The 132,107-nt window shown below is 35.5% G+C and overlaps 4 protein-coding genes and 1 long non-coding RNA gene across 9 annotated transcripts; 3 read left to right on the forward strand and 2 right to left on the reverse strand.

The window, feature by feature from the left end:
* Positions 1–7,776: 7,776 nt before the first annotated feature.
* On the forward strand, positions 7,777–68,075 carry LOC126821806 (neuroglobin-like). The gene is made up of 3 exons (XM_050550306.2): positions 7,777–8,172; positions 54,698–54,935; positions 67,215–68,075. The coding sequence occupies exons 1-3, from the start codon at positions 8,012–8,014 to the stop codon at positions 67,374–67,376; spliced, it is 561 nt and encodes a 186-aa protein (XP_050406263.1). The 5' UTR covers positions 7,777–8,011; the 3' UTR covers positions 67,377–68,075.
* Positions 68,076–73,797: 5,722 nt separating this feature from the next.
* On the forward strand, positions 73,798–94,041 carry LOC126821422 (tax1-binding protein 1 homolog B). The gene is made up of 16 exons (XM_056101154.1): positions 73,798–73,928; positions 75,205–75,533; positions 75,703–75,929; positions 76,502–76,711; positions 79,480–79,623; positions 80,433–80,621; positions 82,712–82,849; positions 83,945–84,073; positions 84,648–84,818; positions 85,249–85,390; positions 85,675–85,752; positions 86,291–86,559; positions 89,473–89,538; positions 90,246–90,573; positions 91,431–91,518; positions 92,161–94,041. The coding sequence occupies exons 2-16, from the start codon at positions 75,227–75,229 to the stop codon at positions 92,369–92,371; spliced, it is 2,697 nt and encodes an 898-aa protein (XP_055957129.1). The 5' UTR covers positions 73,798–73,928; positions 75,205–75,226; the 3' UTR covers positions 92,372–94,041.
* A 1,691-nt stretch (positions 94,042–95,732) lies between these two features.
* Positions 95,733–99,568, forward strand: LOC126821383 (importin-13). The gene has a single exon (XM_050549794.2). The coding sequence runs from the start codon at positions 96,307–96,309 to the stop codon at positions 99,172–99,174; it is 2,868 nt and encodes a 955-aa protein (XP_050405751.1). The 5' UTR covers positions 95,733–96,306; the 3' UTR covers positions 99,175–99,568.
* Positions 99,569–102,424: 2,856 nt separating this feature from the next.
* LOC126820744 (beta-mannosidase) lies at positions 102,425–113,909 on the reverse strand. Of its 5 annotated transcripts, XM_050548847.2 has the most exons (16): positions 112,490–113,909; positions 112,133–112,281; positions 111,641–111,840; positions 111,416–111,483; positions 110,798–110,967; positions 110,175–110,346; positions 109,757–109,923; positions 109,023–109,160; positions 107,996–108,075; positions 107,417–107,604; positions 106,468–106,647; positions 105,776–105,873; positions 105,458–105,605; positions 104,631–104,941; positions 103,599–103,790; positions 102,425–103,289 (listed from the first exon to the last, which is right to left on the reverse strand). In XM_050548847.2, the coding sequence occupies exons 2-16, from the start codon at positions 112,172–112,174 to the stop codon at positions 103,056–103,058; spliced, it is 2,388 nt and encodes a 795-aa protein (XP_050404804.2). In that variant the 5' UTR covers positions 112,175–112,281; positions 112,490–113,909; the 3' UTR covers positions 102,425–103,055. The 5 variants fall into 5 exon arrangements, 4 of the variants coding, with proteins under 4 accessions (XP_050404804.2, XP_050404805.2, XP_055957400.1 ...); XR_007680120.2 differs by lacking the exons at positions 102,425–103,289; positions 103,599–103,790 and having other exon boundaries at positions 104,821–104,941; positions 105,375–105,605; XM_050548848.2 differs by lacking the exons at positions 111,416–111,483; positions 112,133–112,281; positions 112,490–113,909 and having other exon boundaries at positions 111,641–111,775.
* A 12,712-nt stretch (positions 113,910–126,621) lies between these two features.
* On the reverse strand, positions 126,622–128,040 carry LOC126820795 (uncharacterized). The gene is made up of 3 exons (XR_007680140.2): positions 127,898–128,040; positions 126,928–126,995; positions 126,622–126,755 (listed from the first exon to the last, which is right to left on the reverse strand). It is a non-coding gene; the product is annotated as an uncharacterized LOC126820795 (long non-coding RNA).
* Positions 128,041–132,107: the final 4,067 nt, after the last annotated feature.

A 132,107-nucleotide genomic window follows, 5' to 3' on the forward strand; every position in this document is an offset into this window, starting at 1 on the left:
CTAGTAAATACATTCTTAAGGCTGTGATTAACCCTATCCCTGCATGAAACAGGCGACATGGTATTACACCAAATCATATAAAGGTCGTCATCATTAATCAAATCATATTTATAGATTCTATAGCCTCTTTAGTTTGCTGGCTTTAAGCTGATTCGCTCTGGACAACCTAATGCCGTCTTATTAATCGCCACGGGCTACCTTAAATGGTTTGTCGTTTGAGTCCTACAAATAACGTGATTCCATTTCTAGTTTTGAAAATTCGATTGGAAATAAATCCAGTTTCATTTTTATGCTTGTAAATCATTCGTACAAAACTGTGCTATATTGGTTTTTTTTTAATCCTCGTGAGGAATTAATGATATAGCCTATATTGTTGAAAATAGGCGCACGTAGGAATATTTTGACCTCGAAAGAGACAATTTAACAAATGAGTTGGCGTTTCGTCTTGTGAATGTCCGGCTGTTACAGCGGAGTATTTCTTTTTCTTTAATCCTTTACCTAATTACATTTTCAATACAATATTTGAAAGGGGCAGCCGATGATTTCACAGAACGACATTTGGTGTGGAAACAGAACGCCCAATAGTGACGATATTCTAACCTGGACTGAAAATACTAAGCTGTTGCGACGATCATTTTACCACTAGCCTATATATTATCCAGACTTTAACCCAGCTTGGTTATGGGGAACATGGTGAATCCTACTTATATACTAAATTGGCTCCCGAGATTTAAAAAAAAACGCTTCCAAAAAGATAAATCAAGTATGCATTACGATAGGCCATGCTTGTATCATTCTAAGTCCCTACTATATTTATAGTCAATTTTTTTTTATGAACACTGCAAAACCATTATTTGAGAATTTGGTCCGACTAATATATAATATATGAATTATTTTCTGTGTAAAGCTGTCTTGTGTGGCGCTAGTTGTAGTTGATACATGTTGATGGACCATAATTAATTATGGGAATTGGCCAAAATCAGGCAATGTCCTTTAATCTTATTATGATTATATAATATCGATGGGGTGGTTTAACAAAATATAATAAAATGATCTATTTACATAGTGTGCTGTGGAATTCAGGGTGACATTTTCTTCTTCAGACTTAATTTCCGTTTTTTGCTGAACCTGGGAAGCTCTTTATAGGCGTAAATACATTGCTAATATGTTTTAAAGAATTTGAAAGAGAAAAATCCCACGCAATTTGTTCATTTTGATCTTTTGGTCTAAAGCACTTCAAAGTAACCTACATGAGAGAATTTATGCTATAGGCCCTATTTCAAATATTCAAAAACACATTAACCGATTAGATTTTAGCTAAAAAAAGTTGTACTATCTACAATAAACGAAGTACGAACTATCGTAACCTGTAGTCAAGTACGAAAAATGGTAGAATTAGATAAAATACTGTAGAAATAGTAATTGAATCTTCCAAATTGAAATGGAAGAATGGGACAAAATATCCCATTTATGTAACACAATGAAGGTAGTTGGGTTTGCTGGGGTTCCTTGCCTACATATTGCAGGTGAAACGCGGTATAGTAATAGAAAACTGATATATACCGAGCTAGAATAATGTCAGTTACTTCAAACAGTTGCCTTCACGTGTCTGGGGGTTTTGTCTGAATTTGAGATAGATTTAAGCTAATTAGGTACGCTGCAAAAAAAAAAAAAAATAAAAAAATAAAAAACTGGGTCAAAAACGCCATAGTCCGGTAATCCAAATTTGGTCATAATTTTAGCAAACACCTTCCACCCCTTCCTTTTCAGTTCCCATATTAGATCCAGGGTAGCTTTTGTGCGGGTGACCAATCAGGTAAAAGAAGTGCCTGGCCAATTTCCCGGTGATCAGTCTATGATTCATGCACGTATCCTCTTGATAAGAATGAGCGCGGTTAAGGTTTCTTTATATCATCCTACGGCGTTTCTGGATAGACAATCATTGAAACCAGATGGACACAGGATAAGGTTAATTTTCAATTTCGGCTCTGATCGTAAAAACATCGGACCATTCTTGGGGGCATCTTAAGCCATCGTATGACCGCCTGTGGAGTTTCGCAGGCTCCGGCAGCAACTTCGTGTGGGCTTGCAAAAACTTTGGCATGCCAAAAAAATTGCCAAAAGATCTTGCGAAGGTTCATTTTCGTGTTGAATTCGTGTGTCCGTTTTGCCCTTCTTAAGGCATTTTTCTCCTCACAAAGACAATACGAAGTAAACAAGAATCTGCCCGATTGTCTAAGGAATGCCATCGTGGAGCCATGATATTATAGTACGATGACATCGAGATGGGACCAGGATGTCGTTGAAGACAACAGAATTTGAGTAGCTCAAGCGCTTCCCACGTGCCATGGACATATTAAAGTTGAATTAAATTTGACTCGTACTGTCAATAATCTCTGATCAGCAAATGAATTTCCGACGATCAGCCTTCGTGTGTCCTGCGAGTATAAACTACTATAAAAAAAATCCACATCTTCAGGTGTGGGTCGGGTTGCCATCGTGTAACCTTCTGTAGGCATCGTACTTGCTTCGGCTGTTGATTGGCTGTTGATAAAAGCTCGGGGGTCGTCTGGTGTCAATTCCGGAACAGTGTGACTACGGCATTATAAGACAGCGTTGGCTCTTTGTTAGCCTGAACAGTCATGCCAAAGCTGTAATAAATAAGATTGGTGTTTAAAATTCAACTGTAGGAAATAAAATATATTCATTATTAAGTTTTGATGGACAGGTTTAATTATAGGGATGTCGGTATAGTCTTTTCCCGGAAAAACTAAAATCAATGACTCTTCGATACTTTTATTCTTGAAACAGATTGAAGTATTTTATAAATTGATATTCGAAAACAGGGAACCAAATAAGTGTGTAACAGATTCACGTCCCATACACAAGGATACGACCATGTCAAACCGCGACACCGGGTGTTTGGAAATGGACAGACACACCCAGGCTCAAACATGGGGGAATTAGGCGATTAGTGTGTCCTTTTTTATCCTTGGTCTTAGAATCTCTCCTGGCATTAAAAGATTTGAATTGTCCATTTCTAGTCTACATATATTAACCGATATTTTATATCCCATTAGTCAGGACAATGTTTATACTGTATGTATTTTTTCCATAAAGGTATCGCTCTATACATTACCATTTAATTATTCATTAGTTCCTGTTATGTACTTTATGTGCAACGGACTAAATTTTCTAAGAAAAACAGATAATTGTCGATTCGTTACAACAGTATTGATGAACTAGATTATTATATATAATCAGAATTTCTTTATAATCTATATTTTGCTATACACCAATAATAAAAGTGCGCACTCTTTTGAAGCGTGATATAATGATTTGAATTATACTTGCAAATGACGGCTCAGTTGTTTCAAAAAAGAAATTCTATCCGATTACAAAGGATTTTGAATTTTTATTCCATATCAATAATAATGCCTTATTGAAAGATCGACCATTTTAACACGTGATAAGGACCATTTGTATGATAGTCAAGCCAATATGTGGGCGGATTAAAAAAGGGGCAATAATCTATATACTAACAAAGGTATCTTTGGTATAATTTGGTGTTCCTCGCCACTGCTGTTATCCATGTCTAATCGTCCCCACCGAATGTATACTGACCTACCACTCTGTCGACTATAACACGTATTACTAGATGATCGAGATCAAAATACCCTGTCAACTGTTTAGTTTCCGTTCTATGACAATCAAATACTGGATGGATCAAAGTTAATTTGCCATTTATGTAGCCCCATCCTTTTCTGGTGTGCACCAAATCTCCCTTGGCTTTCAGTTACGCCCACTATTTACTTACTGCAATGTGATCAAGACAAAACACGCTGTCAACTGTTTGTTTATGCTAGGTTCCCACTGTCGTACTACGGAATTTTTATTTACTTCTCTGAAATTTCACGTTTGGATACGAACCGATACGTTCTGCTATGAGTTGGTGCGCTTGGATGCGATATGGTCATGACTGGTCAATTTCTGTCATGATCTGTATCTCCCGTTCAGATACGATCAGATACGATCAGATACGCGCCGATAGAATTGTCCCTATTAGTGGGGTGCCCAGGCACCCAGTCATTTTAAATCGACGCAAAAGTTTCGTTTTCAGTACCAATTTGAAAGTGAGGGTCTATAGAACAATTTTGTTTCGAGTGTCAAGCAGTCAGATAAACAAAATCAAAATGCCCGCCAAAATCCAAGATGGCTGCCAATTTCCAGCTTTTTTCGCATTACGCCTCATAACTTTTGTACTATTGAACCTAGAATGAATGGGGATTTTGGTCTCTATACCGAGGTCTGCATGCATCAGTAATTGAATAAAAATAAAATAAACATGATTGGAGCATATCTTTTCTTAAATTGAGTCCTACTTTCAAGTAAATTCTTACACAATTGCTTGCAAAATCTCCTTGAACAATACATTCAATAAGAAAATGGCTAACAAATTAACCAAGGTCCCTATATATATATACATGTTAGTATTGAAAATTGTTATAGTCCAGCTACTTCACACACGTGCACTTGCACGGATGATGTGTGAATTTCAATTTGTCGTCACGCAGTTGCACCGAGAGCGGGTAATTGGGCAAATGCACTTTCTGGTGTTTTTATTGTTCAAGGCTGATCCCGATCACCACGATTTGGAAGCACGGTTAGATGCCATCTGTCGCGCTTTGTTACGTGTCCTGCGTTGACCGAGAAAGTCCATGTTGGCGTGCACGTAAAAGATCCTTTGGCAGTTGGAATTCGATATAAGAGTATGCCGTACCGTCGCTGTCCGGGCAAATGTCCTTCATAGCACACAGTATGTCACATGCCCGTCTTCATTAGCCCAGTCGGAGCAGAACTGTAGGACGTTATAACTAATTTCATTTCATTCATTTCATTTCGATATAATTGCATATTTTTCATCTTTCAGTTTTAAAAAAAAGTTTAATTTTAAATGTCTATGAAACTAATTTATATTTTATAATGTCTATGCAACTGGTGAAACTAATTTATATTTTATAATGTCTATGAAACTAATTTATATTTTTATTGAACCACTGGGTCTTTTCCGCGACGTTATCTTCGATTTTTGAAATCATGGTTAAAATCACTGCCCCGGATGGTGAACGAGACAAGGAAGGCATGGTTACTCTTTCTAGACAACATGATACCTTAGGGGGAGTTCACATAGCTGACAATGTCTGTTGTACTTAATATTATAATGATTTAACTTGGCGTATAAATAGAGAGGCATTTAATTTGTAGTGTAATTAATTATCAAAATTAAAAATGTCCACAACTAAAGCAAAGAGGAAACCCAATATTGGCGTAGCAATACCTGGAATAGGGTAATTAAGTGCATTTATTCTCTTTAAGTCTATAAACGAAATCTTACACAGTTACAAAGTTCGAGTGATTAATACAGTTTTAATCTGAAACAGTTCGGGTTTCCTAACGATATGTTTCAAGTTTTTGTTCAAAGGATTACAACAAAATTTGTGTACTTACTACGGGAGACCATTAGGGTCAGTCGTAATCAGAATATATTTATTTTCATCTGATTAACCCTGAATGTGCCGTAATTGTGATAGTATCTCGTAATTAGGGGATAATCAGATTTTTTTTTATTTCATTTACCCTAATGGTCTTCCGTAACTTACCGATTCATTTTGTCCAATTCTGGGAAACAATATATACCGGTTAGATCTAAATATTAAGTTCACCTGCAGATTTCGTCAAACAGATGTAAACAGGGCTACCTCTAACCATAACCCACAATCTCGTCAAGAATCACGTCCCCTAACCCTATTTACATCTCCTGACCTTGATCAATTCAGCAGGAGGTCTTAATATTTAGACCTGACCACCATATATACCTGTAGATCATCAAAATATATGTTTTAGATACTGACAAAGTTTTCTTCACATTCCTCTATTTTCATAAATATACTAATATAAATATATACTACAACCCATGCGGTCACCCATAAAGATTTATTAAATACAAGACCACATAATCAGAACACACTATTAATACGAGGTATGCGTATATTAAAGGGACTACTTCTGTATTCTATGGAACCTAAAATGGACCAAAATGGTTCGAAAAGCAGATATTAATGTAATATGAATGCACATAAAGAAATGTACATTCAATGTTTTTAAAATGTATATCGTAATTTCTTATTAGTTAAGTTCCGTAAAATACGTGCACGAGCCGCCCAAATTGAATGGCGGTCTACATCGGAGGTACGGTTTAACAACTCACGTCCTGTCTCGATCGCAAAGAGGCCCCATTACAAATAACCATAAAAAAAACTACGTCGTACACTGATGTTACAATGTTCATTGTCTCTGAGCTCTTATTTTCACGGTAAGATAACTACATCAATATTGATGGAAATGGACCAATATTAAATTCGAGTTCGTGATTTCATTGTCGAAGACTATAGATAATATTGAGTTAGTGATTTAGCTAATTTAAGCATAACATTTTTACTTTGTAAAATATGCAATATAAATCATTAATAAAACCGTAAATTATCCAGCAACATATATAGTTCTAAGCTGACATGCACTAGAAAAATGTAACATACTCTACGCTGAAATCATTTTCTTGCTTTATGGAATGACAAACTCAAATTTTACATCCACAGAGAAATCCAATTTCTTTTCCCGAAATAAATTTACAACACGCGTAGAAAGAAAACATTAAATATATTTCCCCGACTTCATTATACACAGTTGATGCAGAGAAAAAGGATGTTAATCCACATTTCATTTCAAATATTTTTTTTTAAAAATAATTAGTTCATCAGTGTATTGTTTTTATTGTTGCTACAGTTATGTGACATTTTGAATTGCTAACTATAAATCCAACAACGTGTCATTTTTCTAAACTTTATTGTCAACATACTTGAGCATTAATAATATTCTTAATAGATAAAACGTGACTTTATTATAATGTATGCTTCACCAACCAAAAAGTACAGTTGTTTAAACGGACCTATTCCTCCGGAGAATAATATTTTGTACATATATTTATATAGTCAAGCATTTGTTTTCTTGCGCGGTTTGTTTCCTGACGCGGTGCCGAGCAGGGGGCTTGACAAGGACAATGTCAAGTCTTTCGGATGGAAAGAAAAAAACGAGGTCCCGTGTACACACATTGGCGTACACGTAATAGAAACCCATAGTAGATCGTAGCGTCATTGTTGGGGCAAAACGTCCTTCATGGCACACTTTATGGCGTAGGCTCATCTTCATTAGCCCAGTCGATGCAGAAAAGTATGACGTTAAACCATATTTCATTCCACTTCTTTTTGTTTCCCATCTTTTTGTTTAGTATATTCACTAGACTGTTGATTGTATTGGTCTAGCTTATATCTTTTCGAAGCCATTGTCATAAAGCCCAATTTCAAAGACGGTCATTTAGTAAAGACCTAGATCTTCTATAACATGATCTGTAGCCAAATAGAAAAACCGGAATAATAATACCCTTAATGTCAATGAGCAGTGTGCTTTTAATATAGATATATGAGACAGGCTCAAAGACATAATGCTTATTTACAGTTTTCTCAAGCTGTCTATAGTCTCCGTCCAAGCTTTAATCTGACGCTATATATCGGCTGTCTTCGTTTACCATTGATTACCTGAAGTGTGATAGAATACAAGATTGCTACCACTCTCTCGTCTTCATTCTCACTACTAAACTATTGCCGTTTAAACACGACCATATTATTATCGCCTGTATACAGCCTACTTACAGACTTGCTGATTGGTTCTACAGAATTACACACGTGATTTGAAAGCCCAAGTCATGTTGAGAAGTAGAACGGTACTGTCACCTTCAAAGACTTTATTAAATGTGGGGCGTATTTAATAAAACCATTTTGGCATGCCTCGGTATCTTCATCAAGGAGTGATCGCGAGTTTCTCGCTTGTAAGAAATGTTTCCCTAATGGGCAGAGTTCGAGAACATTTTAACGACCGGTTGTAACTGACTACTAAAATGGGTAATACGGTAACTTCTAGTATATCCTGTCTGGATGATCGGACTAATCAAACTCAATTAGGTGCATACCTGACACCCAAACAGATCAAATTGGTGCAGGATTCGTGGAATTTGATTAATGATGATTTACCTAAAATTGGAGTAACTGTTTTCCTCAGGTAGGTCAATTCTTTAATTTGTCTTTTCTTCCAAAAGTCCTGTCTTTAAATGTGAACATTTCTTAGTCCCAAAACGTTTTCAGATTATGAATCATTTGATCATCTCATTGGTATGTAAAGTTTAAATATAATATCGACGTTAAGTATTCAAATAAATCAATTTATTTTCCCGTGTTGTAAAATTACTGTGGTCTTTCCTCCAAGTAATAATATTGGGAGAATTAATACGTTCAAAATTAGCTATACAAATCTGTAAGCAAAAGTTGTTCTACCAAAATACAGTCATCAACCTGTTAACTGATTAGTTCCCGTAGCTTTATATATATCTTTTTACCAGTCATAGCTCACAGATGCTCGTATCATAGTTTATCAACCACGAACCCCTGTCTAATTCCCTCCAGGTAGGGTAGATGTTGTCAGACAGAGCCGGAATAATTATAGGCTGGTATGGATGGCTGTATTAAATGTCTTTTTACCAGTCTCAAATACAGATGTTCAAACATAGTTTATCACCCGCTAACCCTTGACCAATTCCCTACGAGTAAGATAGATTCTGCCATGACAGAGTCGGAATAATTAAGGCTCGTATGGTTTGATGTATACCAAAGCTTTTTTAAGAATGACATTTTCTTCCAAGTCTGTTCTGAAACCCAGGTAGAAAGTCACCGTTAACCTTACTGGTTTACCGAAATTCTCTCGTAGACTGAACTAAATGTGTATTACATGTATATATGTATATATGTGTATAAACATATATATACATTTAATACACATTTAGTTCACATATATATGTGTATTAAATGTATTAAATGATATGTCATTTCATTTTTTCGAGGTAAATAAACACCTAACACTATCATCAACAACCAAAGATTTATACACATTTTGGCAAACAGTCGGGCTCAGTTTTGTCATGTGTGTAGTGTTCTTCCTCGCCATGTCAGTTCAACACTTCTAAGATTTTGGAGGTGGTTGAAGAAACATTGCTGTAAATTATATGAAACTCCTACCAATATCATCAACAGCCATACATATTCTGGCAAACAGTCGGGCTCAGTTTCGACAACTGTGTTTTCCCCCGTTATTTACAAAGGTCAGTTCAACACTTGTGAGATTTGGAGATGGTTAAAGAAAAATGACTGTACATTACATTATCTTTATTTCGAACAGAAACGTTCTTACTAATTACATTGGTAAAATAGACAAGTCTTTCATAGAGAAATAAAATATCACTTGTTCTCGATCATTTTATCTGTTTTAAGATAATCGTAGGCATCATTTCCGTACAAAACTGTTACTAATAGTTAGCTTTTCAAATTTTCAATGAAACGATAATTTGTATTTTGATATCAAAAGTGGGAGTTATTGAAGAAGATACGAAGTAATATTCTACTGTCGTGGGGAACATCAAAGTGGCTGATGCAAGGACATGTTTGGTCATTTAGATTATACGAAAACTTTGCGTGGATACTTCTTACATAACTGCAGCTAGTTAATGGACATCCCCCCCCCCCCTTACGTGCAGGAGTCATGGTGGCTCAGTAAGTATGGCATTGGCTCACTAACCAGAACGTCGCAGGTTCGATCCCAGTGTTGACCGAAAATGTTCCTTGCCGGAGTAATATAGGAAGGGAAGGAGGGTCTGGTGTGGAAAAGCGTCCAGACGTTCGGATGGGGCGCGGTCATGTGTACACGTTCGCATACACGTAAAATAACCATTGGTCGTTGGAATTCGCTTTCTAGCCACACTGTATGATGTATGCTCACCCTCGTCAATTCAGTGTAATTGATGGCCAATTAAAATTGGTAGAACACTAATTCCCTTTTTCCTGAAAGAAAAATGAGGAAAACTTAGTTTTAGATGTTAAACAACACCTGTGTTCAACAAGATAAATGTAATTTACGATATCTCGTTAATGACAATAATATATCTGTCAACTAGATCTACAGACACAATCAATTTCTTGAATATTAAAGATCTTTGTTACAGATATAAATTTAAACAATCTACCGCTAGTTTTTATTGTAAGAGATATTATAGAGATAAGAAGCTAAATTAAGGAAACACGTGCAAATGTTATTTATGTTCCATCTTGTTTTCAATTGCTTGAAAAGGTTAACATTCAATTAATGGTTGTAAAACGGTGTTTGTAAAGACAGATGTAGAACGAATAACAGGTCTTACCAATTATAAAGTTCATAGGTTGTCATGTCTTTCAAGAACAAGTACCTTTAACATTTCACTCCGGAGCATTCGCTCACTAACGAGAACTCCAGTGTTCGGTCCCGTTGTTAACCGAGAAATTGTCTTGGGATATTCCAGCCTGGCACCCTTTTACCTTTGTCGGTGGTGCCACTGACCAGCGTTCAGTCGTATGAGTGAGACGAAACCCCAAGCTCCCGTGTACACGTTATTGTGCACGTATAAGAACCCTTGACAAGTGGATTTCAATTGCTGCCTGGGCCAACTTTCACTCATATCACACTGCCTGTCTTCATTAGACCGGTTGGTGCAGAAAAGTAGGACGTTAAACCCCATTTCATTCATTTGTTTAACATTCCATTTCGCAACTTACTCTGCGCTCAGTAGAATCGACTTAACGTTGACTGATCTTTCAAGCTATGATCTCGAGCCAAAATTGTTCACAATATTGTCGACGTATAATATTGAAAGCAAAGTACCAATGGAGCTATGTGTTAAAATAATTACCCTCCAATAGACGGGTATTGAAATTTAAAGGAGCTAAACCTATAACTCAATATTTTCCATAAAATTCGAAATTTAAAACACAAATTTAAAAAAATTAAATATTAGTCCATGTCAACCAATACTGATATTGTTATTTCTATGGTTTCTAGCTCCCTTTGGTGAAAAATAACTATCGTTTTATATATATATTTAAAGGGCTAATCCCGATAATATTTTGGAGAATAAAACTGCTTAATTTTGTGTTAAACCTCCTTAATATCCCGAACCTAAGGGCCGATCAACTAATTCAATATTTGTGATATGTTTTCAAACAACGTACACCCGTCAGTCTTCATCTGGAAATGGAGACCGGTGTCCCAAGCTGTATTATGCGTTGTCTGGATAAAACAGACTTTTATTTTATAAAAACAATGTGAAGGTGAAATTTACGTTTCGTTATCCAGTACGGCACATGGGTCATTCACTGTATAGACCTCTAAAGGAACGGCGATAGATTATCAGGTCACCCAACGAAAGAAAATGACCAGAAATCTTAAAAGGGTTACGTGTCCGGATAAGCATTTTTGACGTTCACGTCCAAACAACTCAATATTTTGAGCTGAAATTTTGACTCAGGGTAAATACACCATTCCTCTATATTTTGGCGCTTAAATTTTATACGAACTCAGATTTTTATTTTTGAGACTCTGTTCAAATCGGGATAGTTGAAATTTATGTACCGTTCGAGTTGTATTTTAAAATTTAAGAAAACTTAGAAGAAAGAGTGTGTTGAATCAACCATATCCGTCGACATTTGTTTGCTTTGAAGTCCGGACAATTGAAAATATGAGAAGTCTTACAGGACTTGTGTAGAAGAAGATAATAAAAGGTGATTAATAAGAATTGTTATATGGAGATTATTAGAACTTTGAGAAAAGGAAAAGACTTTGTAAAAAAATAAACCGAACTTAGGTTTGGTATTAGTTTTAATTAATATATATAGACTGTGTAATAATACTTAATGGTTTATTATTATGTGCCTTATATCCTAAATCGATACAATTATTAACATAGACTCCTCGATCATCTATAGATAAACACCTGTTTGTTGTATATTAATAGAAAGCGTTTATATAAGTTGCTTGTACTTTGAATATTTATGAATAACTTATACATATATATCATATATTCTAAACTTCGAAAATTCCGTCTTAAAGCGTTTGCTATGCATGTACCTTAAAGTGGGATTACGTCCAAATTTGACAGGGTGTTGATAATAGAGAATAATTGATATCAAAAATTGTTGGGCGGGGTCGCATATTTTATAAAAGTTTATATTCGTCTGCTACCTGATATAACGTCATGGACTCAAGATATAAGCGACATACCATTCGGTAAAGAAGTTCTCAAAATGGCGTGATTCGAAGAGGGTGTAGAGTTTTCATAGCAAAGTTATCCTTTGTTTAAAGAAAATCGGATAGACTTGAAAGAAATACAGCTTCAGACATTGAAAGCTTTGTATGATGTATACAGTTTCTTGAGATAATCACTCTTCGCAGGAGCGTTCATGGAGGCCACCATTTTTAATGCGGGAACCTATATATAAGTAGTTCCAATGGTGGAATTCGTCATACAGCCGAGGTAAGATGTAGGATACCGGAGTCCTCCATGGTGTGCCGAATGGACGAGATACATGGCTCGGGATGACAAATCAACTCTTGCTTATTTCTTATGGACACATGCACGTTGTTTTAGATTATACTAATTGTTTTAAGGCCAAAACGGGACCTTTAAATGATTCAAAAGCGTTGGAAAATGTTAAAAAATACAAACAATGAAAATACTATTCCACATTAAAAGTGATACATAAACATTTGGAAAACTATAATTTAAACGAGCCAAACCTCCAACTCAATAGTATCCATAATATTCGAAATTATTAAACACGAATTACAATTCAATATTGGTCCATTCAATCATATTGTTGCATATGGAATCCTAATATTCAATATTTAAGACATAATGTATATTTTAAAATCAATACAGGACGTGGTTTACTCTGTGGTTTCGAGCGCCATTTGTAATTAACAGAGCCAAACATATTACAATAGGCACTTCTGAAGAATTAAAAATGACTGATTCACAAACGACAAAATAATAACCCGTGCAGAATGTGATAAACAGACGCAAGCGATTAACGTTCAATCCCGACTGTTTATATATTTAACCGAACATAATTGAATCGAAATTACAATAAAGATTTTAAAAATTGAATGTACATCACTGTATACACATTCATATTGCATTAACATGTGCCTTAAATCTAAAGAATAGAGCTATACGAATGATAATGTGTAGTTCCATAAATATGGGCTTATTGTCAGAAAATAACATCTAGTTCAAGTGATGGTGTAAAATAACATATTCTGTATACATGTAATTTGCACCCGAGGAGTCAAATTCTTTTTCTTAGTGTACACCCTAAAAGAAAGAATTTAGCGTGATTAAATCAAAATGAGGCAAGGAATATTAACAAGCTTGTAGTATATCGCTCTTGTACCGAATAACATGTTACCGATGTAGCTAAATGCATAAATAGGCTAGTTATGCACTTAAAATATATATACAGTTAACGAGAAAGATGTTTGGGTTTTTTTTTGGGAACAGCCCTATTCGGTAATATATTTTCCCGTTTGTCAACGAAATGTAATAATTATCTGTACCATATTGTAAAGTAGTTAGTGGCTATGTTTTAGGGTTTTAATGATCTAGGTTAATATGATTTTTTTTCGTGTGTAAAAGATTTAAAAAAATATCATAGAAAGCCATCTTCATGGGTTTCCGCCTGATTCACGTCGAGAACCAATGAGATAGCGTCTTTTTGATCTCATCTAACACCTGAACTGCTTGAGCCAACTGCTGTATACTGAAGTGAAAAATATATAAGAAATCGAAAGACGTTGTGTCAGTAGCCAAATTGATCAATGCCGGTACATTAAAGCCCATAGCATTTCATTTCATTTCTAAAACTTGCGGTATTGAATGTAACTGTGTTGTGCTTTATGGCAAAATACAATTGTGATTCATCAGCATAAAAGTAGTGTTCAAGATTTTTGGCCCTGATTATGTTTTCAAGCAGTGTTGTATCAGATGCTAAACGGGCTAAATTTCTGACTCAATATATTAACCATCAATTAAAAACTTGGATATGATGGGTGTATAGTCGTTTGTAAAAACACTGGCTGAATTCTGTTATCAAGATGTGATCTGGAATCCCCACATTTCATTCTAGCTTTCTGCAAGTACATTATTATCGATATTAACAAAAGAAACAGACCAAATCATTAGCAGATGATCGGGCAGAAACAAAATACATGTATACGTCTGGCTTGCATGATGATAATGGTAACTGTTCTCATTTCTTGCCACGACCCTTCTTTAAATAACTTTGATTTTACAACTTCGATCAAAAATAATTCTATCATTTCAATTAGTTGATGACAAATAAAGCGTAATTTTCTTAACCCATATCCACTGTCCCATTCTATCAATTCGCTAGTTTCATAATGACTGTATATAGTTTTCTATGGGTGGTTAGTTTCTAATAACGTAATTATGGGCGCATTGTAAACTGGATGAAATAACGTAATATAAGAACCCATTTACTTCTAACGATCACTGAAAACCCAGGGGAATTGAAACTACACAGGCGAGACTTAATTACAAATGTCGAATAACAATGTCTTGTTTTCTATTTAATAGGATTTTTTTTCTCTCTATATAATCCAGTTGTTTAGAAGTTCGTGCAAACATCCATAACAATCTACAATCAGAAACGGATTAGTAAAAGAGCCAAGTTGTGATATAAGAAATAGGGCTTCTATACAATTAAATGAAAAGAAGAATTAACTTTACTTGAGTACCAACTAAATTTTTAACACAATCCATCATCGGGTGTTCCCACGTGAGCAATAGTTGTTACTGCGTCTTCGGATATTCTTCAAAGATTTTATATTGGATTGCTCGAGTTTCAAAATTGCACTAAGATCCCAATTTGTACTAAAAGTGTAATTCACAAAGCAAACAATAAAAATAAAGTTAAACAGCCAGCGCTCTGAAATAACTGATGATTTCAACAATTGGAATAATTTGTACCAATTATATATGATCTCTACGGTTTATACCAGTTAATTACTTTCTAAAAACTATATCAGAGCCTTAAAGGAAATGTTTATATCCTTTCAAATCAAGTGCCTATACTAGTTCAATAACCTTCAAGTAAATATATATCGGGTTCATAAAATAAATAACATTCATACAAGTCATAATCATACATAAAGTGATTATCAGCTACCTTATTTTTCGTAGTTTATTATTAATATGAGATATATCGTGTACTACAGAACGACTGCACTACACTCTCTTAAAGGAGCTAAATCGGGACCTATAAATTTCCACAAATGGGTCTCAACGTATATAATAATTTAATATGAATGTAAAAAAAATGATTTACATTCAATCGTTTCCGTTTTTACATTAATTTCAAAGCTGTTATGTTCGGCGAAATACGTCAGAAGTCTCAATCGAATGGCAATCTCTAGCGTCTGGTTATTCCAGTCTACTCCGATAGTATTTATTGGGCATGCTCTCCAGAGAAGAAATGGGGTCACCGTTTGACATGACTTGTCGAATATGTCTAACCTCGTTCTTCCAAGTCGCTTGTTACAAACTGCGCTGAAACGCATTATGGTACACGATTCGTGTACCAATCGTAAAATGTTTATTTTGTCTTAAATATTGGATATCAGAAACCCATCTTTTCCCGGTAAGCTCACAACACCAAATTGACAAATAATTCGTGTTTTCATTGTCGAAGGTTTTTGCTGATATTGAGTTAGAGACTTAGCTACTTTAACTATATCTTATACTCCATATAGCTATATAGTAAATGATTATCATCCTGATATGTTTTTTGTTCTTTACGGACCCGAACTGTGCATTAATGTGAAAGACAGACCCAATAGTGTCTTGATACAAATATTAGCTAAATTCCCACTTACACACGTACGACAATTGTATCATTTAAACTTGGTCGCTAAGGTAGAAAATATCGAGCGCGTTATAACAAGTGAACCAATAAAAAACGGGATACACATTGGATGTAACATGTATAATAGTTTCTGGGGAATTATATAAATGTGTGCAAGCATAATAAAGAGATTAGAATTACCATTCTAAAACTCAATTTTCGTAAGAATCGTACATTTAATAGAATTGTTCCTTGTTAAACTTTTCACTAATCAATCGTGGATGCATCATGTATCTCAAGGGAGTAAATTTAGTTAAACAATGCGAAACAACATGAGTAACCCTGGCATCATATGGACCCCGTCTTTCAAACTTAGTTTGGTGCATGTCACCTTTATGATCGTTTTTGTTTTTATTTTTGATGAAGTAGTCAGAAAATGAAGCATTCATGACCCAATGAACACCAGTGAACCGAATTTTATTGCTAATAAACTCCATTCCGTTTCCATGGACACGGAAGCTATTGTGGATATTGGCCGCGTTATTTGGAAACTGAAAACACCACTTTTAGATAAGAATAGTATACAAAGTTAAATGCCATATTATATTATTTAAATTTATAATAGCGGAACTTGATTTGAAAGACGAAATACTTAAACAAATGTCGTTTTTCACATCTTAGTTTCAAAGCAAGTTCTTTTTGTTTAAATAAAAAAAAATAGTTTACCTTTCTGGAAGTGTCTGACTTCTATGCATATAAAACATCTGTTGTATTATGTATGAGCATGTTTTATGATTACATGTCAGTTTGTGTTAACTGATGTGGGCGTTGACACAAATTTTAATAATTCCAATTTATATGCAGTTAGAAATGTGGGACCAACAATAACAAAACATATTCAGAAAAGCTACATTATTTTGATTAGCAACACTATAAATGAAGGGAAATGGTGTTTTTTCACTAAGACCAAATTTCATTCACAAATTTCGATTATCAGTTGGGCTTTTACATTACCCAATGCATATAGTTCTACAGAGATGTAAATAATTATAAATTTGTTTAGACCATTATGCCCCACATCCGGTTCAGTAGGTTTGAAAGACAAAGCTTATGGCACGAAAATATATGCGATTTACAACAGAAAAGTGCTGAATTTCAAAATAAATCGTATTAGTGTCCCAATAAACAATCTCAGTAAGATTTACAAACTTCCATTGACGGCTAGAATTTCGATAAAGCTCTTCGTTTTGACCGAGACTCTGTCCACTATTGCTTTATCAAGGGAGATAATTCCGTGATTGTTGTATCGATCATTTCTGAATTTCGATGTACATGTATATTGGCTTATAACAAACAATAAATCACTGTAATATGGCATTCATTTATGCCTAAAACGGCTTACTGCTTTGAATAACCGAACCGACATTATTGTGGCATAATGTATAGTTCAGTACAACTACTACAAGAGCTTTGAGAGTCTAGGTAGCGTTTCGCGGTTTTATTAGCATCACACTCAATAAAACATTACCCAGCTTCATTACCCAGGTCACACGCCATATAAACCAGTTACTACTGCTTGTCTGTAATCTTTTTCTTAAAAGAAAAACAAAGGCTGCCCCCAGGTGTTAAATCAAAAGCAAATTCTTGTCTAAGATTGTTAATAATAAAATAGATTAGAGTAATAATACGACACTTATTTTAGGTTTGTATATATAACTACTAGTGGACTGTGTTATATTGAAAAATAGCTATAATATAGCTTGATGTAGGTATGGCTTCGGCAATATACCATAATTAATGCTTCTAGAGGAAAATAAACATACATCGTAAAGACTAATTCTCTTTACTTCCTTGTTGATCGGTTTAGCCAATAAAACTATCATCCACTTAATTTCGTACTCACGAATGTAGTTCCAGCTATTTCTTAATAAAAACAAATTTTCCCTTTTTTTGCGTTTTGCATATCATTTTGGGGGCTTTCACTTTTTGGTCTTGAATCGCAGAAACGGGTCCGAATTTACATCTTCTGTTAAGCCCCAATCCCACCAAACACGGTCAAACAAGTTCTTAAAAGCACCTTATCCCGTCCTAGAAAATCATAAACCGGTCATATGAACCGATTGTAGTCAGTTTAATACCGTTCGTAACTAGTTCTACCTCATTTACAATACGCCTGCAACTGGTTCTAACCATTACTAACTAGTTTGTTACCCGACACCCCGTTCAAGGATTGTTTAACTCGTCCTGACCCTCGAGGCTATGAAAATCCACCACGTTCTTGTCATTCCCCATTCCCATTCAACGCTTCAAGCTATGCCTCCTGTGTTTCATCATGCCTCCAAAGAGAAGTGCTATAAGGACTGTCCGTGGCAAAGCGGCCACTAGTACTGTCCGAAGATCCCCAAGCTCCAGCTACTCTCTGAAGGCCAGCCAGATCAGACTCAAGTTGCCGAGCCTGTCCCTGGGCCATGTAGATCTCTACACGGACCCGATGTGACAGTTTGGATTGATTCCCGGTGTGTGTTTGCCCCTGTCCGAGACTATTGTTTACTACAAGAACAGAACTATACCTACTTCCGGCGGTGTGAGATGGTCCCTGATCACGTTCGTTCGTTCTTGGTGTTTAACGTCTGATTCCATTTGGCCTTAGGCCATGGAATTGGTTTAGTGGGAAGTTCTTCCCTTTATTTAATATAAAACATATCGTTTGGTAGATGATCTCGTCTGCTTCTGGATTGGTAGATGTCATCGTTTTAGTGTTTAGGTGCCAGGCCCGTCTTATCGTGGCCTCCCCTTACTCCACTATCCCACTCTCTGGGTTTGGTATCAGTTTTATTTGCGGAATAGTGTTTAGGTGCCGAGTTCGTCTGACCGTAACTCCCCCTTACTCCACTATCCTGCTAGTTTGGTAGATGTCATCTATGTGGGGTTTGTGTTTAGGTGCCAGGCCCGTCTTATCGTGACCTCCCCTTACTCCACTATCCCACTCTGTAGGTTTGGTGTCTGTTTTTGGTGGAATAGTGTTTAGATGCCGAGTCCGTCTGATCGTGACTCCCCCTTACTCCACTATCCTGCCAGTTTGGTATAAATCCCCGATGTAGTTTAGTGTTTAGATGCCGGGCCCGTCTAACCGTGACCCCGTCTTACTTCACTATTCTACTTAGTCCAACTGTGTCCATTAGGGCGTGGATTTATTCGAAGATTTGCAGTTTCAGATCTGGTCTCGGGAAGAGTAGGTTCTTAGTGTTGAATGGTATGTTGTTGGTCTCCATTGTTCTCACTAGTTCCCTTCTCTCCTCCACGTATACCTCGCAGTCTACCAGATGATGACTTGGTGTTTGTAGTCTCGCAGCCGCTCTTTCACCCTTAGCTTCGATATAAGTCTACAAATATCTCTTCTAGGGTGATTGAGTGTTGTCTTTGTTTAGATCTTGTCATCCAGCCGGAATCTGTATGTGTCAAGTTCAACGAGATTTAATTCCCAGATTGAATTGACCTGTCTTTTGACCATACTGTAGATTTCCGTGGTGCTGTAGTCTATGGTGCGGAGTGGTGCTGTGTCCTTGAGACCTTCATTGGCGAGTCGACCTACCTCCTCGTTTCCTCTAACGTTGACATGTGATGGAAACCACACGAGTTCTACTTTGCTTCCCTTCTCTAAAACCCTCTGGTACAGCTGTCTGATTTCCAAAATGACTTCTGGTCTTGAGTCCGAGCTGTCATTTTGGATTGAAATCAGACTGCTCAGAGAGTCGCTTGGAATGACGAACTTACTAGTCTTTTGATGGGAAATCTATGATATAGCGTCACGAATGGCCACAAGCTCTGCAGTGTACACCGAACAGTTATTGGGCAGTTTCCTGCTTATTCCCTGTTCCCCGTTTGGCAGGTATATTCCAAACGAGCTGGTGCCCCTTTCAGGATTGCGTGAGCCATGGTCCCAGTCATCAGACGGCCAGTTGTCTTCCAGGTGTTCTAGAGAGAAAGCACGTGCAGCAGTGGGGTTGTTTTTCTTGTCGGTTTTCTGTAGTAGATCTAGATTAACCGGCGGTATAGGGAGCGTCCAAGGGGCGATCGCTGGGGGGTCGTGTTCATTTATCACGAGCTCCCCCAGTCGCAGTTCCTTGATTGTTTCCCTGATACCCTGGCCGGAGCTTTTCTTTCTAGGATCTCTCACATATCTTGTATTTTGTAGACTGACAAAGGTTGGGGATCTTTCGCCCAGTTGCGAGATCTTAGCCCAGTACCTTGTCGCTAGTTCTTTTCTTCTTAGGGATAGGGGCAACTCCCCGACTTCTTGCAGTAGTGCCTCTCTCCCAGTCCCTTGCCCTACGCCAGTCACAATACACAGAGCTTTGTATTGGATGGTGTCAAGCTTCCTTAAGAGTAATGGCGCTCAGTTCATGAAGGCCAGAGAGCCGTAGTCTAATCACTGATCGGTTCAGGAAAAAGTATTACGTACTTTGGTTAGAGTTTTGTCATTAATAAACATAATTGTTATCGTGATTAACTGTTGTTTTAGTAATCAACAGTTACACGATCAACGGATATACCCTGATAGGCTTCAATTCAAATTGATACTTCTATCGTTCGTGATTTGTTGCTGTTGTTATTACACGATCAGTGGAAACCATACAAATTGGTTCCTTCAGAATCTTTTGAAACAATCATTGAAAGGTATTGGATGTGGTTTAATGTCCTAAAAAGTACTTAAATTTCTTGAAAATGTCCTGAAATGAGGCAGTCATTCTTGTATTCTACTACATGTATCATGTATTCACAACCCTTTGTTTATTTTTTGTACATATTGTCTTAATATCATTCAATTTTATGTACTTTTCATCTGTGATTTATTATGTCGCAATATAATGTATAATTTACATGCAGCCAGAATAGGGTGTTGTTTTACATAATAAACTTCTATCTTTACAACTCTCCTGGATCAAACCAGGATGTAGCTTAACGTTAAGCTCCTTGTGATTTGAGTCACAAATACTTATTATATTGTAATCTGGAACACGAGCCCTGAAAAGCACTTGAAGGCCCTTTCTATATATGAACTATACGTATTTATTAAAACTTTACGTAAATTATTATTAAGTTAAATTTGTAGTGCTGAATAAATGAAAAATAACATGAAAGGGGATCACTTTCCAATGGTTATTTGCAGAATCTTTTTTGTTTAAAACTTTTTGTTGTTATTATTTGTGCTGAAATAATTGACTATTTTGCTGATCGAATATTGGCATTTAGTTTTATCGATTTAAGTGCTTGACTTCGATTTTTATTCCAATTTTCTTTTGTGTACATCTCTGTATCATTGCTATTGTTGTTAATTTTGTAGTTCTTATAAAAAATTTAACAACTTCTTAACAAAGCCTATAGTGTTTACTCAAATATAAGCCTTTTGTCATGCAAACCATGCATGGGACTTAAATCTGATAACGTTTGTTTTTTTTTTAACATAAATGTTTACCCCCATCTCCTACACTGAAAGAAATAAAGGACAGCTTAAGAAATACTCCTTGTAAATTTGGGTTCAAATACATGTATGTATGCAAATCGGCATTTATACAAGGGAAATTTGGATTAAATTTTTCCCATGTTGGTGGGAATACTGAATAGCTGATGTAGGGCTAAATAATTGTTGACGGTAATAATAATAGAGATCGTCGAATCTATTTGTATTTTAGAAGATTCGAAGAAACCAACAACATTTTATTGAAAGAAACCCGACACCCTATACTGGTGGTTATACTGTAAAGCTAAGTAGATATTTAAAGTGTAGAAACCGAGTTGACCGTAAGAATATCCGTAAGGGTAATCCTATCACGGTGTGAGATTACTCCTACAACTGCGCATGCGTGCTAAACGATAATCACACACCAGGGACAATTCCACACCATCACACCGGTCGAGCTACAAACTGACCCGGTTGTACTACTAATTAATGCTCGACCACGTCATGTTGTAACACGTCTCTAGTAGGGTCGAATAACGGCAATTCCGTTCGTAGTACGTCGACCCGTTTTATAAGTACGTTTTCACTCCGTATAATTGCAGGACAGGGGAAAATTTTGAACAGACTCAAAGCTCTAAAGCACCCTTCCCTTCCAAGCCAGCCCGAGTTCGTCAAAGAGGTTCTTAAACAGTTGCCACAACGTTCAGTCAGTTCGCACAGAGTTTGATCCCTTGTGGCAACATTTTCCAGAACGTAGTGAGAACTATGGTTTGATGCGATGGGGACTTTCATGTGTGCCGGGTGGATTCAATCTGATTAAAACAAAGATCCTATTTCGTTTCGTTTTTTATACTACACTAGGATCTGGAAGAGTTGTTATATAAGCCGCGCTGTGGGTGATGTAAGGGATTAGCCAACGAAACGGTTTGTTACAGTGAGTTCTTGGCGTGCGATGGACGGAACTGTGGGTATCCTCAACGCTGGTTGGTTAATCAAATGTCTGACGTAATAGGGTCAAAAGTCGCTCGTATGGCCCCTGACGCGACCCCCACTACAATGGGTCAGATCTTCATGTAGTACAGGCCATAGAAAGTATAAATAAACACGATATATAGATCTGTATTTTAATCAGATCGGGACGGATTAAAAGTAAAAATCATGACAGTGAAACCCCCGTAAAGTTAATCCGGCGTTTAAAGAAGCAATAGTGTTACTAATTTATGAAACACAACGTCCACGCCAAATCTCGCAAAGAGTTAAAATATACTATATTATGGTCATCTAAAATTAATTGAATCTTACAAACCTTCACATGTAACGTTTGAAAACTCTAACTTGGCAGTCAAAATAACGGTTATAGACAGTAAGGTGCGCCAGTCAATTACGGACCATTAGTTAGCATGATAATATAAGCATACAAAATACACAAAGTATTAAAAACATGTTGACCTTGTGAGATGCGGTGTCACACAAAAGTTAAAACACCCTTTTAATTGCGTCTATATTTGTTTTGATAAAAAAAACTGTTCAAAGTTTATAGTGACTGGGAGTTAATACATGAAATCGCGCAATAATAAAAATGCTTTCATTAACTAAAAGTCTTGTTCTCCCTCGGGGACCAGCGTCTCAGTATCATTATGCCAAAAGCAGAATCATGTTACCAAAGTAATATCAACAGAGGACAATATTATATAGGGCTTCTCACTCAAATACTCATGAGCACTGATGATGTTGACGCATTCATCAGATCTATTACCAAGAAAAATGTCAACAAAAAACGTTTGTTTAGTTAAAGATCAATATGTGGGCGTCAACTTTTTTCTTCCCCAAAAAAGTATTCTTTATTCAGCTAGCACAATTTTTACGGCAATGAGGAAATCCTTTGTCAAATGCTTAATATCTCAGGGTGAAATACGTCATTATCACGAATTTATCTCCTCTCCCGATGACGTCGAACGGAGTAGACATATAGTTGTGAATTCGACCATTTCCTCAAAAATACCATTCTAAAAATTGCCAAAGAAGTGAATAATAAGGTTTGATTAGATTTCGCAGAATGGGACGTAGCGTGGAACAAATTACATATATAGTTGGTCACACGGCTTCTTTGATATTGCCTTGTGCCACCCATTCGACTATCATTTTGATTGAATAGAATAGAAAGCAAACATGGCACGAATTGGAAGAACATTTTCATACCTGCTAAAGCATGCTCATTTAATGAAAATTGTTTGAACCAATGCAGGTTGTAAACATCGAAATTGCACAGGTGGCAATTTTAACTACAAGAATTCCCGGGCCTTAATGAAGTTGACATTGAAATTTTACAAATATAATATATAATCTACATTTCCAATGTTCTATAGTCACATCAGGTTGCCGACGGACATACTGTATCTTTTATTATAACTTATATCGTATTTGGATTTAAAACATGGTTCAAGATCTAAATCTACAAATGTGGTAATTTGCCAGGAATCATAATAGACAAATAAAATATGGATGCCAATTTCAAATATCCGTTGTCATTACTAATCAATTCATATTACTCTGTCATGGTATCCAGCCATACTCGACACCGACGTCACAATCAGCTCCAGTGATTGTAGAATACAGTTTAGAACAGAAGACAGCTTGATTAATTATTGGCTGACCTTAATGACCTGCAAGGACAAATATAATCAAGGCAGATAGTCATAAGTTACACCATCGCAGAGTTTGTATATTTTAGGATTTATTGGCGGATGAGTTATTGGATTAAATTCCGCTTATAGCTGGTTATTTGCTCATTGTTTAGTCTTTAGTACACTTGACTATACGATATAACTTGATTACCTACATTTACAAGCAATGTTGATTTAAAATTAAACAGCAACGTTGTTGTTTAGATGGGCGTAAAACCAGGGTCTAATTTAATATTGCCCGTAAAAGATCCCTTGGTAGTCAGAACAATAACAGGCGGAATGGTTTCTATCTGGAGACAATTCTCCTCCTTTATTAATGCATACGTAGACACAGAAATAAAAATCATGCACTATGCAGCATCATGTAAACCCTTTGTGAAGATTCATTGATATTTATGATTTATTCGACTCTGAAAGCAAATGTCACAGAAGGTGGAATAAATGTCCTTCAGTCTGATGGATTACCCTTTTGTGATGGCTGAAGATTGCCTTTCGCTTGAAACGCTACAATTTAGATTTATTTATTTGTACGTGAAAATAATTACGGGTCCATACCAAGTAGCCTGTATTGGATTAACTTTAATACAATAATCCGCTACCATTTTCAAAAGAACTTAAAATCTCATTTCTTACTGTAATGGATAGTTAGACAAATACCTGAAACAACCGCGATCGATATACATAACAGTTTATAAAGTTATAACCTGAATATAAAAAAACAAACTTCTCTGTAACTATAAGCAGCCATCTATCATTACCAGACAACATGCCAGACAATGTTACACAATTATCAGTTGTGTTCATTTAATGAATTGTGGACGAATGACAGATAATCAATGGAGGAAAACATGACCAGTAATCTTCTTCATCTCTATACCCGATCAAACTAAGCTGTCAAACAAATCCCCCTCTCCTGTGTTAAATGGCGGATACGAAACTTTCAATAACATCTCTTCGCTTCATCAACGTCTTTTCGCTTTAAATCTCGTGAGACCGTTCGTGGTAGTTATGTGCGTACGAATTGTAAAAACTGTATTTTTTTTATATTTTTTTTTTCAGAACATCGTTGGAGTTGTAACATATGCTACTCGTTAGATAACTTAACAGACGAATTGTCAAAATAAAGTTAATACCATGTGACATGGACTACATGTATAAAACGAGCGCTACGGTTCTTGAAGATGAGTCTTGATAACTGATTTTTTTTTTATTACCTTCCCTGTCCCTTCACTGAAAAAAAAAATACGCAAATTTAACTGACTGACATTCCTACTTTTACGTTGACCCGCTAAAAGGACACCGGTATTATAAATCACATTATTTTAGAATTGATTGCGGAAACGGGTGATCGTATCCATGAAATGGTTATGGAAACATTTTAAATTTGATCTATAGACCTTTCTTGGCAAAATTATTCCCGGCCTCCTTAAAATGATTCATTAAGCCACTTCAGTTGGAAATTCAATATACTGTAATGTACATCAATTAGGAAATAACCGTGATTATAAAAAAATATAAACCTACGATAATATCATATGATGAATTTATATAACCTGTTTTTATGACGTCTGTAGGTTTATAAACAGAAAGAATAAGGCTTCGATCATACTTAGTATGATAAAGCTAAAAATGATTTAACTGTAAATTAGGATGGGTCTTTTTGTTTTATATATTCAAATATAACTTCAGTGACCAGGTTTATGATTTAATTAATCAATAAACTTTTTTTTTCATTTTCATTTTAATGCAAACGTTAAACAAACGGAACTATCAATAATCTGATATGCACTTAACCGACGCAAAGAATCTCCCAAATGAACAAGCATTAAAAATAATGTATTAAAGATATGGAATAATGTCGTCATGAATGAAAAAATAATCACCTTTGCACCGAGTGCAAAAAGGTAGTTAACCATACTAATGAAATATGTCCTGGCTGTGGTCGTGTCTAGAATGGCATGATTTAGATTGAGCCAAAACCATAAATGTATTTCCACATGTTCCCTCACTTTAAGCTTAAAATACACATGTTCGATGTTATTGTCTTGAAATGAGACAAAGACGTTTACGGAATCAATCGTGATTGTTGCCAAGGTCTTCAGCGTTAGCTTTTGGTAGCAATGTTAACTCTTTTGGTACTTGAGCTGATCGAACGAATGACCAAATGCTACAAAAACGCCCAGAATACCACTGGTGATGATTTATCAAAGATCAATAAGTTGTAGACTTTCTCCCGGAGAATTCCCACTCACCTCCCTCATAGAAGAACCCATCAACGATGAAGTGGTGGTTTTACCTACTGTAGTACTGAATTATGTACATTGATTGTGTTAGAACAGTGTGTATTCCAGGCACACATTAATGTAGCGTTTCTATTGACGTTCATTATAATTAGGATACATAACATCCATTAACATCTCGATGCCACCAAATCTGGTCACCACCATTTATGCAGTAAACAAACAACTTTTAAGGAATGATACGAAACAAATAGATAAATAAAAATGTGATTTAAAAATGCATTATGTAAGATTATATACAGAGTTGTCCGTTCTTGCTATATATACTTGTTTAAACACAGATAATGATGAATGATTATTTTGAAAATTACTTCATTCTGATTGAGGTTATGTTTGAAGTTTTGACATGGAATAGCATAAATATTGTCGATTGTCAAGTACCATTGTCAGGTCTCGATTTTCCATTTTACCATTTTTCGAAGATATGGCAGGGCGAGGCATCCGATTGTCTAAATGATAATAATTTATATTAATTTATATAGCATCTAAGCTAGCTAAAAGATCGGCAATGGACAGATTTAGTTCTTGCTTAGGCTACGTAATACCTATTTAACAGTTAAAAATCAAGTAGAATTATTTCAGTGAAAGTGGTTCGGACTAACCATTTAATGTACAATTGTGTTTATCTTGGTGTTACTAGATAGAAGAATAAAAAAAAGGATTGACAGTTGATTTTCAATTCTAAAAGAAAATCGCCATAGGTCCAAGAAGCTTAATATCGTAGTCAGCCTTTCATACACCCTTTTGTTATTTATGCTACTTCATGGTTCGCCTACTTTTCAATATACATGCATCGTATTGTCTCGATAACTCGATAAACACCACATGGTCCTACAACAAAATACGGCAACAGGGGATATTAAGGTAATACTAAGTACCATTCCTCAAATCTTCGGATAACTTTTATCGGATGTTGAGGGATCTCGTGCTAAGATTATGACCCGCGGTGTGTTTAGGAGAATATCTTGTTTCCTCCGAGTATTTGATCGCTGCCATAGATTCTAGATCCTATCGAAAGTGAATTACGAAACCCATCACAAGTACACTTGAATAACCTGTTTTGTCGGTTCCAGAGAGGAACTGGAGATTATTGCCTTTTGGCCACCAAATTGAAATCTTTGGTTCAACTTGTTTATCAGAAAGAACGCCAGTATATTTCATTATGACAATTTCGTTTGATATTATAATGTATACAGTACAGTAAGTTGTCATAAATAGAATAATATTGCCATATTATCGTAATATTTAAGGGTTAACAGGTAATGCCGATCTAATTGAACTCTAACCAACAGAACGCATCTATCAGTTTGCATTTTAATGGAGAGAGAGAGAGAAGGGGGGGGGGGATAACGTCCACTCGACACAAATAAGGTCATTTAGTGACTAACATATGGGTACAATTTTGGTATAGTCGGAGTGAAACATGTTATTTCCTTAAAGCCAGGCAAAATACTTCTACATGTATTTGTATTCTTTAACGATTACATTGTCATCATGGCGGTGTCACATTTAACCAATGCACATATTTCATTCATAGTGTTTTGTTGGACGAGGAACTGGTCTTCAAGCGCTAGTAATATTGTTTTTCGAGGGGTCGACGGTCTTCGAAAAAAGCCGAAGGCTCCGCCATTTGAAGTGCGATCGACATGAAATTTGACACGATTGTTCCCTGGATAAATTCCAAGTTTCCTGGTACACATAGTACGTCCGTGCTTGTTGTTTTATCCTTTTATTAGAATAAACATTCTGATTACAGTTTTTCAGTAGGCCTATTTCTTTATGTATAATTGGAATATTTATTTTCCTATCTTAAGTGACACAGGTTCGGCTTGTAAATGTCTTCAGAGGATGTTGAAGGTTGTGTAGAGAGTGGCTTTAAAACCAGTAAATGTGGGTTAATTTTAATTTTGCAACATTTATTCTTTTATGGAGATTATAATATACAAGATCACAAGCTTCCTGGTGACAGACGACCGAGACAAAGTGACATGACTATAAATGTTTTTTAAAACGATAATACAAAAAACTTTGCCGTATTGTGTGGTTCTTATGTTACACAATCTTGTAAAAAAAATATGCTATTAAACTAGTTCAGTGTGTTTGTCCTAATAAAATATGAAATGGGGTTTAACGTCCTACTTTTCTGTACCAAATGGATAGTGAAGACGAGTATACGTCCCGACAGGACCGTTTTCGCCGGACTGTGCAGTTACAGACCATAAAGGGCCTAACCACTATCATGTAATAGTAGGTACCCCACCCACACACACCCGTGTTAAAACTAATCTACACAAGTTTGTATTGTTTTGCATTGTATTAACACAAACTTGTTTAGATTTATAAAATCTTGTGATTTTTCCATATCATTAACACAAATAATGTGTACCGTTAACAATTATTTTTTCTTTTTAAAATAAACTCCATACAAAGTCTGAATTCAGGAGTCCACAAGTTTAAGAAAAGTACATGTAATCACTTAATGAAGTAAAAGGCTTAATCCGAACCCCGAAAATTACACGCTGTTCTTCACGGGAAGGGTATGAGTACTAATTAATTAACTAATTCGATAAAATGAAGTCACAAACACGAGAATTCGTGATCATTTAATACCCAGACAATACCCAGACAGACATGAATGTTAATTGGTATAGTTCAAATGTTTTTTTTTGACCCAATAAACTGGAAGATCAAAGGAATACATAATGAGTGTACATGTGAACTTAGACACCCTAGTGTTTTCAAAAATTGACTAAATGTGCATTGGAAAAAATGAGTAAAACTCTTATATAATGTAATAGGTTGATGTCATCGATACTGGACATTATTGGTTAACTGAAAAATAACCAATCAAATTTAATTAATCTTCAAGATGTATCTCATAATCGATTTATTGTTCGGATACCATATAATGGTTCTCCAAGTTAGCTATACTTTATTCTGTGCGGCAAATTCTTTCTTTGATATTATATCAGCGACACAGTTAGATAGCCCAGTAGTGAAGTTAGCATGAACAGAGTGCTTTGGCTGTGATATTTTCGAAAAATATAATGATCACAAAGAATACATTTAATTTAGCATCGATATTGCTTCTCAAGTCAGATTCAGATTCAGAACAATTTCACCGAAAGTGCGTATTTATATAATGGTGGATCAGGAATAGTTTTCGGTGCGTTATAAAAGCGTTCCGGTAATTCAGCAATCTAATTTTTTTGTTGAAATGCTTATAATTATAAGAAAGACCCCGACTAGGACCAACAGGTAAGAATCTATCTTGATTTCATGTACCCGGGATGGAATGGATGACATTTGGCCGCCATCTTTGATTTTTATAGACGCCCTGACAAAATGAGAAATAAACCCAGACATTGACATATAATAACTTTTGTAGTGGTTGTTTGGTTGAAATGTAATCTAATTTCTGTAAAAGAGAAAACAACAAACAAATAAGCAGATATTATCCGCTAACACTCCGTTCAGCCTTTATGTCAATGTGTAATATTAGACTTTCACTGATTCAACTGCACTGTTAATAATGATAGAACTAGCCCCTGTCTGCTGAAGTTTGTCCACAGTTTCGTTATTTTTTCAGTCATTAAATTGGTCGAATCAAATAGTTCCATGCTATATATATGTCCGAGAATCAAGTCCGACAGGTACTTCCGTTTCCGCCCTATTCCCGAGCACTGTCCAATTATATTACCATCTTTGTATGTTGTGTTATATTAATTCTGCATAAACCCTGAGTTGTTGTTGGTATTTGTTTGGTAGGTCCTTTATACTTACTGGCGCTAGATAATTTTATTTGAATGATTCGCTTGTGCGTAGGGTCTTTTTTAGCAAACGGAGACAACCAGAGGACCCGGAGAAACCCACAATGCGGGGAACCGAATAAAAGTATGGTCTATTTCAAATATGATATTTGCATATAAATAAAGTACAGACTTAAATATTACAAGCAAAAATCTGGATTCCCTGAAAACCAACAATGGGGCATACACTGAACAAAAATGTAAGGGTATCACAAACTGGCGGTCGAACTGTGACAGGGGTGCTACAGCCTACGAATTCCAATTAATAAGGGATCGATGACGTGCAAGCCAATGTGTACACGGGACCTCGTTTCTTTGTTCCATCGAAACGACTAGACAGCTGTCCTTGTCAGACCCTCCGTCATGCACCTCTGGCAAGGGAAACCACGCTGGAAAATCTAGATGTGCTTTCTCGAACAACACTGGAAGCGACCCCGCGGCCCCCAGACCCATAGCACACCGGGCAAGTTTTCCTCATAGCACACAGTATGACATACCCATTATCATTAGCCCAGTCGGAGCAGAGCAACAGGACGTTAAACCCCATTTCATTTTATTTTTTTCATTTCGCCTGGTTTCCATTTGCCGGTTGTACGTGACAAGAGTAGGATCGCATCTCCAACCTCTTGGTTTTTCTCCCACTGCTTAAGACCCCTACATGCAAGCGAATTATTGAAATAAAATTGAACCATATGTTAGTCCCGAAATGACCTGGTTTGTGTCGACTGCACTTTAAACCCCGTTTCTCTCTCACTCTATCTTTCATTTCGTCTCATTTGTAACAAAGCAAACCAACACATCACACATACAATGTAATTAAATTAACAGTTTCATTTTTTAACTGTCTAGCCAATTTAAGTCAACTAATAACCTAGTATGTCTTTGTTTCAGTTAACCACATCGGAAAGATCAAGACATTTGGAAATGGCTATTTATATTGTGGAAAGTTTTTCCCACAGAGCTTGATAATCAGGCAAAATGTAAGTACCATACATATTTGTTTTTTTTATTTAAGATCAGGAACTGGTTCTATACACTTGGTAATCTAGTTATTCTTCTTAGGGCACTGCCTAGGATTCTGTTATTTCAAGTACTCGGCATGCTTGATTTTTGACAATCCCATCGGTTGATTTTCTTCAAGTTTTGATATGTTACGTCAAAATACAATATCCTGAATTGAAAACAACAATATATACGACGTAACTTTATATGTGTATTTTTACGATAAATAGCAGTATACTTTTCAAAAAGATTTTAATAGATTTTAAAATGTTATATCCAAATTGTTGTCGATGGAAATACAATAATTAGACATTGTCAAGTAAATAGGCGCTGCCGCGATGTAGTAGGGAATTTGGATTTGGAGACACAATGTATGATCCGGGTTAATAGTTGACTCAAATTTCAAACTTTTTTTCTGACTTCTGACCAGTTTGAACATAATAATCTGCCTGGGTTTGTAACTGGACAAGACACACTACGTGTTATGCAAAGTTGTAACAAAATAGAGACTCAATTTCATGTGTCAAAATAAATTGTTTATTTAAACATTGTAACATTTGTAATGTTAACAGAACAAGTTAATTCCTATATTAATACATTTGTATTATATAAGGACACCCCGCCCCCTCCTTAACCACAAAATACAAAATAGCTATTTTATATTTTTCTTTACCCTAAAACAAGACATGAGAATATAAAGATATATACACAGTACCCCTACCCCATAACAAACAAACCAAGAACTAACAAGATTAATTATGCACTAAATTGAAATACTTTGATAAAAACTGAAAAGTGCTACAAGGTCATATTGCAAGTGATTTGTGAGGCTTCTAGAAATAAGTAGCATACACATACACAGAATAACGGACAAAAGAAAAATGCACTATTGCATAAATTTTAAAATGGTATGGAACTCTTCCCTTATTTTTCAGACTGGAAGATCCTTGGAAAAGTATTTGATGTATGATCACAACGAGATATCCCGACCATACCTTTTGAATATTAAACCATCAATTTATTTTATATTTCTGGTGAAGAATGCATTTAACCCATTTTTTAAAAATATTTTGTTTTTGTTAAATGTTAAATATCCTTTTGTCATTATATAACAGAACTTTATTAGTATTGGAATTATTTTCCTGTGAACATTCCAAATTTACTTTTCCCCATCATTTTATGAATAAATAATAATTTACCAAACAAATTTATTGTTACGTCATTTATCAAACTTTACAGGTTAAACAGAGCAAAAGGAGGTGTGTGCATGGGAAAAGTTACTATACTGGATATAAATTGGGGGATAATACAACATATTTACTGTATTAGCTTGATAATGTTGAGAGAATACTCTACGAAACGTCGCCTTAAATACACTAGTAGCTGTTTTCCATAAGTATGTGTTTTGTTGTTAACATATTTTTTGTTGATTGTTATACACAAGTTTGTATGAAACCACACAAGTTTCATAAATTTCAACACAAATTTCATAAATTTCAACACAAATTTCATAAATTTCAACACAAATTTCAACATAAGTTTCAGAAATTTTAACACAAGTGATGTGTAGATATAAAAAAAAGTTTCAACACAAGTTTGTGTTGTTTCAACATAAGTCCCTTTTCAGTTTAACAAATATTTCAAAGTACGAGAAACGACATTACTTGAGTCAAATTTGAGTTGTTTGATAAATTTTAAGTTTTGTGTTGCTTCAACATTTAACACAAGTTTGTGTTGTTTCAACACACGTTTGTGTTGTTAAATAGAGACACCTAACTTGTGTTGAAAACAAGTTTGTGTTGTTTCAACACAAGGTTGTTTTTCAGTGTAACAAATATTTCAAAGTATGAGAAACGACATTACTTGATTTATGTTGTACTTTATACTTTGCCTGATTTGTGCGTGGTAAAACTTAAAAGGACATCTGAAGCACATTAGTAAAATACACGTTTGATTTGAATCGTGATTTCAAGTAATAGACTAATATCGGAACAAAGAAAAATGAATAATATGGAATTAAGATCAAAAATATTTTCCAGAGAAAGATACCTAAGTCAGTTAATTTAAGTTTCAGTTTCGCTTCAACCTTATGTGGTCGAAACTCATCAAAGAATTTGTAGATGGTTCGCTTAGCATCCCAGAACATTATTTTATCAGGTCTAAATCTAAGGGATTGTCTGCTTCCATTAATGTAATTCGTGGCACGGAATCCCAACGCTTTCACAAACACCATTTGGTTTCTGTTGATCATCTGTCAAGAGAAATTATTGGCAAGTCCTGCTTATCTATTTTATATGCTTACTAAAACCGCTTTTTCATTTACGGAATTCACAAACAAATTGCACATTTATACTTAAAGTTGGCTATGCCTACAACAATAGTGAAATGCTGAAAAAAGAAACTGTAACTATCTATTAACAAAACAAAACAGTTTTATAGGACAATAATCACTGGTTTATTGTACACGGGCACTACGTTTCGATAAGTATCATCTGTCTGCCTGTGTTTTCAATCGCTAAATGGCAATAAAAGATTAACTATTAGCTGATATGCCGTTGGTCATGTATATCCAACATAGTATTATCAAAGTAACTATGCGTGATATGCATTTTTCGGAAGATGTCAAATTTCTTACAGATTTCTCACAGTTATGTACGCAGATTGATTACTTAACATTTAAAATACAAAATCAAAATACCAAAGCTAGATAATCTCCTGGATTGGATTGAATCGGATTTAAAACCGGCCCAACAATTTGGTTCGCGGCAAATAAAGATCGCGGCAACCTAGTTATATTGGGATCAGCATAGATCGATGGAATTTTGAATTCGTGACGTCTGTTTTATGAGAAAAAAAATTGGACTGATGTACTTATTATAGATAATATATATTATAATTTGCAATATAGTCTATGGCAATATATCTTCATAACAATAATAATAATATAGTCATTTTAAAGCGTGTTATTACTGAAGAACAGTTTGTTATATTCACTGTTTATTTTCAGTTGGGATTAAACTATTAATTAGACATTTATTAACATGACAAGACCATAATCAACTCTCGATGCTATCAAATGGGTCTGCAGTTCAACGACCGTTCATGATTAAGCGTAAAAATGGATAACCGAGACTTTGTTTATTATCGTAACAACGGTAACAATGACAGTCGAGGCTACAGTGTTTTTGAAAATAATATTTTTCGGCTCAGAGTGGACTAATTTGAAATTGTCAGCATATTCCCGTTACATTATCTATTTTTAACTATTATAGCGAATCATCCCTGTATCTAATCTTCTATAATGCTGCTTTATTATTGTTTCGTTAACTTTGGTAGTTTATTCCATAATTTCCATAGAAAAGGTCATGCCTAGGAAAAGACACGTTTTTCAATTTCTAGGTTAATAGTTGGATATTTTAGGACATGTTTTTTTTCTGAGAACTGAGATTTCTGCTGGCAGTATAGGGTTCTACAAGAATTATATATAAGATGGAGATTGGCTGTTTAACGCTTTGAAGTTAAAGAGGAGTAACATGAACTTACTTCTTTGGTGCATTGGGGGCCAATGTAGGGATTGCAATACTGGGGAAAACTGTTGATCTTTGATATTGATATTCGCCCTTTGATTAGGGACAAAAATAAAATGGTATGTTTGGTTTATTTTGTGATATGAACTTCTGTTGAGATATAACCGATTGTTTTTTTCAATTTCAACAGTCGACAGTTTAACTGTTTACCGGAAGAGTTTGTCGCATTACTAATCGAAATAACGCATCAGATCAACGCAAGTAAACAATTTATGTTGACTGACTTAAATGAAAGAGACCCATCTTCTTAAAGTTGAAGTTTTATATATATTTTGTTTACTATTTTTCCAATCACAGACATATTTTTTCCACCAATATAATCTAGAATAACGATTAGACTAAAGCATGCTTATCGCAGATTAAGCATTAATCTAAATATCGATCAGTTCTGAAATACTAGTCTCATTCAATATACTGTTCCACCACAAGTAGCTTTATAATAATGAGTTAAATACTAGATGTCAGTAACCGAGTTCAATCTCTTTATACGTGTAACATACATATCGCCAATACTTTCATCTGTAAAATATATAATGTATTGATAAAAATGTAGAAATCATTTCTACTGGAGTCAAACACCATGTCCATGATAATTAAGTGTAAATCCTTTACAGTATCCAGGGAGGTAGAATACTCCCAGTAGTACCTCAATGTATGATAGGGTTCAGTTTGCGAAAAGGCTTTGTAAATTCTATTTTGTTAACGGTTTCATGCAACTTGTCATGGCTCCAGGTTCTTTATAATATAGATATAACCAACCTATAAATACCACCACTCAATTTAAGTATGATCAGTTTCCGATACTATTAAATCCAGCGGATACGTGAAGGTGGGTGGGTGGGGGAATGACGCTCTTTGTCTCAAAGGTTTTGACTCTTTGCGCCCCCATGTTTGTTCATGCCAGTGTCAAACATATATCCTGGCTCAGGTAGGATAGATCTTTTTGGAAAAGACCGATTTCAAGTTTGGTCATAGGACACGAGATTTGAACAGGGATAGTGCTAATTCCAACCCTAAGCCTGGACCAAGCCCTAATGCTTACTCTAACTCTAAATTACAATCTCGCCAACAACCATGTGCCCTAACCTTATTTACATAAGGTATGCTAAAAATCGACTCTATAGCATGTTCCACACAGCCACAAAACTTGGCTTCTGTCAAACAGAAATCCATTATTTTGACTATTCCAAACACTGTAGTCATATCGTCGTTGCGACATTGTTTTTAAATTTATAGACAAGGAATAGAGGTATAAGATGGTTTAAACAATATTTGTATCTTTACAAATTATTCTCTGTTGTCAGTATATTAGCTATGGTATGAGTTTATTTAAAACGCAAATTAATTGTTTATGAAATAGTGTGAGAATAACAGGAAAGAGGCTCTAAGTTCAAAGATAGATTGTGTCAAAAAACATGTGACTGGAAATTTACCTATTGCATCATTTGGTTTAGTTTGACCAATCTCTGTAATTATTTACATCATATCTGACCAATTAGATAATTGAAGGTCCAAAACCTAAAGCTACAAAACTATCATATTGGTGGACGACTGTCAGACAACAGCTTGATTCCAGAAGGGGACAGATGTAACAGTTTCTATCAGCAGACTCGCCCATCGAGTCTGGCTGAATGAGGTTTGAGAGAATGACTTTATTCTATTATGCATTGTACCATATGTAAGCAGCTATGATAAATAAAATGTAAAAACGAACTGTTGCATTGTTATTCCTGGTAAGACAAACGTCTTAAGAAAACAGTAAAAAGTAAATACACAACGTAAAGCGGAAGCAAAGACAGCTAGAGACAAATTCTAGACGATCACAAGGCTACTAAGATATGTAGTAAGAAAAGATGCATGGGTCGTACGTAGGATGTGGCGACCGGAGTTGGTTCAATCGCTCTCCACGTCTGACAGAAAGGCCCATGGTGCTACATATATACAGTCTATAAAATGTTACTAGATTCATTCGAAGAGTCGTTGTGCTACAAATATAAAGTATTCATAATAACACAACTTTATAGATATACTAGTTCTTGGTTTATTACATGCAACGTTTCAATACTCTTACAGGTATCTTTATAAAGTAGGTTTTTTTCAATGTCTAGGCACTGAGGTCATCGTTTACCGGGATCAATTTTAGACCAGAAACCGGGCCCCCAAGCGCTATTCATCTTATTCGTGTTGTTCTTGTTCGTCATCTTGGGATAGGTAGGAAATTTGGCATGCTTGTTTGTTGGAAAATTGCGTATCGATTGACGTCACAATTTCTAGATGGCTGAGATAACGGCATACTCGGTTTCTGGTCCATAGTACCATCATACTTGTTTTGTAAATTAAAAAGTACGTCTTCCAACACTTTTCAAAAAATTGATTTTTACAAAGATAAAATGGATTTATCAGCATGATGCCTCGTTACACATATTTTGTATAGCTGAAGAAGGTAAATTTCTGATTTGCTGAACGGGATAAGCGTGTTTACAAACGTTAGTAAAATTTTGGAGAGATGAAAATCGATTATCATCGAAGTTTTCATGAAACACCCGGTAACTGTTAAATATCGCCCAATGATAACATTATATTTAAATGGTGAAATTTCTCATTTAACTTACTGCCATCTAGAATCATTGAAAGTATCTTAACTTCAACGGTTGAGTAGTTACGACAATGTTAAACGACCGCGTACTACGCTTAACAAATATTTGCTTTATTGCAACGTTAGTACATTTTCAATTACTGAACATATATTTGGTTCTCGTTGATGGATGTACCAGTTCCACAGCAAGAATTACAAACCTCGATTAGACTCTTGTTATTTTTCTGTGTTAAGATGTCGTCATTGTCTGTTTAATGTCAGCAGTCAATGTCAAGATAGTCGTCATTGGCAAACATCTCTTCTAAATGAACGGCGATTCGAATGCTTAATCGAATTTTTTCTTTGCCCTTTCCAAACTGTAGTGTGTTAAATTATATCAAGAACTGAAATTCCCATGAGTATAAGTGGTTGTTTTTCGTAGCATTTAGAAAAAAAAAACCGACTGAATTTTGCATTTTCTTGATGGGGGCTCAGACCATAATATGTTTCAAGATTTTCTAGACAACTGGTTGATGACAAGAGAAATGATATGGAAATCATATTTTCGCCCATCGCGCTTAAAAACGTGGGCCGGGTTTGTAATTAATTTAAGTTGTGTTAAATAAATTATAGTTGGACTATTTCAGCTTTGAAGACAATATAAATGCATTTATGACACCTATTACCTTCCATTTCTGGCATTCACTATGGTCAATAGTTGCCTAAATTGTTCGCAATTCGTTGTAGTGACAGCACATTTTACGAATTGCTACAGATCTCCATTAAAGTTTACCAGTGATTTTTAAAAGATGTTCACCTCAATGATTGATATGGCTTTATCTGGTACCAGCAATGTCAAATTAAAATATAGTAAGTGTAACTCTTCTGATTATGTATCAGATCAAACCCATATTTACTATTCTACTATTATGTCTTTTTTTTTTTATCTATACCGTTCGTGATATTAGTCTGATAAAAATCTATAATGAATGATAAGTATTGACGCTCCAAAACAAAACCTATACCAACACTTTGAGAAACTATTCCCTATAAACGAAATGAAAGCGTTTAGCTCCGACTGGCCTAATGAATACGAGCATGCGCCATACAGTGTGCTATGGGGTGGGGGCGGACAGCGGCGTTACGGTCTATGCTCATATCGAATTCGAACTGCCAAGGGGTCGTTTGCGTGCATGCCAATGCTCGGTTATTCGTTCCATCCGAACGACTAGACAACTGTCCTTGTCAGGCCCTCCGTCCTGCACCGACATGAGGAAACCACGACTGAAAATATCGATGAACCGGGAGCGAACCCACGACCTCCGGGCTAGCGAGCCAGCGCCCTACCCACTTAGCCACCGTGGCTACGAATATAACCGAAACATGTTGAAGAATTATATGGAATTGAAAAAGAAAAAGGCTTAAAGTTATGGCATGTATTGGTTGTTCTACCGCCGTAAACTAAAACAGTATTTACATAATTTTGATTTGGTATAGTTTCGTTTCGAAGTCATGATATTTGATCTGTATTTTATTATTTTTTATTTGCATCAGCAAGTCATTTGGTTTAATTGGAATTTCAAACAACCTGCAGGCTTTCCTAAAGCAGGCTTTTAAATCGTTCAATTGCAAAAACAAAGTGCGACAATGGTACGGAAATTTATTTCTGTTTCACGAAACAAGATTATTGTACCTGCACGTCAAATAGTTAGTGGGGCAGATAATGTGATGCAGATCAGCAAAGAATGATGTTCACCTCTGATACGTTACCTTCTTAAAAATGAGGCTTTTTTGGGAGGGGGTGTTTTTCCTGATTTCACAGTGTTTGCGAAATAATGCTTGTACCTCAAAAACCGCAAGGTTACGTTGATCGTAGGAAATGTCTCAACGTCTTGTTCAATTCAGCATATATTAAAAACTCTTAAATGACAATTTAAACCTCCTGCCAGAGGTGAACATCGTAATAAGTATCGGGGATAGGACGATGGAATGTCTAGATGTTATTTAAATACAGCGAATGACAAATGTATTAAAAACGTCGATGTTACCCGTCAGGTATTCTTCACAATCTATAAAAGATTAGATAACAATTTTATGACTTATACTGCATCAAAAATGGGTTATTTTCTTGATATTTTTCAAGAAATAAGAGCGTACCGGTAATTATAGCCCCGAAGGTCAAAGGGGTATAATTGTCTTTGTTGTATCTCCCATATAGATAATATTCCTACGCGTAATTGTATGTAATGCATGGTACAATTGGATAAAATTCACCGTGGACAACTAATATCTTTCCTTACTGTCTGTTATGAAAGGATTCGTGATATATCAAAAACACCTTTGTTAACATTATCGTTATAAAGAATTTTGTGTAATTTCCTGATTAATAAAATGTCTTCATGAACAGTGTTGCGGTTTCCGACCATCATTCTGTTTGAATCCTGTTTTACAGATAGAACAATAGTTCTATACAATATCACCAGCTATTTTTATGACAGCAGACCGAGACAAACTGATATGAATAAAAATCTACTTAAAATCGAGAAAAAGATCCCTTTGTAATATGTAACTAATTTTATGGCTTCACTATAACTTGTTAATTTGGATAAACCATTAAATGAATGTATAGTCGGCTGGACAGTATTGTTTCCTTTAATATAGATAACTTATATATTTTCTGTCATTAGGTGGCACGTGACTTGCTTGATAAAATAAATTAAAGCATAACTGTATTGGTTTCATTTTAAGGTCACTTTAAGCGATGTGTGTGTGGGTGAGTGTGTGTGTGTGTGGGTGGGTGTGTGGGTGGGGTAGTATTAACTAGGGTCTTTCCGCCCTTCTGTCAAATTATTTGAAAGCGATAAGTTTATGTCTGGTGAAGAGATATTTTGATGAAGCCGTGTAGCACACCTTCATTTTCACAGTCCCTCCAGCTTCAAAGCTACCCGTGCATATTTGATTAGTCTATCTACGGCAATCTAATTAGCTTACTGCAGTTTCATTGGTCAACATATAAATACAGTTCCAAAAATGTGAAATCTACATGTATTTAAAAGGACCCTACTGCAATGGGTATGTGTTTTACCTTGTAATCTATCCTTCCAGTGGAGTTCTATTAACTGATAAATATTAGGTGAGGGACCACAGCTAACTCAGCTTGTCATATATTTGGTAAGGTTGGTTTAGCGTCTCAGTAACATTATCGTTTAGAATCTAAATCTTAAAGATTGTCATCTTCCATTATAGTAATTCGGTGTCTCTCCTGGGATGAAATCACAACGCATTCAGAAACAACCTTGGCGTTCAGTTACCAGGCTGCTAATACAAAATGTCATATAATTTGCCTCTGTATCTATAAACAAAGTGGTCAACCTATAATGTCAAAATGAGCATTGATAAATTATGCATTAAGAAAGTGTATCTAATTATTAGACGAAGTTTCGTTTGTCATAAATCTTTAAGCTGAAGAATTTTACTTCTCCAACAATCAACACTTTGTGTGCTACTTTCAATCAAAAATAAATTCTCTTCACCAAACTAATCTAGAATAGCGTCAAGACGAAAGCATGCTTCTCGCAGATTAACTACTAATCCAAGTATTGATTTCTCTTGTTCCACCACAAGCAGCTTTATAATAATGAGTTAAATACTAGATGTCAGTAACCGAGTTCAATCTCTTTATACATGTAACATACATATCGCCAATAGTTTCATCTGTAAAATATATATGAATGTCTGCTCATTGATTTGTTTTATTGATAAAAATGTAGAAATCATTTCTACTAGGGCCCTTCACTACCATGATAATTAAGGACAAATTCTTTGCCGTCTCACAATCTTTTGTGCGGTTCTAGTTTATAAAATGAGCTCGTGTTGTTCATAGACCATTCGTAATTTAAAATACCACTTGATGTCAATAGCTGCCAGAAACACCATAAACTTCAACCTTTAGATTAGTAATCAAATAATTTGATGACCTGGCCAGATTTTAAAAACATTGCTTAGTATACACACGCCGTAAAATTATGTTTGGTTCTTGGTTAGATAAGCTGTAGACGCTCATTAAATGATCAGACTGGTTTTAGATTGTTATTTCTGTTAATTATACGAGTCTTTAAGAGAAGTCATAGCAAGGGGCAGCGATCCTGAAAGGTGGAGACGTGGTAGTGTAACGGTCGTTGCAATGTCATGGATTCAAATCCTGGCTAGGGATCGAGAATTACTTTCGGGTGGGGTCTTTGAGACAGACATAGGAACCGCTTTTAGTAGTTCAGATACCGATGCGTACACACTTGTACACAATGATGGGCACGCAAAAGAACCCGTGACAGTTGGAAGTTGAAGAAAAGTAAGCAGAAACGCCTCTCTCGCATCAGAAAAGTATTATGTTGGCGAGACATGTAATCCTAATTCCATTCCTAACGGGTATTCCAGAAAAACACAGTGATAAATTAGTGTAATAATAATATAGACTTAATCAGAAAAGGCACCGAGGTAACTGACGTTCCAATGACAAATTATCATCAGGTGTTCCGAAAAGAAGTCAGAAAAGTATTAGGTTGGCGAGACATGTAATCCTAATTCCATTCCTAAAGGGTATTCCAGAAAAACACAGTGATAAATTAGTGTAATTATAATATAGACTTAATCAGAAAAGGCACCGAGGTAACTGACGTTCCAATGACAAATTATCATCAGGTGTTCCGAAAAGAAGTCAGTAAGAACGTAATATGTTTTATTTGGGTAAGATTCGGTACATTCCTTCGCCGATAAATTACAGAGGCGTGGAGGTTTCTGGTAGAAAAAATCCAGTCACATAAACCATGCAGTATAGACGGTGTTCTAAAACAGAAAGTATTTGGAGTTTGGGTAAATAAAGGAGTATTATGGTGTTGAGAATATAAATTAAAATATGTAGGACATATTAAAGATATCCGATTTCTTTTAAAAACTACAGTTTCCTACCAAATTTATCCACTCGATGTTTTGTTTTGTTGCGTCAACCAATTATACTTTGAATACTACATGATGTCAGGTTCTGCCAGAAACACATCACTCACTCGTCATCCGTCAATTCGAAGTCAATATTTTGACATAATTGTCAAAATGATACAATATTGTACAATTTTATCTACTTGCATGCCAAGATACATCATTGCTGCTAGCGGCGAAGTGATCAGTCCCAGTCACATGTAAAGGAAATACCACGAAACTTGTAGAGACTTTTCAACGCATTAAAGTCAACAAGATTTCGAAAACAACCATTTATTCGAGTTACAATCCAACAACGAAATGAAAATAAAATTACAATTTGTTTTCAGTTGAAATGAAGTTTTAAGGCAATATTTTTGTAAATTCAGAAATAGAACGTCTTTACCTTTATACGCTTAATCATTTTTCTCCTGATAAAATTAATTTATTGTTATGTTTCCATTTTACACACGCATTTGTGAGTTTCTGAACGGGATAAGCATTTGTACAAACGTTAGTAAAATAGTGGAGAGCTTCTGTTCGATCATATCGAGGTTTTATCAAAACACTTGATAACCGGAAAATATCAGCTCACGACGACATTAGTTGGAAGCTGAAATTCATCACTGAATTTATTGTCACCTAGATTCATTGAATACATTTCTAGAAGATTTTGCAGAAAAATATCCGTCCTGTAATACAGACATGGAAATGTGAAGCACTAAGTTTTACGTTTAACAAATATTTACTCTACTGAACATTGCGTTCATTATCAATTACCAAAAATAATTTTGGTTCTCGCAGATGAATGTTTACACTTTGCAAACTTCCTGGAGCAAGGATTTAAAACTTCGATTAGACTCTTTTTGTATGTTTGTGTTAAGGTGTCGCATTGTGTGGTCTCATGTCAGGAGTTAATGTCAAGACGGTGGTTATCGTAAACTTCTCCACTAAATAAGCGCTGATTAGAATTGCGTGTGTCTGTTTGGTTTTACTTTCATTATAGCAACTATTAAATTATCCGAATTCGTTCAGCAAATCCGATATCTGAAAGCCTATTTTTGGTTTAAAAGGCGTATGTCTCGATCCTTTGGAACTTTAAAATAGACGAAAATAGGCCTAAAAGTACATATTAATGTAGTATGAATGTATTTAAAGTGATTTATATTCAAGTTGTTAAATTGTTATTGTACTTTCTAATCAATTATGTTCAGTGAAATACACGAATAGTCCAAATTGAACGGCAATCGTTTAAGCCTGCTTAGTCCATTCTACATGTCTATATGTCCATATTTTGATGTGGACGTATTATGTCGTCGCCCCTGTCCGTCCGTCCGTCCACAATTTGTTTGTGGACACTCTGCAGGTCATAATTTTTATCCGATTTTGACGGAACTTGACATATAGGTCTATCTCCCACAGATCTCGGTTCCTTTCGACATTGGCATGTATCGGACCATAAATTCATGGATTATGGCCCCTGATTCCACGAAAACTCGCGTTTTTAGCTTGTCGACTCTAGAGGTCACAATTTTCATCTGATTATGACGAAACTTGAAATGCATGTTTATAACCCAAAGAACCTTGTTTCCTTTCAATATTCGCGCATACTAGATCCTAACTTCCTGAAATATGGCCCCTGGCTGTACAAAAATCGTGTTTTTAGCTTGTGGATTCTCTAGATGTCTCATGTTTTTTTTTATCCGATTTTAAAAACCCTTTAAATATATCGGCATTTCACCATAATGAAGGTTGATTTCAAATTTCGGGAAAATCAAAACGAAACTGCAAAGTATGTAATATTTTGACGGAACCTTATATCCCAAAAATCTCAGTCCCTTTCGATATCTGACATTTCAGACCATAACTTTCTGGATTATGGCCCCTGATTGTACGAAAAATCGCTTTTGTTTTTAGCTTGTCTCTGTCCATCTCTTGCAAAATGTGGGCATATCTTGAATGGCGTATCTTCAGCATTGTCTTGTAGGATATGTTTTTCTTTGATCATTACAAATGGCTTTCAAAACCATAGAATACACCACTCCACACTGATCAGCAGTGAATTTTCGCTAGGTCTCTACAATCACTGATAAGGATGACATCGATGCGACTTAATGAGTCCCAAATATTAACTTTTTTCTTCCGTCAAATTAAATTCTAATACATTTTTTCATTTATTAGAAAAATAAATAAAGACGCTTGAATTATGTGTAGGTAAAAATCATTTCCTATTTAATGTAAATGGGTATTAAAATAAGTAAAATTCAACATTTAGTCCGAATCAGTAACGTCTTATGTAAACTATGCACGCGCTATTGAGCCAATGATTGACGCCGAGTGATGTGACGTCACATGCCGAAACACTCATCTGTTACAGAGATATTAGAAGATCTCTGTGAAAAAGATTGACACCACTCGTGTACTGGTGATAAAATTTTCACTGTCTTAAATATTGGATATTTCCACGGCAAGATAACAACATCAATATTAATTGAAATGGACCAATAATGAATTCTAATTTCAAATATTATGGAAAATATTGATTTAGAGCTTTAGCTCCTGAATATCAAATTATTATTTGTATCTTCTTGTTACCGCAGTTTCGGGAGTTTTAAGACTCAGGAATCGTTTGACCTAATATCGAGATTGGCCATTCTCGATAATATACTGAGCGCCATGGAAAACGCATCACTTTTTTTCCCAAATATTTTATTACTAGGTGGTTTTGTATGTATAATATTATGCAATACTGTGAACTATTTTTTCACACAATGCTCCCAAACGCAAAAAAATATCGGCCCGTGTGCACAAAAAAAAATTGCACGAGATGCACATGAACACCCCAACATTGTGTGTGAGCCCTTTAAAAGCATGTTTTCAACTTAATGTGCAGTACATGAACTGTAAAACGTCAATCTGTTGTAATTTGTTGTTGGACGTGTGAAGGAATCGAGCTAGAGATGCCGAGACTTACTGAAAATCAACGGAATGAAGCCATGGTAATGTCCAGGGCTGGCATGTCTACACGTGCTATTGCCAGACACTTCAATTGTCATCAGTCCACTATTGTAAGGTTGGTGGAACGTGTTCGAGTTACTGGATCAACACGTGACCGTCAACGTCCTGGTCCACAACGCGTTACAACCCAGGCTGAAAACCGCTACATCCGGGTCACTCATCTGCGTGACAGATTCCGCCCAGCGACTCGAACAGGTGCAGCAGTGCCAGAACAAGGACCAGAAGTGCCAACACCGTAAGACGTCGTCTAAGAGAAGTAGGACTCCGTGCACGACGACCTTATGTTGGAGCTATCCTCAGGGATCATCACCGTCAGCGGCGTTTGATATGGGCTCAAGGACACCAGACACGGAGAAGAGTAGTCTGGCAAAGTTTGCTCTTCAGTGATGAGAGTCGCTTTCATCTTTATCACGCTGATGGCCGTCAACGTGCGTATAGACGTCTTGGGTAACGTCTTGCAGACTGCTGCGTCTTCGAAACGAATCGATGGGTTGGGGGAAGTGTAATGGTGTGGGGAGGCTTCACATTTCATCACGGGACCGCCCTACACATTTGCAGGGGTCGCGTTAATGCTGTAGCCTACCGTAATGTTGTCTTGCAACCAATTGTTGTTCCGATGTTTCGAGCGCACCCACAACTTCAGCACTTCCAACAGGATAATGCACGTCCGCATACCGCCCGTTTTAGTATGAACTACCTGGCTGCTAACAACATCAATGTCTTGGACTGGCCACCGATAGAACATGTCTGGGATGAGATTGGACGCCGTCTGTATCGTGACCACAGATGCACACCATTGCTGCTTTAGAAGCTGTTCTTGTCCAATAATGGAACAATTTGCCCCAGGCCTTCTTTTAAACATTGGTAAATTCCATGCGACGTCGCTGCACAGCGTGCGTAAGAGCCCGTGGAGGACACACGCGCTACTGGCATCTGTGTCGTACTTTTGGTTTTGACCCCTCTGACTTTGTACCGTTGATTACAGATTAAACATCCATAAGTGTACAAATGTGTTGTTATTGCTGTGTTCCCATTTGAATATTGTTCACAATAAGAAGCAAAATAAATAAGATATGTTTACAGGATCATTTTGTTATACGAAAAACTAAGTGATGCGTTTTCCATGGCGCTCAGTATGTTGGGGAATAAAACTGCTTAAATATACATTATGCAAGAGCTAAATCTGCCCATTGCAGGTATTTCTTTAGGCCTGAAATGTGTAGGTGAAATTTACCTTTCGTTATCAAGTACGCACATGGGTCATTCACTGTATAGACGCCTAAAGGAACGGGAATCGATTCTCAGGTCACCCATCGACAAAATTGACCCGAAATCTTAAAAGGGTTACGGGTCTGGATAAGTATTGTTGACGTTCACGTCCAAACGACTCAGTATTTTGAGCTGAAATTTTAGGACAAGGTAAATACACCTTTCCCCTATATGTTTGCGCTTAAATTTCATGCGTACTCGGGCTCTTATTTTTGAGACTCTAAAATGTACATATACTACCATATATGGCAAATTTACAAGCTGCCTCATGGTTAAATTGAAATTACATTTCGCCCAGAAAACGTTTATTTATTACCAATAATCTAAAAACAAATTCGTCGTGTATAAGCCTAAATCTTCAAGTAACAATCTCAATGCTTAGATATGATATCTACCATTAATTTAGATAGAAATCTTAAATAGAAATAGAGTCATATAAACATGACAAATTTATATAAGGAGGATTAGTTTACAAATAGTGGGGAATCCAATCAGTCTACGCTATTGTAATTATTATCCATTGCCTTCCATTTCCCATTTACAAGTGCACTGTGGCCAGTTGATATTGTCTTAATGTATTTAGTTCATCAATTAATTGATAGCGGCACACTTTATGATTGAATTCCATACACTAACGGATTTGTACAAAATGATAGTTTTGTTACAAAAGTCAATTACTTTCTATTCGTGAATTTTATCAGGACTATTTTTTTTTATCAATAATTGATGTTAATTTGTCTAGTACTCTATAATGTCGTGTAGGTCTAATGTTGTTTGTGTAGAAAAGAATAGATTTGGATTCTAAGCTATTGTTCCCTTTTAATCCGGTCTTATTAAATGGTATCTATGTTGATTATTCTATTATAATGCCTGTGATATTACAAAATGACAGTCATGGTATTGATCTGATAAAAAAAAAATCATTGAATGATAAATATTTTTAAATATTTCAAATGATTTTATTTGGCTCGTATTCTGGAATTCCACTTGCTATTGCCAAATGAAATCTGTGCCCGTGTAAATGTCTAGCTTTGTGTTAAATGAATTTTACAACTCTCCAAAAGATTTCTTAAAGCCGACTTTTAAACCAGCCAATCGGAAAATCAAAGCACGCTCCAGTTAATTTCCATTTGACAAAAAAATGTATTTGTCAATTACATTTTTTCTTCGACTAACATTTTTAATGTTCGAGGATAGTGTTCATAACAACACTCATATTTCCAGCTATTTTACTTCTATATATATATAATATTCTAAATTAAAAATATTTCTAGGGATTTTACAGTATTTTCCATGAAAATTTTGAATTCTCTACGCTATATAGATATACATTATAAATACTGATATTGTCAAGAACCAGTTTATTTCCGTTTTGTGATATTTCCTGATAACAAAATATATCTTTCAGAAATCTGGTGGATTCCCTTTAATCAGTATGTTTGATTAATGCCTTAAAGATATTCCCATAGTATAACATGATCAAAATCTAGTTTTATGGCAATAGACTTACTTGAGTAAACGTCATGTACTAAAATAACAAGGCCGTCTTTTATAGTCTGTCTAATATTTTTAGGCTAGTGCACGTGTCTTGTCCTGTCGTTATCGCTGTTGTTAAAAGATACGCTATTAAATTATACGAGGGTTTGTTATATGGTAATTTACTTTCTTTAGTTTTATTTATGTTTTCCACAATTACATTATAATCACACACATAGTAAAATGGCATTGCTTTTGTATAAAATCTGAACGTCATTTGAGTGGTTTTAAGCATTTGTAATTTACACAGTTGAAAATTTTAAATCTGTGAAATGAACATTTTGATAGAGGCTGTAGATTTTCATAGAATGGAGTCTATTGATTTTAAATAATATTGTATAAATTTGCCAAGAATAATGGTACCATTGGTCATAAATACAAAATGATAAATCAGTTTAATAAAATGTGGACTTTTCACTGCAGGAACGTGTAAAAAACTCTTGTCACGACAAAAAGTCACGTATAACATTTGATATTTTGGTATTTCTTTTTAAAAGGAAGAGTCTTGTTGACTTCCGACTCTTTTCAATTAAAACTACCAGAGTTATACCCCGTCGTTACAAAATAATGTTAGCACTCCAGAGGTGTATATTTAAAATGTCTGTCTAGCCAAGTTTATAATGAACAAAAACATTTAACAATCTTTATTAAAGAAGGTAGTTTTATTAAAGTAGCCAAATCTCTAACTGAATATCATCCAAAGTCTTCGACGTTGAAAACACGAATTATTTGTCAATTTAAATCAACATTGATGTTGTAATCTTACCGGGAAATGATGGACTTCTGATATCCAATATTTAAGACAAAAAAAACATTTTACCATCGGTACACGAGTCGTGTACCATAATGCGTTTCAGCACCATTTGTAACAATGGACTCGAAGAATGAGGCTAGACATATTCCAGAAGTCATGTGAAACGGTGGCGCCATATTCTTATCTGGAGAACATGCGCAGTACATACTATCGATGTAGACTGGAATAACAAGACGCTAGAGATTGGCATTCGATTGAGTAAAAACGGAAACGATTGAATGTAACTCAGTTTATATACATTCATAACACATTATTATATGCGTTGTGACCCATTTGTGTCAATTTCTAGGTCCAAAATATTAGCAATTTAGCTCTATTAAGTTTCGAGACATCAGAAAAACTGTAAAACATTGTATAGGTGACATGTATAACGTAACATAATTTATGCAACGGTGCCCTGATCTGCCTTAATTGTTTTATGCTGGATGGATCACAAAACTAGTGGTAACTTATATGTCTTATGTTATAAAGAATGCAATGCATCTGATGTGACATACCCATAAAGAGTTATCTGATAAACACCTAAACCTACCCGAATAAAAGCTCAAATTTTCCCTGTCTATACTGTGCTTTTAAATAAGCACATGATATCATTCCCAGGCTCTCGGAAAGTTGAGTACTTTGCGTATTAGGTCTTCGCGACGAAATATAAACTGGCAAAGAAAAAATGTGGATAAAAATGTAATTTCAGCTTTCATTCTGTCGTCGTTAATCCTTAAACAATTAATCTGTATCAGAATCTTTACCTTTTAGCAAATCGTGAATCTGCTGTATTTCAAGGCATCAAAATCGCTATAAGATTTAGACAAACAAAATCGCTATAAGATTTGGAAAAATAAAATCGCTATAAGATTTGGCGAAAAAAATCGCTATAAGATTTGGCGAAACAAAATTGCTGAATCGAGTCAATCTGGAACAACTATTCCGAATCAAGTTATTCGCAGTCAAAATTTGAGTGTGGCACGCGTGATTCAGAACAGCGGGTTTACCGGAACCGAATAATTTTGCGTGCATGCTCACTTCTACTTCCGTTTTATTGCTTGGGGGGGGGGGGGGTCGTGTGTTTATGAAACTGATGTTTCTGGCAAACAACCTGGTACGGTTTGGGGTAAGGCGGAGAGGCTTCCCCTTCTCCAACTTTGGAGAGATATCGGTCGATGAAGAGGTGCAGATATCTATATATCTTTCCTTACCTGTCACCTTTTGCAGCAGTTTTAGCGCTTTTAACAAAAATCCCGCTCTTTTTGTGAATGTTTCAATTATTTATAATTTTGTCATTTTTTTATGAAATCATTTAAATTGTTGATATTGTGTATAGAATGTGCCTCGCCCTAAACCATACCTCGGTTGTTTACAATATTAACATCAGCCGTTTCATACACCCGTTGCCCCCCAAGAACGAAGCAGAAGTGGACATACGCGCAAAGTTATTCAGTTCTGGTAGACTCGTTGTTATGAATCAAGTAAGCCACACCCAAATCTTTGCTGCGAATAACCCAATTCGGAATAGTTGTTCCAGACTGATTTTGGAAAAATAACCGGACTCGTTATTTCATATTCAGTTCGGTTTTTAGCGAATTGAATGCGACACCTAAATCTGGAATAAGAGTTACTCTAACTTCAATTCAGATTAAACTCAGTGTGAACGCTCTTTTCGATCCGGTCAACAGCTCAAATAATAAAGACATCCACACTGTTACGATTGGAGATGGACAATGTCTGACTTGCTGAACGGGGTTAGCCTCTGTACTGAGAAGAGAAATATGTGACATTTTGAAATAGATGAAAATCGAAGCTACCATCAAACACTCAATAGAACCCGATGACGTAAGTTGAAAGGTGAAATGCATTATTTGATTTAGTTTTACTATAAGGACAATGACGGAGATCTTTATAAGATATTCCTTTAAGAATATGGTTCGTTATAAGTAGAGATCGTAACTTTCATTTTTTTGTAACAAAATTGTCTATGATCACCATTACAATTTTTGTCTGTGTTAGAGTAGCTTAAAGTTTTAATTAAATGAAGGGGACTTCATTTATCAACCATATACACAGAATGATCACAGAATCTATTTGTAGTAGAAGTTTTTGTAGTGCTTATCTCTGTTGGGAAGAGAAGGCGATGGTGAGGTAATTCTGAATTAGCTTTCATTCAGATTTTGAAAAATAACATTAACTTGAACTTTTCGTTATTCAATTTTTGTCGTTATTTCTGTGTTTTTACATCCATCTTCTTTTTATCTTAAATTCTTCAATCAGCAATATTTCTAGGTGTTTATCTAATTTGCATCGTAAACTGTTCCTAATTCTACAATCAGCTCTTACTATAAATATGCAAAAACAAGAGTACTGGTTTGTATTTTGTCCGACCTTTTCTTCTGCTCAATTCAAATCCCATCCTTAAAGGGCCAATCCCGATAATATTTTGGAGAATAAACCTGCTTAATTTTGTGTTAAAATCCCTAAAACACTCTACCATAGAGCCGAGCAACAAACTCAAAATAGGTGACATGTTTTCAAACAACTTAAACCCGTCAGTTTTAATCTGGAAATGGAGACTGGTGTCCAAAGCTGTATTATGCAGTGTCTGTATAAAATTAGACTTTTATTTTATACAAATAATGTTTGGGTGAAATTTACCTTTCGTTATCAAGTACAGCACAGGGGTCATTCACTGTATAGACCTCTAAAGGAACGGGAATCGAATATCAGGTCACCTAACGAAAAAATTGACCCCAAATCTTAAAAGGGTTACGTGTCCGGATAAGCAGTTTTGAGGTTCAAAATCTTCTTCTTATTAAATATATCGGCTTAAAATAAAACTTTGTGGTCATTTCTCTATGTATACGTTAAATGTAGGCGTATATTGTCGTTCCCTTTGTCCGTCGTCAGTCCACACTTTTTTGCCAACATTCTACTAAAAGTCAAATTCCGAGAATTGTTCATTGGGTCACAAGCAAAAGCAAGACCCCAGTCGACATCTAGAATTTTAAGATTACAAAACACAGATTTATCCCCTTTATACGTTGATAGTAATAAATTCCTTTGAAGGAATGTTTTATTTGCATGGGCGGAATATTGGGGCACAAGGATACATTAGAGAGGTCTCGATGGAATGTTATTCTTGGTCAGAATGCTCATTGAGGTAGACCAATACATAAGCGAGGTTGCGGTGGAATTTTTTAATCGTAAATTGTAAAACTTGAATTTGTTGACAGTGGCTTTACAGCAAGAACAGATGACTCTACTGACGGTGGACGTATTAGGTGATTGGTTAACATGATTTAGATGAAACCAGCTAGATCAAGATCAATGTTAAGTAGTTTGATCTCTTACACTGCTGTTAATACTTATCCAGCTTGAGTTTAGCACTAACCCGATATTAAATAATTAATGGTGTCCAGACTAGCACAACACGGCTGGGATATCATATCAAACTTTATCGTCTTAATTCAATCAAAACGCTTTCCTTAAAAACTTACAGAGCTCTAGTTGATCTTTGTGCGACATAGACATCAATATTTTAACGGTCTGGTTACTTAAATGTACTCAAATTAAGTGCCTTTATTAGTTAAGAATTTATGACACGTTAATAATTTTCGGGAACATACGTTAATGCCCTGGTTTCCGCTAATGGGTCAAGATAACGAAGAACACTGACACTCTCTTCAATAGTTCTTTTTGTAAAGTAAACTGTAGAATATTGAGTGAAACAATTATCCAATGTACCCAGCTAAGTATATGTTTATTTTTTTTTTTGATAAGTGTATGTCTTTAACGCATATAAATCTAAGGAATCCTAATAAGTTGTTTGTTCTCTCAAAATTCAGCTTTACCCTTTCAAATTTTCTCTATCGTCTATCCAACCATTTTTGGGATATAAATCTAAGGAATCCTAATAAGTTGTTTGTTCTCTCAAAATTCAGCTTTACCCTTTCAAATATTCTCTATCGTCTATCCAACCATTTTGGGGATCCGCTATGTTTATTGCCTATGCCCCTCGCAGGGTTATTTTAAGCGCTTGGTGACAGCAATAAGGGGTGAACATCAGTTAATTTCAATTTAATCTGCACCTGGACCCCGATCTTAAATATTTCTAGGTTTCTTAAAATAATCGATAATAACCGTACTTTCGGTTGTTATATCGTTTGGGTTTTTTTTTTGTTTGATTTCCAAGTCTGAGAACTTTATTTTACAAAACATTCCCTAATTATAGAATAATCTATAATACCTTTCAGCAGTGGTTCGTTCTGAAAATTATGATATTAGTAATCACATTATGATAGTCTAGGGAGTCCTGACTAAACATGTTCAAACGGTGATCACACCCTTGCTACCACAGATTAAGAGTTGACATTCAAATTGAAAAGAAAAAACAAACAATACTAGCTCCATTTACAACTATTGAGATAACACCGGTACACAGCCTTGAAATGTCTCAAACCAAGGAGTATTTATTTATAGATTTACAACTTCCACTCGTCAAACCTTTCGCTGTCAATCCCGTAATCTTACAACAAGGCCAGCAAATCTTCTAATTTAAACTTATTTGCTGCAATTTTCACAACCCAAATTGAATTTGGTTTACGGCAAGTTCTCGCCGTTAATATGCGTGACTGGACAGGTTGTAAATATCTATTCTAACAGCCATTATATGGGAATCCTGTATTTTTACAGCCGGTGTCTCATCAATGGCGTAATTAAAATAAAGGCAAATACAATTGTCTTTAAGGCTCTTGTCAAAAGATTTAACCTGATTACTACTTTGTCAGTAACCCTGTGGCTTTATCTCTACGAATAAATTTCCAGAGGGTTGATTCTAGGTTGGTTGTTATCCGAGGAAAAATAAGTACAGAAAATAACTAATGGATTGACGACATGAAATCCGTGTAATGACCATCCATGAACCTAATAAAAATCATTACCGCTTTACTCTTCTTTTACCTATTATTTGTAATTTGGCGCAGAAGCTGTGCCAAACCATATCTTTTTATATGGTTTTATATTGCCATTGCCGAAGGCGTTTAAGTGGCGCTATGACAAATGTGTTTAGGTTTTATTGTAGCAAATAATTGTGCAAAAGTAGCCTACCTAGAAAAGAAACTTTAATAAAATTGTTGTTGAACACTTCATTTGATTTTATTTGAATACATCTGCCGGTTAGATAACACATCATAAACAATTAATTCTCAAATAAATTAAGAGTAGCATCGGTTCGTCCTCTTCTAAAGATATTTAACATTGATGCCAACACAATGATGAACTACACCTTTTGGAAAAAAGTAGTTGCTTATCAACTGCAAATCCATTTCAGTGTAAACAATCTTAGTGAAGTAAAAATTTCAAAGTCCACATAGATCTCGGCACAGCATAGGACTTGTCAATGTGTATAATGATATTTTAAATCTAGACAGCACGACATCTACATCATTCGACACCATAGACCAGACATTCATAACTAATATACACCCCCCCCCCTCCCAGCAGCGGTTCTAATAAACTCCAGCTGATAGAAAAAGTCCGTGTAATCCCTTGTTTTTATTAATTTTATAGTTTATAGCGATGATTATAGTTTATTAAACAAAAAAATCATTTCTGATTTGACACGATTTGAATATATAGCTATGACGTGCACCAGTTGAGAAAAGAATTACGAAACCGTCGCCGAGCTATAAACATTTCGATTCTCAAATCTTTAGCATGGTTTTCATGGTATTGATTTATCGAACACTATAGTGAAATACCTTACTCTGCAATATGTTTTACTATATATTTCAGATTTTTTGAGACAGAACCAGATATGAAAGCTTTGTTTCCTAAAATTGTACAAATGAACGATTCCAATCAACTAGAATGGCAAATGGATCGAGAAATGTTACAGAAACACGCAGTCACAGTGATGGAAGGTTTGGGTGCTGCTGTGGAAAGTTTAGAAGACTCTGATTTTCTAAACAGTGTGATGGTTTCTATAGGTCAAACACATGTTAGAAGAAATGTTAAACCACAATACGTAAAGGTTTGTATACGTGTGTATTTCTTACTGATTGCTGTCTCATGAATTTAAATTAATCAACATTGACATTTTTTACAAAATTAATACTTCCTCGAGCATACACAAATCAAACAGTTTAAGTCTGAATCATTGAAAACCAGATAATTCAACCGTTTCTTTGTCATTTCAATTTCATTCATAGGTTTAACAATGTGAGCCATACTTTACATCCACAGATCACTGGCATTACTTCGGAATAATTAAACATTTTAGGCTTTTGGAGACTGGTTTCTCTGATAACTGATATGAAATATTGAGTATTTGGTATAATAAATAGGAAATATGCATTAGACTAAATGTCCCTAGTGTTATCAAGTTTGAAGAAATATTGACTAGTACGGTTATTATAATTGGTTATGATATTGTGGAACATGAATTATATATCTGATATTAATGTGCTTTACAAGCGATCCGTTCATAAATGAGACAGACATCCGATCGCCTAGGAACCCGATACGATATAAACCTTTGACATCAATGAGCAAAAGCCAGAATGCATTACTATTATTATTAAGCAATTGGATATCGACTTGATATTTATGGGCTCGTCTTCTTGGATAATTTAATAGCGATCTAATAAGTAAGAGATTTGGGTTGTTTATGAATCGTATTTTGTTCTACACCTTGATCCTTTATAATTAGCTACCGGCACCAGAATGGCGGGGATCACCTTGTTATAATTACAGATACCGACCGATACGGCGGTACACTTGTTAGTAGTTAAACTATAATTAACAAGGCCAAGACGGATTTGGGTGGTAATTCGCGCATTTTTTAAATTTTAAAATACATACTATATTTTGACGATAAGTCTGAATATCGAAAAGATATAAGACGGACTTGGGTGGTAATTCGCGTATTTTTGAAATTTTAAAATACATACTATATTTTGACGATAAGTCTGAATATCGAAAACATATAAACTGAACCATCTAAGATATTAAAATTTATATTGTAATTGTGATTTTACAAGACCTTAAAGTTCATATATTATACGCTCGTATTAGTTTGTTTTGAAAGTCTGTTTGATGTATCGACTTACATCTTAATATTGGCTATGTATACAGATCAAAAGTTGTAAAGACAGACATAAACCTACTTCGTAAAACACATCAAATTTAATTACATCCACACGTCAATTCATTACAAACATCAAATAATAGATAGTGCTGTACATAGAGGTTGGGTCCTTTTAAAAGCAGGAACAAGACTCCTGTCCTATCATTCCCGTCTCTTCCTTGAATGAGGTTTTATCAATAATTTCAGAAAAACGGCTTTTCGTCTGGTCGTCTATAAAATATAATTTCGTAAATTATAGATGATTTAGTTATGTATGGGAAGTATTATACACCACTGGTTTATTAAGAATACACATTATTATATATCTCGTGGGATCCTACTGTATAATAGTAATTACCATTTAATAGTTTATATGTATATCTATTATCTTATGCGCTAACACAGCCTGATCCATCCCTTGACAATGATTTACTTGTCCTTAATATAATTAAAGAAAATAACCTTAAGAAATGTGTCTAGTTAAACTGGTTAAGGCAAGTTCTAACTTTACAAACACCAGTTGTCAAATATAAAGTATAAAAAAATGAATGGGTTTTAAAAAAACGAACAAGATATGTGCTAGTAACAGAAAGGAAAAGTTAGCAATTTACGATTACTGGATGTTTTTACATTACAACTTCCAGGGTGCAGAAGAACTGGGGCGAATATTTCCGCATATGCATGATACAGACGAGGGCGTGTGGTACATAAGAGGGTATTTTTACGTTGAAGATTGTCATTAGCTTTGCTAGCACACTCTTAATTCATTTATTTTGCGATTGACCTTAATAGAAGCTTGCAAACAAACCAGAAACATTAGACGAGCTATAGCTAAATGTACTGTAACACGAACCGGATGTATACTGTCAATCATACCATGAATAGAAATTCCCTTAATTGCAGCATAAAACGAAGTGGTTTTAATGCTTGATCTACACATCAGAACATACTTTACTATCCACTTTCAAACAATACACACACATCTTCGTTTTTATTTGTGGTCGTGGTAGATGATCAGTCTGGCTTTAGCAGATGGTCAGTCTGGCTGTGATAGAAGATCAGGCTTCAGAATACAACAATACAGCACAAATTATACACGACATCGGATATATGCCTACTATTTCCGGAGTACTGCAATGTGTTTTTTCTAGCGCCGGGCGATATTGAAATGGCCCCGTTCTTGCGTCCCGGCTGTTGTTTCCTGAGCATATTTCATATACCATATTTTTATGAAACTTTATACACACACCAACGTATTATAGTAATAGATGGGCCTTTTGCTAATTAAAAATTTCGTGGATTTAATCTTTTTGTGTGTTTAATTTTGGTGTTATAACAGGCTTCGCTATTGATTATAAGTGATATATTCATTCCATTTGTGCATATTTGTCTATAAGCTATGTGAATGTCAATATAATATCGGAGTAAATTTTCGTACCAATTAAAGTCATTTTAAAACCAGTCTGTGAATAGAACTATTTGAAATAGGAACCATATTGAGCCTTAACATAAATCATTACTTCTGATCAATTCAAGACATGACATGTATAATAACAATTTTCTGATCTTTTAAAGATTTAAATACTTTAAGAATACTTTACACAAACAGTCATCTTTTATGTTTACTTTGCTCTATCAACGAACTACAGAGTCTGTTGAAAGAAACCATGTTTTTGAAACAGCATTTGTTCAGGTCTATGATTACGAGATGTGATTTATATAGACTTTGAAATTTATATAGCCCGTTCATTAAACTAAAAATATATTAACGTTTTTCTTTGAATCTTTAAATAGATGAAAATGGGTCTAAAAGCTCATAATCTGAAAAAAAAAACCTAAATACCGAAAACTCACTAATATAGAAAAAAAACCAACAACACAAGTTCACGCATAAAACTTGTCCTGTCGGGCTAGGCCACGTATAAAAATTGTGGGGAACTCCAGGCCACGCATGAAAATGATTGACACTCTAGGTGGGTAATGGGTCACGGTAGGCCACGCATGTGGGGCACTTAGGTGGGTTATGGGTCTGGCTAGGTCACTTATAATAAGTGTGGGGAATTCTAGATAAGGGTTAGGGTTTATTCAGACGGCAATTTCTTCTCTTTACACCATTCAGAACGGCATTTTCTTTATGGACTTGGGGGCCAGGGAACCTAATGGGGTCCCTAAGTTTTCAGTATTTTGATATGTAGGGTTTTGTCGGTAATTAGTGATTTTTTTTCGGTATTTAGTGATTTTTCGGTATTCAGGGTTTTTCTGATTTTTTTTGTCAAAAATATTTTCGGAGGTTTTTCTGCATTTTTCGGTGTTTTGTAACCGTCTTACTCTCTGATCCACCGTGATTGCCTTCTAATTTGGTCCTTACGCAAAACACCAATTGATGATGATGGGTTAGTTGTATTTTACGTCCGCTTCCACCGAGGTGATATCGCAGACAATTGGTCTAATACAGTTAAAGTAGTAGGGCCTATCTACTATAGAAATACTATAAATTATATGAACGAGTATTCTCATTTCACTATAAATTATATGAACAATTATTCTCATTTCACTATATACCGTTAAATTTTTATCTATGACAGGAAGTAGGTTATAAAATATTACTACAATTAGTATCAGATGAGACAATAACTCAGAAATGATCAACGTCTGGACAAATAATGTCGCCTTTTTGTCACCTAGTTAATTGCTCACCGCATGCAAATAATAACTAAAAGCACAAAATAAAGGAACCATCTTGTAAACGTTTCCATGCGACATGTTTAATTTTAATTTTAATATTTCGCTTGCGCATAGGGGTCTTTAGCAGTTGGAAACAACTCAACTATACGTTTAGAATGTATTGCGGGCAGGCCCGGATTAAAGACCTCCAGGGCCCCTAAGCACTGAAAATATTATTTAAAAATAACAAACTGGAGATTGGTCTTCATATAAATTCATTACCATTCTTCAGTTTGTTATTTTTAAAGAATGTTGAAGACGTAAGCCATGAACATTTAACTTTTACATCTATATATATATTATATGTTTTGGGTCACTGATTGTTGGCTTCCAATTTTGTGTACCATGTTAAATTCGGCACTGGGAAAAAACTCTATGGCGACTTAAAGAAAGATACGTTATGGGAGATTAGATAAAGGGTTGGTAGTTCTCATTATAATAGTTAAACACTAGATAATGATGTGTTAAACACTAGATAATGATAGGGAATTTGCTGAAAATTTCAGTCAAATTGATCCACACTGAACCGAGTACCGGTATTAAGCGATCGAATTTTGAGCCTAGCCTCGATCAACATTACTAAAGTCGGTACGATAAAAGCATAGTCTCGATTATCCTTTTTTATACGCCCACATGGAAATGTGGTCGTATATTGCCGTCGCCCCGTCCGTCCGTCCGTCGTCCAGAATTTCTTGTGAACACTCTACAGACTAAATTTGTCATCTGATTGTTTTGAAATTGATATATGTTGTTTGCATTAGTGAGATAAAGAAGCCTATTTAATTTCAATAATTTCTGTTAATTTATTCTGGAGTTATGGCCCTTGTTTCACCTTGTTGCACCTTGTGAACGCTCTAACGACAACAGTTATCAACCGATCTGTATGAAATTTATATGCATCATTAAGATTAGTAAAACAAAGAAGCCTATTGAATTTAAGCAATTTCCATTAGTTACATCTAGAGTTATGTTTCACTTTGTTGAATCTTGTGAACGCTCTAATGACAACAGTTATCATCCGATCTGTTTGAAATTGATATGCATCATTTAAATTAGTGAAACGAAGTAGCCTATTCAATTTCAGCAATTTCCGTTAATTACGCCGTGAGTTATGGCCCTTGTTTCCCAATGTTGAATCTGCGAACGCTTGAACGACAAAAGTTATCACTCAATCTATATGAAATTCATATGCATCATTTAAATTAGTAAAACAAAGAAGCCTATTGAATTTCAGCAATTTCCGTTAATTACATCTAGAGTTATGGCCCTTGTTTCACTTTGTTGAATCTTGTGAGTGCTCTAATGACAACAGTTATCATCCGATCTGTTTGAAATTGATATGCATCATTTAAATTAGTTCAACGAAGAAGCCTATTGAATTTCGGCAATTTCCGTTAATTACGCCGTGAGTTATGGCCCTTGCTTCACTTTGTTGTACCTTGTGAATGCTCTAACGACAAAAGTTATTATCCGATCTGTATGAAATTTATATGTATCGTTTAAATAAGTAAAATGAACAAGCCTATTGAGTTTCAGCAAATTTCCGTTAATTACACCTAGATTTATGGCCCTTGTTTCCCATTATTGAATCTGCGAACGCTTGAACGACAAAAGTTATCACCCAATCTGTATGAAATTCATATGCATCATTTAAATTAGTGAAATGAAGAAGCCTATTGAATGTCAGCAGTTTCCGTCAATTACTTCCAGAGTTATGGTCCTTGTTTTTAGAACCTTGTGAACCCTCAAACGACGAAAATGATAATGTCATCTGTATGAAATTATCTATTAAATGCCCATAATTACCTACAAAAGAATAAATATGCGACAACCCTTGTCGACCCACCGGACGATTTAGCTGCTGTGGGCGTATGTTTTGTTGCCTGGCAACCTATCTTTGATTTAATCAGAAGCAGCAGACCGGGTTCTAATCCAGTAAATATCGCAGGCTAGCGATGCCATCGAGACTTGATTATGGGCTTGATAAGTTAAAGATACTTTATGGGAGATTAGATAAAGAGCTGGCAGTTCTCACTATAATGGTTAAAATCTAGATGTTGTAAAGTCGGTACAATTAAATATTATCCATTATCCATTTCTTGATTTAATCATGAATGAGCGCAGATCAGCTGATCGGATCCTAATCCAGTAAATATCGCAGGCTAGCGATGACATCGAGAGTTGATTATGGTCTGGAAAAGTTAATTAATCTCTAATAATTTTGATAACATTTCAGGCCTAAAGAAAGACCTGCAATTGGCGGATTTAGCTCTTGAATAATGTATGTTTAAACGTATGCTAATTCTGCTTAACGCTTAATTCATTGCCGATTGCGCATCGGTTAAAACGACGAACCAATTTTTGTGTTTAAGAATACAGTTTTCGTCTTTGATTTTAGTCCCAAATTTTATGGGTTATGAATGTGTAAATTATTGAATGGCCTTATATCATTTTTAATTATAATCAGTGAATAAAATGCTCTTCGAATTTGTAATCTTTGAAGAAATTTTATGCGTCGATAAAACAATATAAAATGACCCTACTACAAAACTTATCAAATTTTCTTTTCTTTGTGATCATGGGCTGAGATAAAAGATTTCTCCACAGCCGCCATTTTGCTACTCTAAGCAAGTTGGCGTCAATACCCAATTTGTTACTTCATCAAGATCTTTCAGAAGAGCAATTGTTAGGTTTCTTGCCACGGGGCCATGTAGCAGGCGATCATTAGGCCAACCAGTTCATCATCAAATATCTTATTACTTGCAAGTTAAGACGAGGTCTTATAATCCAGTACTTCTACTAACGTTCTTTATTACCACCGTTTATTATGGAAACCCAGACCTTGGTCATTTACTCAACCAAACTAGATACATAGTTACCATAAACCATATTATACTATTGACCGATATTTCCCCCAACCTGTTCTGTACTTAGTCAACAGTAAAAACCCGACTAACAATTGCCAGGCGTCAGTAATTCACAAATAAAATCAAATTTAAGCCTTTTTCATCAATATTTTCTATATCTTCCAAAAGGCGATTTGCCGACGACCATTCAGTGACGGAGCATGACTTATAAGACGTGAATACCTGGTAATCTGAACATGCGGCAAAAGTTAGTTTCGAGGGCTTTGGGTAGAATTCTAAGCGTTTTCGAGCAGTTGTTCGTGTAATACTGAATGTATGTAGGAACCCGTAACAAATGTCGGAAATTAGAAACATATTGAAATATCACGACAGCTTCACAATAAGCTGATTTTAAGTAAAGATATTGTAATTTAGTTAAATATCACCGTGTCTTAAAGCTTTGTCTGGATAGAAGCCAAAAAAGAAAGTTTGTGGCATAGGCATACGTCGCCCGCACGACAAGATTAAAAATCACCGTTCAAGCGGTTAATGTGTTAAAAGTATAATGCCTGCATATTTTGAAATTGTCAAAAACCAAGAAGGTGCGATTATCGTCCAATTTCTAAGGATCATGATTTGTATGGGATTAGAATGTTTCAAAATTAACCGAACATCAAAATACTAGGATCATAAGCCTACGTTGCCAACTCACACAAATTATTATTCGAAGCAACAGGCTCAAGACTTCTTAAGGCAAGTCTTTCAACAACACAAAGTACTAAAATTGAGTTCGAGAGTTGCATACGCCCACACGTGTAGTTATTACACTGAATGCATGGTGTGAAGTTTTTGAGATTTGAGGTCGACTCAGTGATTATGAAATTCAAAGTTCACAAACGAGTGCTAAATTCAAGTTGTTGCTGAAAGTATAAAACATACTCTCTCTCTCTCTCTCTCTCTCTCTCATATTAAAACTAGAAATGTTATAACGTTCTATAGTGTAAATTAAGATGCAATGGGAAGAGTTTATTCTGTTAAATGATATTGATAGGGCATTTGAGAATATCTAGGAAATTAATCTGTTTTTCTGTTTTGTTTTAACGATGTTCTGTTGGAAGAAATATTATATTTCAATGTAACATTTGTTCGTGGTTTTCATGATATTGGAATTTAAAGACGCGATATTCATATAAACTGTCAATATGCAAACGACATGGAAGATCCATTATCTGTTAACACCAATCAGTTGTCATTCGGAATTTTAGTTTTATCAAACGTTATTTTTGAGCATATTTAAACCAAAAAGAAATAGTTGAATACTGGCAATATTATTGCATATCCAATAATTGTATTGCATAGCCAATAATTGATCAATAATTGTTTGGCGTAAAATATTTTCGTAGAAATCGACCCCTAGAATGAATTTGTTCTTTTAATCAAGGTACTAGATGTAATATATGATTTTTGTAGTATCAAGGCAGTCAGCAAGCTTCAAAACAATCTTAAATGAAGCTCTGTTGCCTATTGTTCAATCCAATTCAGCTTATTGAATAAAATATTGTTTAAACTAAATGAAGCTCTAAAATTTGTACAGAAACGGCTACTTATTGTAATGTAAATAAAATATAATGATGATAACAAAATTGTCACCAATCATGAATATAGTAAGAAGGGGTTGGGGTGTGAGGAGAAAGTTTGCTCTTTTGTATTAGAACACTTCTGGCAAAACCTTATTACATGTGATATTTTTAGAACATCCTTTGGAAAGAAAGGACATTACAAATAAATGTGAACACCTTGTTTTTTGTTAATGTACCGAATCTCTTTGGCCAACTAGATAGGGCTCAGCATGGTTTTACTAAAATTAGCGGCTTTCTAAAAGTTGCCAACGAAATTGGTCAACTGAACTGAAGGTAAAGACATTAAAAAGATTCATGATTGAAGTTGGCCTGGATGTTTCGATTGCCTGTTGAAATATATAAAGAAACATGTCGGTAGAGGTCACAGTCTGAACTACTAATAGTGTTGATCAGGCAAACGTAATTGTCTACATTCAACTCTTTAAAACACAATATACCTCGTACATCAATTGTTTTTCTCCCCTAAGATTATAAATCGACGGTTAATATTCATCTTTGTGTTGAACCTGAAATAAATAAACTTTGGTAAGTATAAAATCGGTCGTCGAATAATTTATTTGTCAGCGTACATTATCAGGATTTATCACCCCAAAACACATACTACAGTAGATATCACTTGTGTGATAAATTTCATAATCTACTTGGTACATGAATTTGATTGGTCAATTAAAAAGGAACTACATTTTTGTTTTTCAAAGAACAATTCCTTTTTTTTTAAAAATAAAAGTAACTTCTTTTTTATTGAAAAGGAACTATTTTTATTTATTAAAAAGGAACTATTTTTATTTATTAAAAAGGAATTATTTTTATTTATTAAAAAGGAACTATTTTTATTTAATTGACTTTGATGGAAACACTGGCTCAATATAAAGGACTATGCATAGGTTGAATTGCTGTCAAAAATGATGTATCACTACGCCATAATGTAATCAGGTTCAACTGCAACTTCAACTTTTTATTTGCATATTACGTCCATTAAGAACAGTATACAAAACGTACACATACATCAATATACATGTATACAAAAATATATTTTACATGGAATAATATATTGGAATAACATGATATAATGAAATGAAAATATAATGAGATATATACATGTACCATTTGGATGAAACAATGAAAATATAGCAATGAAAATATGAAGTATAACCTTGTACGTACATGATTGTATAATGATCAAATGTGGAGTAAGAACACCCAGAAGAAAAATAGACTAGGCAGGTGCCCCCCTTTCCTTAAAAGCATGATATGTATTCATTGCTATCTAGCAAGAAAATCTGGCGGATTAAAAAGAAGCTCAAAAGTTGACAAGATTGTATTAAAGTACGGTAGATATATTTTAAGGCAAGTTTCAGTAAAAGTGAAATCTATAGCAAAGAATTATATTTATTTATTTGTGCATGTAAGAAAGGATTGGGTGATAAATAAAATCTCCTTATACTCGTGTTTTTTATATCAAAAAACGACTCGTAGGAGATTCTCTATTTCTTTCCTAGAAACATGATAATTTCATGAGTTTTACAAAGAACGAATAAGGTTCTCGGTATTAACTAGTACTACTAAATATTGTGACCCCTTTAAAGGGGCATTATACAAGATTTGGATAAAGAGCTAGTCATTCTCACTATAATATCTCAAAAATAGATAATACAAATTGAATATATTGAAATTTTTATTCGAATTACTTTGTTTTAAGCGAAGTTATAATTGGTTGCAGTTTTGACAATATGTATTGGTCGTAACCGCCGTACTGGTCATTCGAGTCTTAGCCTCGCTTCACCATTTTTAAATTAAATCATTAAATGGCCGAACCGTTCTAATCTACTTAAAATCGGAACCATCCGATGGCATCGGGAGTTGGTTATGGTCTTGTCATGTTAATAAATGTCTAATAAATAATTTATATAACATTTAAGGCGCAAAGAAAGACGTGCGATGGACAGATTTAGCTCTTACGTATTATGTATTGTCGGGTATTTTCTGGAAGTGTATTCCAAACAATTGGTGCGTTGTATCGAAAAGTTCTGGATCCAAATGATTTCAAATTATAGGCAGGTACATCCAATAATAGTTTTCCTTCTGATCTTAATGATCGTTTATAGGTTAATACGCAGTGATACTAGATTTTGAAGGTAACCTGGCGCGGATTTGTTTATCGATCGATGGGTTAACAATAAGATTTTAAAGTTGACCCTTTCTCGAAACCGGGCCGATGTAATTTGTTCAGGACTGGGGTGATGTGTGATCTTAATTATTCATGCAAAATGCAAATATATATGATTACTATACGATTAACATACAAGATTACCTATGAACAACAATCTGCTTCAACCTGTTTCAAGAATAAAAGTATCAAAGAAAAACGCAAATAAACAAATATCAAGTGATAAGTTAGTATAAGACCATAGAGGAATGATGACATTATGGAATCGAACGCTGCGTTAACAAAATTCAGATAGCGACGTATAATAACTAGCTTTTATTTATTTTTTGGACTGGGCCTGAGGGGACTTTGTTACACGGGGGCGCTTACTACTTCTCATGGGGCATCCCTCCGCGCCCCTTAAATCTGTGCCTGGTTAACACCAGAGTTCAATACATTATGCTGAATTATGCTGCACAGGCTATATGAAATAAGGATGTGGCTTTTTCATTTCTATTTTACTGTATGAGAACCCCACTGTGTAATAATTCTTGGAAGTTTATATGACAAATCGCATTCCATTTATGACTTAATTTGTATGACACATAGTAAAGCCAGCAGTTTAAAATATGGGATAGTATTGTTCTATAATATTAATGGAGTTTTTTATGTATCATATTGTACAACTAGTTAAATTTTTAGCAATTACAAACACATATCTTTGATTTTAGTTATATACATACATACCCTATAAACATTTTTAAGATAGATATGCAAGTCTGAAATTCATCCTTTGTGATCCTCTTAATGTTTCATTGTCAGTTATGCCCCCCCCCCCCCACACACACACACACACTGTCATAAATTCACACGTTAGAATGCAATTCAATACACCTTGCGAGTTTAAAACACAGCAAGTTTAATCTTACATTAGAATCGACCAGACAGTAATCTTATCATATACCCTCTACATTACTGACCGGGATGTATTTTCCTATGTAATTAATCATGACTTGAAATGAACAGGAAGAAAATAAAACGTGGTTTTTACATCAAACTTTACCATTACAATTACCCGGTTAATGTCCATTATGATGAACTTTTAGTCATCGAAAACGGTGATTCATCAACTTCATCCTTCATCTACATAACAACTTCTTTTACAATCCATTCTGTTTTCTATAATCCTCTATAATGCAAATGATAAGAAGATCTATATTGACGATTGTGTCTTTGAGCATGTGCACATATATAGATATGTTATTGTCACTTCTCATTTTTCAAATGGAAAGTCACGTGTCACTTACTACAGTGTAACATCTTGTCAATTATATATATAATTATATGTGTGTTTGTAGAAATAATCGACTGGCATATGGAGGTTGCCTATTTATTTTCAAAATACAAACAAGCCCGGCCATACTTATTCTCTTTGGACCGTCGAACGGCTCCAGGCCCTCACTATAGTCATTCATTTATGGCACACACGCTGCTGTGCATCCCGATATGGTATGTCACATCTTTAATCCCTCAGTTAAGCACCATCCGGGCTAATACCTAATACAGACGGGCATAGACCACGCAGTGTACAGTGGCGACACCGGCACTATAACCTACTCTTATTTCGAATTCCCGGGTTTACTTCCTATCCTGCACCACTACAGACAAGCGGAAACCACGCCGGAAAATCACGAGGAACTTTTGCTCTGCTAGCACCGGAATCGACCCCGGAACCGTCTGGTTGGCGAAACCGATGCTAAAAATCACCGAGCCGCTGCGGCTCCTTAATGTACGATTATTCATGCTGATTAATTTCGTATATTTTCAGAGATTGTGGCCATCACTACATTATGGACTGGGAGTAGTTTTAGGTGAACATTATACCAAAGAAGTTTCCGAGGCCTGGAGGAAAGTGTACATTTACATCTCAGCACAAATGACAAAAGGAATGAAAAACCCGGATATGAAGATGAATGATGAGTTATCGTGATGAACCAAAGGAAATGGCGTCATGTTTTATTCAAAACTTTTTAGAATCGAATATTTCCGTGTCCTTCCAGTGAGGGTTCTGACAATTGTACGGTTCGCGTTGTTATAAACATAAAATCGCCTACAATATTCCAATCATTTAATTATGTGTATATTTTATTTTGTTATGTTTTAAGTATTAAGTAGGCCTACTTGTTATTACCGGGGGCTTGGATGGCCGATTGGTTAGTGTAACACTCTGGCCCTTGAGACAATTTTGGTTCTTTGCAAAAATTGTTGCTTTACTCTGTCTATAGAGTCAAATCACACGTACTTAATGAACGTGAATATATAGTTATACATAAAAAAACCCAGTGATATTTTGGTAAATTCATAACCATTGTCAAGATATCCACCAAATTCTGGCTGTTAACTGACCCATGGTTGGTAGACCAAATAGGGTAATGTCTCCTCCTTTAGTCGTGTGAAATAAAGAGGCTTATTTCATATTTGGAATGGAAATTAACGTCAAGGTTATCGAAGACCTGCAGAAATTAGCTTGTGTCGAGTGGACGTTACTCCTCTCTCTCTCTCTCTCTCTCTCTCTCTCACGCACACACACCCACACACACTTGTCATTACCCCCACCCCCCACCCCCACTTAACATAAATGATTTGGCCACGAACAGAGTTGAGTAAACTTTAAGGTTACCCCCCCCCCCCCACCTCTCCCTCCCTCCCTCTCTCTCTCTCTCTCTCTCTCTCTCTCTCTCATACACGCACACAGTTGTTATTACCCCCCCCCCCCCGACCTCCACTTAACATAAATGATTTGGCCACGAACAGAGTTAAATAAACTTTAAGGTGAAGATTTACTGTAGATGACTCGCCTATTATCATATTTTGTTTAAATCCAAAAGAAAGTATTTAAAGATGCATTATGTAAGATTTAGATAAAGAGCTGACAGTTATCGCTAAAATAGTTAAAAAATAGATGATGAAAAGGGAATATGTTAAACATTTCAGTTGAATTATTTCATTCTAAGCGGAGTTATCATCGTTTGCAGAACAATGTATTCTCAGTTATCATTGATACCGTTGTTACGATAATAAACAAAGTCTCGATTATCCTTTCTCTATTTATATTAAATCATAAACTGCCAATCGTATCTAAATCTGTTGAAAATCAAAACCATCCGAAGTTATGGGCCTGACATGTAAATAAATGTCGAAAGATCTGCATTAGGGAGATTTAGCTCTTGAATAATACATTTTTAATTTGATTAAATTTAATGTGGAAGTTATTTGTGGGGTTTTTAAGTAGGGTTATGTTGTTGTTACCCAACTGTTCGTTCGTCAATACACTGCTCTTAATTTAATGTGCATGTTATTTGTAGGGTACGCCCATTTTTAAGTAGTATTATGTTGTCGTCACCCAAGTGTTCGTTCGTCACTACAACAAAAGTCAAAAGGTAGACCCCTATCGAAATTTGAAGTCAAGCATACATTTTATACAGATTTATTGCTGATTACTTCAGAGCCTAGTTCTCGAATGAGAGATTGGAACGCCATGGAGCTAGTTAATTAGTTTTGTTCTTCTTATGTTCTGTTATAAAAGAAACCCCATCTCTCAACTCTCCGTGTTTCGAGATAAGAGATGATACTATATAGATTCAACAGGCAACTCCCAACGCTAATCACATCGGGGTTCAAATAAGAAAAAATGACAATTCTTTCTTCAAAACTACTATTGATTTTTGTTATTTATAACATTTCTGCCACATCCAACTACAATTAAGCATATAATTCTACCTGACAGGGGCACAAATCCCCTGTATTAAATTGAAGCGACAATAAATTGCTTTTCCTGGCATTTTAAATTTTACATTTTTACCTCATAAAGGCGGGGCCTCTTGTACAATAGCCAATCAAGGTACTAACCTGATCCGAGTTGCGCCGGACTAATACACCGTAATTATGGATGTCCGTATCAAACATACATTTTATACAGTTTTATTGCTCCTTATTTCAGAACCTAGTTAACGATTAGTCGTAAGAAGGAACTGTCCCGTATGACGCTTTTCTTTAAGAAAAGAAGACCATTCATTATATTCGACCTCGTTATTAATATGAAATAAGTTCTGTTGATAGATCACACCATCCATCTTTGATAACGTATTTGTTTACACCCTTCACATTTTTTTTTAAGCATTGCTTCTATTAAAAGTGAATATATTATACACTCCATACCCATTCTAATTATGGTGTCACATTATTAAAGCATTGTCATCGATTCGTTGTTGCACACAGTTTGTATTTTAACGTAAACGGCTACCTGTCGGGGCTATCATAATATTGTTACTTTTTTAGCTTAAGATATCTATCATTATGTTATGTATATTTCCGCAAACCACACTTTATTTAATACAATTTAATACATAGTCTATATTTATGTTTCTTATACATTCGTCTTTCGTTTAATTAAAAGGGTATGCGATAATAATAATAAATGTATCTAATATTGTATTTTATCATTACATTAATTATTATGTATGTGAAAAGAAAGTCAAAATATAAGAGAATTACCATAGAATTAAGTGTTTGTTTTTACTTTGCTCTCTTTGTACATCAAAATTCATTCTTGGTGAGATGCAAAAAATGCCGGATCATGGGGTTCCACAAATTCTAGAAGATTTAAATGGCCAAAACAAGTCATGTATATCTTCAAAATTCATACAAGTCGCCCTCTAACCCGATTCCGAACTTTTCGTTTTTCTCATAAATTATTATAGGTGCGTTACAGTTGTATTCCTTCCTTCAAATTTTTATAATGTTCATATCAAAATATCATAATATCGCAAATTCAGCCTCAAAATTGAAATTTCCCGTTAGTTTCAGGTGCAAACCTTATTTTTCCAAATTTTCTTGGAGAAGGGAGGCGTGTCCACGGTACCGTTCGCCGTAGACCGTCAAGTGTAGGTACATCGGCGCCCCCAGAAGCCTTTGCCCCACCCTCCCAACAATTTTGGGCTAGCTACGGGCCTGGCTATCCATGAACGTATATAGCGTGGAACTTGTAGTTTCAGATAGCTGCAACGGGCGAGGATAAAATAGTCTTTCTTACACACAACCTTATATACACCAGATGTTTAAGCCTACACTATTTGCGTACAAGGGGCGGCCATTTTGTCCGACAGTTTTGATCCGATTTTCACGAAATTTGAACTCAACCATAATTAGGGTGTAACGGTGATATACTAAAACGTTTTTATTTTTTTAATCGGATAAAAATTGTGACCTCTAGAGGGACCACAAGCTAAAAGCGCGATTTTTCGTACAATCAGGGGCCATAAGTTCAGGAAGGTACGATCCGATATGCGCGAATTTCGAAAGGAACCAAGAACTTTGGAATATAAACATGCATTCCAAGTTTCATCAAAATCGAATGAAAACTGTGACCTCTAGAAGGTCCACGATCTTAACATACCATATTTTTACACTATTTGCGTGCAATGTGCGGCCATTTTGTCCGGCAGTTTCGGTCCGATTTTCAGGAAATTTGAACTCAACCACCATTAGGGTGTAACGGTGATATACTAAAACGTTTTTTTTTTTTTAAATCGGATACAAATTGTGACCTCTAGAGGGACCACAAGCTAAAAACGCGATTTTTCGTACAATCAGGGGCCATAATTCAGGAAGTTACGATTCGATATGCGCGAATATCGAAAGGAACCAAGATCTTTGGGTTATAAACATGCATTTCAAGTTTCATCAAAATCGGATTAAAATTGTGACCACTTAGATTGTCCACAAGCTAAAAACGTGATTTTTCGTACAATCAGGGGCCATAATCCATGAAGTTATGGTCCGATAGATGCCTATATCGAAAGGAACCGAGAGCTTTGGGAGATAGATCTATAGATCTTTCAAGCTTCGTCCAAATCAGATAAAAATTGTGACCTGTAGAGTGTCCACAAACAAATTGTTGACGGGCGAACGTTCGGGCGGACAGGGGTGACGACAATATACGTCTACATGAAAATGTGGGCGTATAAAAAACGAATACGATGAGTAGAATTCTCATTTGTTTTCCTGTTTTGAACGTGCATCCCGTATTTGGAAATTCTCTGGTATAGTCGCTCTGGTGGTGCACGTATACCAATGTATACTATGCAAATCAAGAACCACCAATGTTTCAAAACGGGTCGGGAGCCCACGAGCGCGCTGGCCTTGGAGTTGCTGCTTTTGGACAAGCACATTATGTTCATCATCCCATTATTCCCATAATTAGTGCTGCTAAAAAGCATCTATGTGACATTTTGCAGGTCATTGTACGTTTTGTCAACGGGTGTTTTATCTATTTTCTCTTTGTCGACTTTGATTCCAAGGAATAGGTTAGTTAGCTATTGCAGAATCACTATTCAATTAAAATTATTCTCGATCTGAATGCGCCGCTATGTGTTGCCAGAAGATCTTGCATGGTTTGAATAAGCTTCCCAATCTTTTTATCACGTCAGTTTCATCTCTGTTTACACTTTTGCCATGCCGAGAATATCTGAATGCTTTAAATACAATAGACATTTGAGCAACGAGGTCATCGGTTCCGGTACATCTAAACTAACACCAATAGATGACGTAGTGACTGGCAACGGTAATATTTCGATCTTATGCCCTTAAGATGATTGCACTCAATCAAAATGGGCTTAACTGTCAAAGGAACATGACAGTGTTCACATTCTGGTTGAGGTTCTCTTTTCCGGATAAAAATGTGAGTTAAAAAAGTATGACCAATGCGAGAGCGACATAAAACAATTACTTTATCCCTCCTGTTGGTTCTATAGGAGTTGGACCAATCTCCAAGGAGAGGCTATAATAAGGTGATGAAGTTTATTTGTGCCTGCAAGCGGCCATATATAAAATCATGATATGGTAATAAAAACTGAGACATGGGAAGATCTAAAGCAAATTTGGCAGCCAATTCTGCTTGGTCATTCCCTTTTATATCAGTATGACTGGGGAATCAGCAAAGGGCGAAGTCCTTGCTGCTCAACTCGTATTATAGTAGCAGACGATAAATGTCTGCTAATGGGTATTCGGGCTGTTTTATTTGTTATTATAATAGAATGAACCCCAAAGTCTGGAGAATGACCTGGGGCTCAGATGTAAATATAGAAGCTGCAGGTGGAAGACGAACAGATGTGGTCTCAGATGTTTTTCCCGGCATCTTAAAGGGCCAATCCCGATAATTATTTTGAGAATAAAACTGCTTAATTTTGTTTTAAAATCCCTTCAAATCCTCTACCTAAGGGCCGAGCAACTAACTCAATATTTGTGATACGTTTTCAAACAAACTTAAACCCGTCTGTCTTCATCTGGAAATGGAGACCGGTGTAGGTGTATTACGCGGTGTCTGGATAAAACCAGACTTTTATTGTATAAAAATAACGTGTAGGCGAAATTTACCTTTCGTTATCAAGTACAGCACATGGGTCATTCACTGTATAGACTTCTCAAGGAACGGGAATCGATTATCAGATCACCCAACGAAAACATTGACCCGAAATCTTAAAAGGGTTACGTGTCCGGATAAGGAGTTTTGTCTTTCACGTCCAAACGACTGAATCATGGGGTGTGGGGGATAGCCCACAACTAGTGGTGTCCTAAAGAAAGGGGTAGCCTATTCGCAAAACTGTATGGCTGATATCCCCCTCTGACAAAATGGGCAGAATGCGAATACAAAATGATGGAGTAACGTTAGTTTTTAGCAGATATAATTGCTTATGAAAGGGTCTATTATTGTGTTATCGAAGTGGTACAATTTTCGTAGCATCTGCAGGGCCAGTCTAGGGTTCTCCCCCACGAACAAATGGGAATAAAGGGGGAAAGCAACATGAATTGTTGGCGTATAATGAATGCAGGGAAGTAACTAGCTCAGAGCAACGAGGGGGGCGGGAATTGGGGGTGCTGTAATATTGACGGACAATGTATATCTATTTTATTTATGGTCGAAAATTGTTTCACAGGGGGTTAGGGTTAGCAGGGAGGGCTGTGCCCCCCCCCCCCCGCTCCCCCACCCTCCTAGTTACGGGCCTGAATGAATGGCGGGTCGTAGATGATTGCCATTCCTTTCTGTTACAAGTTGACCAAAGAGTTGTAGTCCGAAAGGGTTCAACAACGCACATTCTGTCAATAAGCATTAAAGGTAGACAACTCAAATTAAATTAAAAGCACACGCACGATAAATGCAGGCGTCTGATGACATGTCAAATCGAATGGTGCCTTATTGGGCTCCCGTGTATGCGTTTTATTGATCATGAAACGGTTTTCCACAACAACAAAAAAAAAATCAAAAAAAAAATCACGTTTTCTATTTCGTTTCAGTTTATTTCGTTTTATTAAATTGGCCCAAATTCTATATTTAGAACATTAGAAACCTATGACGTAGTAATATAAATAAACCAGGAAATAAACAAAATGGAGTCTCAACTACGTCTTTTTACTTTCGAAATTTAGAATAGAGGAAGCAGGGGCAACTAAAACAAGATACTCCTTATTGTACAAGATATCTAAGGTAATTAATCTGTGATATTAAAATATAGAACTAACATGTGACTAGCGAAAATACGCCTGACGTTATGGACAAGCAAATAAAACACAAAATGGCAACTGAATATTTGAGTTGTCAATTGACAATCCAAAATGGAAATTGTTTTCGGAAACACATCTGCCAGTGTCTACCTTATTAGTCTACATTTCTAAACTCAGTGCATTTTATTCTATGATTGTTAAAATAATGTCACATTTTTAAATGACATTTAAAAAAAAGAAGATAATATTTAATCGCGAACTGCCAGAAGATACAGTGTTGAGTGTACAGTCTATAAATAGATGCGAGTCAAAGTAGATAATTACATCACATACTATGACTTATTAACATATGATTTATACCTTGTTGGAGAAGTGATAAGAGGAACAAAATTACAGATTGACCAATTGTACATTAATTATTGTAAGTAAACACACAGTAGGTCCAGGCATTTTTAGAGACATGTGAAGCTCATTAAAAAAAAACACAAGTAGTGAAGTAGGACCTATAAAATTTGAATTAGTGAAATAATTTTGGTATGATAACAGAAGGTATATGTTATGTAGGCATATATGTACATTTATACCATTAAGCTTAGCAATATACCGTTATTCAAAAAATGTAAATGCATTTTAGAACAGTATATATCTACACCAGTATTTAATGAACTGTTCATTTTCACATATTCACCCGCTAGCCTGGAGGTCGTGGGTTCCCTCCTGGTGTTGGCCGAGAAATTTCACCAGAATTCTCCAGCATTCTCCAGCATGGTTTGCCCTTGTCAGTGGTGCAGAATGGAGGACCTGACAAAGACGGAGAAGGACAGCTGTCTAATCGTTTGGATGCCGATGGTATGAAAAACCAAGGTCCTGTGTACACATTGGAGTGCACATAAAAGATCCATGGACATTTGGAAATTTCCCTCATACCACACTATCTGGCATATGCCCATCTTCATTATCCAGTCGGAGCAGAACAGGCCTAGTAGGACGTTAAACTTCATTTCATTTCACATAATTGATGTACCACTACCAGTACATAAATTTGTATTTAATGTACCATGATGGATTTTATTTCATTAAATGCAGTGTCACATTGTTAAAATTTTTAAGATTTCGTCTACATGTAATTATATAGATTTTATTGATACATACTCGGGCATGACAATAATTACAGGCAGATTCGAGATGGATTTCAAGACAGGGTGTGGTGTGGTTTGCATCATCTGACATATAATGCTTTATGATTTTTTTTTTTTCAGTTTGTTTCAATACCTTTTCAATATGGAGAACAATAATTCAGAAGCAGTTGATACTAGTGATGCAGCCGTGGGGGCAAGCAACAGTAAAATGCAGAGGTCTGCCTATGCAGCAGTCATCTTTCTAAATGTTGCAGAGATGTATCCAGCAGACGCTCATGTGGAGTGTAAATACACATTAACTAATGACATCATACCATCTACACGAGATTGGATTGGTTTGTATAAAGTTGGATGGATGTCTGCTAATGACTATTATTATTATGAGTGGGCACCCAGTCCTAAAGATTACAAACCTCAAACAGAAGCACAGGCTGAAATATTGTTTCAAGGTACAGTACTAGGAAGATTGACTTCAGTAATCGTTATTTGAAATTTATTAATAATTTTGAACATTTCACGAAGATTCAAATACTAAATAGCCACTAATTTTTATCTTAATATCAAAATAGTGTGTTCAGTCAGATGATGAATTCTTTTATCATAAGTATTTTGTTTCAGCTCATAACTTGCCTGATGATGATGGAGAATTTTATCAGTTTTGCTATGTAGCAAGTAGTGGACAAATTCGAGGGGCCAGCACTCCGTTCCAGTTTAAAAGACCAAGTGCTAATGACTTCGTAGAAATCCATGATATTGAAAATGATATGATGATTGTGAAAGAAAAGAAATCTTACCTAGAAGAGAACCTAAAGGAAGCTTCACTTCAAAAGGCTGCCCTGATACAGGTACAGACATGGTTTAGCGATGACTTTTTGTTTGGTATTTGGTAAAAATTTACATTGTCCATCCAGATATTTATTAATGCTCATACATGTAGCTGGTCTTGTCCATTTTAAAAAAATCAGTTTTTATGTTAGATTATCAGTTCTATTGCCGTTAAAGGTTGACAGCTTATGATTTTCTCACTTGACATTCTTTTGACCCGATACGAAGCGTCTAGACTCACAAATGTTTAACAGTGGAAGGTGGGGCTTACTTTCAAATGCCATTATCAATCTCTTTATGTAAATGATCTATACCTACTGCTTTGATTTTGGTCCAAAAGTTTGAAAAAATTCCCATCACTCACATTATATATGTTATATCACTAAACATGAAAACAGACATTTTTCAAAGTACTATAATTACCGTACATACATGACATTGTATAGCCTTCAGTGTAATTCCAGTGGACAAGATGAATATCACGATGTTAATAGTTTTCCAATTTTATATAACTTCCCTCTGATTGCTGGTCTTATTGTGATTTGTATAATTAGAAGCCATCACTGATTATCTCTTTCTTTTTTTTTTGAAGGAAAAACAAGAGATCAACGAAGAACTTAAGGATTTAAAGAATAGTTTGAAAGCACTTGAAAAGCAACTCAATTATCAGAAATCCCTTAACAAAAAATTAACGACACAGTTAAGTGAAAAATGTGAAGAACTAGAAGTTAACAACCACAATACACATGAATTGATTCAACTAAATCAACAATTGGACAGTAACATAATGGAATTAACTCAGGTTAGATCTTGTCAGTTATCTTCTATAAAAAAATTAGCTATCAGATGAATAATCAGACTTAGTCATTTTATAGCATACCAGCTTGTTGCTGCACCACGAATGAAATAGTTACAGAAAAACAGCTTCAATGTTATAATCCTGTATGATTATAAGAAAGTGACCAAACTTTTGATTACTTTTGGTGACAGTGCAGTGTATTATCGCTGGCAATCTATAAAAGAGCACATAAGATCACCAGTCCAGATTTTCTGTACTTATAGCCACTGGTCACTATATACACTTTACGGCAAATTCACACCAATCTGATTAAAATTATTCAACATATTACCGTTTTAGTATCAGACACTCCAAAACACTTTTCAGTTTTTCAATTACAACCTTAATCCGGTTGATTAATATACACTATTAAGGTCTTATCACTATCCATAAATACCACCAGTTGACTAGTGTGTATTGACGGTTCATTTAACATGCTTACTGACTTAAACATACATTATGCAAGAGCTAAATCTGCCTATGGCAGGTCTTTCTTTATGCCTGAAATGTTTTCTAATTAATTAGACATTAATTAACTTATCCAGCCATAATCAACTCTCGAAGGCATCAAATTCCTCTGATATTAAATAGATTAGAACAGTTCAGCCATATTTTGATTTAAGCGAAAAATGGAGGAGCGAGACTTAGCTTCGAACAACCAGTACGGTGGTTGAAATTATTGCACACGTCTTGTCAAACCTTCAAAGGCTAATACCTTCGCTCGTAATATAGTAATTTGAATGAAATTTTCAAATTATTCATTTTACATTATCTATTTTAGAAGTATTATAGCAAGAATGGCTAGCTCTTTATCTAAATCTTACATAATGTATCTTTAAGCATTACACGATTATGATAATCTACGTGTAAGCTACAATTCAAAGCATTTTTAAGAGCTGACCTTTCATATCTTGAATTGTAATAGATTATATACTTGTGACTGGGATATGTTAGAGTGAATTTTAAAATGACACATCATCTTTGTGTTGTTGAGAGTTGTGAAAATTCCAGCAAAGTAAAGGTACATAATGTGCCATCGATTCTCTTCCGTCCAAAGTAACCAATATGAATCACCAACGATCTATATTACACCCAGCTATTAATTCAGAATGGAAAGAGTTCCAAGCCGATTACATTACCGGTGTCAGATTAAATGAGAAAGGTATAACGGTGTGAGGAAATGGTAGGACAGATACACCTGAACACAACGCTAAGTTTGTATTTGATCTACAATTAGTCCAGGTAAGTCTAATTCGTATTTATCACAATGCAAGTGCAAAAAAAAGGATATTACAAGGTTTATGTGAACCTATGTCTTTGATCTTGCTGACATACAAAAGATAATTACCTAATCAACGTTCTTAATCTCGCCAGCACTCCTAACATCGAGGTGTTAATAAAATTACGATCCTATGGTTTTGATTAATCAGAGATTACTGCCACGTGTACACTTGCACAGACACTTGCATTAATACCCAAATTAGTTGTAGGCCTACTGTTAATTCTAACGTAGTGATATGTTTTTCCTATTTCATTTTTTTTTACGATCTATTTAAGAGTAATGAAGTCAAATCCAGCATCACTCCTTACGATGACTCCAGGAATATGATATACAGTTGGCTAATCAAATCGGTAACTGAATCCACGAAAACCTGGTGAATATGCTGCCATTATTACAGTTTCCTCCAGGTTTGAAAACGAAATTGATGGCACTTGGAAAAGAAAAACACCGTGGGAGCATCAATCTCTGGATTCGAAGTATAACGAACTATCTCTATTATCTCTATTGGTGTGCTGTGACCTGTGACGAAGACGATTCGACACAGTTATTTTGTCAATCACATCCGGAAGTACCACCACAAAACCATCTCGTTTCATAAAAGCCGACAATTAATCATCTCTTGACTTCATAGATGTTCGAAGCACCGTCGATAACAATTTTACACCCATCTTGTTGTCTTCATAGAAAGCGAATTATTGTACAGGTTTACTGTTGGCATACTTCAATTTATTCTGATCTAAAGGACACAGGGAATATGGCTACAGCATCTGTCTTTGTTATGATATTATAAAATAAATTCTAAATTGCATCTTAAATTAAAATAAATTACAAAATAAATTATTCCATAGTCAATTGTTTTATTTAATTAGGGGATTAAGAAATCAGTCAGCCGTTAATGAATACACACTCAGGCTGTATATAGGTAATTAAGGTATAATAAACATTCTGAATGTGCATTCGGTCACTGTTACGTCATTGGCGCCTGAGGAGATTAAGAGTGTTTTCGATGATTGGCAAAGTCGTTTTTACGGGAGGTCTATATTTGCGACTTTTGAGTGAAGATGGCTGATTTAATTTTAATGAGATTGGTGTGAACTTGCCATAAAGTGCATATAGTAACCACTGGCTACAAGTACAGAAAATTTTGTATGGGGATTTAATGCACACTAATCAGATTTGTTATTGCTTAGTTGTCTTAATTGTTTATAATGATATTTGTTTAATGTTTTGTGATGTGATGTACAAAAATAGATGAATTTACCAATCATTAGTAACTTGTCGACTACTTCAGAAATTTGTCAGTTTTGCCTTCAAGGAAGTGTCAGTTGGCGCTATCTTATAGAAATGTCGAACTAAGCCCATTAGCATTGAAGTCATCATAGAAACATGTAGGATTTTATCAAATGTGTTACTCTTTCTGTTATATTTATTATGAATTTTTTTATTAAAGGAAAAGGCAACAGTTGATAAGAAGATTGATTTATTGACCACAGAAATCGTTGCAGTTAAAGATAGAATGAAAGTATTACAAAATGAGAAAGATGAATTAGAAGGTCAAAATAAACTGTTGAAAGAAGAAACTGATATGGTTAAGGTAGGTAGAGTTAGCTTATCTATATCTTTATCTTTGTTGATTCTGTTTCAATGGAACATTTTTTATTGGCAGAGCTTGAAGATTGAATATTTTGAAATAATGTCACATACAGGTTGAAAATTATACCATGGTACAGATTAAGTATGTGTTATTTGAACAAGCCAACAGTGAGGCAGATGTCCCCCGCCAAAATCCCCAAATAAACAGATGACACATATTGATAAATTGCACATTTATCAAACTGATTATCTATGCTTAAGATCTACTTACATTCCTAATTTCATGAAAATCGTACTAATATTCAAGAAGTTGTCATGTTGGTTTTTACTTGCGGGATGAGATGTCAATGGCGTAATATTCGAATTTCTAAAATTGGAAATAATAGATTTAAAGTAAATGTTTTAAGGTACTCAAAGAAAAAAGAATAGTAAAATAGATCAAAAAGTGACAAAGTGTTACAGGTATCAGTAAATTTCGGTGATTTTGGATACGTAAAACGTTTTGAAAATATATTGATTCCAAAGCCACCACCAATTCTTGGAAGGAGGCTAACCAAAAATGTATTAATTTCGGAAATAGGAGACGAATTCACGAAATGGCGGCCTTTTTCGATTATTTTGAAGTCGTTCATGTATTTACAAAGTAAATACATTTCTAGATAGCCTTGCTCATGGTCGAATTTTTGGTATTTGAATATTTCAAAATTTCGAATTTGACGTTTTTCGTACCGACAAAGTTGTTTGCCAGTGAAAAATTCAAATGGTCCATATGTAAGTAATGGTTTTGTACACCACTAAATGATTTTACAGAGTCATCTTACACTGTCTGAGGGAAAGGCTTCCAACTTAGCACGTGAGATTACAGTGATGCAGAAGAAACTAGAAGAGAAAGAGTGTTATATAGCAGCTTGTCAGATGGAAATAGCTACATTAAAGTCTGCTCTTCATCAACAAACCGTAAAAACAGAACAACAACATAATGTTATGGCCTCAAATGTTGTAAGTTTTAGTTTTCATTAATCTAGCCCCAAGCTCATAAAGCATTCTCAGACTAAATTAAGAATTTGCTCAAAATTGTTCGCTTTATTTTAAATAAAATATAGCTCTTTATAAAACTTTTGTTGTTTTAATGTATCAAATACACCAATAAGAAAATATGTGCAAAGATTGAAAGATATTTCTTGTAAACAGTAATTGAAAGTTGAGTAAATTCTTAACTGAAGTCTGAGAATGTTTTGTGAACTCGGGGACTGATGCTTTATGCCAAAATGGGTTAGATTTGGCTTGTACCTTGTTTTTTTGGGGGTTTTTGTAGAATTTATTTGAAAATTATGTAATATAAACCACTGATTCCATAATTGCTTCTCAAATCAACTTGTTATTTTAAGTTAAATATCTGTACTACTGCTAAATTTCTTACAGAAATGAACTCATAAAGTTGTATAATATTCCTTTTAAAAAACAAAATTTACAGTCTGTCTTTAAAAAAAATCCCAACAATTTATAAAATACACAGTGAGTGGTTTATGCCACTTTTTAAGCTTTCATATGTTATATGAAAGCTTAGTGTTTTTGTTAAGAATATTATTATTATTATTGTTTTGTTTTTCCTGCCAAGCTTATATCTCAGAATCTAACCATAGGGTCTTTCTGAATGGGTGATGGCTTTGGAATTGAATATATTTTTAAAACATTTTTTCCAATCCGAAATCACCGAATTTTACTGACGAAAACAATTGACCTACTTATCTGTAACTTTGTGACTGTTTGACCTATTTTACTCATTCTTTCTTCTTTGAGTGCCCTGAAAAAATTCATTAACAACTGCAATTTCCGATTTTCAAATATTCGTCACTGTGATTTCGTCCCGAATGTTGAGACCAATTTGACAACTTCTTTAATATTATCGCGATTTTTCTGAAATTTGGAAAGTAAGTACATCTGACAGATTCAACTTGAACGATGTCTTCAGTAATTTTCTAACTTAATCTCCCCTTGGAGAAATTAACGATCAAATTTTTCCAAAAAATCGGAAAAAAGTAGGTCAGATTGCCTTGAAATTTTTTTTTCTGTACTAGCTAAGACACTACTGATGCGTACACAAAATATGAAGTTTTTCGATTAAACCAGAAGTGCAACCCTCTTAAAACGTGAAAAGTACACATCTGATTTACAATATTTTACTTACAGACACGGGAATTACATTTCTGAATCCTTGAAGGAATGCCTATAAAATGTAGAGAGCAGAATTTTGATTTCGGTCAGTGGGTGGACGCCATTTTGACTTGAATATGAAAAATAGCGAAAAATTCACATTAACGGCTTGAAAATAAGCACAATAGATTGTGGTTTGGAGAATTCATCTCCTATTTCCGAAGTAAATACATTTCTGGATAGCCTGGCTCATGGTCAAATTTTTGGTATTTGAATATTTCAAAATTTACAAATTTGACCTAAATATTCAATCAGCTGAGGTCAATCCGATTCCAAAAATATAAGTTCCATTCAAAGTTATATCATTTAATTTTTCAATATTTTCCCGCCATTTTTTAGTTTTTTCCCCGCCGTTTTTCTGTCTCGTTTTTGAATGGCTTACAGCAATACAAGTCCCAGTTATTTCCCGTTATTTTTTTGCCCAGGTACAATGTTTCTCATTATATTTAGACTTCTGTTATAACTTCACAAGTTTTTAACCAATTTTTTTAATAATTACTTTTTTTGTTCTTTTTTCTTTTAAGATTTTTGATATAGTCCATTAGTCTCGGTTATTTTCTTTTATTTTTCAGATTATTTATTCGCGCGGGTAAAATGTTTCTCGCTATATTTAAGCTTATAACTTTGCGAGTCTTTGAGCGATTTTAATAATTATTTTTTATTGTTAAGATTCTTTATATATAACCCATGACAAGTGACAGGAAGTGACTGGGATTATGAAAGCTTTCATATCTGCCTGTAGTAGTAGTTCTTGGTGTTTAACGTCTGCTTCCACATATCTGCCTGGCAGATCTAGTTCTATTTATATCTGTGGTATAATGGCTCTACTATTTTTAGAATGTTACATGTGTACAAATATTAATGATATTTTTCAGGATACTGTAGAAAAACTACAAGAGAAATTGCGTAATACAGAAGATAAACTCGAAGCTGCTGTAAAAATAAAGGAAATTATGAGTAATGAGATGGGTGCCTACAGTATTGCTAATGATGATCTTAAAAAGGAGCTAGATGTAAGTTAAATACTTTTAGGATGCTCATATTTTAATGAAGTTGTAATCTAAGTTAAATACTCCACGGGTTTGTCTTATATAGGCTATGTTTACATGTAATATAGTCCTCGTGCACTTACTATTATAGGATGCTCATGCTGATGGGGTTGTAATCTAAGGTAACGAATACTTTTCTATAAAAAAACCAGCATTAAAGGCCTTGCTATGATTTTGGGAAAATTTAAGTATTTTGTTTAAAATTATTCATGGCAAAATGGTTAATAATTTTGTAAATGATATAAAATTAAAATCATTATTTCATTTTTGCTAAATATGTGTTTGGAATAATTAAAGGACTGGTTTTAAAAATTAAAAGTTTTGATTGAGCATAGCTGATCACCATAGGCATACGGGGAAATTTTTTACTGGGGGGGGTGGTGGTGGTGGTTGGTGCCCCAAAAATGTAGTTAGGTTCTTAGTATGTTACATAATAATCATAATATCTCTTTTGCGATGAATAAGTTCTTAATTTCTAAATCATCAATAAAAGAGAACTAAATTTTATTTACTTGTAATATACACAACTAAAAACAGTTGTTTATGTAACTGTAATTTGTGGCTTACTGTACTCCAAACAATAGAGGGTTCGAGTCTTAAGATTTCTATTTAATTGCCTAACTATAGACACTCTGAATTTAAATTCGCTGTTAAATTGGACGCATTCAAGAACACAATATGTTTTTATACAACTTTTACAAAGTACAATTGTGTGCCCAAATTTTCCCAGCATTTGGTGCCCAAAATGGGGGGGCGGCCGCCCCCCCCAGCTCGTACGCCAATGCTCATCACAAACTGGAAAAAAAGCTCTTAGTTATATTTAGTCTTAACTATGCAATTAGAAAAGCTTACATATTTTCCCACAAATGATAGACTTACACTGGCATACACGTAGAGATACAGGAATTTGGAAAAGAAAGGGGTTGGGATTCATTATAGAAAGTTACAAAGATCACTGTTTCCCTTTAGCTTCAGTTCAGATCTGCATTTTGTAAGCTAGGTTTTTGGTCCTTTACTGAGAACGATCTTGTTTATTTTCTCTATATCTGTTTACAACAGACATGTCATGGTGAGAACTTGGAATTAAAGAAAGATGTAGAAAGAATGGAAACTGAATTTGCCAAGGAAGCAGTTTTGTTGAGGACAGAAAATGAAAGTATGCAGGCTGACTTGAAAAAAGTAGTCACAGTAAGTTATTTTGATAGGTGGTTACACTTGACAAATGTTTGTCAAAACATCCACAGAAAACAAATGAAATGAAATGAAATGGGGTTCAACGTCCTACTGTTCTGCTCCGAACTGGGCTAATGAAGACGGGCATTCGCCATACAGTGTGCTATGAGGGAAATTTTGCCCAGACAGCGGCACTACGGCCTATTCTTATATCGAATTCCAACTGTCGATGGATCTTTTACGTGTACGCCAATGTGTACACGGGACCTCGGTTTTTCGTCCCATCCATACGACTAGACAGCTGTCCTTGTCAGGCCCTCTGTCCTGCATCACTGACAAGGGGGAACCACACCGGAAAATCTGGATGAACTTTCTCGGCCAATGCAGGGATCGAACACCCGCCCTCCAGGCTAGCGAGCCAGCATCTTACCCACTTAGCCACGTGATCCCCCACACAGAAAACAAAATTGCAGTGCAGCAGAGTCTGAGAATTTCACAAAATAAACTAATATTAAAAGTCTCATAAAAACAGTTTACTTATGGAACTGATTGTATAGAAGTGAAATTGTGAGATGTTTGTATGCTTTAGGAGAAAGAAGAATTACAGAAAGAGATGATTATTCTACAGGAAGAGAAGAAAACAAACTCAACTACAGCATCTATGTATGCTCTACAGCTAGCTAATAATTCTTTAACAGAGCGACATAAACTTATGGAAGTTGAATTGGAAAAGAAAGAAGCTAAAGCTAAAAGACTACAGGTTTGTGATGTATTTAAGAACCGGCTCCTATTCCACAAAGAATTTGTAAGACTTGCATACAACGCAACTAAGCATTTTACTATTCTGTGCTGGGTTTTCTCTCGGTCGTCCAGTTTCCTTCTATAGACCCCTACGTGCAAGCGAATTGTTGAAATAAAACTAAAATGTGTTAGTCCAGATGTGACCTAGTTTGTGTCAAGTGGATGTTAAACACCATTTCTCGCTCTCTGAATTGTCAAATTTTTAATTTTCAGTGGAATCTCTCTTGTAAACTATAAAGCGACAGTTGTGAAACCTTTTTTAAGCCAATAAAATTTAACAGTCAAAAGTGACCGATCTTAATTACTTTTATTTAAACTCTGTGGTTTTGTTAGGTGTGGTTTTAGAAAAGAATAAAACTGTATTAATACTGTATAATTGGTTATTTTAGAAAGAAACTACTTCCCTGGAAAACGAACTACGTAGAGAAATAGAAGATTTAAAAGAAAGAATCACCATGTGCTCTGATGCTTATAAACAACTTTATAAAGAAAACATCAAACTTCAGAAGAAATGTAAACATTGCAGATCTAGTAAGTTATAGGTCTTAACATGAATTTAGATCATTTTGAGAATAATATATCTCATTAGGGTCATTATTATTACATTGTTATCAGAACATATTTTGTGTAATAAATGTTAGCACTAAGAAGAACTAGAAGCCTATGAGATTTTAATTATTTCTGATAATTACTTGATGGGTTGTTACACATTGAAATAGGATTGTATATTGTCATAAACCCTGCCAGTCATCAACATTTGCCTGTGAACACTTTATGAAGAAAGGAAAAAATGCATGTGTTTGTGTCTATTACAGGAATAACAGGAGATAAGACAGAGAGGAGTGCAATAGAACCAGAACAGTTACAGAAAGCTTCAAGTGTGTCATCAGCAGGTTTGTTACTTATTGAAGTTTTTTAATTTTAAGTTTTCGTAAAAATTAATCATTTTGTATTGGTCGTTTATAGTTGTTCATTCCATGAGACACTAATGATGTGGTCTTGCACCTCTCAAAGGTCAAATGATTCTGTCTTTGTGATATAAGTAATAAAAGTTTTTTGTATCTACAACAAAAAGTGATATAAGAAGATGGGTAGTTCTAAATCTTATATTGGGGGGGGGGGGATGGCTGAATGGTTAGCACGTGTATGCTGTATCATAAAGTCTGTCTTGAGTCAACTGGCGTGGTTTCGATTCCCCGGTTGTACGTGACAAGGAGTAGGGTCGCCTGTCCAACCTCGTGGGTTTACTCCGGGTCCTCCGGTTTCCTGCCACTGCTAAAGACCCCTACGTGCAAGCGAATTATGGAAATAAAATTGAACCATATGTTAGTCCCGAAATGACCTAGTTTGTGTCGAGTGGACGTTAAACCCCACTTCTCTCTCTCTCTCTTAATTTTATATTAAATGATCATTTTGATTTCTGAATTACAGAGAGTGTGACATATATCATGACATCTCAGTACAATACAGATAATGAAAATAAGTCATCATCACCAGATGCAGATAGTAATGCTGGTGCAGACATAAAGGCTAAAATGGTGAAATTTAAGAAGATGTACCATGCAGAGCATTTTACGAATGAATGCCTACGACGTGAACATTTAGAAGAAATGAAGAAGAAAGATTCAGAAATACACACCCTGAAATCAACTATGAGATCACGAACAACAGAACTTGAACACAAACACATGTCTTGTACAGTAAGTAGTATTCTGTTTTGTTTTCTACCAGCATAATGTTAAAATTATATATCCTTGATTATCAGGATTCACCATTTCTTAAAAATGCATTATGTAAGATTTAGATAAAGAGCTGGACGTTCTTGTTATAATAGCTCAACAAAAGATAATGCAAAATGAATATTTAATTCAAATTACTTTATTCTGAATGAAGTTTTCACTGTTTGAAGTTTAGATCAGCATAGAATGTTTATTATTGTAACAACAGTCATGGGCCACCAGCTGCATGTTTGACACACCTGGTCTAGACAGTAGCTTCTAGGCTTATCATGTGAATAAATGTCCAAATAATAGTTTATATAACATTTGAGATTTAATGCACTAATTTGTTTCAGTCTTATGAAGACTTATTCTATAAATTTGACAAAGATGCATTGTTGGTGCTAAGAAATTTTATTATTCTGATAGAATTTACAATAGTGACAACAAATTCAAAGAGCTTTTCCGTATCTCCAATACATTATTAGATTACAACTATGGCATTACTTTACTACCCAAGTCTGACACTGATCATCAAAATCATGCTTACTTCATCCAATTCCTACACAGTTTTTAAAAGACTGTCTTCCATCATTAATTTGTGTTATCACAAATATTATAAATTCTTCAATCAGTGAAAATATTTTTCCAGACACCTTTAAGTCTACCATAATATTTCCACTCATCAAAAAGAAATTACTGGATCCAGAAATCAAGAAAATGTATCGGACTGTGTCAAACTTTCATATCCAAACTTCTGGAATGTGTCATCTCTAAACAGATCACATCTCATGTTGGTAAAAAAAAATATAATCTTTTGGAGCCCTTCAAAGTGCATCACAGCAGCGAAACAGCATTAGTGAGAGTCCACAATGATATTCTTACAGCGTTATAATCAAAACTGCATTCTTCTGATCCTATTAGACCTATCTAAACTGCTTTTGATACAATAGATCATCAGATTCTTATTAATCATATGAAAACAGGCTTTGGAATCACTGATGACGCTCTAAAAATAATCGAGTCTTACATCAGCAGGACACAACGAGTTGTTGTTATGGGCCAGGAATCTTACTCTGAATCGCAGCTGAAATTTGGAGTGCCTCAAGGATCTCTGCTTGGGCCGATATTGTTCAGTTTATATGCATCATCTCTTGATAATCTGGTTAGAAAACTTGGACTCAAATATCACCTCCATGCTGATGACACACAGTTATATATTTCGTTTAATCCCTCAAATCCTGGCAATCTCAATATATAAAATTAACATTGAACAGTGTATTGATAGCATTAAAATTTGGATGTCACAAAATTTCCTTAAATTAAATGATGACAAAACTAAATATTTAGTAATACACTCAAACTTCATTCTTTCTAAACTGGATGGCGATTTATCAGTTTGTGTAGGAGAGTCTACTATATCTCAGTCTTAAGTCTGCTAGAAACATTGAAGCATTGGAGCCATTTCGATTCACGTATGAATATGGAGTGGCAAATAAATAACATTTGTAAAACAGGTTATTTTCACCTGAGAAACATTGGTAAAGTCAAGAAATATATTTCAACAGATGCTACTAAGTTACTAATTCATCAAGCTTTAGTTATTTCTAGACTGGACAATTTTAACTCACTGCTTTCTGGTGTTCAAAAAAAGGCACTCGACAAACTTAGAAAATTCCCAAACTCTGCTGCTCGCCTTATAACTGGATTTTAGTCACTTGAATCACTTCAGACTTTTAAATCTAATCTAAAGACTTTTTTATTCACTAAAACAGTTTATTGAACTTTATTACTTACTTTATAACTTAATTTTTTATACGCCCACATTGAAATGTGGTCATATATTGTTGTCACCCCCAGTCGTCAGTCCGTTAGTCTGGCGACCACAACTGCTAAAGTTAATATCCGATTGACGTTAAATTTATACAAAGTGTTGAAGGTCATCAAACAAAGAACCCTATTGATTTTCAACAATTTCTGATAATTACTGCCAGAGTTATGGTCCTTGATCACTTTGAAAAATCTTGTGGAAGTTCTGGAGGCTAAAGTTAATATCTGATTGGCGTTAAATTTATATACAGTGTTTAAGGTCATCAGACAAAGAACTTGAAGAAGCTTATTGATTTTCAACGATTTCTGATAATTACTGCCAACGTTATGGCCCTTGATCCTATTGAAAAATCTTGTGGACGCTCTAGAGGCTAAATTTAATATCCGATTAATATCATCAGACGTAGAATCCTATTCATTCTCGATGATAACCGATAATTTTGTGGCGGCTTCCGGAAATTAATGAGGCCTTCTGATTTTTCCCGAATATGAATAGTTCTCTCCATTTTAAAAATTAACCAAAATGACATATGGTGGTGTTAGCCCCAGATATTATCTTTCATTTTCAGAGACCATGTAGAATAACATTTTCAACCTTTTGGCCACCATATTGGATTTTACAAAAAAACCTTCAAATTGATATTCAGCCACCATTATATGATTCCGATTTTTGAAAAAAAAAATTTGTTTTGAACCTACTCCAAATGGCAACAGTTGTTAGGGAGCCGATTTTTGAATTTTGATTTTGTTTACTTCTGGTTTCACTTTTAATTTTGTTCGACTTTTGATCTTCTATTAGGTGACCTAACCTTTCAGTAACCCTTGACCTTTGTATATATGATGACCCTTATGTCAGCTAACAGTTAATATCAAAAAGTTTGGTCTTGAAGTATAACTTTCAGTTTTATTAAGAGTTAAAAGTGACAGGTTTTTCCACTATAATAGGTATTGGATGTTACTATGCTCAATAATTCATATAACTTGACTGTTGATGTGACAAGACGTGAGTTGACGTACCGAAACATGTCAGTACTCCTTCAGAGTTCTATTTTTTATTATTTTTAGAGCTTTCTGGCGGAGAAAGATAAACAGATTGAAGAACTCAACCATACAATAAGAGATCTTAAAATGGTAATTAAAATAATTTTAGCATGGATAAAACCCCCCCAAAAAACAATAATTCCATTTTACTCATTGAATGTAGGATTATTTGATGGATTAGTTTATAATTATATGTAGTTTTTAATATCCTTCTTGTATTAAATATATTATTTATTATGTACATCGTATATCTATTTGTAATGGAGATTGTATGATACATATAATATATGTGTTATTGGGATTGTGTGATATATCGATATCAGTGGTTCCCAACCCTAGGTCGGTTGCGACCCCATTCAAGAAGCCATCATTTGGTCGCGACCCCTTGAAGAACAAAGTCTCCTTTTACTATGAAACATCATCATTAAATTACAGATGAAAATGTTGTAATGATAGACTGAAGAAAGACAATTGGCAATGTGACAAGAGGTGTATAGATCATAGCCTTTTTTCAAAAGTTTCAGAGTAGTCCACCACGACCCCACTAAAAGTGCTCCGCAACCCTGGTTGGGGTCATGACCCTCAATTGAGGTATGGAACCCTGGATCTATGTGTTATTGAGATTTTGTGATGTATCTGTGTTTTTGGGATTTTGTGATGTATCTATGTGTTATTAAGAATTAAGATTTTGTGATACATGTTTATCTATGTGTTATTGAGATTTTGTCATGTATCTATAATTAATGTGTCATTGAAATTTTGTCATGTATCTATAATGTTGTAAAATTATATTTCAGGAAAATTCATCATTGAGAATGTCAGATAATGGATCCGTTAATGATATGAAATACATGGCACAACCATGTCAGTTTGTTTATGGCAACCCGTATCTACAACAAAGAGAAACATTCAGATCAAGTAAAGATGGTCCAAAAAATCATCTTCCTCCCTTGATATATCCACACATACCTGTTCGACAAACACAACCTTGCTTTGTTCCACCTACAACACCTGATCCTCTGAGTGAAAGTGAAAGTACTGATGGTTTACCAGCCCCTATATCACCAACTGTATTACCTTCAGCTAAAGCGGCTGCTGTTAGAGCAGCTTGTTTCTCTAATATAGGTAGATATGGTTGACTCACAAAGGACTTTACCTTTCATTCAGTCCAACATCACTTGTAACATGTTTTATAAGATCGCCATCACAAAGCAGATAAATAAATTTCAATGCTTAATCCTCAACAGCATACCTCAATTATAGCAATTAAAATGGGACAATTTTTCGAAATTACTGTATTGCATCAATCTGATTAAAACACAGATCCTATTTCGTTTCATTTTTTATAGTTCAAAATTTCGTTTTACTTGTCTTTACTACACTTGGATCTGGAAGAGTTGTTATATAAACCGCAGTCTGGTTGATGTGAAGGATTAGCCAATGAAACGGTTTGTTGCAGCGAGTTCTTCACATGTAGTACACGGGACTGAGGGTATCCCACTAGAAACACCAAAGCTGATTGTTTAATCAAATGTCTGACATCATAGAGACAAAAGCCGCTCATATGACCCCTCACATGACCTTCCACTACAACTGGTCAGATCTTCATGTAGTATAAAGTATAAAAAATCGAAACAAAATATAGATCTGTATTTTAATCAGATTATGTATTGCATATGCATAACAATGATGTGGTCAGAATTGTCTTTAGGGGCTTTTGCTGGACAAATCCTTTACTCCTGATAATTTTAGTATTGTTTATTAATAAAATAGTTCTTTAATGTTCGGTCAAACCAATTTAAATTTAGTTCTTCAGGATCTTGATGAACAGCCTCACGGGGACAGTGGAGTTTTAAGATCTCCAACTTAAAATTTGAACCTAAGATGAACAGCCAAGTATTGTTAAAATTGTATCTTTTTCCAAGAAACAAAAATTCAGATATGTTATAATTTATGTAATTTATTTGTATTTGTTTGTCTAGATGATCAGACTGACATGAACTTTGTTGATGCAAGAAATTACTTCGATAAAACAGTTCCATCTGCTCCTTTTGATTTAGACGAAGATAAGTAAGTAGATAATAGAAAATGTGTGTTAATTTATAAATGATGGATCAGTGAATTGGATAATTGGATATGTCATCAAGGAGGATGAGTATCATCCCTCCATTGCACAGCATGTAAGAAGACTGTTTGCTTAAAATATATGTTAATTTTAATGGATTCATGAAATTAACATATATATTGTATAGCAAACATTTTTACCAACATATTCTAGTTGTGTTTAGTTAAAAGTTTAACACCATTTTTGAGTATCTGTCAAGTTTAGCCTGGTCATTCAGATTGGGACAAAACACTGAGGTCCGACCTTCTCAGTCAAAATTTGATGAAGAGTATCCATAGCATTGCATTTATGTCATAATGCAAAAAATTAACCATATGTTAAACGTCTGAGAGATTGTGTTGACAAAAAGTTAAACCGTTTCTTTTCTAAACTTGGCAGTTAAAACTTGATGAAGATTATCTAGAGCATTGCATGTATGTGATAATGTAAAAAATTAACCATATGTTAAATGACCGAAAGATTGTCTTAAACCATTTCCTTTCCAATCTTCCATATCACTATGAGCTATGACAATATTTAAATGCTCAAGATAATATGTAGGTTTTCACCTTAAGTATTATGTATAAAATTTATGTATTTATTTGTAGGTTTGTAGATGCTAAAGGCGTAGGCATGAAAATATGTCCAGGATGTAACATGAGTTTTTCTCCTGATATTTCTGATGCAGATTTCGAAGAGCATGTTTTGACTCACAGCGGTAGAATTTGCCCTGTATGTAATCATTTGGCTGATGAAAATACAACCGATAATGATTTCAATTATCATGTCAATGGATGTATCGACAAAGAAAATAATTAAAGAGATGATACATTTCCTGTAGGTTAGCCTACTTATTCATTCAATTTATCCTTCTTTTTTTTTCTTTATTTTACTTCTTTGTGTTTTTTAATTTTTGTCCTTAATTCTACGCTTTTTTTCAATTTTGGTTTTTCTATTACTTATGTATATGGTAGAGAAAGAATATTTGACATGATTACAGATTATTTAATAGGGTGTTTCATGGGTACAATGTAGTTTTGTAGTTCCTATTATATACTATACCATACTGTGTATTAATGTAATATTTAATTCTATATACTGATGGGACAATGGGACATGAAAAGATAGAATTATAGTAAGACTGTAAAGGGTGAGGTTAATGGAAAGTGATAATCATTTCATTTCATTTCATTTCAAATAAATAAATGGACATGCAGTTTTATTTAAACTGATCTAAATTTAATAGATATTTTTCCTGTTTATTCAACGGTAACTAATTGGCAATTTCTTTTCATCAAACTATAGAGTTTAAGGGATAATAACTTTAAAATTCTGTAATGTTGTTTGCTGTGGTGTGTGTACATGTATATAAAGATAAGTGTTTGTATATCTAGGGCGTTAATATATTAATGCCATATATACTAAATAGAGTGGCTGGTTATTTCGAGAAAATTTAAAAAGAACATATGAATATGATAGCTTACAATATAAATTATTTTTGATTATTGACAGCTATGGTTTACATATAGGTAGAATGTAAATGAAGTATATTTCTGTGATAATAATACACATTTAGTAATCATTAGCTCATAAATTTGTATTTTACATATATATATCAATTAGTGCTACATATAACTCCTTTAATAGAGTAATTATGAATACTAAATTAAGATGATGAAACAATATTTTGTTGCTTGTTGTGATTGTGTTAGGAAGATTTGGACTGATATATTATATCTTACATAAATGATTAGTCCATGATTATTTATAGATACATGTATTCCTAAATTTCATATAATTTACATGTATATGATGTTTCGCTTTTTGAAGGTTTAGAGATACATTAAATATTTATGGAACTTTATTTTAGATTTATTGCACTAAAATTTTGTTTTATCACCAAATGAATATTCTTAAGGATAATGTACATTCTATTATTGTTTTTCTATAATATATATCATACAGTGGTGGTGTGCCCCCTCACCCAACCTATCGAATGAACTTGCAAAAGTCAAAAATTATTGTATGTACTTTTGATTCTATGTTAGTCTGTCCAAACTTCACAAGCCAAATTTCCAATTTTCAGGTTTATGCTTTAGAGTCCTTTCAAAGTCTTGCATGGAATTCAGTGTTGAGAGTTAATAGCCTTGAGTATCTGATTTAGAGGGATTGATGATTACAACTCTTAATAATGCTCAGTTATTAAGGATGTCTGTTGATTATATTCTTTATCAATGACATACTTCATATCATGTATTTCAATGGGAACGCTTGAAAATTTTCTGAGGGATGCCCTGATCTCCCCGATCCCCACACTGAAAATCCTGCTGCCACCACTGATCAGATAACTTTCATGTTATGGTTCTACATTATATATACTTTACTTTACAATTATGGACATGAATATATTATGTGAAAATAATTATCTGTTTTTGTCATGAACATTATTTGCAATCACATGATGTCTAAATAAAGTTTGATCAACTTAATACTTTTTTTTTAGTTTCATTTTATTTACTTAAAGGAGCTAAACCCTTAACTCAAGGTTATTCATACCATTTGAAATTAAAAACACAAACTAGATTCAGTATTGGTTCACTTCGATCAATATTGATGCTGTTATCTTACTATGAAAATATCGGATCCTGATATCCAATATTTAAGACAGAATCAACAATTTAAAATCAGTACACGAGTTGTGTATTCTACGGGCTTGAGCGAAATTGTAATGAGCAAAGAAAAACATGTCTCACAAGATAAAGCAGAAGTAGGCCCAATTAAAAATGGCTGATGCACAAACAACAAAATAAATTTTATACGCCCACTTTTTCATGTGGACGTATTATGCCGCCGTGCCTGTCCAGTCCGTCTGTCCACATGTCCACAGTTTGTTTGTGGACACTCTACAGATCACAATTGTATCCAATTTCGACGAAACTTGAAATATTGGTCTACCTCCCACCTCAGATCCTTTTGATAGAAGCATGTATTGGACCATAACTTCATGGATTGTTTGAAGAATCACATTTTTAGCTTGTGGACACTATAGAGGTCACAATTTTCATCTGATTTTGATGAAACTTGAAATGCATGTTTATAACCCAAAGATCTTGGTTCCATTCGATATTTGCACATATCAGATAGTAACTTCCTGAATTATGGTCTCTGATTGTATGAAAAATCGTGTTTTTAGCTTGTGGTCCCTCTAGAGGTCACAATTATCCGACTTAAAAAATAAAATGTTCAAAAATATCACTGTTACACCGCAATGTCGGTTGAGTTCAAATTTTGTGAAAACTGGACCGAATAGTCAGGGTAGAAAGTCTATTCATGGACCTTATAATACAATTATAAGGTCCATGGTCTATTCGTACAGTTCAGTGGCAGAGAGTGCAGACGGGAGTCCAGGGAGGGTGCTCTGGCAATGTTCGAATATTTTTTACAATGTTTCCCAAGGGGGGGAAATAAACATTACCATTTAACATTTTTTTTTTTTTTTTGTGATTGTGATAGCGGTCCACGGATTAGGAGAGACAACACTTGTCTTGCCCCAGCTGCTAGCAACCTACACAATGACAAAGTGAAAGTGTGAACTCAAAAGCCTGGAAATAAGGCACCAAGCTGTCACTGACATGATCTGGCACAACTCCAGGGTTTATCAGGCACAACCCTCACACGGAGCTGTTTGGTAGGCTAATTCTTATTGAGCATAAAAACAATGTTGTCCGATCTTTCTTCGGAAACTGGTGCAGAAAAGTATGAAGTTAATATAATTTGTTAGTTCTTAAAATGGGGAATGCTCACTCGTCCGCGGGTTAAGTAGTCCATTGTTAGGATATCTATTGTTAGGATTAGGGTTCATTAGTCCACCGATATCTATTATTAGGGTTGGGTTATTGATACACATATTTATGGTATTTCTTATAGCGGCGGATTAGTGAACCGCTCTCCTTAAAATGATCCAAGGGAAATAACTCCAATAAAGACGTCCATATTGTTATGGTTAACTCAGTTAATCTCCTAGGTGAAAACGGCTGAGATTAAAATTAGATATTAATCAACATACATGTAGAACTAACGCGTATTATATAACTATCACAGATTTTATTGTTTTTGGAGAGTTTTACCTTGAAAATTTGGTTTCATCCAGAGTTGCCTCCCATTAGTAATACAACCAATATGGCGGCGACCATAGTCACAATTTTATCATCTTGTTTACATCATATGTGAGATGAACTCAGTGTTATTTATACTCACAGTTCTAAATTTATCATCCCGGGTGTTTGTACCTGAATACAGCATTGACACAACTGGACAGCGTTCATTTGCTGGTTTGAAAGTGACGCTGATTTCAACCAAACGAACAATTGAGTCGTCAGTTTCGAGATCGAAAACGGTGCCAATCATAATATTCCGGTATTATTTTTCAATGGTAGTGGCGTAAACGAAAAACCTTTTAACTTGGATTTCAGATTCCAAATCCTATTGGTTTGTTTATTGATATCTACAACAATAACACTACAACGATAAAGCATCGGCTTAATACTGCATGTTGATTAGACATTTTTAGACATAAATTAGAGTTAGAGTGTGTAGACAAGTGTTTGGTACGGTACAGTCATAGAAAATATAATTCCCTGTGTTACTGAATGAAGGCCTTGAATTACACCCAGTTCAACAGATTGGACAATTAATTGGTTATACTGGTAGTATAAAATTGACTGTCGTATTCAATTGTTCTTATATTGTAAATAATGGCGTCACAGTTCACCACTGAAAATGTTGAACAAGCTGTGTTGCAGTTTTATTACAATACGAATATTCAGCAAGAGGTACATAAATGGTTGACTGCTGCTCAAGTTAGTCCTGAGGCATGGTCCTTTTGTATCGAGTTGCTTTCTGAGCAGAAAAGCGGTGAGGTGCAGTTTTTTGGAGCCAGCACACTCCATGCTAAGATATCTAGATATTGGCATGAAGTTCCAGTTGAACAATATGATTCTCTTAGAGCTAAACTTTTGGAAAAGATTCTGCAGTTTTCATCTGGTCCCAAAATGGTGTTTACAAGATTATGCGTTGCACTATCATCCTTTCTTTTGCGCTCGGCACCTGAACATTGGCCTGATCCAATTCAAAATTTAATAACAACATTTCAGCAAGAAAATATTCAGAATAATAACATGGTTCAAAGATGTAAAATACTTCTAGAGATATTGAAATTAATACCAGAAGAATTTTTTAGTACCAATCTTACACACAAAAGAAGGGTTACTTTGCGAATTGAATTACAGAAAGGATTAGGTTTAATTCTCCCCATAATACGTGGACTATTGTCTCCGTCCACTCCTAGTGATATTTATAACCAATCCCTCCGAACATTTTCCAGCTGGGTTGAATTTGGTATTCCAATGAATGATGGAGAAGAAATAATTCATCATGTGTTTCAAGCTCTGCATAATCCTGATTTATTTGAGACAGCTGTAGACACTTTAGTAAGTGTATTTTCCCATCCAGACTCCCATCGATTCCCTTACACCATCCAAAAGCTATTACCACAACTTCACCTTCTCCAAGAAATGTTTCAAAAAGCAATTGATGATCTGGACATTGAGAAAAGTCATGGATTGTGTCGCATAATTGTAACCATAGCTGAAAATCACACGAAACTAATCACAGAATCAGCGCTTAGTGATGATGAAGCTCATAGAAATAATGCAATGCATCTAGTGAAGATGGTTTTGGGATGTTCTTCACTTCCAGGTCATTTTCCGGTAGATGAAGGATGTAGTGATCAAACATTCACCTTCTGGTACATTTTGCAGGATGAACTGGTAGCTAATGACGCGCCCAGATCTAACCAGCTTATGATGATCTTTCAACCAGTGTATTTTTCACTAATGGAAGTGTTGCTGGTAAAAGTACAGTACCCAGAAGATAGTGAATATGAGTCATGGACAGCTGATGAGCAGGAACAATTCCGATGTTACCGTCAAGATGTTGGTGATACCATGATGTATGCCTTCAATATTTTACGAGAACCATTGTTAGGATATTTGTGTGGTGTTCTGAATAGAATTGTTGAAAGTTCTGGAGCTCAAAACAATTGGCAAATGATTGAAGCCATATTCTTTCTTTTTGGATCTGTTGCGGAAAGTGTAGCACTAGAAGAAGGACAACATCTTCCAAGTTTGCTTAAATTACTTCCAAGAATTCCTTTTATTAATAACAAACTTATCTCGACAGCCTTATATATGATTGGTTGTTTTGGTGAGTGGATGAACTATCACCCTGAGAGTCTGTGTTGTGTGATTCCTTTACTTTTACAAGGACTTGGTAACAGTGAAGTAGCAACAGCAGCAACAATGGCACTGAAAGATGTTTCAAGGGAGAACTTGGATCATATGCAACCTTTTGCTTATCAAATACTTAGTGCAAGTCAGAGTGTACTGGAGTCCAATGCTTTAAAGGGAAGAGATAATTTGAGGTTGATGTCATGCGTGGGTCAGGTTTTAACAGTTCTACCATTCAATGAAATCATGCAGTATTTAGATCGTATTTTATCTTCTCATATCCAGCAGTTACAACAGCTAGCAACAGAGGAACCATCAGCAGCTATAAAACCCGCTTTACAGTTGAAAATTGACCTAATAAGTTGGTTGTTTGCCTCCTTAGATACTGAAAGAGAACCAGCTGAAGATGAAGGTGTAGAATCCAGCCCAGTCAAACCCTCCAATGATGGTCCCAAACCAGTATTTGTAGTACTTCAAAAAATAACTCCGATTTTACATGCTGTTGTAACTAAATGGGTGGCGGAAACTACTATTATAGAATCGGTGTGTGCTCTCTTTAAGAGGGCTTTAAGGACATTGATGGATGATTTTCTACCACTAGCTCCAGATGTGATACAGATGACTTGTCAGATGTATGAAATAGTTCCTCAAAGTCCTGTACTAGACTTGGGCAGACAAATGATCCTTATGTTTGCTGCTGACCAAAGTCAAGCACATCTTATCAAGGTGCTGCTGTCAACAATTTGTGTTAAAACTGTAAAACTGTGCCAAACAGCACCACGAGAAAATACTGATATAATTGAAAGCTTTATGACATTACTAGCTCAGGTTTTAAAGAAGGTTAAACACATGTTATTAGAAGAAGGTTTTAATTTAAATGAACTGTTTCAAGCTGGATTAATGGCAATGACACTCCCCGAACATCACACTGTTAGGTCTGCTTGTTCATTCTTATGTGAATTTCTTCAAGCTGGTCTTGAGACACAAGCAATGAAACAAGTTATTGTTGATAATGGCCTTCATTTGGTGGACAGGGTTTTGCAAGCTATTGGGGGCAACTCCCCTAGGGGTGTTATTGAGCATATAGCGGACATTATACTTTACTTGAACAAACACCATTTTGAATATCTGTCTCAGTGGCTACCAGCCATGATGGAACGTGAAGGCTATCCATCTGCTCAAGCGTCGAAACAAGATAAAGAACAATTTGTAAAAAATATACTGCGTGAGCGTGTGAATAAACGTAAAATCAGAGACATAGTAAAAGAATTTACCCTACTGTGTCGTGGATTATTTGGAACAGAATATGTAGCCCAAGCAGCAGCACAGCTTTAATACTGATTTGTATACTTTATAAACTTATCCTGAAATAATTGCAATTGCGATATAATATGTTAAGAGCCGAAATATGAAATCGTAGTTGAGTAGAAATCTTGGGCTATTGAAATAAATATTGTTAGGACATTGTTTGAACTACCGGTAAATGAAAAGTGCTAAATAGAATGATATTCGTTTTATCAATAATTGTGTATATACTATCGTTTTTGTTTCTCCGTATCTTTTTAATTTATGTGATATTGCTAAAAAAAAAAAAGTGCTGATATAATTTCCAATGTTTTTATGGGTTTTTTTTGTGAAATCTATAATAAATTTATTCATTTGTAAGTATTTACAAAAACTATTCCCCCTATGTACAATGTGAATATGCAATATAAATTATTTTAAATGATGTGATGTCTTTTTCCGTTATTCTGTATTTCAGACTATACTATTCAAAAAAAGTAGGGGATATTTGATTTTGGGGGCATAATACTAAAATATGCAAATGACTACGAAAAAAGTCACTATAGAAACTAACAGAAGAAACATTTCCAGTTACATGTGACGCCCAAACGCACCAATAGCTACCGCATGGAATGCAGGTGGTGCTTGGGATCATCATGGATGTCCAACCCAAGATTTGCACGACTCTGACTTTGAATGTTACAGTCATTGTGGCATTGAATTCCAGGGTGGAAACATCAGTTTAATTGTTTTAGTGACCAGAAAACAAATTTTGATATGCGTCGACTTACCCAAAATGAAAGGTTACGTGCCCTTGGCATGCTACAGATCGGCACAACACAGGCGGTTGTGGCGCGGACGATGAATGTTTCTCAGTCTGTCATAAGCAGGCTATGGTCCAGATACCGTGATACACAATCTGTACAGGACAGACCACGCTCAGGTCGACCAAGGGCGACAACTCAAGCCCAGGATCGATTTATCCGTACCTTGGCCTTGAGAAATCGTGTCATCACAGCAAATCAGATCAGCGCTCGTCTTCAAACAGACACTGGTGTGAGAGTGAGTGGCCAGACGATTCGGAATCGACTGCATAGGGGTCACCTTCGCGCCCGACGTCCTCGCGTGATCCCTTGTTTGAGAGATCATCACATTCGGGCAAGACGTCGTTGGTGTAGGGATCGTCAACACTGGGATAATCGACGCTGGAGCAATGTGATGTTTTCAGATGAGTCAAGGTTCACTGTTGATTTTTTGGACAAAAGTAGGAGGGTGTGGCGTCGTCGAAACGAGCGCTTCCAAGACGTTAACGTCATCAGACTTGAGCGATTTTGGGGTGGTTCTGTTATGGTGTGGGGAGGCATCACTGTTGCTGGAAGAACGGCTTTACATGTTGTTGCAGGGCGTGTTACAGGCCAGTACTACCGGGACAACATCTTGGCAGTCCATGTTGTGCCGTTCGCACGACGTCATGGTCGCCGTTTCATCTTCCAGGATGACAACGCAAGATGTCATAGGGCCAGGATCGTTACAGGTTACCTCCAACAACAGAACATCACCACATTACCTTGGCCAGCACTGAGTCCCGACCTCTCCCCCATCGAGCATGTCTGGGACATGCTTGGACAGAGGTTACGTCAACGTCAACAACGTCCTGCCAATGTCCAAGAACTTGCTGCTGCGTTGCAACAGGAATGGGACAATCTGGACCAAAATGACCTTAGACGTCTCATTAGGAGTATGCCACGTCGGACCAATGCTTGTTTGGCAAACAGAGGAGGATTTACCCGTTACTGACTTGGTTGTGATGCTGTGGTAACTTTGCTGTTTGACCCCGGGTATCATTTTACCCTTATAATGGTCAGTCTGTGCCTTACTTAGTCTAACGATCATTTGGAATAAATCGATGAATGTGAACTTCATTTCATTTTGTCATTTGTTTCTTCGTCAGTTTCATTAGGTGACTTTAATAACACTTAAAAATCAAATATCCCCTACTTTTTTTGAATAGTATATATTAAACTCAAAATATTGTAATTTTACATATCTGTGATTTTAGCCACACTTAATTATTATGATCGTGCACCCAAACGACACCGAATTTATTGGTTCACAGTGTCGGCATTGATCATATCATTAGTATTGAGCACTAATATTTAGTCTTAAATTTATACCATAATATAACTAGGGGGTTGGATGGCCGAATGGTTAGCACGTGCGTGCTGTATCATAAGGTCTGTCATTGAGTCAACTGGCGTGGTTTCGAATCAGCAGTTGTACGTGACAAGGAATAGGGTCGCCTGTCCAACCTCCTGGGTTTTCTCCGGGCCCGTTGGTTTCCTTCCACTGCTAAAGACCCCTACGCGCAAGCGAATTATAGAAATAAAATTGAACCATGTGTTAGTCCCGAAATTACCTAGTTTGTGTCGAGTGAACGTTAAACCCCGTCACTCTCTCTTTCGCCATATTATACTAGAAAATAGGGAAAGTGTATTTAGGCGTGAATTTGAACATTTTGGCCCGGAACTGGTCCCAAAACGCTATTAATCTTGTTCTTCTTTTGTGGCAACGTTCTTCTGTGACGCAAAGTTTGACTCCCGGTCCATATATACTGGTATTTGTTCTACAATAGTCTTCTCGCTAAAATAGGTGCATGTCCTTCCTTACGCCCTTGACAGTTTCGATCGAAATAACACATTTCACCGAATGCGAACTTGACGTGCCCAACGTAACGTGATCCTATCGGTCAGAGATGTTTGGGGAACGCTATTCCCAAATATATTTCGATGTAAGTCATAAATATTTTGTATTTATTAGTGCGACACCAATATTATCGTATAGAAGACTGTATTTTGAACACACCAATATTATCGTATACAGGAAATCTTGGGGTAATTTTACCTAATGGGTTTATTATTAACACCAGTAATTGGGGTATTGTCATAATTATGGTGTCTATCCATAACCGTTGGCATGTTCATTCTTGTAGTCTTTTCCCGAATTGCTCTTTTTGCCAGCGACTTGACATGGGAAACAAGTCGGAAAAGTCCATGATATAGGGCCTAGCCCACCATTGTATTAGGGAACTGGGTCAACAGTATTAACTAAAAACCTAATGAAACTGAAAAATATTAAAACAAATTAATTTCAGGAGAAATTCAAACCGTTTCACAAAGGTAAGGCAACCAAGCGACATTTACTGCTGATCAGTTTGTGAGAAATTAGCATGGAAAGATGAAATTTGTTTTAGTTTATTTTAATGCACTGTTTAAATTAACACAGTGAACACAACATGATCTCACTTTGAAAGGTACACTATAGCTACACTATTCCAGAGTGAAATCACAATAGGCTGAAATCAATTACAATGTAACATGTTTTATTATTTCATGCACTGTTATATCCATAATCTATACATATATTTGTGACTGTCGTTTGTCTGTATGTCTGTCTGTTCGGGGTTGGCGACTACACTAGGTCTGCCTCGAGTCTGAAATTTGAGGTATAGGGGTAGCTCGGACCGGGGAGTAACATAGGCCAGGTGGCGTTAGTCTACCACTTCCGGTTTCGGAGTTATGACCCCCGAGCGAAGCGGAGTTGGCGGCTACACTAGGTCTGCCCCGAGTCTGAAATTTGGGGTATAGGGGTAGCTCCGACCGGGGAGTAACATAGGCCAGGTGGCGTTAGTCTACCACTTCCGGTTTCGGAGTTATGACCCCCGAGCGAAGCCGGGTATCCTGCTAGTGATTTAATATAAATCATTAACACACCAACAACAAGCTGGCCTTTAATACCAAAAACACCGCAACTTTCCTTTCACTCACACATACATTCCAACATTTTAATCAGCTTTTCGAGAAATCCTTTGTAATATAATTTATTCGATATTTTCCTTCATTTGATATTTAGCATTGATAATCATATTGTCCGATCTAATAATACATATTCATTAAAGATTTAACAGTTAAAGATTTTTTGAATGTATCTAGGTCTACTGGTTGCCAAGAAGTAAACGTCAACTGAAGTAAAGGATCTTTCATAAGAAAGCCATTATCTGAAAATCTTCCTGATATGTTGTAGGCATTTATCCATACAAACGGTGCTATATTATTGGTTGATAAAACAAGACTAAATTCAGTGGCTGACTGAGATGTAACTTGGTTTATCTGAAATATACAAAAATAAACTATCCAAAAAATACTTTCAGTTTGCACACATTGATACTCAACAACCCAGATGGGACATCCTCCGCCGCAATCCGCCACACGGCGGTTAGATAAAAAATAATCCATTCATGTACACACATAACATATTTTTCATTTAATTTTTGATGGATTAGCTATTTTTCCTATTGTACATTGTTTATATGACATGCTTTATGCTTGACAAAATATTGATACTTTCAATCATATGCCCTACCAAATGTTCAAATCAAATTATGGGATCGTTTAAAATAGATATTTTATTTTACTTACAGTTATTTGTGCTTCATTGATAACATCCTGTATATCAGTAAAATATGTTAATGGAAGCCATGATGTACTGGTTGGATTAGATTTAGAGTTGAGATAAAAATAAAACAAACAATTTTTCTGATCAAAACAACCAGCTTCAGATAAAAGATCATCTAAATTTTCTTGAAATATTAAACCAGACGTTTTGTTTAACTGAAATATGAAACATTGTTAACTGAATTATTGAAAATTTGTAAAGAATATTAATTATCATATGTATGTCTATCTATAACACCCGTACCCGATGGAGCCACGGTGGTTCAATGAATAAGACGCTGGCTTGCTAGCCTAGAGGTCTCGGGTTCGCTCCCGGTGTTGGCCGAGAAAGTTCCTCGTGGATTTCCGACGTGGTTTCTCATTGTCAGTGGTGTAGGAAGGAAACTGTCTAGGCTTTCGGATGGGACGAAAATTCGAGGCACTGTGTACACATTAGCATGGATGTAAAATAACCCTTGACAGTTAGAATTCAATATAAGAGTAGGCCGTCGCGCAAAATTTTCGTCATAGCAAACTGCTTGGCGTATGCACGTCTTCATGCCAGTGTAGTTAAACCCCATTTCATTTCCTTTACCCGATTCAATGAACTAAACAAATGGGGTTATTTCGCACATAAATCTGACAACCACGAGAACTTTAAAACTAGAAAATGATAACAACAGTCTAGTTTACGTTACCAAAATTTTTTATATAGCGTTAACCCCGTGGTTTTCGAGATCGTTTTAGTTATTTGATTGTGGAACATGGTGATGGTGGGCTGCAGGTGGGGAAAATAGTTGGAAAGCAAGACTGAAAAAGGTTGAAAGCCACGGCTCCCACCATGGTTACCATGTGCAACGTGAACAACGATAATGTTAAAAAAATGTATGCATGATAAAATATAGTATTGGCTGTCATATTAAACCTGTAACACATTTTGAAAATCATTTCGGTTATAAGTTTTGTGTATGGACCCACACCATTGACAAATATATATTTTATGTTAAATATGCGTACGTGATAAGGAATTGTCCATGTTTTTAATGGTATTAAATTATTCCACGTATACATCTCCATAATAACTGTGTTATCCATAGCCATCACCTTTTCGGAATCAACATTGGGATATATTTCTTTCAGTTCCCGATGTTCTTGTAATGGTCTAAATTCTAGAGTATGAGTATCAGGATGTCGGTCTAAATGATTTGGAATTTCATCTATAACCATGTATATATTTAGATTGGTGCCATTGATGTACGGTGAAATCAAATTTGGATCAAAGAAATGTCTGGCATAGTAATGTATCATCTTCCATTTCAAGTCATAATCTGAATGAGAAATTTACATAAAGTCGCGAAGAAAATTATTATTGCTCCTTTCAAGACACATCGTATATTTTGCTATGAGGTTACTATTAATTTCTTTTTTGTATCAATCAGGGTATATGTTATATGCCTTATGGGGGTAGGGTAGTTTAGTGGTTTAACTCGTGCGCGTGGAATCATAAGGTCTGCCATTGAGTCAAGTGGCGTGGTTTCGAATTTCCACTTGTACGTGACAAGGAGTAGGGTCGCCTGTCCAACCTCGTGGGTTTTCCCAGGGTCCCCCCGGTTTCCTCCCACAGCTAAAACCCCTACAGGGCAAGCGAATTATTGAAATAAAATTAAACCATGTGTTAGTCCCGAAATGACCTAGTTTGTGCTAAGTGGACGCCCTCTCTCTCTTGATCTATATATGCCTTACATGGTTGGTGGATATTACCAAGAGGATTTGTCCCAGATCGGATCCCTGGTCTACTCCATTTTTCGCCTATCGTTTTTATTCAGATGTAGAAAAATGACAACCTATTGATGCCCAGGTTGGAGCTTGCCAAATATCATTTATCTGCCAAAACATCGCTCCCATAGTTAAACCACGACCATCTGCACCAAGCCAGTTAGTATGTCTTCTATAATGTTCTGTTTCAACTCGCATGGTCATTGCTTGGTGTATCTTTAAGATAAAATAAAAGAAAACAACACATATTATACGTATCTAAATGTTCACAAAACGTAATCCATCGTTCATTTGTTCAAAACTACGACCTATGAATTATGTAGCAGGCTAAATTAAATACAATTAAGACCTTTGTAAATCTAAAACTTGTTTACGTTTGCGTTTACCTGTGTGACATATATTAAATCCTGGAATCTTTCTTTAACATAAGGTGAGTTTGGTAATTGTATATGAGTCATGGCCTCAGTCATCATAACGAAATTACCTATAACAGAAACAAAACAGCCAACGAATAATTTCTTTTTATAAAGCTAAATTTGGAGCTATGTCACTAAATAAGGTATTACAGGCCTGGGCTGTATACAGGTCATAATTCTATGGAATACAATTACTGCGACTAGGCTTCTCTAGTCATTATCAAGGCCTGGACTGCCTTCATTGTTTTTATTAGCTACTAAGTATCATTGGTATCGTCACTTGGGGTTGACAGAATTAATGTAGAACCCGAGTTACACACCTTGGTTTGTGAAATGGTCTAGCTGTCTGGCATCGTAGGAAAACATCGTAGAACGTTAATTTTTATAGTATCCCAAAGATTGTAGTCACATAATATTTAACCGAGTCAAAAAGTATATTAGCATATCAAATATTGAAAAGATTAGAAAGCATGAAAAACAAATGAAAGGTTTTAACTTTTTATAACTTAAAATGTTTTTGCGGAGTAGTTACACTTATGGCAATACTCTGTTACTTTTGATAAAAACTAAAAAGAACCCACAGAAATACTAAACATATATAAAAAAAAAAAGTTGCCCCCCAGGAAAGGCCTGTTAGTATTGAAATCAACATGTTAATATACCAGCTGTGTCCCGGTTACGCCAATTGGCGATATAAGACCAATAATCTAAATCTTCTTCTGCAAAAACAGGCTGAAGTGTTTCATAATTACACCAAGATTCAGAACCATATTCAGATGCAAATCTAGGAATTGGAACATTTCGCCAGTCCCATAAATCTACATAGTTGCTGTAGAAATGTACTGAAACGAAAAAAAGGGAAACAGATTTCGAGACACGTTTTCAGATAATCTAGGGTAATTTGGGAAACAAATTAAACAGATAGACCACATAAAAATGTATTACATCTTTAATATTGAAACCAAATCTGAAAACGTCACTACCCGGGCAAAATGTCCCTTCATGTTATTGCAGAAATATCAGAATGTAAACTCCATTTCATTTGTCTATCACGGTGTAAGTAGCATTACTTGAGATGATAATTAAAATTCTCTGGAATACCAAAATACAGCTGCGGCAATGAAATAACGAATACTTCTGCCCCATTTCGTTTGTGATGCTCAAAGTTTGCATTTAATAATGTAAACCAAAGTTCTTTTTAGCAACAATAAAAAAGGAATATATAAATCAAATAGTTCCGGGTAATCTTCCAAGAAATGATGATTAATGGAATTGAAGTTTAGAAGATGTCCGAGATGCTTAGTGGAAGTAATAAACACCAAAAGTCATAATGCAGATCCGTGGAGTACGACACATTCTAACACATCATCTAGCAGTGCTCTGTAAATGTGTAGCGATGGGTAATGAACACGATGCACAGTATGCGTACTCTTTCAAGAACACATTTATTACTTCTCAGGGAACAGTTTGAGTTTTCTATCGTTATAACCACGGGGAGGATAGAAACCATGAAAATAAAATATACCATAGGTTAGTCTCAAAATGGTCTAGTTTTTGTTGCGAGGATGTTCAACACCATTTTGTTTATTGTCGTATCAAGACCAAACTTACCGTCACCAAAATATTCAAGAGTTGGATTTGGAGCAATGCCTCCAGATTGTTTTGTAAGTTTCCCATCCGAAGGACTTGATGATAAATATTCTCTAGTGGTATCTTCTTGTTGTACAATAGATCCAATAGTATTTATATATAACTTTATATAATCTGCTTTATATGGATCAACATCTTTCACTCCAAACCTAAGAATAAGTTTAATACCTTAAATATACAATGTGCAGCATACAATAAATAAACAGAATTGTACAAATAATATACATTAAGCAATATGGCATTTGTGACACTATCCTACGCCACCGCAGTGTGATATCACTATAATATTTATACACATCAACCCCGCCCCCACCCACACGCACACATGTCGAGTGGCTACCCACGTATGAAGGGCCATCCACATTTTGAGTTCAGTACAAGTGTAAAAGTCCCATTTCATAAGAATACACCAAATCAAATCAATTTCACAAAATTCTTTGGGGCTGGTGGTAGACACGCTTTTTCTTAATTCAGCCCCCCCCCCCCTGAACACACACACACACACACACACATTGACTTAGCAAAAAGATTTGATCATACCATCCCTGTGTTATTCCAGCTTCATTTTCATTATTACCAGCCCAAACCGCAATGCAAGGGTGATGCTTAATACGTCTAACCTAAAACGAAAGTAAACATTCACCAACCATTGATTTGAAAACTGGATACAAAATCGGCCAATAATGTACGAACACGTTGTTTGTCATTTACATTTTTCAGACAAAATATAATTTTTCACGACTATATCTACGTCAAAAGGTACTCAACATCTTGGATTCAATCGGATTAAAAAGGGGCCTAGATGTCAAAACGTTTAGAGAATATTATAGGTGGCGCTTATTTACTTTGACCATTCCCCGTTTATATCTGCTGCAGAGGAAGAGGAATTTTGTCAAATTTCCAATGCATAGTATCTTTTCAAATACCGAAAGGAACGGAACCATTTTTGTATTTATATTCTCCTTAGAGATGTAACTTCTGTAATATTGTAGTTCACAATGACGATCAGAGATTTTAAGGAATACCAATTATACCTCCGATTTCGATAGTAACAGTATCCATAACAACGTCAATAACTGATTAAGTAGAATGATTTAAATCGTGGTTTGATATCAACCTGTTATCTAGTTTCTATTGAAATAGTTTTAAGGAGAAAGTACTAATAAGAAGAACATAAACTATTGCGGTAGTTTCAATGATAACAGTTTCAAGTAATGACTAAGCATAGTAATTTGATATTAATCTGATATCTGGTTTCTATAGTAACAATATCAAATAAACAGCTGTTGTCTTGTTTCTATGGCAACAATATCAAGTAAAGATCGGGCTACAGACATAGTAATTTATTAATTAACCCGTTGTCTTTTTCTATGGTAACAGTATCAAGTAAAGATTAGGTTATATGTATATTAATTTAATATTATTCTGTTGTATTGTGTTTATGGTAACAGTATCAAGTAAGAGTTATGTTATAAGCATAGTAATTTAATATCAACCTGTTGTCTTGTTTCTATGGTAACAGTATCAAGTAAAGATAAGGTTATAGGCATAGTAATGTAATATTAACCTGTTGTCGTGTTTCTATGGTAACAGTATCAAGGAATGATTTAGTTGTAGGATATAAAGCTACACTAAACATAAAATCTGACCATATCATAATTCCCAATTCATCAGCTAATTCATAAAAAGAATCACTTTCATAAATCTAGATACAAAAAAAAAATAATATCATAAAAGTGATGCCATTTTTATTCTGTAAGTATTCACCAGTCTTTTGAGAATTCCATTAAACCATTTTATTTAAGCATTTATTATAGCAAAACTGAGCAGTTGGTTGGCTAACATTCGTGCTAATCTGTTACTATTACATAATAGTTCTGTAACCACACCGTTGTATATATACACCTCTGTTAACCGGGTTTATTCTAAACCAATGCATCCAGAGAAATATGGGATTTAACATCTACTAACTGCGTATATGGTAAATACTTTTGCATCAAATACTTGATCACAGAAGACAAACGAAGGGTGTGGGGTGTAATTAACGAGATTGGGAAGACAAGACTGGTAGAACCCATGACTTGAATACACAACATAACCACTATGAATCACGCATTTAGCTCGTTATATAATTTTCATTCGTTATATAATTTTCATTCAAACAGTGGTATCTCAACCTTTAAAACATGCACACTTTAGCACTTAAAGGAATACGATAGGATTTTTATTTATCACTACATCACAATATAAATCTATTTAGCTAAACGAAGATCAAAATTAAAAATAATAGATAGATTTTACCCCTCCACCCCAGACTCTCATTGAATTAATGTGGACCTCAGCAGCTGATGTTAAAAGTATTCTTATTTTATCATATGTCACTCTCTCTAGAAAACTATCTGCTGGAATCCAATTAGTACCCTTGAAGAATACTGGCACGTCATTTATTTTGTAGAAAAAAGTCAGTCCTAAAATCAAAATAATCATATAATCATATATTAAACACAACACTGCCACAGTCCCAGGAAAAAAATACAACTAAAACAGCTTTCTCGTAATTGACCTTAAATTCTCATGTTTGATTTGGCAGAGTTTGAACATTTCTGTCATTTATCATGTTTTACAGCATAAACCACTAACTAGATACCATCAATTAAAGCAAATTATGAAATTGAGATCCTCAATACTTTAAAACAGAATGGAACCAAAAATACCATACCATGTTTCGGATTGTTTGACACAGGAACTTGGACAATTTCAACAGTTCTAAATCCAATCTTAATAGTTTTAGCTGTTGATTCCTGGCTTTTATCACTAGTAAATTTGACTGTAAGTTCATATAAAGATTGATTACCATATCCATTTGGCCACCACATGGCGATATTCATTTCCTGTCAAATCAAAACAAAATGCATGTAATACCATGTTTTAATATTTGAAAACAGATAATATTAGAGGATTATAGGATTATAATGAAACATGGTATGCCTTATATGAATAATCATAAAGTTTAAACGGAAATCCTACCGTGTGATAATTAGTCTTGTTTATTCTTGAACGATTTGGGTCGATGATGCAGTGATCTGGAATCTCATAGAAGGGTAATGGAGCTGGTGATGGTGACGTGTGTTGAGTTATTGCATCCGTTTCACAATCAGGTTCAGTGAGTAAAAACGAGTATGTCACGAATGCAAGAACCAGAGAAGTTTCAGAATAAGTTAGTAACGTCGCTGACAAGGCATGATAGACTTTTATGACCCTAAAGATAATAGTAAGAAGCATTCTAGGCTGCTGCCTTAATGAGGTGGTTGAAACGCCTAAAGCATGAGAGAAAGTAGTTACCTTTGGTATATTCAGAGTATACCGAACACTGCTATTAGCAGAGTTTAATGTAATCACTTGTCTTAAAGAAACAGGTGTTCCTACAAGTTGTGTTTCTAGTTCTCCTGTTGTACTTCCAGTTCTTACGTCAAAATGTACTTCAACATCTACACTCCATGTATTATCACCAGCTGAAAAGTAAGAGAGAAAATATACAAGTTATAGGCTAATGAATTGGTTAATGAATAGTACTCGTGTTCATTTTGAATCATACACTATAAATCTACTTTTTTTTAGCCTTTCGTGGCTTCGGTCTGTCTAAATTTATAAGATTCATAATGACCATATACGATCTTGTCATTTTACTAACCGTCAGATATTGTACACAGCATGACTATTTTGTTTTATTGCTCATTAAATAATATGAAATATGAACACTACCAGAGTATTCTTTCTTACTGACATTATCACACCCACGTTCTAAATTACATCAACATGTTTATAATTACATGTACATCGATATTCTTAACTTTACCCATATATTATTAATAAATTAAAAGAAGCGTTTATATAAGTTGATTTCTCGCATGTTAAAGAATGGAGAAATGATGACGTTTCAGTTCAATAATGCAACTATACCTTTCTTTGTTAAAGCTGAATATTCTCTTATAACAGTTGTATCGAATGACTGGATATAGATGTCATGCCTTAAAAATGATCTTTTATTAAATAATTTTAAAGAGTTTCAATATATACATTTTTATGGAAAGAAAGAGAAGAGCGTTACTCGAGACGAACACATTGTTTAAATCCAACTAACGTAAAGGTTAATGTTATATAAAAGTAAGAGAACTCTAAGCTTACCATATACCCTGCACGGGAAAAGATGGTCCCCAATTCCAACTAAAGGAACATTGAGCTTTACGTATAAATTGAACATGACATTCACCATGTTGGGCTGGTACTGTACAGTTCGGTGGAATGAAGTAGGGCGACTCATTGGCCAACCTTTCTGCTTCTTTTACAGCAGATCTGAAGGCAACTGTTATTGTGTTATTACCAGGCTAAAATATATTTAAAGCATTGTAGTTAAATGGCATCCGTAACTAGCTTACCGAATGAAATTCCAACGCTACGTTTATTATAAAAAATGTGTATTAGTATTACATCTTGTAAACCTGTGAAGTTTTTAAGTACGCTGCCATAAGGCAGCAGGACAGCACAAATGCTAAACGTTAGCCGCTAATCAATAAAATGGTAAGCACAGTATATGCTAAACCTAACACAAATCATGACACAGTAACGAGTACAAGGACGCTTTTAAAAGGAACGTATGGAAATAGGGCATGCATTTACCTTGACAACGTTTTTGATATCATATGTATATCTAACATACATGTTTTCGGATGTACCAATTTGTTTTCCATTGATACTGAGGGTAGAAAACGTATCGAGACCTTCTGCTACTAATATTATATTGTTCTTTTGTATGGACTCAGCGTTTACTGAAACAAAGCAATGATATTTATGATAGTTCTAATTAAATGATTTTGTTCCGTATTTCATTGAAGACTAACATTAAATGTTGATGTAAATTTTATAATAAAGGGATGATGTTAGTTTTCACCTGATTAATTTTCTCTTCACGTGCAGCAATAGGTATTAAATTCTTGAATTGTTTTGTCAATAGTTGTCTTTGTGTTCATTACTCACATTGAAACGATCTGGTGTATGTCCAATCATCAAGCCCAATCCATCTATATTTACCATCATTATCTCTATAATATGGATCTTGTATGATATTATTACTATATAAAGCTGTATAAACACCTCCAGGTACAGTTCCAATAAGGTTATAACCTATAAGTGTAGATTAAAAATATCTCACATTTTAACATCTGTATTCTCAACTACTTGAAAAGCAAGTAGGTCTACTTATTGGCTATAGTTATAGACAAGGTTTGCGAGGCACCGTGTGACCTTCTGATTCCACACCTCCTGTCCATTGAAAGCCTACAGTTAGCAATATCAAATATAGTGTCATTTTGAGTACAACTGGTTTTTGAACCTTATTAGAAAATATAAATTGTACCAGAATTCCGTGTTTACTTAATAATGTATTTCATATAGCTTAGCTAAAGTCTGTTTTTGTAATTTATTTGTAAATTCAAACCCGAGTGCATCCATAGGGGTGGAACGTGTTGATGGATATTCGTAAATATAAAAAGTGTATTAGATTTCCACTGACTTCACAATTACCCTTTCATCCATCAAAATAACTCATCAGATAGAACCAATGTGACTTTTCGTTTTTATATATGACAGGTTTAGTAAAACAGAAACCCTTCCTTTAATATAAACATACGTCCTGATAAACCAATATACCCTTCTGTAAATGAACCTATGGTGTGTGTAGATTACAATCATACCATATCCTGTAAAGATTTGATTACAATAGCTGACCTTGATTTAAATAAAATTGTCATTGACCTATAAATACATAAAGTTAAATTTACACGTACAGATTTTCTTCGATAAGATAAAGAAAATTTGACAAAGATACCCTGTTGTTCACATGAAAGCAAATCTGTTCCATTTGCTACTACTAGAAAGAGACGTTATCATATTTTACATGACCAAATCAAGCTGAGGGTGATGCACCTTAGGGATTTTCAATCCCTTGCAAACTAAAAAGGGTGTCTGCTCTTAAATGACTTTATTCCGTAAAGCATTTACAAAATTAGAATTATGTCCATTTTCGACATTAACTGCAGAAGATATATATATGACATGGTCGAAACCAGCCAGTCCCTATTATAATTGTGACACCATAGTCAAATGTGACACCCCGGTATTACGTTGTGACTATCCTTCAACACGAAACCAAATAAAGGGATGTGACACCATCGTGTGTCAATGCTGTGGGTCACAATCCTATGTTTTCACTCTTGACTTCTCTACAACTCTTGTTTATATAACGGTAATACAGGTCCGGTTCCTAGAAAATTCTTAAAGTAAGCACAAAGTCATGCTTCACTTTTTCTTACGTAAGAAACTTATAAAAATACCGTCCCTAGAAAATTCTCAAGACCATTCTTACGAAAGCACAAGTCAAGTATAAGTCTAAGCACATTGTGACTGGTAAAGTTTACCATAAACCGAGACTACGGTGCTCTTTAACGTCATAAAAACAACTTTGGTATGCGAATTACGTCTTAAATTTGTCGTCTGCTTCATTGACGTCATATACAAACACATACAAACTAACTGAATAATTGTGAGAGCGCCTGATCTTAAAGTAGCCTGTGTGTTTGTAGCCTATTGTTTACTAATTGGCAAATAAATAAAATGGTTTCAGGGTAAGCCTAGAAGCGAAATTTTCTATAGCATTCTTAATTTGAAATTCCTTCTGGAGAAGGATTTTCTCTGTCTTGTAATTGTCTCTTTGGTATCAAAAGGTGTCGGAAATGCCGTCGAATAACTCAACGGTCAGCCATCTTTTTGAAGCAGAAACAGACTTAAGGTTGGTAAGCAAGCCGTATACCTTGCTTGGGACTTGTGCTTAGATTGACTATGTTTAAGAACGAAGTTGTGCTTAAGGTTTTTCTTGGAACGCATAATAACGTTCTTGTGCTTACAATGAAGTCTACTTAAAATCTAAGCACAAGAACGTTCTTAAGAATTTTCTGGGAACACAAAATAAGGTAAGTTTACTTAAATGCAAAGTCTACTTAAATCTAAGCACAAGAACGTGCTTAAGAATTTTCTAGGAATCGGGCCCAGGAAACTACAAATACAGCTATGAGATTACATATATAAGTTGTAAATGCAATCTAGAGTCTACGTTCCACGCGATTGTTCAGGCTGGCAATTAAAATGTCAACGCTATCTTTTACGGATCTACATGATAGTCTTAATGATTGTCCATCTCGATCTCTAATATGGGAACTGAGGAAGACGGAGCCGATGGTCTTTGCTAAATTTTTGACCAAATTTGGTTTACTAGACTATGGCGTTCAGGTAGGCCTACCTAGTTAGCTTAAATCTATATCCAGACAGAACCCACAAACAGGTGAAGTCAACTGTCTTAAGTAGTTGACATTACTATACCAAGTTTCACCTCATGGCAATATGTAGGCAAGGAATCCCAACAGACCCGACAACATTTATTGTGTTACATAAATTATGCTGAAATGAAAATCTGAAAAAGGAGGTGCTGGGAAAATGGCTTCCAGATATCTGTCCTGTAACCAGACCGTACGTGATAAGGATGTAAAATCCAAACCAAACCAGAGGAACTTTCTGACCTCAAAGACAGTGAAAATTGGAGATGGATTCGTGTTTTATTATTATACCAAGTAACCAGTCTAGTCATGCGAGGATCGAACCTGTTGTGGATGCAAGTCATGGCTTAGACTCAGATGAGAAATTTTGATTGTGAAGTGTAAAACAAGATCAGACCAAGTAGGAAGAATAATCGGCGAACAGTCGTTAGGTTACCACTATGAAAGCTGGTAAGATCTTTTACCACCTTGTTAACAAGGTTACACAAGATGTTACCACCGGTCTAGAAATTAACGCATCAAATACCATGCCGGAGTGATGAACAACAATGGAAGTAGACTAAAGTAAGTCCACCTATACATGTATATGGGCGTCATGGTCGACAAAACTGGAGGAACATGTAACCAGTTTAGACCAATCTTTCAAGGCAAATGTCAGTTTCGTATTACTATAAATAATGACCGCAGATATGGATACATGCCAGGGGTGTTAGCTGCAAACAACAGGTATTCATCAAAATATCTATCTGAGTGATCCTGTGTAGATTTCATTTTAAACTAGTGCCCTCCCCATTCTAGCATCCCGTCAGGACTATGAGAAGAATAATGTGCCGAGGTCTGGAAATCGACCTAGCAATAGTAATTCACAGGAACTTTATGCCTTAAGGTATGATCTAACTAAATTAACCTCGATTAGCAAAACTCTATTAATTTCAAACGTGGCTGGTGAAATTAATGTAAAGTTTACAGTAATTCATTTCAGATAGTGTTTGAAACGGCCAAAATTTGGAAATCTTTAATTACCTTTATCTTGTCTGTGTATTGTCAGTGTAATTACCATGTTTTATACTTTTGAATCGATATTAATTTTGATGCACAACTTACTTTTGTTACTGTTAATTATTTGCCATTCCCCATTTAAATTTGTTGTTTCTAATGCATTTACTGTAAAATAGCCAACAATAAATACCAAAACAATTGCCGACATGTCGTATATCATTTCACCAAAAGCAATGCATAACTTTATAATGTAGAATACTCGACTATCTAGACGCCCACTTATCTCAAACTGGACAAATATTCATTATCAGAATAACTATATCTTTATTTGGGTAGGATATCACACTATCACACGTGATATAACAAATTCTAGCACTGAAATCGTAACAATATACATGCACACAGTAGACAACTGTTTATATAATTATTTTCTTTTTATTAGCGATGGATGGTGTCTAGTCATTCGGGTAGAACAAAAAAATCGGGAGAAACAGCAACAAACACACAAAAACAAGGCAGAATGACATAACTGACAAAGTATTTCTTTTAGATTTGACTATTTCCCTCGTCTAACCCACATGTAAATTTAACACCATCTCTTCTATAACCCGTCTTCATTATCCCGGTTGGAGCAGAAAGGTAGGACGATAATTCCCGATTCATTTATCCATTCCCTTAAGGCTATTAATTTTTTTCTACAGGAAAAGTTTCCCATTAGTGGCTAAATGTGAGACCAGTTGAGGCCCACGGAATATAAACTTGTAAAAGGTGTCGTTAGACTGTAGTGTAAAACATTAACAACACAAAGAAAAAAATGAAACACCAATCTGTTTTGACCCAGGTCTTTTTGGATATGACGTATAATTACATATACTATAATATACATATTTTCTTATAAAATTATTTCTCAATTAAATTAAAAATTGAATTTTTTCAGGGAAAATATGAAATTATCAAGACTTAATCCATCCTATGGAATGCACTTTGATTGATTATTTAAAATTTAATTAAGGAAACCAAATCCAAATTTCAATGGTAGATAATCTCCCGGTTTGGATTCATTTGGGTTAAAGAGGTACAACAAAAGACTCGGTGAAACTCATAGATTGGGCTGGCTTGTGTTGCAAGGAATTAACAATCACTTAAATAGCTTTCAGAGACTAAGTTTGTATTTTTTTTTATGTTATTTTATCTTTCTAATTTAGCGTATAAATATGCCATCGTTGTTCGCTCACCGTTACTTAATCATATCATATCTCAGGCTATGGGAGTCAAAGGAAAAAAATATACAGTATTGTCTTATTTATTTTACTCTAATAGTAAATGTCCATTAAAGATTTGACGCTCAGAGATTTCTTGAAATCAAAAATGTCCATATCATGCCAAGTTGTAAACTTGAGTTCAACTACAGGATCTTTCATAATAAAACCATTATCAGAAAATCTGCCATATATTCCCTGGGCGTTGATCCATACAAATGGTGCTATATTATTAGTAGACAAAACAACAGTGAATTCAGTAGAAGACTGATATGTAACATTGGTTACCTAAAATAGAAAGGTTTGTATTTGTGGTATAAATACAATGTACATGTAGTGATAATGAATTACAGTACACGAAAATTCAAATAAAGAGGGAACAAATTTATATAAGATCTGGTGTTTCAGTAGAAAAAGTGAATGACGTTATACTAAGGACCTAATCTTGTGCTACATTGCTGTCATCGAATGAGCTTGTCATCAAGCAAAGAACCTCTCCTAGTTTCTGGGTTAACCTTACGCCCGGGTGTCCAAGTATAAATTAAGATAATCCGGACATTTAACCTGGAATGTCAGCTGGATCTTTCCATGGTATTGCTAAAATTATGAATAAAAACGTTCGGCATGCAGAATGAAACTTACTTGTATTTGTGCTTTGTTGATCGTATTCTTCATATCATAATTGAAGTAACTTAAAGGCATCCAACTTGTACTGAGAGGATTAGATTTAGAGTTCAGATAAAAGTAAAGAAAGCAACTGTTTTTATCTGGACAACCGGCTTCAGATAAAATACTATCTAAATTACGTTGAAAAATTAGGCCAGAAGTTTTGTCTAACTGAAAAATAAAAACATAAAATAAAACGAGTGTGTGTACGACGTATTAGTTGCAATATGGTGTTTAAAATGAGTGAATGTTGATATTACCATACAGGGAATAGTTCATATTTTTAAGTTATAAAATGAGCGAAACTTTGACAGTACATGTATACATACCTTATAGGGAATAGTCCATGTTTTTAAAGGTGTAAAGTTATTCCAAGTATACATCTCCATAATTACTGTGTTGTTCATAGCCGCCGCCATTTTCTTGATTTCGAAATCTACATTTCTAGGATAAATTTCACTCACTATCTGTCGCTCTTGTAATGATCTAAATTCTAGAGTATGAGTATCAGGGTGTCTGTATAAATGATTTGGAATTTCGTCTATTACCATGTATATATTTAGATCGGTACCATTGATGTATGGTGAAATCAAATTTGGATCAAAGAAATGTCTGGCATAGTAATGTATCATCTTCCATTTCAAGTCATAATCTGAATAAAATAAATAGGTAAGTTGGAGCAATAGGTTTAAAAGGGAATACAGGGCAAAATCGGCAATATAATGTAGGCCTATTTTTAGCTAAAAAATAGAATTTATTATGGCTGTGTATCTTTTACTAGCATTTAATTATTCTATAAAGGAATATGTCTTATACACAACTAAAAACAGAGAGTATGATCGGCGGGCAGAATGCAATATTTTTCAAAAGAGAATTAAGCCTGCGTATTTCCCCCATAGTCATTCTACGATCAAAGACTAAAGAAAATGGTCAACGGGCAGAATACGGAATTAAACGGTATGTCTCGAAATTTTGTTATAAAATGAATCTCTCGGGTTAAATGGAAAATATAACATTACCTATGGAAGCCCATGTTGGTGCTTGCCAGATGTCATTTAACTGCCAGTATAAAGCTCCCATGGTCATGCCACGGCCATCTTTTCTCAATATATTGGAATGTCTTCTATAGTGTTCTGTTTCAACCCGCATTGCCATTGCTTGGTGCATCTACAAGCAATCAAAATATTATAAATTATCAGTTTAAACGATATCCTACTCAAAATTTAAATTACAGGTATCTCATCCTCGATTTAGATTTGATATGACAATGTTTCTAAATCAAACAAATCTGGAATAACACACCTAAATTTTGCAAGAATAACCCTTCCCCATGCTGGACCAACAAATTTCTTTATATGTAGAATGTGATTGATTACCTGCGTGACGTATATTAAATCCATAAATCTTTGTTTGCGATCTGATGAATTAGGAAGCTGTATATGCTTCATAGCTTCAGCAATCATTTCTTTGTTTCCTGGAACAAACTATCATGTATGTATACGAGCAGTTTCAAGAGAGGGACATGATGCTTATTATAATACTGACGTTATCATGTAATGGAACTTAAACAATAGATGAAATCGGTGTTTCAAATGGACTTTCGGAACTTCTCAACACTATCTCCCAAAATTCTGCGCACACCACACATAATACGTTTTATTAATACCCAGCCCAGATCCTACTGTATTTGAGCTAAAACGAAATAAAATGTTTTTAATCGGGTTGTTTTGTTTTATTGCTTCAAATGGCACAATAACTCACCGTTTGCATGATGTTGACGCCATTCGGCCATGTCCGAGTAATAATTCAAATCGTCTTCAGCAAAAACTGGTTCAATTGTTTCATAATTACACCATGACTCTGCGCCATATTCAGATGCAAATCTAGGAATCTGGAATGTTCTCCAATCCCACAAATCAGCAACGTAGTCATAATAGTGAACTTAAAAAATAAAAATAAAACAAACATCTATACAAGAAAATACAAATGAAATTTTCCGAGGCGCTATCTGCAGCTGGATATCTGCTTGCAACGGGGGGCAATTATTCTCATAAAGTCACATCTGGACTGTTATATACTATTCAAAAAAAGTAGGGGATATTTGATTTTGGGGGCATAATACTAAAATATGCAAATGACTACGAAAAAAGTCACTATAGAACCTAACAGAAGAAACATTTCCAGTTACATGTGACGCCCAAACGCACCAATAGCTACCGCAGGGAATGCAGGTGATGCTTGGGATCATCATGGGGGTCCAACCCAAGATTTGCACGACTCTGACTTTGAATGTTACAGTCATTGTGGCATTGAATTCCAGGGTGGAAACATCAGTTTAATTGTTTTAGTGACCAGAAAACAAATTTTGATATGCGTCGGCTTACCCAAAATGAAAGGTTACGTGCCCTTGGCATGCTACAGATCGGCACAACACAGGCGGTTGTGGCGCGGACGATGAATGTTTCTCAGTCTGTCATAAGCAGGCTATGGTCCAGATACCGTGATACACAATCTGTACAGGACAGACCACGCTCAGGTCGACCAAGGGCGACACCTCAAGCCCAGGATCGATTTATCCGTACCTTGGCCTTGAGAAATCGTGTCATCACAGCAAATCAGATCAGCGCTCGTCTTCAAACAGACACTGGTGTGAGAGTGAGTGGCCAGACGATTCGGAATCGACTGCATAGGGGTCACCTTCGCGCCCGACGTCCTCGCGTGATCCCTTGTTTGAGAGATCATCACATTCAGGCAAGACGTCGTTGGTGTAGGGATCGTCAACACTGGGATAATCGACGCTGGAGCAATGTGATGTTTTCAGATGAGTCAAGGTTCACTGTTGATTTTTTGGACAGACGTAGGAGGGTGTGGCGTCGTCGAAACGAGCGCTTCCAAGACGTTAACGTCATCAGACATGATCGATTTGGGGGTGGTTCTGTTATGGTGTGGGGAGGCATCACTGTTGCTGGAAGAACGGCTTTACATGTTGTTGCAGGGCGTGTTACAGGCCAGTACTACTGGGACAACATCTTGGCAGTCCATGTTGTGCCGTTCGCACGACGTCATGGCCGCCGTTTCATCTTCCAGGATGACAACGCAAGATGTCACAGGGCCAGGATCGTTACAGGTTACCTCCAACAACAGAACATCACCACATTACCTTGGCCAGCACTGAGTTCCGACCTCTCCCCCATCGAGCATGTCTGGGACATGCTTGGACAGAGGTTACGTCAACGTCAACAACGTCCTGCCAATGTCCAAGAACTTGCTGCTGCGTTGCAACAGGAATGGGACAATCTGGACCAAAATGACCTTAGACGTCTCATTAGGAGTATGCCACGTCGGATCAATGCTTGTTTGGCAAACAGAGGAGGATTTACCCGTTACTGACTTGGTTGTGATGCTGTGGTAACTTTGCTGTTTGACCCCGGGTATCATTTTACCCTTATAATGGTCAGTCTGTGCCTTACTTAGTCTAACGATCATTTGGAATAAATCGATGAATGTGAACTTCATTTCATTTTGTCATTTGTTTCTTCGTCAGTTTCATTAGGTGACTTTAATAACACTTAAAGATCAAATATCCCCTACTTTTTTTGAATAGTATATACATAGCGAAATGGCATCGCAACACACCTATTTAAATATGATGCTAGTATTTGGTCAGATGTGTTAGCTATTATACGGGAAGGAACTCAATCTCGAGGAACCACTGAACCAGTAAAGAAAGACAAAAACTGTACTGATGTAGAGGATTTAAAATAGAATCCAGAAATGGATCAAACAACTATGGCTGGTACAGGCCAATAGGAAATCCTACAGGTCAGTTCACGTTAAAATTGTTCATTGGCGCCAAAACAGTGAAAACATTCAATAGCGGAGATGGATCACTTGTTGAACTCTCCCCCACACTGGCTTAATAAAACCATGGATCTGAACTTGGTTTAGGCTGTTTCATTACTGGTGTGGAGGCTGATCCAAATCGTAAATTTCAATATATGCTTAATTGGATTCAGGTCAGGGCTTCTGGCTGGTCAATATATTGTAGCAACTCCCTCCTGACACAGAGAAACAACAACAGCACACGCACGTCGTGACCTAACGAATACCTTTAACTCTCAACAGTGTAAATGTAAAATCATATGAAAGGTAACCCCGTAGATAGCGCCACCACCGAACAGAACCTGCTCTAGGATGTACCTACGTCGCCATACCCGTGTTCTACCATCAGTTATGAACAAGAGAAAGCGACTGTCATCCGACCAGCGCATTTCCTCCATGACGCCATGTTCCACTGGTGGTGTGCTCAGCACCATGCCAGTTGTGCAGATTTATGGTCACGTGACAAGAGCGTTCGCCTGATGCGTCTCTTAGCGCCATATCCTGCCGATCTGAGCCGATTATGAACAGTTCTGTAAGATAGGGGGCGGTGAGGTAACCATTCGCTTTTTAACATAGTTCATTGCGCAAAAGAACTGAACCTTGACATGCAGAGGTACTGCGAGGTCTCTAGTCTGTTTTTAAAATAATCGGCTAATGGTCTCATTGACATCATAACATTCCTCATACCATTAACTTGCCATCTTTTCGCCGTAGTGAGTTGTCGGGGTCTCATTGTGAAATGCAGCCAATGAACACAGCGATTTCAGTACTTTACTCGATGCTATGCCGGTTTTCTCAAACATTCTTTTCATGACGCAAGGGATTCACGGCAGCTTTCACTGGTACATACTGGGGACAGAGTATATACAAATGCCCATTCCAATTTCGCATATATTTCATCTATACTAATATTTGTGACTGTCGTTTGTCTGTCTGTTCGGGGTTGGCGGCTACACTAGGTCTGCCCCGAGTCTGAAATTTGGGGTATAGGGGTAGCTCGGACCGGGGAGTAACATAGGCCAGGTGGCGTTAGTCTACCACTTCCGGTTTCGGGGTTATGACCCCCGAGCGAAGCCGGGCATTCTTCTAGTTATGTAATAAATGTCATTTGAGCGCATAAACATTCGGGTGTTGCAATACTTTTTAATCATAATGTCACTACTGCAGTTGCCCCTCTCATACCTTTCATCCCGCAAATTTTGTTAACTTAAGTTTATTTGTATACCATATGTGTCACCTTTACCACAAAATAATTATCATACTTACTGTCACCATAAAATTCTGAAGTTGGATTTTTAGCAATTCCTCCAGATTGTTTTGTAAGTTTCCCATCCGAAGGACTTGATGATAAATATTCTCTAGTGGCATCTTCTTGTTGTACAATAGATCCAATATTATTTATATATAACTTTATATAATCTGTTTTATATGGATCAACATCTTTCACTCCAAACCTATATAGAAAAACATTTTCCTATACATACAACGCATAACATACAATAAGTAAACAGATTCTACTGTATGCATTAACAAAGGTATTGTACAATATAACATTTCTAATAATTTTTTGTGGGTATCGGGAATTTGAAAGTGTCTTATCTCAAAGGTAAATTTAGGAGTAGCTGAGGCGTTATACATTTTTACAATAAACAATTAGGATGAGAGTAATATATATATCTGTGGTTAATCATACCATCCTTGTGTAATGGCTGCTTCATTTTCATTATTTCCAGCCCACACAATAATGCTGGGATGATGTTTTAGGCGTCTCATCTAAAACAAACACGGATATCAAATAAAATTCCATGATTTTGCAAACAATAAATTCCTGACTATAAAGGATCTTTATTTAGATTAGATGTTTTAACATGAATGTTTATTCTAGTTTAAGAAAGTACGTGGTATAGAGATTTATTAGGTATCAATGAAGGATAAGGCAGTAATGAAAAGTTTAGTCTAATATTAAATTGTTGTCTAATTTCTGTATTATAGCAGCAATCTAATATATTGTATGGTATATTGTAGCACAAATTAGACCTTTCCTCGATTTTGATTGGTCGAAAAGTGTCCAAATTAGCAAAAGACACAACTACTATAAATAATAGGTTGATGTTTATACAAAGTTTCATGAAGATGTCGCGTCTCGTGTTCTAATGATTCAAGCATGATTCAATGGACAATAAACCTCCTCTAAATACGAAACAGGAAGTTTTTATCTCCTAAATATGTGTTAATATTAATCTGGTGTCTAGTTTCTATGGTAATAATATTAAGGAAGATAAGTACTGGTAATAATGTAATGTTTACTTAAATATATGGTTTCTTTGGTAACAGTATCAAGTAAAGACATGGTTATAGGAATAGTAATTTAATATTAACCCTGCCTTGTGTTTCTATGGTAACAGTATCAAGTAAAGATAAAGTTAGAGGCATAATAATTTAACATTAAATTGTTTTCTTGTTTCTGTGGTAACAATACCAAGTAAAGATGAGGTTATAGACGGAGTAATTTAATATTAACCCGTTGCGTTGTCTTGTTTCTATGGCGACAGTATCAATTAAAATAAGGCTATAGGCATATAGTATTAACCTGTTGTCTTGTTTCTATGGTAACAGTATCAAGTAAAGATAAGGTTATAGGCATAGTAATATGATATTAACCTGTTGTCGTGTTTCTATGGTAACAGTATCAAGGAATGATTTAGTTGTAGGATATAAAGCTACACTAAACATAAAATCTGACCATATCATAATTCCCAATTCATCAGCTAATTCATAAAAATAGTCACTTTCATAAACCTGTAATATGCAATTGTTCATTATTTAATAATATTGTCCTACACTTTCTCGATGTAAACGCTTTGAAATACAAAGAAAATGCTATCTACCTTCGATTAATTTATAAGCAACTGTGGAAACATTTTCTTTTCTTAACTACGAAAAACTTTTGAAACCTTAAATGGCTAGAGATTTACTTATGGAGTGACACTGGTTATGAAAAGTGAATTCCTTAATTTTCCATCTCCCCATTTAACGGGAGTCGTGATATTTGTCGTGCAATGGCTGGGAAAGTTCCTCAGGATTGTCCAACGTGGGTTCCTTTATCACTGACAATGTCAGTGGTGTGGGACTGGTAAGAGAGATCGCCTAGTTGTTCGGGACGAAAAACCTAAGTCCCGTGTACATTGACTCACAACGGACCCTATCGTAAGATTCACATATATATAGCACGAGCAAATTGTATTGTGTATATTGGACACATTTTGAATTTGTAAATTATATTAAGATATAAACTTACTCCTCCACCCCAAACTCTCATTGAATTAATGTGGACCTCAGCAGCTGATGTTAAAAGTATTCTTATTCTATCATATGTCACTCTCTCTAGAAAACTATCTGATGGAATCCAGTTAGTACCCTTGAAGAATACTGGTACATCATTTATTTTGTAGAAAAAAGTCCGCCCTATTAATAAAGCAATATTTTGATAGATTAAATTATCTTAAACACTAGGCCTTTTTCATACAGTTGCCTGGTGATGGGGTATGCTGACTAATTAAATCTGTAGTTTAGTTATGCTTGTCCTCTTAATATCATATACTTGAAGAGAATTTCAATTTATTATTTTATTTTTTGTTTAGTTTTATCTGGCTACACTCAAATTCTAATACGTTTATCAGATAAAAAATAACTGAAATGGTAAATTTGACCACATCGGCGACGAAATTTATTGCTATTGAAAATCAAAATTTAAACATACATTATGCAAGAGCTAAATCTGCCTATTGTAGGTCTTTCTTATCTAAATCATAAATTATTAATTTATCCAGACCATAATCAACTCTTGATGCCATCGCTTGCCTGCGATATTTAGCGGATTGGAATATATTTTGTAAAGCGAGAAGTAATATTTTTAATATTACATGTTTTATACTTACCATGGTCGCTATTACTTAATGATACAGGTACTTGTACTATTTCAACAGATCTAAATCCAATCTTAATAGTTCTAGCTGTTGATTCCTGGCTTTTATCACTAGTAAATTTGACTGTAAGTTCATATAAAGATTGATTACCATATCCATTTGGCCACCATAGATCTATAGTAGTATCCTGTAAATATTGTGGAAATATTTGTTTTGTTTTTCTTTTTATAAAATGTTTGGTTATGTAAATGATATTGGCGTCGTCATCAAAAAGGTCATATTCGTGAAGTATTCGTGAGGTCTAATCAAACGAATCACTGTGAAGAGGACGCAAATAGGTTAAAGTTTCGTGAGTTTTAATAGACAAGATTAATCACGAAACAACTCTTTCAAAAGCAAACATTCAATTCGTTTCTGTTTTCTTTCGGTTAATATTCCATATTCGGGTATTTTAATCTAGCCAGTTTTACTCAACCTAAATTCGTATCCTTGTTTCGCGTTCATAGTTTTGTACTGTTCACGGCCAATGAAAACGCCGCTATATTCACGTCAAAACTTATTCACTGATCTGCTTATAAATTGGTTTAAGTCACTTTAGTACATCATACAGCCGTCCTCATTTGTAGTATTTTACGAAACTTTTACTTAAACTGACAAAGTTTGCTGAATGCAAGTCTTTTGCACAAATCAACACCTGGTCGGACTACACGTGAGGTAAATCGTCAATTGAAAAAGGACGCGTTTGGAAGTTAATACAACATCAAGAAATTAACACGGATTAAAATGAAAAGAAATAGGGTTTAATGTTTTACTTTTCTGCTCCATTCGGGCCAAAGAAAATGACATGCCATGCAATGTGCTATGAGAGACATTTTGCCAAGACAGTGTCGCATACGACTTACTCATTTTTCGAATTCCTTATTTCGGTTGTTTCTGAATAGTAGATCGTTAAAACCCCATTTCGTTTTGAATTCTAACTGGCATGGGTTCTTTAAAATTGTCTTAATTATTACCTTTGGTATATTCAGAGTATACCGAACACTGCTATTAGCAGAGTTTAATGTAATCAGTTGTGTAAAAGAAACAGGTGTTCCTACAAGTTGTGTTTCTAGTTTTCCTGTTGTACTTCCAGTTCTTACATCAAAATGTACTTCAACATCTACACTCCATGTATTATCACTAGCTAAAATAAAATAAACGACCGAGTTAAAACATTTCAACGGTTTCGATTTTTAAGAGTTTCATTCCAGTTCCAGGTTGGTAAACTTGTCGTGTGTTTGTAGAATAATATTTCTTGGTATATTTTTCAGTATTTAACAGCAGTTTGAACTTCTAGTACAATAATTATGTCTTACCTAGTTTTGTTAAGCCAGAAAATTCCCTTATAACAGTTGTATCAAAAGCCTGTATATAAATTCTCTGCCTAAAAATCAAAAAGAGAAAAAGAGAAAGAAAACAAATGAGAATATTGCTTCGGTCTGCTCAACTATGAGACTCTCGAACCGTACAATTTTCTGTCTATAACAGATCTACACAAAGAAAAGCGTCAAGTACTAAGCATATTGAACTATGATTTATGAATCATTGCTGCCATTTAAACTGGGGCGTATCCAGGTCGGGTACGACATTGCAGCGTCCTGATTAACCTTGAACATGACCACTGATAAAGACAAATGCCATTTTAAGCCCAGAGATCTAAACTAAATTCCTTCTTCTCGTCCCTTCAGTAAGTCACCTAATAAGCTGGAGGGACAATTGGTGCCTTGTTCATCTTGAAGTCTTTATATAATCGACCTCAAACCATTTGAGATCCTAGACAATAACCTGTAATTTGATGCCTCCACAGCCCTCAAACCCTGGGGCACACAACAGAACCCAACCTGCACTCATGTGATCAATGGATTAATTTGGCTCTTTGTCAGTCCCTTATATTTCAGCAACGCTTTGCTCTACACAAGGATAAAAGTACCCCCTGGTGATAATCTGGAAGAAGCTGGCATTTAATTACCCTCTGGTCCAGATTCCTGCTTTTCCAAACCGATTCCTTCACCTTTCGTGGGGAATACAGTATTTGGCCACAGTCATCTTAGGAAAAAGAGCGCAGACAAAGCTTTGCATGTACGATCTTGGTGCGTTGCACTGTCGTCAGCATTGCCTAGTCTCACGGTTTTGATGGAGAATCAGTTTTGCCATAGTCTTTAACGAATTAGAATTTGTTTTCTCAGCTGATGCTTAATAATATATAAATGGCAGACAAAGGGGGTTGATGAAATGAATATTATCAAATTATTGTGCTACTGCTATTGGCATGAAAATAAATCTTACCAGATACCTTGAACAGGAAATGATGGTCCCCAATCCCAGCTGAATGAACACTGAGCTTTACGTATAAATTGAACATGGCATTCGCCATGTTGGGCTGGATCTTTACAATCAGGTGGGATGTTATAAGAGGATTGGTTGGCTAATAATGCAGCTTCGTTTACGGCAGAACGAAAAGCAATTGTTATGGTATTGTTTCCAGCCTATAAAAGTACTGCATTTTGTTATGATAACATATAAATAATAATTTACACCTAAACATGAATGGAGCAAATGCCATTTGGAATTGTTTTCTTATGCAACAGAATTAACCATTTATGGACATGGTCGCAAAGATTGCAATAGGATTACAAACAATCAATTACGGCAGAAACGAACACATTGTTCAAAAAACAAAAGTTGTATACTTAATACTGAAGTTAGGGAACAGGGGTATAGGGACAGAATTGTTCTATGGCCGAATATGATACAATGCACAATCAAGTATACGTATTTTCTTGATGAAAGGGACAATACCTTGCATGTATGTAGCCGTGCGAAATGAACAAGTAACTCTAAACAGATGCCTAAATCGTTTTACCCACTATCTGGGTAGGACGGGGTGGCAAATATAGAATCAAAATTTAACGGTGAATAAAAATCCTTTGTTTTAAATTCTCTGCTCGTCCATGGGGTCCAAATAATTAAAAAGCCAAGCAACTAAATTATTTTAAGAATAATGAAGGTCAAAACTGTAGATATAATCCTATGCATACCATGACACTGTTTTTGATATCATATGTATATCTAACATACATATTTTCTGATGTACCAATTTGTTTTCCATTGATACTGATGGTAGAAAATGTATCAAGTCCTTCTGCTACTAGTACTATATTGTTCTTTTTTATGGAATCTGCACTTACTAAAAGACAAATAAAGGCAAATACAGTTTAAACTAATGGATAAATACCCGTAATACATAGCACACATTTTAATCTTTATTATTGTCTGTAATGTATTTATAAAAGTGTGTTTTTTGATTATCCATCAGACTGATTTTAGTATTTCGTAATATAGTAGCCGTTCACAATATCATGGTTTTATTACATAAATGGGAATATACTTACATTGAAACGATCTGGAGTATGTCCAATCATCAAGCCCAATCCATCTATATTTACCATCATTATCTCTATAATATGGATCTTGTATGACCTTATTACTATATAAAGCTGTATAAACACCTCCGGGTACAGTACCAATAAGTTTATAACCTACACAATAATTCGCAATTATACCACAGGTGAATAAATTATGATTAAATCTTTGTTATAAGGAGCTAAGTGATTAGGGTGCATTGACACGCTTTGCGTTTTGGGTTAAGAGTCTTTGCGCCCCAGTCTCAAATTGTAAAAAAAAAACTGTGGTTTTCAGTGCCTTTGTCGACGCTATTGGCCAATTCTGATCAGCAATAATCATATTGCTTAACAATTTCCAATAACGTGGCTCATAAATGCATCAGATCGACCCTAGCATGGTCCACGCAAGCCCATATCTTTCGGAGAGAACTGCCCCGCCTCCAACGAAACGATATATAGATATGGTGTTTGTGCAACCCCCCCCCCCCCCGTTCTACAATACCTACGGTTTGTGCCGCGAGATCTGCCTAAGTGTGCCGCGAAATTTTGAACGGCACACGAAGAAAATGTGAAAAAACACGTGATCCCAATTGAGCATTCATTGGTGTCTTCTGATAAATTTTCTTCATTTAGTTTGAGTCATTCTTTGTGGCTAAGACCAGTCTCTGTCTACGGCTGTATGCCGTCTGACTTACCATGTTTTATTTTGCAAAATTCAGATATTTTTCATATATATTTAGCCAGGTGTGCCGCTACTTTTTCATGTGTTCCAAGGTGTGCCGTTGGCAAAAAAAAGGTTGAGAACCACTGGTGGAGTATCGATTTCTGGGCTGGAAAACGCGTTAGCGGCCGTCCAATTTTCAAAAAGGTTCGCTGCCCCTCCGCAGAATGTCTCGCTACGAGCCTGCCTCTATGTATAAAAAGAACCATGATATAATTTGGTTGTCTCCAGTATTTGTAAATAAGGACCTTGATAAGGTTTAATAAATTAAGGAACTATACTATTCAAAAAAAGTAGGGGATATTTGATTTTTAAGTGTTATTAAAGTCACCTAATGAAACTGACGAAGAAACAAATGACAAAATGAAATGAAGTTCACATTCATCGATTTATTCCAAATGATCGTTAGACTAAGTAAGGCACAGACTGACCATTATAAGGGTAAAATGATACCCGGGGTCAAACAGCAAAGTTACCACAGCATCACAACCAAGTCAGTAACGGGTAAATCCTCCTCTGTTTGCCAAACAAGCATTGGTCCGACGTGGCATACTCCTAATGAGACGTCTAAGGTCATTTTGGTCCAGATTGTCCCATTCCTGTTGCAACGCAGCAGCAAGTTCTTGGACATTGACAGGACGTTGTTGACGTTGACGTAACCTCTGTCCAAGCATGTCCCAGACATGCTCGATGGGGGAGAGGTCGGGACTCAGTGCTGGCCAAGGTAATGTGGTGATGTTCTGTTGTTGGAGGTAACCTGTAACGATCCTGGCCCTATGGCATCTTGCGTTGTCATCCTGTGCGAACGGCACAACATGGACTGCCAAGATGTTGTCCCGGTAGTACTGGCCTGTAACACGCCCTGCAACAACATGTAAAGCCGTTCTTCCAGCAACAGTGATGCCTCCCCACACCTTAACAGAACCACCCCCAAATCGATCATGTCTGATGACGTTAACGTCTTGGAAGCGCTCGTTTCGACGACGCCACACCCTCCTACGTCTGTCCAAAAAATCAACAGTGAACCTTGACTCATCTGAAAACATCACATTGCTCCAGCGTCGATTATCCCAGTGTTGACGATCCCTACACCAACGACGTCTTGCCTGAATGTGATGATCTCTCAAACAAGGGATCACGCGAGGACGTCGGGCGCGAAGGTGACCCCTATGCAGTCGATTCAGAATCGTCTGGGTACTCACTCTCACACCAGTGTCTGTTTGAAGACGAGCGCTGATCTGATTTGCTGTGATGACACGATTTCTCAAGGCCAAGGTACGGATAAATCGATCCTGGGCTTGAGTTGTCGCCCTTGGTCGACCTGGGCGTGGTCTGTCCTGTACAGATTGTGTATCACGGTATCTGGACCATAGCCTGCTTATGACAGACTGAGAAACATTCATCGTCCGCGCCACAACCGCCTGTGTTGTGCCGATCTGTAGCATGCCAAGGGCACGTAACCTTTCATTTTGGGTAAGCCGACGCATATCAAAATTTGTTTTCTGGTCACTAAAACAATTAAACTGATGTTTCCACCCTGGAATTCAATGCCACAATGACTGTAACATTCAAAGTCAGAGTCGTGCAAATCTTGGGTTGGACCCCCATGATGATCCCAAGCATCACCTGCATTCCATGCGGTAGCTATTGGTGCGTTTGGGCGTCACATGTAACTGGAAATGTTTCTTCTGTTAGGTTCTATAGTGACTTTTTTCGTAGTCATTTGCATATTTTAGTATTATGCCCCCAAAATCAAATATCCCCTACTTTTTTTGAATAGTATACATGCACTCACTTTTGTTACTGTTAGAAATCTGCCATTCGCCGGATAAATCGGTCACAATAATCGCCCTCACTACAGTTGTGAAATAGCAAAGGACGAGAGCCAACACAACCTTTCCCATGAAGAACATTTTACTGACAGCTTTATCAGTAGATATGACACACATTGAAGGGAGATATCGCCGAGAATTTCACTTCTAATAAAAGTGGTGTAACAACTACAAAAAATGTTAATTTAATTTATCTAATAATGTAATTTAGGCCTACAATACAGAGAAATAACTTGTAGACTGTAACAAAATGAAATGAAATAAAATGGGGTTTAACGTCCTACTATTCTGCTCCGACTAGGCGAATGAAGACGGGCATACGCCATACAGTGTGCTATGAGGGAAATTTTGTCGGGACAGCGGCACTACGGCCTAGCCTACTCTTATATCGAATTCTAACTGCCAAGGGATCTTTAACGTGCACGCCAATGTGCACACGGGATCTCGGTTTTTCGTCCCATCCGAACGACTATACGTTGTCCCTTGCCAGGTCCTCAGTCCTACACCACGGACAAGGAGGAACCATGCTGGAAAATCCC

The sequence above is a fragment of the Patella vulgata genome, chromosome 5, assembly GCF_932274485.2.
Source record: "Patella vulgata chromosome 5, xgPatVulg1.2, whole genome shotgun sequence".
NCBI classification, from domain to species: Eukaryota; Metazoa; Mollusca; class Gastropoda; family Patellidae; genus Patella; species Patella vulgata.

Bases quoted from the DNA above. Each gene is read 5' to 3' on its own strand.
- LOC126821806 (XM_050550306.2), top strand. From the start codon at position 8,012: ATGGGTAATACGGTAACTTCTAGTATATCCTGTCTGGATGATCGGACT. The intron at 8,173-54,697 runs GTAGGTCAATTC...TATATATTTCAG, and splicing joins GGAGTAACTGTTTTCCTCAG to ATTTTTTGAGACAGAACCAG. The intron at 54,936-67,214 runs GTTTGTATACGT...GTATATTTTCAG, and splicing joins TTAAACCACAATACGTAAAG to AGATTGTGGCCATCACTACA.
- LOC126821422 (XM_056101154.1), top strand. From the start codon at position 75,227: ATGGAGAACAATAATTCAGAAGCAGTTGATACTAGTGATGCAGCCGTG. The intron at 75,534-75,702 runs GTACAGTACTAG...ATTTTGTTTCAG, and splicing joins GGCTGAAATATTGTTTCAAG to CTCATAACTTGCCTGATGAT. The intron at 82,850-83,944 runs GTAAGTTAAATA...TGTTTACAACAG, and splicing joins ATCTTAAAAAGGAGCTAGAT to ACATGTCATGGTGAGAACTT.
- LOC126821383 (XM_050549794.2), top strand. From the start codon at position 96,307: ATGGCGTCACAGTTCACCACTGAAAATGTTGAACAAGCTGTGTTGCAG.
- LOC126820744 (XM_050548847.2), bottom strand. From the start codon at position 112,174: ATGTATGTTAGATATACATATGATATCAAAAACGTTGTCAAG. The intron at 107,605-107,995 runs GTATGATCAAAT...ACTTATTCTTAG, and splicing joins GCTGGAATAACACAGGGATG to GTTTGGAGTGAAAGATGTTG. The intron at 104,942-105,457 runs GTTGTCATTTTT...TTTCTCATTCAG, and splicing joins TCCAACCTGGGCATCAATAG to ATTATGACTTGAAATGGAAG.